Source organism: Pomacea canaliculata, linkage group LG7 (assembly GCF_003073045.1).
Source record: "Pomacea canaliculata isolate SZHN2017 linkage group LG7, ASM307304v1, whole genome shotgun sequence".
NCBI lineage: Eukaryota > Metazoa > Mollusca > Gastropoda > Architaenioglossa > Ampullariidae > Pomacea > Pomacea canaliculata.
Window position 1 is genome coordinate 18,049,496 of NC_037596.1, and position 112,932 is coordinate 18,162,427.

The 112,932-nt window shown below is 37.4% G+C and overlaps 9 protein-coding genes and 1 long non-coding RNA gene across 17 annotated transcripts; 6 read left to right on the top strand and 4 right to left on the bottom strand.

Moving 5' to 3' along the window:
* Positions 1-2,486: 2,486 nt before the first annotated feature.
* On the bottom strand, positions 2,487-6,330 carry LOC112568053. Its single transcript, XM_025245072.1, has 4 exons — positions 5,280-6,330; positions 4,169-4,534; positions 3,383-3,664; positions 2,487-3,210 (listed from the first exon to the last, which is right to left on the bottom strand). The coding sequence occupies exons 1-4, from the start codon at positions 5,362-5,364 to the stop codon at positions 2,885-2,887; spliced, it is 1,059 nt and encodes a 352-aa protein (XP_025100857.1). The 5' UTR covers positions 5,365-6,330; the 3' UTR covers positions 2,487-2,884.
* Positions 6,331-6,494: 164 nt separating this feature from the next.
* Positions 6,495-17,396, top strand: LOC112568059. The gene is made up of 8 exons (XM_025245082.1): positions 6,495-6,798; positions 7,755-7,880; positions 8,491-8,622; positions 9,101-9,280; positions 9,606-9,671; positions 11,632-11,731; positions 12,277-12,392; positions 12,866-17,396. The coding sequence occupies exons 2-7, from the start codon at positions 7,784-7,786 to the stop codon at positions 12,371-12,373; spliced, it is 672 nt and encodes a 223-aa protein (XP_025100867.1). The 5' UTR covers positions 6,495-6,798; positions 7,755-7,783; the 3' UTR covers positions 12,374-12,392; positions 12,866-17,396.
* A 518-nt stretch (positions 17,397-17,914) lies between these two features.
* On the bottom strand, positions 17,915-31,582 carry LOC112568046. 2 transcript variants are annotated; one of them, XM_025245055.1, is made up of 12 exons: positions 31,508-31,582; positions 30,531-30,700; positions 30,108-30,293; positions 29,666-29,728; positions 27,598-27,678; positions 26,183-26,290; positions 24,842-24,869; positions 24,479-24,562; positions 22,811-22,942; positions 21,399-21,893; positions 20,879-21,216; positions 17,915-20,761 (listed from the first exon to the last, which is right to left on the bottom strand). In XM_025245055.1, exons 2-12 carry the CDS (start codon positions 30,643-30,645, stop codon positions 20,424-20,426), a joined length of 1,968 nt encoding a protein of 655 aa, XP_025100840.1. In that variant the 5' UTR covers positions 30,646-30,700; positions 31,508-31,582; the 3' UTR covers positions 17,915-20,423. The 2 variants fall into 2 exon arrangements, with proteins under 2 accessions (XP_025100840.1, XP_025100842.1); XM_025245057.1 differs by lacking the exons at positions 30,531-30,700; positions 31,508-31,582 and having other exon boundaries at positions 29,582-29,728; positions 30,108-30,193.
* A 1,706-nt stretch (positions 31,583-33,288) lies between these two features.
* Positions 33,289-38,848, top strand: LOC112568051. Of its 3 annotated transcripts, none has more exons than XR_003099970.1 (5): positions 33,289-33,863; positions 34,892-35,275; positions 35,940-36,221; positions 36,335-37,403; positions 37,560-38,848. XR_003099970.1 is itself a non-coding variant. In XM_025245069.1 (4 exons), exons 1-4 carry the CDS (start codon positions 33,791-33,793, stop codon positions 36,667-36,669), a joined length of 1,074 nt encoding a protein of 357 aa, XP_025100854.1. In that variant the 5' UTR covers positions 33,289-33,790; the 3' UTR covers positions 36,670-38,848. The 3 variants fall into 3 exon arrangements, 1 of the variants encoding a protein (XP_025100854.1); XR_003099971.1 differs by having other exon boundaries at positions 37,728-38,848; XM_025245069.1 differs by having other exon boundaries at positions 36,335-38,848.
* Positions 38,849-47,709: 8,861 nt separating this feature from the next.
* LOC112567489 lies at positions 47,710-50,698 on the top strand. Its single transcript, XM_025244182.1, has 4 exons — positions 47,710-48,036; positions 48,476-48,844; positions 49,192-49,467; positions 50,379-50,698. Exons 1-4 carry the CDS (start codon positions 47,949-47,951, stop codon positions 50,696-50,698), a joined length of 1,053 nt encoding a protein of 350 aa, XP_025099967.1. The 5' UTR covers positions 47,710-47,948.
* A 4,174-nt stretch (positions 50,699-54,872) lies between these two features.
* On the bottom strand, positions 54,873-67,702 carry LOC112568069. 4 transcript variants are annotated; one of them, XR_003099978.1, is made up of 6 exons: positions 66,403-67,702; positions 65,830-65,989; positions 64,902-65,021; positions 64,576-64,676; positions 63,971-64,194; positions 54,873-56,578 (listed from the first exon to the last, which is right to left on the bottom strand). It is a non-coding gene; the product is annotated as an uncharacterized LOC112568069 (long non-coding RNA). The 4 variants fall into 4 exon arrangements; XR_003099980.1 differs by having other exon boundaries at positions 63,971-64,172; positions 65,823-65,989; XR_003099979.1 differs by having other exon boundaries at positions 65,823-65,985; positions 66,403-67,700.
* A 46-nt stretch (positions 67,703-67,748) lies between these two features.
* LOC112568063 lies at positions 67,749-85,313 on the top strand. The gene is made up of 7 exons (XM_025245088.1): positions 67,749-67,856; positions 75,886-75,966; positions 76,321-76,446; positions 78,980-79,168; positions 79,801-79,857; positions 80,620-80,704; positions 85,272-85,313. Exons 2-6 carry the CDS (start codon positions 75,903-75,905, stop codon positions 80,688-80,690), a joined length of 507 nt encoding a protein of 168 aa, XP_025100873.1. The 5' UTR covers positions 67,749-67,856; positions 75,886-75,902; the 3' UTR covers positions 80,691-80,704; positions 85,272-85,313.
* On the bottom strand, positions 69,087-74,690 carry LOC112568061. 2 transcript variants are annotated; one of them, XR_003099972.1, is made up of 5 exons: positions 74,422-74,688; positions 73,235-73,588; positions 72,422-72,469; positions 70,043-71,683; positions 69,087-69,383 (listed from the first exon to the last, which is right to left on the bottom strand). XR_003099972.1 is itself a non-coding variant. In XM_025245086.1 (5 exons), the coding sequence occupies exons 1-5, from the start codon at positions 74,495-74,497 to the stop codon at positions 69,307-69,309; spliced, it is 612 nt and encodes a 203-aa protein (XP_025100871.1). In that variant the 5' UTR covers positions 74,498-74,690; the 3' UTR covers positions 69,087-69,306. The 2 variants fall into 2 exon arrangements, 1 of the variants encoding a protein (XP_025100871.1); XM_025245086.1 differs by having other exon boundaries at positions 71,627-71,683; positions 74,422-74,690.
* Positions 85,314-85,734: 421 nt separating the features above from the next.
* On the top strand, positions 85,735-89,445 carry LOC112567490 (YLP motif-containing protein 1-like). The gene is made up of 2 exons (XM_025244183.1): positions 85,735-85,838; positions 86,476-89,445. The coding sequence occupies exon 2, from the start codon at positions 87,547-87,549 to the stop codon at positions 89,443-89,445; it is 1,899 nt and encodes a 632-aa protein (XP_025099968.1). The 5' UTR covers positions 85,735-85,838; positions 86,476-87,546.
* A 1,967-nt stretch (positions 89,446-91,412) lies between these two features.
* Positions 91,413-98,775, top strand: LOC112568055. Its single transcript, XM_025245074.1, has 9 exons — positions 91,413-91,626; positions 92,449-92,519; positions 93,021-93,386; positions 93,917-94,012; positions 95,091-95,118; positions 96,651-96,767; positions 97,232-97,345; positions 97,988-98,059; positions 98,404-98,775. Exons 2-8 carry the CDS (start codon positions 92,459-92,461, stop codon positions 98,046-98,048), a joined length of 843 nt encoding a protein of 280 aa, XP_025100859.1. The 5' UTR covers positions 91,413-91,626; positions 92,449-92,458; the 3' UTR covers positions 98,049-98,059; positions 98,404-98,775.
* Positions 98,776-112,932: the final 14,157 nt, after the last annotated feature.

Below are 112,932 nucleotides of genomic sequence, written 5' to 3' on the forward strand. Positions count from 1 at the left end.
CTCTTGATTCATTTAAAACTATTTCTCTCTGCGTCTGTGGTATGTGACGTACTCTTGAGGATTGAGCTCTCTCTTCAGCACCTTGAGTGCTGTGCAGGCTGACAGCTCGCTTATGTTCGTTAACCGCCGTTTCTTTTGACTACCGTTACATCGTCCCCCTTCTACATTTCTTCTGACGACTGTTTTCGGTAAGGTGTCATGTTGACCGCCATGGCCAAACTCAGACAGTTTCCACCGTTTGACTGTTACTAGCAGAAGTTCCTGAGGACCGACCAGGATGACGCCGACTAAAATTGGTCTTTTGTGGCTGATTCCCCCTCTGAGATTTGAACCATAACCTTCCGACTTCATGATGGCAGTGTTGATCTGCTTTTATCGAGGAAGTTTGTTGAATGGTAGTACGAACTCGGTGTTTATTTAGGTCGCGATGGTGTTCCCGTCACAGTTTCTGTCCTTGACACGACGATCTAGTCATAGCTGAGGTGGTCACAGTTTTATATCAGCAGCCATATCTCTGTCCCATAAAAGCCACGTGGCAACTCTCCCGGCAAGGGCAAGGTCACCAACGATTGGTGCGATTCATATTGTTTGTATTAGGTTACGATCTTGCAGAATGCCTTCTCCAGAATATTCTCAACCATAGCAGAAAAAGCTTAAGCTAATGAAAGAAAGCAGTTTCCCTATGCACAAGTTTTATTCGACTAACGTGTCATTAAATTAGGGAGTGTGTATCAATGTGTATAACATCTTGTTGAAGCAGTGAAGGCAGCTTATTGTCAGCCTCACATCATGTTTACTTTTCTCTCCAGACAGGTTCCCCCAAACTTTGTTTACTTCCTAGTCAGAAGAGTATTCGACATGATCACACGTGCAGTACTGCAGCTGTACTACCTACACCAACTTAGCATAAAATTATATGGCAGATAGTAAATTATTTTACCATAAATATTGAGCACAATATTGTTTTCAAAAGTAAAAATTAGGGAAAATGATATCAGTTTAATTACGCAGATTTTTTTTTTATTTTACTTCAAGAACTGACTAAATCATCACTGTTAATGGCAAAGTCATCGCCTGATGAAAAAGGCATTTCAGCATCTCTAAACAGAAATTATATTTTTTGTGGATGTTTTTAAAAAAGCAAACATTTCTTACTATGTCTTTTTTCCCCTATAACTGAATCCTGATTTATTGGGGTAACACAATATAACTACATTTAAAAATGCGTACAGATGAACAGGCATATCATTACACACCTGCAGCAGTCTATATTTGCATCTATTATCGTCTAAGGAATGACACTGCGTGGGTCATTTGTCTTTCAACATGATGCCTCTCATGGCTGTGTAAAACGTAAGCTTGATTGGAGACATTGAACGAGACATGAAATTGAGTTTTGGTTGGTGACTGCCGCGCTGGGACTTGAACCATGAACTAACGACGTAATGGATTGAACGGCGGAGCTAATCAGCTTTTATGGAGGAAGTTTATTTAGGTCTCGACGATCTAGTCATAGCTGAGGTGGTCACAATTTTACTTGAACTATAATATCCGTGTCCTTTCAAAGCCACGAAGCAGCTTTCCCGGCAAGGACAAGGTTATCAACATGTGATTTATGTTGTTTGGCTTAGGTACCGGTCTTGCAGCATATTGTCTCCGACATATTCTCGATTAAAGTTCATAAAAGCCAACAGTTTGAATATTTACATGTTTTACTTGACCAATGCAATAAATAATTGCGGAGTGGGTATCAATGTGTGTATGCTTAATATTGTTCTGATGTTGCCTTTGTGTGCTTATTTTTTTTTTAACTTGTCAGGTGTGCATTGACTATAACGTAATACTTGAAGAAGAAAAGTTGTCCATATCATCATCGTCGTTGCCGTTGTCACTGTTATTGTTAACTCCTGCAATGCATCACATTCGTTACACTTGACACCGACATCAGCCTCGTGATGTCTTTGGACATGAACACAGCAAATGACAAACACCAAACTAATTAATCTCTCACTGATGTTGGCTGGCTCTGATGCCGCAAATGTGTCACCACATTAAAAATAGTATGTACTTATATCGGTCGAATATTCTCGAAGTTTCCTAATGTGACGTAGCTGTTTAGCTGAGAAAGTTCAGCGGGCGAAGGTAAGCCAAAAGTAATATACACTCCACCGAGTGCTAATGGATACACGATAAAAACAGGAAACCTTTTGTTCAAGGTTTTCAAACAGACATGGTAAGAATAGCTGTGTGACCTTGTTTTAGTTTGTCTGTGAATGTTTGGAGTTGGGTGCGCTTGTGTAAATAAAAGATTGAAGGGGTGAGTTATAAACACACACACACTAATGTTCAAAGTATAAAAACGACGGCTTAGATGATAATTAAATGTTACCATAGTAACACTTTGTTGAAACAGTGACAGGCAGCTTAGGGTCAAGCTCACATCACGTTTGCTTTTTCAGGCAGATATCTAAGAGTTAGGTTGTCCCAAAGTTTGGATCAGTGTTGTGTTTATTTCATCGTAAAGAAAATGCAAATCGGGATCGGAAGAAACGGTTGCTGATACCGCGATAGATTCCCGTAGTGTGAACAGGTTCGCGAAACTTCCACACGTTTCCCGTACGGCTTGAGATTTGAACAATAGTTTATGGAGCTCTTATAGATTGTTGCTTCTTGTCACGGAACACTGTACGGAAACATAAATATAAACTCCCGCATCTTTTACTAAAAGTGAGAGGTATCGTAGTTTTATAATAAAAGGTTATTCTGAATGGTCAGATGGAAAAAAATATATTATTAGGTATTGTTCACTTTAACTACTAAAACACTATTTTAAGCATTTAGTTTTCTACTTGTTTTTACCTCTTGATAGCAATGTGCTGCATACTCAGGAGTGTGTCAGATGCGAATCATACTCACCTAAATGTTTATTGAAGACTAATGTTTCTGAAGATCCTTTTTCGTTGCGAACACTTATTGCCCACTGGATTCCTTTTGCACTGTCGTCATTATTAACGAGGACAGTCAAGAGCAGGTGAGGGGGGATACCAGTCAGACTGCAGTTAACATCTATATTCTTATTGCCTCCTAATGACAAGGGCATCACCAGACATTTCTCGATTTCTGTGGTGTGAGCCTTGACTTTCACTGTCCAACGTTCATGTTCAGCACTAGCTGTGACTTGTGGATGTTCTCCCATGAATTGGGGAGGACCTGAAGGTGTTAAAAAAGTTTGGCTATTAGTTAAAAATTGTATTAACGATAGCTTGCAAAAACGGGTGATTCATTCAGACAAACGAAGGGTTACACAGAGATGTCTAATACAAACGCACACTCAAAAGATATACAAACATTTAAGGCTTTGTGTTAAAATAATTTTACTCACAATTGACGAGAAAGGACACTGATATATTCTTTTTCGATGAGTTTCCTTCACATCTGACAGTTGGCCAGTCTTCTTTACATCGAGCTGTAAGTGAAAGAACGAGATGTTGTTCGTCCATAAAAGACTTCAATTCTGCCCCGTGTTCGTCCAGTAGACGAAAGTTGACGGGAGGGTTTCCTTGGTCGAATAAACAGGAAATGTTCACCTCCTGGTACTCGTTAATAAAATGATACCCATTGACGTCTTGTCCATTTACTATTAAGCTTGTGACACTGGATGGGTCTGTGTTGTATAAAAAGAGCAATGCGCATAAGAATTAAAAATTAATGCCATAAGAAAAAATATATAAAAAGGAAGTAATGAAGGAAAAAAAGGAAGTATGAGGTAATCAGCTGAAGAACTAAGAGGAAATGACGAAAAAACTAACGAGAATGAGAGAACAAATAAAATCAACGAACAAGCAAACAAGCAGGCGAAAGAAAACATTTACAAATACTAATTCCGAATAAAACGGAATAAAACTCATTTATGTACCAACAGAATAAAATACCAACATTATTGAACAAATATGTATGCAGTGTTAACATTTTAGAAGCTACACAATAAGGTGTTTAAAAAATGGCACTAAAATCTAATATCTTACGAAGAACTGAAGGAAAACAAAAAATTACGAGGAGTAAGATGAATTGAAGAATCACCACAACTAACAGTCGCATATAATGTAACAATGCTTTAAAATTGTTAGAGAGAGGACATAGTTGTAACATCCAGCACAATACTACGTACACGTGACAATTAGTTGTAACTCCTGTTGCATGGCTGTAAAATTACTAAACCGGATGTCTTTCCACAACCAGTTCCACTCCACCGCTACGTGAGTTCTGTTCACTTTCCTGTACAACTCCGCAGGTCCGGTGGGAGTGATGCAGCGAACCGAAGTGTTTGGTGTGGGAGTGCAGGTGTCTCTCAGGTAGGTTACCGTGCCATCATACTCCAGACTTCCACTTCTTGTTCTTGTGTAAACCTTCACCTTGTAGGGTGTATTAGAATGACTACAGGCTGAAATGTTCATTCCGAATGTCACATTGGCAGAACGGTTTTCCGAGACCGACAAAGCGCTCTCGTTTAAATGGTAGAACTCCAAGACTGCACCTGCAATAAAACGTTCGTATAGAGTATATATACATGTATATAAACAAAAGAGATTACTGCTTGTATATTGTATTTTGAGTTTTTTAAAATACATTTAACAAATCACAACTCAGCAAAACCCTTTCAAAAATTTATTTATGCACCGTAACTCCCTATCCTGAAGCTACACCTTAGAGTTAGGCACATGGATGTGCTTTTTGAAATTTACTGGAAGTTTATTATTACAATGGGTGAAAACATCGTCATGGAACCATTGACTTCGTTGTTTTTAAAGAAATCTTTCTACTGCAAATTTTTTGCATTTTATTCATGTCTCAGTGCTTGTTCACCACCTTAGAATGCAAAGAATGAAGTAAAGGGAGAGACTTTAAGCATCGCAAAGTACGAGAAATCAAGTCTCTCATGTTGCACAGCACAAAAAATATTGATGCTTTGTTAAAATACAAGTTCATCCCTCAGTATTCTTGAACTTTCACATGCATCAAACAGTAATGACATTTTAAAGATTTTAAACGAAAATAAAATCAAAGACTCCTTTAGACCGAATCTTTGTGCTTTGATACTGTCAGTTATTACATTAAAATAATTGTGATTCTTCTTCTCTCTTTGTCTCTTTTTCATCCCTTAATCGGCTTAATGCATTATTAAATACCTTCATTACATTATGAGTTATTAATATACTTTTATACACACATTGAAATGAAATAAAAATATTAAAAAATGATAAGATTAAAAGAACACTTACATTTTTCTTGCTTTGAGTAAATTATCGCTTGACAAACAAGCAATGCGACTGTAAAACAAGGTATAGAGTAGACTTGCTGCAGCATCCTGTTTGGTTCTTTTCATTAAAGAGTTTCTATGCTCTTAAGCGTACAGTTTGCATATCAGTAATAAAGAAAAATATGTTTTCTAGTTTAACACACTGCTTTGAACGCTTTTCCCTTGACTAACCTTCTCCTCATCCAGGACACATTAAATATCAAGTAAGAAGTTTCGGTTTTCTTTCATCAAGCAGTGTAAACACTGACGGGGAAGACTTCGCTTTACAGTGGAAGAATTACTAGGAGACAATTTCCCTTCTGTAGATAGTAGTGTGTCACAGAGTAGACAAAATACGTATGAGTTGTTCGTTTTGACCTAGTAATCTTTGAAGTGTATACGTGTCATTGCAAGAGGGAACGGAAAAGTGTAATGTGAAGCAACCTTTGAGAAATCATCCAGAAGCTGTCTTAATGTTCAGACACTAAAGAGTTGGCAGCAGATTTACACACAAAGATTGAAAATTGTTGCTTAATTGTAACATGTCACGACATTTCACGATTATATGAACATTGATATATTACAATGATGTTACAGAAAATTGGACTGTATATTTTTCAGGCTTATGTGTGTTCAATCTCCTGCTGCTCCTTCTTTACGGAACCTATACCGTGAATTGTCTTTAAAAAAAAAGAAAAAGAAACAAAATATATATATATAAAAGAGAACTTAATGTAGTAAAATTTTAACATTATACATAAGACTATTTTCAATTTACTTTTGATATGGACAGCCTGAATAATAACCCGGTGGCTTATGACTTTCAAAAAATGTTTTGTGCCTGATTCGTAACAAGCTTCATGTTTACTTTTTTATTCCCTTCATGTGCTTACAAACAATATAATCTTCCTAACTTTGGAATCAAAGCAGGTTACCATATACATTGTCTATATCCCGAAATGATAGCTTTCCGCTAATTTTACAAATCCCTCTTTAATTTAAAACGTGCGTTCAATAAATGGTATATAAGCAATATGCTTATTTAGAGTGATTGATTTATTTATTTTTCATCCACACCCTAAGCTCACTGTAACCAAGTCACCTCTTAAAATAGACAGGGCGGAGCTCAGCTTAGCCCCGCCCCTTTTCTAACCGGATAACTGTTTATCTACCTGTACATCTACCTGCACAGAACAGACGAAGCTCGACCGCGGCCGCACGTCTTTCTCTCTTCGGACTAAAATCCCACTTTAAGAGAAGAGCAACCTTTAGTCGAACAGCAGTTGTTGGACGGAAAGAAGAAATTTATTCTTCGGAGTCAAATCCTGTGCAGACTCTTGGACTCCGTCCAACAACACTTTCCTCTTCCTGCGCTTTCTTGGACTTTTTAGCGTTTGTGCTGCAAAAGATTCGGAGCATATCGACTGTGTCTTATAAACTGTTCGACAGCCGCTTGCACATCAAAGCAAGCCAATAAAGTATACGCCACTCCTAAAGTCTTGGTAAGTACTTAGATTTTTTAAATATATATTATTTTTATCACTCACTCTGACAGTCTCTGTTATCTTTATATTTTTATGCATTGCTAAATAAAGCTGATTATTTTTTGTTTCTGTGTTGCTATTTTGTTTTTACTATAACGGAGCACTGGGGAGTAAAGTCAGAATTGTTGACTTCCATATGTTTAAAAATACAAGAGCTAACAGTACTATATATATATATTCCCGTTATTCCCTAACACATCATCTCTTCATCTTGTAACAATAGAAATTACAATAATCTTTAGCTCCTGCTAGTTCTCCGCTTGGACAATGTTCACAATATGATAATATAGCTCATTTACTAATTGCTGCTACTCTCGTCCTTGCATATCGGGTGTGGCGAACCTATAAGAAAAGGGTTTATGGCTGGAACATTCTAGAATGCACATGAGCTGGAACGTTCTAAAATACTCCTGAGCGTGGAAGCCTTCCATTGGGTAGGAAAGTTGCGCGCGCATCCAGTTCAAAAGCGTAAACATCTGTTACACTGGGGTCAAGGCCATATCATTCTTGCGATGTTGCTTTTTATAAATCTAGAAACATACATTATAATTGGTTTAAACCGACAACAGCATGGCGCATCAAAAAAAAAAAAAAACAAATAAAAAAAAAACAATAATTGAATCAATCACCTGATTTCTGTTTAGTTTGTTTTTATTTATAGTAAAAAATGATTAAAGTCTCAATAAAAAGTATAGAAACAAATTGTTTTATTGAACTTTTTCTTAAATTCATTTAACATATTTAAAGGTCTCAAGTTTGTAGAAAGTAATTATATAGACATGATTAAAATTCGAATCTGCAACACTATTTAGTGTCATTTGTATCTGTTAGTGGTTTCTAGTGGCATATATTTTCTGCAAATCCCATGTTTGCAGATAATTAAGGAAGGAAACATTTCTTTTTACTATTTTTAGGGAGTTACAAGTACCACATTGCTTGAGAAATGGCACGTCCAGCAAATCAAGATCAGCTTTTTAGCAAGACACAGATCCTATTCTGTGTGATTTGCATGGTCCTGATGCAGACTGATTTTGTGCAGGGTAACAATAAAATTTCCATGTTTCATAAAACACTACTTGTTAACACTATTGTGTGTTATTTGAGACATTAGCATATCATGGTCTCAATTTCTTTTAATGACAAAGGTTTTTTTTTTAATCAATTAAATGTTGTTTTTATCTAACTTAGTACGCACACCTTACTACGAAAAGTGTCTGTAAAACACAAAAAAAGGCATAAGTGTATGTGACCTAAAGAAAATACAGAAATTCACTCTGTTTTGTTTAGATACTATGTTGTGATCACAAAGGGGTTTAAGTCTTAACCAGAATGGTTTCAAACTATCTGAAACCTTTGAAATTGCTATCAGTATATATTGCATCACTTAAAGCTTACCTGCATGATATGTCAACATCGTTTTGTTATTTGGATTAAAATGAAATATGATCTTTAAACAATATATTGTATTCTATAAGAGATATTTCACAAATGAATACTAAATTTTCTACAATCAGGATAATAATATGCCACTGTAGTGCCATATGCAGCTAGTTTAGATATATACATATCTCAGGAAATTTACATTAATAACAAATACACTTCATGAAAGAAAACCATATGACTAGTGTTATTTGTCTTTTATTTTCTAAGCTCAAGATTACCATTGTGAAGTGGAAATCAGCAGAAAATGCATCAGTAAGGTAACCTGGACCATTCAAGAGAAGTATGCTGAAAAAGGGAAGTCATTCACTATTGCCTACAGAACAACTGAAGGAAAGACTGGTATTTAATAATGCTTTGAAACATATTAACTTCACTTTGTTCGTGACTAAAATATATCTTTTTCTTTACAAATTTTTATTATCTTGATGATTTATCAAGACATTCATCAACTTAACAGCTTAGTTGGTTTTAAAACATTATATCATTATTAATGAACAAAATATATATGAATATACAACTATAAACTATAATTTTTTATAGTTATATGAATTTTAATAATGTACAATTTTATTTTAATCAGTAATAAATAATATAACAATTATTGAAAAGATCAACAACGATTATATGGCGTTATCTCCCTTAGAAAAAAACAAGGGAGAAAAGTCGAGATCAGTAACTTCTACCGCGTAAACAGATAAGTACATCAGAGAGAGAAAGAGCGTGTGTGTGTGTGCAACCTTTGTGTCTTTTACTTTTATTTATATTTACTATAGTTGCTTTGTGATGTGAAATCAGTGTTAAAGACTTCGCGTTGCAGACACCGCAGTCTTGCTGCACTACGTGGGGTATTACCTGTGTGAAGCTGCGGGAGAGCACACCTGTGATGAAGGCAACAACAGCACGTCCCTTAACAGAAACACTACGGCCTGTGTAACTAACAGAACATACACAATTGCCGCTGATGGAGAGGATGATATGCCTTGTACACCTGCACAAAGTAAGATCTGAAGATGTGAGAAGACTTTACAGTGACACAACCAGAGAGTACACATGCCTGTGACATACCTGACAAAAGCATAGAACTTTATGATTATAGTTTGCTGTTCATATCTAGCGATCATAAAATTCATTATTGATAGTAGTATATATAGCATATGCACAAATATGTCAATTGTCAAGAGTTTTGTTTATTATGAGATAAGCACAGTTAAACTTTAAATCATTGGTGAAGTAGTTGCTTTGTGTATACCATTTTTAATGTTTTAGAAGACAAAACATGATAAACTGAAGTTTGCATTCTATTTTTTGCTTCTTGCCAACAGCTCAGACTGAGCCATCTGGATCGAATCCCTGCAAAGACAAACAAAATGCCACTGATTGCTCTACTGGTAAGCCTAAAAAAACATTCTAAGTATTAATTAAATGACATCGAATAGAAAATTATAGGTTCACCATGCTGTACAATAATCATCTTTAACGTTCCAGGAAAGTATATTAAAATTCTACTTGACAATAAGGTTATTTTCTTTAAAAACTGTGTCAGTAGGGGGCTATATTGCATTCAACATTTTTATAATAAATCTGGAGTATTTCTGTCATTGGATGAAATTAATGTCAAGTATCGAGTCATAATAGAGTTACATATACGGGATGTACTAAGATAATTTTAAAAAATATTCAGCCAATAAGCATTTTAATTAGGTACAATGCAGCTTTAGAGATACCCAAATATTTAAACTAATTTTTTCTATAAAGAAAGGTTCTAAATATTATTATGAAATATTGACAGAAAGCCTTGCGTCCAAATGTTGTGATCAGTGTTAGAACAAAATGAATAACCAATTATACTGGAGAAATAATCTTTTCAAACGTTCAAGAAATAAAAGATATGAAATTGAAATGGTTTCAGAGTAGAATCAATCACAGAATTATTGGTACAAACTCCCTGGCAAAATATATGGAGCTAGAAGTCACTAATAAATTCACCTTCTGTGGCACTGAAAGGGAGACAATTGAACACCTGTTTTTGGCACTGCAAGATAAGCTATTCTGGACAAGCCTAGAAAAGGCAATAGTTGAAAAATGCACTTAGAATAATAATTTAATACCAAACCTGTCTCTCATAGTATTTGCATATGAAGTAAATTGTCAGATAGATAATACACTAATTAATATGCTATTAGAAACAAAGTTTTTCATCTATAAATGTAAATTAGAAAAGAAACAGCCAGACTTAAGAGTTTTTATTCTACAGCTAAGCAGAAGATACAAGATTGGGGAACTTAAAGAGCTTATTAACATGAAATCACAAGAATTAATAACAAGCTATGTTGACTATATTAATTTTTTAGTCAGAAATTAAGTGGGTAGCAAAAAACAATTCCGTAATGCCCAATGCATCATACTTTAGTTTGTATATCAGTATTCATATCCATATCTAAGCATAAATTAGTGTTTTCTGTCTTTCCTCAATATAAAATTTTATGATTTGTTCCGGGATAAACAATTTCACATTTTAGAAAACATGTAACCATAGCAGAACAGAATGCTGTGAACATATAGGTCCCACAGAAAGTATATGGGGCATATGTCTTTCCACCAGAAAACCTATTTGGCATTTTGTGCTGCTAGGGAAATGAGAAAGGCATTTTTCCGGGTACTAACTTGTGCTCCTACCTACTATAGTAAACTCTTCCATTGATTTTTAGTCTCTCATTCAAGTTTTTTGGTATATTTTTTCCCACGCAGTACATACCTATATATTGATGCTGGCAGATAAAGCAGAGTACTATATAAAAGTTACATTGAGTAGAAATACAGTGAACGTATGAGTGTCAGTTTCTAATTTTTTATGGAAAGTTTATTTGTTAACTGTTGCTTTTAGCATTTAGTGTCATTTATTAAAAAGAGATTTCATAAGATGGTATAGTTGGATGAATTAGTGCCATCATAGGACGTGAATCTTTCTATCCACCACTGTCCCTTAAAATTGGTATCACTTGCAGAGAGAAAGATTTAGTTAAATTCATTTACCTTTGTCGTCATATTGCTGCAAATACTCTGGGTGGGGAGAAGATGTAAAAATAGAGCCAAAATAATGTAATTTTTCCCCAAATGCATTAATCTAATATGTATTAGTTTTGACTCTACATTATTTTTACTGGACTACAACTTAGCTGAAATGTAACCGAAAAAAAAAATCTTGTTTCAAGAACTGTCAGGTAATAAAACAGACATTTATTTTATTGAACTACTGTACAACTAACTGTGGAATCTATGTTTGTATATAATCTTTCTTGTATTGTTAAATATTATATGCATTTATCAACAAAATGTTTACCCTTTCAGACACACTTGCAGACAATTATGCAATCATTGGCATTTCCTGTACCTGCGCTCTACTCACTTTATTCGCAAGTGTGGTTTTCTTTTGGTGTTGTAGGCGACGGTAAGCTTTTGAACAAATTTTTAAAATTAGGCGTGGGGTGAATATCCTTTTACATTAGTGACAACAAAACAGATTGACTTTATTTGGCACTCTATTGTAAAAAGATAATAATAATAACTATACTATGAAATATTATAGTTATAAATAAAATAAAATAATTCATTAAGAAGTATTATTTTAATCTCTTAAACATACCATGATTTTTTTCCATAATGCTGATCATCTGAATTTGTCATTTATTAAATCGAGCCATAGGCATTGTATTATCAGGTTTCTTATAGCCCAGACAAATAAGTTTTAAAGAAGTCTTTATATAACCTAAAATCATTTACTTGACAGCCTAAGATTTTAAAGTATTAATTTCTAAAATTGACGATAGTAAAAGAAGATATAACACTGGTGTCATTAAGAACATGTATAAGAAAAATATTACTTCTAAATAAATTAATCGGTAGTAGAAATAATGCAGTATCATGTACTATATCACTCTTCGTCTTCCCATACTACATATAATAACTTTTACTATAAAAATTACATTTCATCAGATACAGGAAACACATCAAAAATGACATAGCGCACGCTACTGACCAAGAAGGCAAAGAGGAAACAGAAAAAGAAACTTTTCTGGCTGAGGTGGTGTAGAATTATGCAGGTGCAAAGCGTAAGTATTGCATATTGTTATTATATGTTAGATGTTTATATCGACTGTCATGTCAAATTCTCATTCTTTTCTAGTCACCAAGAGGGGATTGGTGTTTAATGCCGAGCCAGCAACTAAAGCTATATCACGGCAAGGCAGCCAGCCCTGGCCCGGTGGCGTTATAGTCACCAAGAAAGCTTGAAGATTAATTGTTTTATCTACAATTAATGCTATTAATAGTCAACAGAGCTTCAAAATTTATGAAAGTAATTAAGTAATAAACAAACTGTACATTAATAAAGGATGTTATATTTCTTACCTTATCAAGCAAATTAAATTTCTGTCAATTAAATTAAAATACTCTTAAGATGTGCAATAAATTCCAGAAAAAATAAGGAAAGAGTAGAAACTAAAATTACTGTTGTTAAAGTTTATTTCATTTACCTATTAATTAATAAACTTGTCTTAACAAGTAAAGATCTTTTTTATAACAGACCAGACAAGTTAGCACTTACACGACAACTTCACCTGCAACAGCTGAAGAAGCATAGGATCAAGGCTTCATGGCCGATACGATTGAATTTGAAGAGGTGAAGAATGAAGAAAACATGACAAAAAAGTCATAGTACATGAGGTTTCTCAAGTCAGACATGAAGATATTAATGAAAATGCATATCAGCGTCTGAACTAAGATGATTAAAGATGAGACAGTCTGCTGTATCTGTCAGCCTTCAAAACGCGTCTCAGCAAATGCGATCTTACTGGAGACAAAATGTTTCCCAGCGTGCGAGCTGTTCCTTGAAAAAAAGCTACACAACTGAAGTCGAAAAAGGACCAAAGTGAAGTTGATGGTTACACATTGCTAAAGTTGATAACAAACGAAAAAGAAGTTTGTATTGACGCCTTGTTGAAACATGAGATGACAAAATATCAACATGTTGGCACATTGCTAAAGATGTTGAGGACAGAATATGAAGTTTGTATTGATGACCTGTTCACTCTTGTGACGACAAAATTGATCTTGATGACGATACATTACAGAAGATGATGAGGACAAAAGAAGAAGATTGTATTAATGCCTTGTTGAAACTTGCGACGTCAAAACTGAAATTGATGATGACAAAGTAAGAAGTTTGTATTGCTTGTGACGACAAAATTGAAGTTGATGATAAACCATTGCTGAAGTTGATGATGACAAACTAAGAAGTTTGTATTGATGCCCTATTGAAACTTGCGACGACAAAATTAAAGTTGATGATGAACTTTTGCTTAAGTTGATGATGACAGAATAAGAAGTTTGTATTGATGCCCTATTCAAACTTGCGACGACAAAATTGAAGTTGATGATGACACATTGCTGAAGTTGATGATGACACATTGCTGAAGTTGATGACAAACTAAGAAGTTTGTATTGATGCCTTATTGAAACTTGCGACAACAAAATTGAAGTTGATGATGAACCTTTGCTTAAGTTGATGATGACAGAATAAGAAATTTGTATTGAAGCCCTGTTGAAACTTGAAACTTGCGACGAGAAAATTGAAGTTGATGATGAACCATTGCTGAAGTTGATGATGACAAACTAAGACATTTGCATTGATGCACTATTGAAACTTGCGACGACAAAATTGAAGTTGATGATGAACCTTTGCTTAAGTTGATGATGACAGAATAAGAAGTTTGTATTGAAGCCTTGTTGAAACTTGAAACTTGCGACGAGAAAATTGAAGACTTGAAACTTGTGACGAGAAAATTGAAGTTGATGATGAACCATTGCTGAAGTTGATGATGACAAACTAAGAAGTTTGTATTGATGCCCTATTGAAACTTGCGACGACAAAATTGAAGTTGATGATGAACCTTTGCTTAAGTTGATGATGACAGAATAAGAAGTTTGTATTGATGCCCTATTCAAACTTGCGACGACAAAATTGAAGTTGATGATGACACATTGCTGAAGTTGATGATGACACATTGCTGAAGTTGATGACAAACTAAGAAGTTTGTATTGATGCCCTATTGAAACTTGCGACGACAAAATTGAAGTTGATGATGAACTTTTGCTTAAGTTGATGATGACAGAATAAGAAGTTTGTATTGAAGCCTTGTTGAAACTTGAAACTTGCGACGAGAAAATTGAAGTTGATGATGAACCATTGCTGAAGTTGATGATGACAAACTAAGACGTTTGCATTGATGCACTATTGAAACTTGCGACAACAAAATTGAAGTTGATGATGAACCTTTGCTTAAGTTGATGATGACAGAATAAGAAGTTTGTATTGAAGCCTTGTTGAAACTTGAAACTTGCGATGAGAAAATTGAAGACTTGAAACTTGCGACGAGAAAATTGAAGTTGATGATGAACCATTGCTGAAGTTGATGATGACAAACTAAGAAGTTTGTATTGATGCCCTATTGAAACTTGCGACGACAAAATTGAAGTTGATGATGAACCTTTGCTTAAGTTGATGATGACAGAATAAGACATTTGCATTGATGCCCTGTTGAATCTTGCGACGACAAAATTGATGTTGATGATGACACATTGCTGAAGTTGATGATGACACATTGCTGAAGTTGATGACAAACTAAGAAGTTTGTATTGATGCCTTATTGAAACTTTCGAAGACAAAATTGAAGTTGGTGATGATTTATTGCTGAAGTTGATGATAACAGAATAAGAAATTTGTATTGAAGCCCTGTTGAAACTTGAAACTTGCGACGAGAAAATTGAAGTTGATGATGAACCATTGCTGAAGTTGATGATGACAAACTAAGAAGTTTGTATTGATGCCTTATTGAAACTTTCGAAGACAAAATTGAAGTTGATGATGATTTATTGCTGAAGTTGATGATAACAGAATAAGAAATTTGTATCGATGCCCCGTTAAAACTTGTGAAGACAAAGTTGATGATGACGACACATTGTTGAAGATGATGATCACACATTCCTGAAGCCGATGATGAGAAACTAAGAAGTTTGTATTGATGCCTTGTTGAAACTTGTGAAGACAAAATATCAAAATGATGTTGGCAATTTGGTGAGGATGATGAAGACAGAATATGAAGTTTGTATTGATGCCCTGTTGAAATTTGCGACGACAAAAGTTGAAGTTTATGATCACACATTGCTAAAGTTGATGATGACAGAATAAGACGTTCATATTGATGCCTTGTTAAAAGTTGCAACAACAAAATATGAAAAATCAAGGTGGTATATTGCTGAAGATCTGGATGATAATTCTGAACTAGATGTTGGCATTCTGCTATAGTTCATGTTGACAAATATGAAGCTTGTGTTGGAATAAAACTTTGGCTGAGACAAATCTAATGCTTTCAAGCAAAAAGATGACTTGGAGAACAAAGACATAAATATGAACTTGATAAGGACGACCCAAGTAGAGACATAAGAAAGACACTGATGTTAAAGATTATGAGATTTTTCAATTGTAAATGAGGACAAAACATTGATCTTTCTGAAGAAAAGATACAATTGATGGTGCATTGAGAAATTTGATATCGGTGTAATGTGGTACTAAAATTGACTGAAAAGGACAGATTTAAAGCTTTTGCTGCTGCTGCTGATGATGATGATAATGGTGAAGATGGAGATACAAAAGTAAAGGACATTCCTGCAGCAGATTGATATTACTTTTATATTTTTGTATAACTGATTTTTTTTAAGTGAACTTTTAACAGTAAGGTAAGAAGTTTTTGAATAATGTCGTTAAGAATTTAAAGTATTTTAGTGTTCACACATGTGCATTGATATGTATTGTTGATTTATTGTTACATTTGAAAAAGTATTGGAGTCTTGGTAAATCCTATGCTTTTAAATAACATACCCACACCCTATCACACGCACTAACATACACACACACCATAAACACATAACAGACACATCCTAAACACAATATTAATGTAGTTTTGAAGATGTTAAATTTGTGTATTATTTTCATTTATATATATTTTTTGTAGTTTTATGTATTCATAGATTTATCCTTTTTTGTTTTCACACTACTAATTTTTGATGGATTGTTAAAGCTACTTATAGGCTCTAATATTTATATATAGCCTTAATTACTAACTTTAAATCACTGGTAGGGCTTGAAATTTAAAAAAATTATTAATTTGAACCTTTTATTTTACAGAAATAAATCTTTTTTTTTTAAAAGAAAGGAACATTAGGTGCAATTGCCTTTAATAATAAAGATTTTATTTTTACCTTTAGTCCTTTGCTTTTTTTATATAGAGTACTGTGTATAAAACACTAGGATCTTATTTGTCTAGGTAATGATACAAATCAGTGTTCAGTTTGCGTTAAACGCCTCAGAAATTAAGTGCCACACATTGAAGTTTACCAGTGTCATATGTAGGTATCCAGTAAACTATAATAATTTTAATAATATGTTGATTTGTATAATGTTAAATTTGTGTTTTTTGTATTTTTTCGTATATATATTATGTAGATTTATGTTTTTACAGATTTATCCTTGTTTGTTTTTACAGTACTAATTTTTCATGGACTGTTATAGGCTCTAAAATATATACAGGCAGTCCTCGGGTTACGTCAGCCCCGAGTTAGGATGTTTCGTGGTTACAACATATGTCCCATTGGCTGTTTAAAGCCTTATTTCCACTTCAGTGGGTTTGTGTCGTAAACGTCGTCACGCAAACTTCGTGTTTTTTATTACTGTTTATTATTCCTCTTTCATTTCATTATTAAACTTATTTTATATGTGTTTTTTGATAATTACTGTGTTAGGATAGGATTTACGTACAGTATCTACGTTTATTCTGACTTGCGAAAATCAGTTTACGACGCGACGTATGAACGGAACAACGTCGTAAGTCGAGGACCGCCTGTGTATATATATGTAGCCTTAACTTTAAATTGCTGTTAGGGAATAAAATAAAAAAAAATAATTAATTTGAACCTTTTCTTGCACAGAAATAAATTTTATTTTTTAAGAAAATGGAACATTAGTTGCAGTTGCCTTTAATAATAAAGATTTTATTTTACCCTTAGTGTTTTGGTTTTTTGTATAGAGTACTGTGTATAAAGCACTAGGATCTTATTTGTCTAAGTAATGATACAAATCAGTGTTCAGTTTGCTTTTAACGCCTCAGAAATTGAGTGCCTTACATTGAAGTTTACCAGTGTCGTATGTAGGTATGCAGTAAACTATAATAATAATAAAAATAACCATATGTTGATTTAAATAGTGCTTCTCCCCACAATTAAAGGCTTGCTCAAAGCAACAATTCTTTATAAATAATTTGTCTTACATAACTTTTGTCTGTGTCAAACTCGTGTCTTGAATTGAACTTCTTGTCTAAGTATAAAACCTATTGTTTATTTGATTATTCAATAGAAAATCGTGCGCATCTTTTGTCCTATCCCCTCCCCACATCTATTGCTACTGTGCACATGTTCCTGGTTATATCTTCACTTCAAGTTTACCAGTCACTGCATATACCATGTTGTCAACAGTGTTACACGAACAGCAACAATCTCATCAACCATAACAATTCAGAAATTTGTGCTCAGTTCTTTATTTGCTTTGGGAGGTAGCCTAGTACACCCGACATAGATCAAATAAAGGGTTCTCAGTTCAAGGCTTTCTCCGACCAGTGAGTGAACAACTCCTGACACCCACTTAGCAACTGCTTTACACCACCAGGTACCTCCAGGGTTAATAGAAAGCTAAGGACTGACGAAGAAAAGGGTGAAAAGTCTGCTTATGGAACATTTTAACAACGGCTACCACCCCAATCATCCTCACCCTCATCATCAAAAAGGGAATCAGTTAATTCACTTTACAGTAAACACAACAATAAATATTTTTGATATTGTATATATTAATATATAAATAAATGAAAGAAGGTGAACACCATTAGGGGTGCGCACACAACCACAACTCGCAACAATAAGAGTAAGAAAGCAGGTGAAAACAATAATGATGAGAACATTAACAGTCAAACGATTCAAATGATAGCAGTAGTAATTTCTGAAAGAACGTGCGGCTTTTCGTATAAGGACACATTAGAAGTAATTCCAACTTTCGGGACCACAAAAAGCATTTTCATGATTATCAGCTGTAACCTCATAGACACACCTACAACAACCATCTCCAATGCACGCAGAAATATGTCGGGTTAAGGTTTATCTTAGCGACATTAAAAAATTATTATTATCATCGTCATAACAAACCGTTCTTGAGGTCTTCTACAAACAATAATGATGTTACTCTTGCACTGTTTGAAAAGTTAGTTGAACGAGTACTAAAAAAACAGAAAATGCTGGGCTGTCTTGACCTACTTGTTATTAATCTACAGCAGTAATTACAACATGAAAATCATTCTTCTTGTCAATTTAAGCAAAATCTTGCTAAATGCTTCCATCCTGGGCAAACCATTGAAATAAAAATATTTCGAAAAAGTTTTCAACATTTAAGTCCTTAGTACAAAATATTAAAGCATTTTGCATCATGATCATTAACATATTATATTTTTTGTAGCCGGACCGATGGACTTTCTCATTCATTATGTTTTCTTTTTTTTTCTGTCTTTTCTTTTCTTGTTCTTCCCTGTCTTTTTCACCCGTACTTAGCATACCTTGGAATATACAAAAGACCCCGCTTTTTGCCAAAGAAAAATGTGTTTTATACTGCATGTTGATCAACCGGCATCTTTTTCTCTGCTGTGTCACAACTACGGACGACACAAATTTCTTTTGCTCAAATGATACACGTTCACCTCATTCCCACGGCGAGGACACACGTAGCAATCGTTGTGACTAAGACGCTCACACAGGTAAATAATTCAAATACATAGATTAATTACCTTAGTTACACTTGTAAGATTTTTTTTCGAATTGAAAGAAAGGAAACAAATTGTTCCAAACTTTATTATCGACATAAAGTAATCTCTCTTTTTTTGCAATCTACCAAGATAACCTCTGCTGCTTTTAGTTTGATCATTAAAAGAAATGTACACCACTGTGCACAGTCGAATCCATTTATATTTATCTGTATGAAATGATTCCTGTACAAAACAGAATCTTCGCACTCAAAAGTAAGCTTTTGTTCCGAATCAAAGAACACTGAATATTTGTATTAAACGGCAAAATACTTTGCTGTCTTCGTTAGGCGTGTTTTTATATGTTCTGTTTGTCTTCATGAAAAATGAGATTTTGCGTGGTAACCCAGACGCCTGAGTGTATTTCTTGTCACACTATGTTAAAAACTTCAGATCTGTTCTATTATGATTAACGATAGAAACAAGAATAATATATTAGTGCCAATATTAACTTTATTTATAATCACATAATAGTGTATACGTAAATATAACGTGTAAACAATATTTAATGCACCAATATAAAACTATAATTGATTCCACGATAGCAATTCAGTCTGTTGATTTTTTCAAATATATTTCAAAGATATTTCAAATAGTAATTTATTTTTCTGAGTTAACCAATAAAAGGTCATAAACTGTAATAATATTTGTTCACAGAAATAATATATTTGTAATCGAAAATGAGCTAATAACAGCTCTTAAATATTTACAAAAGAAAATGCAGCTATGCCTTTGTTATTTTGAAAATAATATTTCTAAAACTGTACTTTTAATCCAGATAACCTAATGTGAATCTGTCCAGTGAAATGTGTATGATCCTGCAGGCTTGCTGGTTTGCTATTTAGACCCGAAGAGTCATCCATAAATTTTTTCTTGTTAAATAAAATCAGGATAACATCATATCTACTTTCTGGACAGGCAGCGGAAATAATCATCACAGACTGAAAATCTTGGACAAAGTATTTTGTGTTTAAAGTTTTTAAACAATCATTATTGTTTTATTTCATGAGCAATTAACTCCCTTTTATTTTGCTGCTAACCTTTGGACAGCAGAAAAGCAAATGTCCTGAGATAATTGTTATTCATGTAGCACATTGACTGGCCTGACAATATGGTTTACTCTCTGCACATTGTTAGTAGCTGTAGGATCGGAACAAAAGGGTCTTGAACTCTCAAGAAAAGAGTTAGTTAGCTGATAATTGTCACAAGCTGTGACGTGCACCGAGACATGCAGCGAAGCCGGGTATTGTCATTAACACCCAAGCATACGATTACTTGTCTCTCCAGACCCCGAACAAGGTCTCCATTGGCTACCCACACTACATCAGTTTGTGCAGTAGCCACATCATCGATGTCATCATCTGTCATCACGCGCAGTGGAACATGTTCTTTAAGTCCACGTACAATACCATCTTCATCTTCAACTGTGTCTGAATGCAGCACGAGCATCTCTCTCCACTGAGGCCTATTTAGAGTGGTACCGTTGCTGGCAAAAAGGCTGTTCGGTGATGAACACGCAATATCATCTGTCAACATTTTGTAAGGTTTAAATTACTAACGATGTAAACAGACAAAAACACATAGAAATAGACGGTTTGTTGAATGGATTAGAGAGAAAGACAGACCGAATAAAAATAACATACCCGAATCAAAACCATTGAGATCATGTAGGACACTGCCTATCTCTTGACCACATTGAATGCAGTTCTGTATTGTTCTCTCTGAATGGCTTCGGTGATTGATTTCTCTGATTTGTGGGCCGTCTGTTTTGTCGATTCCAAGAGGCTCACTGTAGGGTATGAGAGTTTGAAGAGTCTGCTTCACGACTTCCTTTACAACAACCTGTGGAGAACGTAATGGTGTAGTTAGCCTTGTCTTGTCCCATTTGTTGTGAATGCTTTTGGTAAAGAAGGTTGCCGCCCACAGGTGAAGCCCACCGACTTCTGACAAAAGCTTGTCGCAGAATATCTTGAAGTTTGAGCTGTTACAAACATAAAACACATATGCACACCTTTTATACTGTTGTCTAAAAATACAGTGAGTATATTGTTTGTTCTGACAATATAACCCGCCACCGTCATATTTGTTTTTAGAAATGTCATCTGAGAAGAAAACCTATGTCACAGCGATATTCTTCGTCTCATGACCCGATACACCACTTACCTTTCTGCGGGCCCCACTTCATCAGCTATAATGTACAAGAATCCTTCTTTAGCCTTCTGTGACATGTCGCCCAAGGCCTTCTTTACTTCTTCCTTGTTCTGGAAATCATACTGGTGTGGATAAATTTTATCTGGTTTTATCAATTCCCCCAGCTTCCACTTTGTCATCTGCAGAAGCAAGTGGTAAAGCATGCTGCACGCAGCACGACTCCATCTTCCAGTGCTCACAATGTGGATTTCATGACCGAGTTTCAGCCATTTCAAGCATCTCGAGAGAAGTACCACGCTTTTACCTGTGCCAGGTGGTCCTAGCAGAAAGAGTCTTGGTGCATCTCGTTGAATCAAATTTGACTGCTCCTTGGTCAGTGTCAAAAAAGCAATATAACATGATCCAGTCGATGGCACGGACCAAGCTACTGACTTAAGACAAGGACGTGGAGGAAAAATGCATGCTATACCCTCTGACACATCCATACTTTCGGGGTTAGTTTTCCTCCTGAAAAATAAAATAAGTATCCCTTTAGCAACCTTATACAGTTTAGGTTATAATATCATGTCATAGTCTATGACAGTGGCCTGCGGGCCATATCCATTTTGGACAGCCGTGTCGCGGGCCACTTCACCGCAAAAATACAAAAAGGAAAAAAAATAGAACAGATACAATTTTTTTATTAGAAACAAGTTGTACTTTCCATTAATTATATAGTAATTAGTGGGATATTTAAAGTTGTTTTCCCGAAACCAACTTCTGAATGTCCGGCCTCATCGTAGAGACACCAAATCGGAGCACTGAATCGAAATGTTCGTCCATCGAAAAAAAGATTGAGAGATGCCCCTACGTGGGGATAAATACTTCTTCTTCCTTTTTTACGTTTTTTTAAGGTCTTCTTTTATTACTAACATGCCGATTTCCTGCACTGTGGGCAGAAGTTTCGCGGGCAGGATGGCACCTGGTCTATGATATACAATTTTAATCTTGACTTCTTAATAAACACTTCTAAACTAGGCAATTATGCAATGACTACCTAATGACAAATTAATTTTAGAGACCGTGTTCATTGTTGGAGGTAGTTTAGTGCACGACACATTTTCATTAAAAAATGCAGGTCTCAGAAAACGGTGTAGATAAACATAAATAATAATTGTCATAAACTTAACATGTTTGATACATGTGAAATCGATTATCTTGATGGTGATTATTGCAAATGCAGATCTGTTATGTGTTACTGTATTCAAAGCATTATATTATATTTTAGCAGAGAGGATGACGACGACAACGATGACGACGATGAGGATGATGGAAACATATCGAATCGAATTCACACTCAAATGAATCTCATGAAAGCAAACGCGCTTACGTATCGCACAAAGCTGTCAATACTTTAATATTCGTAGCAACTGTATTAATCCTACTTGGGAACACGGCGATCTATGTTGTCTCTGGGATCCTCATATGACGTGCGTGGCTTGGGCCTTTCATCGAGAGTACGTTGTATGGGATCCAACTCCTGTACTGTTGAAAATTCTGACTCTACCTCTTTGTTACTGCAAGTGATTAAGTAGAGATAGTTTATACGTACAACAGACTTGGAAATAATAATTTTATAGCATCTATTATCACTCACAGATACAAAACACATAAAATACAATGCTTTATAATATAAAACAGGCATATGCACATAAGGTAACAGTCATTAGAGAATACATCCATCTGCGAACAAGCTGACAATGTAAAATCTTACTAATTAAAGTATGTGTTGTTAATACATCTCACACAAATAAAGCACAGACATCATATCAGACGCATTGGATGCCTTGCCCCATAGGCTAACGATACAACAATAATAATGTATATAATATCAAGACATACATAGTTTTAAGTAATCACAAAGTCTTTTGGCATATGTGTATTAGATATCATTTTATCATAGTATAGTCTTTCTATTTCTGTATTGATCGAATTATTCTTACAGCTGTGTTTGTGTTATATATAAAAGAAGATAATTCTGTTATATTTATTCTATTTAAATTTATATGTGCCTTTATGGCCTTTATCCAACCATCAAAAGAGATAAAGTTAATGTTTGATGGTCATGCGGGATGAAGGACGTATGTGTGAATCTACTAAAACAAAATGTGATTTTTAGACCAAAAGTGAATGTTCAGCCTTTCAATGACAGAGGACAATATATTTATGGAGACTTGCTATGCTTCAGACTAGAAATTGTTTTAAAATTTAGGATCAATCCATAATGTGAGTCGAGAGATGTGTGCATAGAGAATTCGAAGTAGTCCAAGCAACGCGTAAGTGTTCAACTGCTGAATTTAAAAATAATAAAATAACTAAAAGTAGAATCGCAAAGAACCTTGAAATATCCTGTTTGAATTTCTATACGTTGTTTACCTGCTCAAAAGGTATTGCGACAACCCAAACTGATCTTCAGAATATATTTAACAGTCAAACACTTCTGAAAGTATCTGCAATTTTACATGAGGACTGGCAAGTCTTGTTGAGAAAGTGTTATCGACTTCCATTGGGCTAATGGGAAAGTGCTCTGGTTTCAAAGTAAAAATTAGAATTAAAACTAAGAATAAAGCTCGTTGAAAGGTGCGGCTTTAAGAGATGTGAACATGAAAAATATTTGCAATGAAAACATAAGACAAGTGACAATTTTATATAATATAAAACAAACAACAACTTGCATCAAGAATAATCATGTGTGCATCTACATCATCACACACACACCACTGACACATCATCTGAGATTGAGCAGCTGGACCGCAGATGGCACAAACGATTTCAGGTGTCTGTTACTTTTACATGTTGGTATAGAATAGCGTTTACATGAGCTTAGTAGTTAAATTGTCTCGTTAGTTCCACTTAAGCTGGAAATCAAAAACTTCATTTCACACACAGTTCTGCTGTCTGCTAAACTGTTCTTCATTTACATTATGATGAAGAAATCATTATTGAGTGATTTGTTGCTTCATCCTTAAAATTACAATAATGGATTATTTTCGTTAAAAATGAAACTGAATTGCAGTAATGAAAAGGCGTCTCACACAAGATGGCTTACTCACCTGGCCTGTGGGTTTGCTGGATCATTATGCAACAAAGGCTGATCTGTGGTCTCGTATTCTTCTGCTTTATAATGAGAATCAACCCTGTAAACATGTCAGTAATTATTATACTAAAGCGCAATACTATTAGCCAATGCTAAAAGCTTATATGCGTGTTCTTGCATTTTTCTAAATTGTTTATTCTCTTGAATTTCTTTAGATCCGGGTAAAGAAATAATAATTAAACTAACAAAACTTCAGGCTGTACTAAAAATTAAATGAGCAACAAACTTTCATACAAACAAGAATATATGAAAAAGATCCCTAACCCAAACATGTCAAGAGCCTCTGTACCGTGAAAAAGAATGTATAAATTCAACTTACAATTCATTTTGTCCTGCAGGTTTAAAACCTGTAACAAAAGGAAGATGTTTCTGTGAAGCTGTTCTGGTTCTGTTATAAACCTACAGCTTTATATGCAGTTTTATTTTAATTTGCTTTTAATTCTGCTTTTTGTGTTTTTTTATTTATTGATTTTCGATATCATGGTTTGTCGTTACTTTGCTTTACTGCAGATCAGCTTTGCGGTGTGCTCTTGTACCTTGGATTTATAATTAATGTTAGTGGGTGGCTTAAACTAGAACTTGAGTTTTGGTTAGAAGCAGATTGACTGAAGGATAAGAGAGTTTGTTCGAATACTTTAAAACTTATTGTTGCAGTATCATGATCACAGTATACCAAATATGTTAGATACAAATTTACGATTGGATTTGGTCTGAAGGTATGTGACTAGACAACATGATTACCTATTATTTTATATTTGAGAGTCTTTTTTTATGAGACAGAAGGCCTTTGACGAAGAATGTTGGGATTTTCTGTACACACTCAGTGTGTTGATATGGTAAGTCACTCACAGCTCATATTTCCTATTATGATGTGTGCTTTGCTGATTCCTGGGTGAACCAGTGGTAAGTCTCACAAATGAGTGACTTTTTGGGAAGAGAATTTTATATTATACGTTTCGTGCAGCAGAATTCAACAATACAATATACATACTTTGAAAAACAATCTGGGGATTTCTATTTTATCAAGTGTGAGGAGTTATGTTAGGTCTTGTTTGTCTGTGAATGGTGTCACGTGCTAGGACTCGAAGCGAATGAGTCGTGTGGGTGCTGTCATTACTATAAAGAGAAAAGAAAATCATGATGCAATAGAAAGGACGTCCATGGGAATTTTCAAGTAAGAATAAATATTTTGTTTTTGTCACTCAGTGAATAGGGTGTGTCTGCTTCGTCTATAAATAGCAGTGTGCACTGTTATCACAAATTAATCGTTAGATATATCTTTCTATTTTGAGAAAACTGCAATGATTGTTTTGAAGTTTCTGTGTTGAGCATATTTAAAAAATAAAAGCACCACTACATTTGTTTACAAAATATCTGCTTCGTGTGCCTTATGGGGCTGTCGACACACACAACTGTTTAAAGATTTTTAGTTTTTAGTTTTTAATTGTTCGAATCATACTTTTGAATCAAACCTCCTTCACAATGCAACACAATAGAACTTTATAAATCCGTTTTTCGTGAGAATTCTTAGTTCTTAGTTAACTTGTGCCGCTAAAACAGGACAGACCTGTAGGAAGCAGTCTTTGGGGAAATGTATTTGTATTATTAAAATTCTTTCTAGCTCATTTACAGTGATCAAGATAAAAACAGCTTGCCTAACCTTTTCTCTTCTTGCTTTTTCTTCTTTTCATTATGAAGACACATACGAAGATAAAAATGCCGATGAAGAACAAAATACATACACAGGCGATGATAATTGCTGCATTATCTGCATAAAATTAAATCATGCATTAGTGTGTTACAAAAACATAAAGCACCCAAACAGCACAGAATATTGGGTCAATGTTGGCTACAGACACCAGTCCCTAAGCTAGTATGTACATGATATACAGGTTCACAGTTCACACACATAACTGACCGATCAAAAAGCAGATGTAGGCTAATGGAATGATTGCCCAGTGAGCAGGGCGAGGAGCAGTCTGTCATGTATACATTAATCAATGTTGGTCAAATTTTTTGTCACACTCTAAACTTTTGGTCATTTGTTTACACTTAGTGTACATAAATAATTAAAAAACATACTTAGGTTCCAACCAAATTCCTAACGTTTAGCAGCCGATACTTTAGCAGAGAGGCTCCGTCCTGCTAGTTCTTAACCTGTGGGGGATTTTATTATAAGCAAAGATATTTTCTAGACCTAACAAGTGCACAGTAGTTACTACACACTGTTTTTATTTAATGTATCATGCCAGAGCAGCAAATAGTATAAATTGGGCAGAATAGTCTCCCTCATTTTCTGTCATAATAAGTTTGTTGCCAAAGTGAGAATAAGTTGAACTTTCCTTGAGAAACTTTCATTAGAATGAATACATTTCACTTTCTGCAGCTGAATACTTCTATCATTTTTTAAGCTCCCACTGTACCAACTGTTTATATAAACTAGCCTACTTCCTGAAAACAAATCATTGTTAGGACTATCGTCCTTTTACAAACTTATTTTAAGATTGCATTAAGAACTTTCTCGAGCACACCTTGGCTGCTGAATGACTGAAAATTCAACAATAAGGTCAATCAACACAAAAATATACTAAGAGAGCTGAAAACACTATGGACAAACAATCTTATATCACTTGTATTTCCTGCACATAAATTCGTGTAACTGATTTGGGAGAGTGTAGGTGCATGCCTACATGTGAAAATGAAAAATGTAGGTAAAATGAAGAAAACAAAATTAATGTATTTTTCTGCCTTGTGTTTGAAAAAAGAATTAAAAGAATGAAAGTGATCCACATTTCCTTTTACTGTGTATGTGTAATTTCTTTTTGAACTTGTGGTCTTATGATGTGTGAATTCACAAAGAATATGGGATAATCCAAAGTTTAAGCAATAGAGTTGGATATAATTGTACAAAGAAGGGAGATTTTCACCACGCCATCATGGATCCAACTACTCGCCAGTATTGGTCCAATATTAACAAGGTTTGCAGTTCCAATATTGGGCTACTATTATTTAGCCAATTCGGCATCAATATGAAAGTTATATATTTGGCTAGCATAAAATTAAAGAAAAGTGTACCTTTATTGTTGTTATCGTTTGAACCTCCTTCAGTCAAAGAGCTATTTCTTGAAAGTTCATTGTCGAGTTCTGAGGAATTTTCTGAAAACATAAAATATTTACATTTTTTTTTCCTTGATTTCTTTTAGGAAAATCATTGAATTTATTAACACACACACTCTCAAAACTCCAATAGTTAAGAATTTACTTTTGTAATTTTAAGGCTTGTTTTTTTATTTATTTAATGATGTTTTCTTTGTTTTAAAGAAATGTATAAGTGATTTGTTTCAGAGTTCGGTTACGAAGTCTTCTCTCAAACTCCAGTGCAGAATGGGTGAAAAAAAGCAAAGTGCATGTGTAATGGTGTAATTTATAAATAAGACAGCGTCGGTGCAAGTAAGAAGAGAAAAAAAAATTTCATTCTGGTCTACTGCTAGCTTTTAAAAAGTTTGCATGCATCAAAACACAACCTTTGAGTCTGTTTGTTCCCTGATTCCTCTTTACCTCTTTTATGTTTGTCACTTACTATTAGTCGTCACGGTATTTTTCTCCCTCCATACCTTGCATGCTATCCATGTCTAGGTCTTGTCTGAAGTGCTCCTTTAAGAGCGTAATTATGCGATGCATAATCCCAAATTTTTAATTACAACTTACTGGTTTTCATATATAGATACCCACTCTCGTACTTGTATAAACAAAATTCTGCATACTTCATACTAGGATGCAGTCTACGATTTTGAGGCACATCTCAGGCTTTGTGCAATTCATTATCCTTATTTGCTCTTTGATAAGCAGAACAACTCCTTAGTACCACAAGAACTGTCCTTCAGCCAGAATGTTGATCTACGCTTACATGAAATCTTTTGAAGTTATAATCAATATTTTCTGCATAAACTCGATTTTTTTAATAGATACTTTTTGTTTTATATATATAGATGATATGATATTCTACCATTACTATTCAGATCAACTCATTAGTGACAAAATTAGTAATAAGTTTCAAAACATAGCAACAAAGAGCGAGCAGCTATGGAAACCAGATTAGTTGCTATGGAAACCAGATTAGAGATCATGGAGTCATTGCACAGAAACACTAAATCAAGTTTTCCACATTGCTGCCTGACAACGTCAGGACCTTAGTACATGTAAATGTAACAAAGACATAGGTGGACCACAAGCGAAAGTGTCAGCGTTTGGTGGAACAAAAAACCACGCCAAATATGCGAATTTGTACAATTGATAAAAAGATGACAGTGATTAGGAAAAAGAAAAAAAGGGAAGATTGGATAAAAAAAGAAAGATAAATAAAACAGAAAGAAGATGGCAATTGACGAAAACGGAATTACAGAAAAGACCGTGGCAGCTGGAGCTGACAGCACAGCTGGGAACACTAGGCACTGTGGTGGGGCAATACATCTGTTACAGCTCCACAATTGTCACCATTTTCAGTGGTTAATTTGTTCTTTACACTTGAACGAGCTTCCATTCCGTCAGCTCTGCAAAACACTCTTTGGCCAACTGAAGGACCCACACTGTAGAAAGGACCAATTGGAAATGTATGGCTAATTGTGCATCATTGCAACTTTCTTCAGAACGATTCTGACTCATTGCCGACGGTGATCCTCTTACATAAATCGACGACAGGAAACTTGACCCAGTCTACCTGAAGAAAATGGTCACAGATATTAGAAGTGGAATTATCAGTGACGATTTACTGCAGGAAGATCCTGGCCGATGTCGATGGCCAAATGACTCACAACTGCTAGCATGATAGGTCGACTGTATGTGGCAACAGTGCAACCAAGTAACCAACTGTATTCCCTGACACACTTCATTGTCTGCTGGTTATTATTTTTGCACGATTTGGAGCAGAAAAAGAAAGTGTCCTGCTCACTGAAAATTTCTTTGCTTCACATTTTCGAACTTTAGAATAACTAGTACAAAACCCGAAATGTGCCTGTTGATAAGTTATAATTCATTGGATGAGCTACACCCTAATACACACGTTCTTTGACAGTGGATGCTGACGCCATTTGTAACGACAGGTGCGTTTGCCTCCATATGAAAATCAGTATTTTCAATCATTTACCGAAAATTTCTGAATTGCCTGGGTTGTTGCTGGACATGGTAGCCTCCATAGGAAATTCCGCTCCTAGTAAAATAAGAAAGCGCGCGCACGCACACACACACACACATGCACGCACACGCAAATACACACACACATGCACACACACGCAAACACACACGCACACACATTTACTTAGAAATAAATGATTGCTGTTATTTATGTCCTGATAATATTTATTTTTCTGGTTTAAATTTAACACTAGTACATGTAATTAACTATATTGTGGAGCTGTCATGGAAAATGTTAGCAAGACCAAAGATAAACCTACTTTCTTAGCTAAATGACAATTTTAATAAAGAAGATTATGTATTGCTTCCTTGCCTAATATTAGTTAGCTCCATTAGCTCTTGTACTGAAGTCGATAAAAATACTTGTGTGCACCTACACAGTTTATTATTCATACCTGGAGGAGGCCACTGACACGGGTGTGCATCTGATTCTACTGACTGTGTTTCGCATGTGAAGTTTCCTGATTTTCCTTGATAACTTGCAGGCAGTGTGATTTCATGATACTTTGAATGAGTGACAAGAAATCCAAGATCTTTGTTGCAGCTCCATTCACCAGTCCGTGTACACACCATTTCCGTCGCTTTCAATAAAATTAAACATTGACAGTAATAATTTATCGGTTAAATGCAACTGCCTCACTTGCTTCTCTACAAACGTTTCAAGCATTTGTTTTTTTATCAATTCTTTGTACTTTGAAGGCAACTGCACCTAAGATTATTTTTGTTATTATAGTTACAAAGTTAGTTTTTAAAAGCATGTATACAGCTCACAGAAATTTAAGACATCAAAGAAAGATCAGACAAATGTTATTAATTACATTCTACTCCCAAATGAGACTTAAAATTGACTCGAAAGAAGTTTAAGTTGTCGGCATCTCTTAGAGGAATGCAACGCAGCTGAGATGTGGCTCCAAGCTTGGTAGTGCAGTTCATTATGACAGTTCCTGCAAACACCAACACTCACACACACTCACACATACATATACACCTGAGCAATTTTACACACAAGCATACACATACAAAGTCACACGCAAACACACACCATTACACATTACACACCCTTATTACTTTGAAAATGTGTAAAATTCTTTTACTACAGATGAACTGTTTAAGAAGCTGATACAAGGATATCATTGAATTGTAATCTTATAATAACAAGTGCATTTTATACAATTGTATTGCAAATCAAAGCAACAATTAAATCTGTTCGAAGGTGTCTAATGCTAAATGATGCTACAAGACAGTTTGATAAATTTAGACAAAGCAGTTAAATATGTACCTTAATTACAGGTAGAATGTTTCTGTACAAAATGGTCTATACAGACAGGTGTCAAAATGTCAAGTTTAATTTTTTTAATTAGTTTAATGTAGACTAGTAGTAATACCAATTTTACTAAGACAATTTTACTCCAAAACATAATTACGAATATTACACATCCAGAAATGGCAAGAAAATTATATTCCTTAAAATAATAAATTAAATAACATTTTTAAAATACAATCGCAGTCTACCAACTTAAAAGTCAATTTAAGTTATTTGTTAAGAGACGGTAGACAAAGTAACAAATATAACTGAACCAACACCTCTACCTCACTAATACGTGAACTTACACACACACACATCTACATAAACACACACATTTACACAAACACACACGCATACACTTTGTTTCTCTTTCTTGCACACATCGGTTACAAAAACCGGAGCACAAACAAACAATCCACAGCCACACACATATGAACTGCATATTTCACCTGTTCTTTGTTTTTAGAAGTAGAAAACAATAAAACTTACCATCCTTATCAAACACAAAAATCGCGGCACATCGAGTAAACGAAAATAAGCTTAAGCCGGATTGGACTATTTATAGAATACCTCTTTTTTTTCGGGAATATCCATTTTAAAAAATAGCCCTTCACCTGCGCTGGATAGAGCATATACAGTCAGGGTTTCTTAGCTGTTGTAAGGAACCCTTGATGAAATATTATAATCATCATCATTAACAACAAAAACAACAACAACAACGTGAAATTTATATACCGCTTAATGATGTATACAAAAATAGGCCTATAAGCCAGATATTTATAGAATCTCTTTATTCGGTAATATCCGTGTAGCCTTTCACTGCGCTGAATAGAGTATATTCAGTCAGGGTGTCTTAGCTAGCTGTTGTAAGCAACCCTTGTTAAAATATTATCATCATCATCAACAGCAACAACAATTTTACATTAACGTGCAATTTATATACCGCGTAATTATGTTAGTGCGTATGTCTGTGCGTTCGCGTTTGTGTCGCGGAAAAAGAAGCACACAGTTGCTCAGTTGAGACTCAGTATTCACTATGGCATCTCAGCCTCCCCACTCCACTGGTTTCAGCCATATCCCTCAGATAGGACTCAGTAAGTTAAAGTGGATAGTTGTGTTTATCCACCACATAAAGCAGCTTACTACGGTACTTCAATCTCACTGTGTATCTTCGGAGAAGAAAAACAGAAACTCATAATTAACGCAATACAGATGCCAGTTTGACAAAAAAATGGACTGTAGCCTGCAAACCTACAGAGCGTCCATCGGATGCTTTGTGGGTACACTGGCGAAAGTTTTGACCAGATATGCATAAATAGCAGCTGTTTGAGTTAGAAGGTACCGTGCGCACGGACTGTCAACAAACGAAGAAAGTGACAACAAAAGGCAAGGATTGTAAACTTTACGACCTGAGTGAGTCAGTCAAACGGTCCATAGAATCAAGAATCTTGCCTTTCGTGAAGACTTATCCCACCCCAAAAGCAGGACAGACTTTATAGAGGAAAATGTGAAGGTGGACAGAAAACAATTAGAGAAACTCGAAAGTGATAATGAGACACTTGGAAACAGACTTCAGGAAATAACTATTAAACTCAAGAAGTCAGAAAGTCACTCAAGTCGACAACAATATCAAATTGTTTGGGGGAAACAAGTGTTCGCAGTGTGTATACACCATCAGCCAGTCCACACGAGGAGCGGAGAAGGGACACTTCCTTACTTAGGGACCACTTGACGGACACAGTGTGGAAACCCTGCAGACCATCAACCTGCCTACAAGAGTCACAGTCGTGAACCCTGACACAAACAAAAGGACAATCTCTTATTTCAGATAGCATGTCTACCACTCAACGAGTGTCAGTCAACACGATCCTCGACAAATAGAGGAAACCCAGTAAATAGGACGTCGACCCCTGTCATCTCACTAAACCGTGACAGAAGCAACACCAACAGCCAGATGAATAACGCAACCTATGACACTATTAGAATTCTCAACTGGATTGTTGGTGGACTTTAGTAAAAACATAGCTGTTCACAAAGTACTATCCCTGAATTACTATTCATAACTCCCTTACAATACTATCGTGCTAACCGTCATGTAAAGTTCCACCTTCCGCTGTTTATAGTATCTACATCCCTGCATACCTTCATCCATTGCTTTACCTTCTACTCTTGTCCCTAATCTTAATGTTGTTCAGTGTGTCTGTACGTACCTCATTGTCTACTGTCTGTTGTCTTTTATGTATCATCATTAGTCTGTGCAGAGAGTGCGATCTATCTTGGTCGTGGTGTTGCGCGTTGTAAGTTTACATTATTATTTTTGTTATTATTATTAAATTTAAATCGCTCATGCTGTGATCTACAATCTACTATTTTTCAGGAATGTATAATTATTTTGTCAAACAGAGCACCGTTAAAAGGTTTGCATTTTGCTGAAGTTCATTTTATTTCTATCCCTGCAAACATACTGCAATACAATGGTTTTGTGAATTTGACCTCAAAGATTCCGGTCCTGTGTCAAGCACCCATTGGTTTGTGTAAATAGCTCCATCTACTCAGGATATTGTACAAACACACTGGGGACATTTGTATTGTCACTTATCTGCTCTGTGTTGTCCTGATCTGTATGCGTTGTTCAGAAAATAACAGAGATGAATAGGACACAACTAGGGTTCCGGAACAAGAAAACGGAAATGTTAGTGGTAAAACTGAGATTTTACTTTATAGAAATTAGAAGTAGACAGCACAGGGGAACGAAGAAGTCAAGTGCCAACGATGAGTGTAATTATGAAACTGTGGTGCTTCTTTTCCTTACTTCTGTCACAGGCTGGAGTACTCGCCATCACTTGTGAGTCCTACTTTAATTGCGTGTGGGAGTTCTGCTGATGAATGTTTTAGATGGATACATGTTTGTGAAAATATCATTTAATACTACATGCGTTGCAGAATGTTATCAAAGAAAATATTTTACTCACATAAATTTTCTTTTTTTCCAAAACTCAACACGTATCCCTCTTTTTTTAAAAAAAAACTTCATCTCCTGGAAGGATTAAGTCGTCGCGATTATTATCGATCAACTTAATCCTTTGTTCGTCTCCCATCGTTATTCTTTCTTCATACATCTACTTCTGCTGCTCAGAGGCAGCGCTAATGGGATGCAGGACTTTGTGTAAATAGAATTATCGGGGCTTTCCAAACCAGTATAACATCGCGCGGTAATAAATGAGATAATGTTATAATAGTGTAGACAGCTTAACAGCTTTCGAATTATACTAAAATTGTTGCTAGCACAGGTCATGTCTTCAAACTTTTATATATTCAAATTTGACAGCTTTCTGGTATGAGAGAAACCTGATGGACAAATAACCGTCTGTAAAGGCAATCCGCGAACTTAATTTACGTTTGAAAGGAAGTTCTTAGAAATTCGAAAATTTAAAAAACTACAAATTATTTCCATCTCCCGAAATGCCATCCCATCAGGGGCTATGCGTGGTCCTCCCCATCCCCCCGTCGTTTCTGCTGCTGCTGTCAGTTCTTACAGGTTGTGCTCCTGTCAGCTTAAAACGAAATCTTAATGATTTCTTCATTTTTGTTCTGATCAGATGCTATGTAATCATTTACAACAGCTTATTTATACACAATGTGTGACTTCAAAAATTCTCTGACAATAAGAATGCACAATTGTTTTACATACCAATCCTTTCATGGATAGATGCAACTAAAAGCAACCGATTTCTGTAACAAATTTAAAGTAAATTTATACTTTAATTATAATATTCTGTTTGTTTAATGTATAAGTGTTGTACATAGATTATTTCCTAGATGTCTCAGTTATCAATCTTACCAATGGTCTCACTAGTATGCGATGTCTTTCAGGTGTCAGTCAGGACCCTAACGAAAGGAGACAAGAAAAAGAAAATAGTCTCACAAACGTCACCTCTTCTTTTACCATTAAGGAAGGATCAGAGTATTCCAGCAGTAAATTTAAAGTATTTTTTGAAGTTTGTGAAGGAAGTAAAAGTAGACCTCACTGTATGTTTGTGTGGGAAAAGGAATTTAGAAACATATCTGTTCTAAACTGGAGTCCAGGAGAAATGACGATGTGTTCCGCAAAGCATCTCATCGTCAGCGCCTCCACGTTCATAGTTGATGTTCAGATTTCTTTGCCAGTCAAACGGTCTTTCAACCTGATGATGTTGTCTGTTGCTGACAACGAGGAAACATTTAAGCCGTTACGCGTCATCGGTCTTGTGGTGACCTGTAAGTACCAATGTTTTACTCAAACTTTTGTGTTACTTTGTCACAGCATGTATAAGTATTCATTATTACCATGATATTTATTTTACAATTATCTAGCTACCTTAATTTATCACATTCAATAAACATAGTAAAACAATTTTTTCTTAATAAAATGGATTCCAAATGCAGCATACAGTTTGTACTTAAGATAAGACCCCGTTACATACATAGCACATGATGAATGTTTATGTTCTTCTCGACCAAGACTTTAATCATTGTTTGATAATGAATAGATATCATATTTCTGCATATATCACTTACCCTGTACTTTGTACAATTTTATTAGCATATCATAACAAGAATTTATCTCACTAAAAGTTTTACCTTGTAGAATATCATTAAAAGGAAATAAAGAATTTTTTTTAGTTCTAATTTTAATAACAGAAAGGACGCAAAAAATTTACTTAAATTTATTCGAATGATAAACATTTATCAAACAGTAATGATATATTCAAGAAGTTTACTAAAGGCTTGCATCGTTTTCCGTACCTTTACTGCTGTGTCTTTACCTATTATGTCCTGTAGATACATAATGGAATGGCTTTTTATAGGGTCAAGTGTAAATATAACATTGTATTTGTTTGTTATATACGCCTGTTTATTTATCCACTTCTCTTTTAACCAGATAAGCCCAAGGTCACAAGTCTCACTGTTGACGGCCATGAAGTTGATGGTGACCATCTCATCAGTGAGGGAAAGAACGTGACCGTTGCCTGTTCTTTTGATAATGGGAACCCTCCAGCTCCCTTTCATCTGCTGGACAAAAGTGGACAGATATTGAGAAACACCAGCAACGAAGGAAATGTCAGCTATTCATTTGCTGTCAGGTGTGAAGATGACTGGCCAATCATTGGGTGTGAAGGAGCAGGGTCGGAATTCAACAGATCCGTATCTTTTCTTGTCAGATGTAAGTTTGTTTGTGTTTGTAAGAAACTACATGAACCGATAACCTTTAAAAAATATTCAGAATAACCAGCAAAAAGGCAACATGGTGGATTTTAATAAGATTCTCTTCGGCAGGTCCTCCTCAGTTTTTAAAGAACTCGACAACCATCACCAACCTTGACCCTTCGGGTTCTCTAACGCTTGTGGTCAAGTCTCACACGGCAGCAGTCAATGGCTGTCTTCTAACACCTCTGTCTTCAGAAGATAAGGCCACAAGGGAAGTGAGCTGCACTCTGCAGGGTACCAAGCCTAATCTCCTATTAAACCTTCACTTTCAAAACGAAAGCATAGCTAACGGAAACTGGATTTTAACTCTTCGCAGTGAAAGTGGTTCTGCGAACACGACACTTCGAATCATTAAAAGGCAAAACGAAACTGGTAAACAACGTTCATATATGTATAACACATGACATAATTACAGTTTTTTCATAAATATATAGATATATATATATATGTTACACACACAACATATGTTATACACGCACAACAAATATATTTATATATATATGAACTCTCTTTTTTAGCATCGCCATTTAAAAAACAAAAATCGGAGTTTGGCTCTAACCAGTATGAAATTGAAAGGAGTTTTCACTTGTAGGATGTTCTAGTTGAAATTTAATAATTTCTCCTTTCTCTGATGTCAACTCCGCTGGAACAATCATGTGTAAAACGGTACAAAACAAAACCGATTTTAGCACCGAGATCGTTGTTTATTTTAAACAAGCAGTTTCCAAGTTTCAACACAGAAGAAAACATGACAACAAACGGTGAGCATATTAAACACAGTTACAAGTAAGATTAACATGTGTTTAATTTAAACATATATGCAAAGAAAGATCTAGTTAACTTTTAAAGAAGCAGGAACATTAACTCGAACAAATTTTACTTAAGGACAATTATTATTTTTCTGTAATCTGAGAATACTAAGCTCGCAATTGTTTTGACATCTAACGACATTTTCCTACCCTTTATTTAATGAAAGAAATAAAGAGACGAAGACAGTATTAACAATGTTTTAATCCTTCTTACCTGTTATACACAGAATAAACAATGGTAACTCTTTAGATGACGACGATGATGATGATTATGGCAACCTACATGCATCTGAACGGGCAAGGGTAGCTGCAGGAAAAGCCGAGAGACAGTGAGTAATCAACATGTACTTTTAAGGTACTCACACATATACACCTCTGCACCATACAGATAAAATGAAACAAAAATAATTGACAGTCATTTTTGATTTAGCACTTGCAGATGTACACACATATGTGGTGTGACCAATGTTCATCTTATTTTTCAGGTTCAGCATTTTCAGCTTTACGAGTTCAGTCTAGGTCTGTTCAGTGTAACACGAGTCTTCAAATATGCAGACCACAAAGGGGTTTCTTCCTTTCCTGCACTCTGCCGTTTTTCAGCTTTTTCTGCTGTTGTTGTTTAGGTCTATCCTGCTTTACTTTGTCTTTTGCAGGTGCATTCTCCTGTGATGGTAGTTCCACGGGTGCCTGAAACGATGGGCTCTGTGTTTCATCAACATCATTCAGTGGTTGCACCTCAACTACTTGCCATACCTCTGGACACTCTGCAAGAAGACAGTCGTTTGGGAAATGTAGTTCTGTAAACTCTAAAAGTGTAACAAAAGACAATGTTCAAGGAAACAAACGATAGCTGTGCAGAAAAGTGCAGCATCTGATTACTTGTATTACAATTAAAATAGGCCTAATACTGTATTAATAGTGATAATGATGAACTTAATGTAACATGTTTTCATTACAAAATAGATTTGTGAAGGAACTTACATATCTTCAGCTAAATGACAGTTAATAAATATTTCTATGCAAACTTTACGAATCTATTTTTGAAAAATTTAAAGTAACTTAGAAAATTAATCACATTTAAAACTTTTACAGTTGGGGTAGATAGTTTAGCAGGTACAACCAGGTCAAGACCATAACTTTTGAATTTACTTTTTCACTAGAAATTTGTTTTAAAGTATTCTTCAATTTTGTTATTCTTTGGCCACATATATATAGGTTCCGATTAATGGAGAGACTGCTGCGTTTCTCAAATATGAAAGTCTGATAAAATTGACAGTAGCTTGACAAATGTGACATAACCAGAACTGAAAAAAGATGCAGCAAGACAGTCGTTTTTGTGCATGTAAACATTTATACTTTGTAGTTGTGCTGTGCTAGGAAGAAAACCACTTAGAAATCACTTAGGATAACTTTAGAAAAAGAACAGTTTCCATTTATCCATTTCATAAATGGCATAAAGTAATAAACAACAATAATTACAAATATTTTGGTGATGAAATCACCTTTTTCACTTTAATCATAAATCCATTCAAGTGTTACAAGCTGAAAAATGTGGTCTTGCTAATGACATAACATGTACACATTTATTGCAGTCCTTGATGAGACCATAATGGAAAATCCAGAAAGCAAGACTGTGACTCTGTTGGACCCTTTTTCAAGTGAGACCAAAGGCATATATACAGTGCAGAACAGTAGAAGTCTGTGGCTATGGGACACGTAAACACTTTTAAAAACCAAAGACTTTTCACAGATGTTATTAACTGGGAAGGCTACCCTATTTCTCAATGTTTATGAGTAGCACGTGCTTACAAATTTGAAATGAAATGTAAATACATCAACAAGAACACTACTTTGGAGCTACAAGAAATAAGTATTAAAGGCATATAAATTCTCGACACCACATCAACATGATCTATGAGCTAGAAATAAATTGGTTTCTAAGTCATATAGAAATATTACATCAGGCAATGAACTTTTTTTGCATTTACAGTAATTTTTCCCCAGTGTAAACAGGTGGTGGACATGATGTATTCACAGGAATACAGACATTTGCATGCAGTGAATTATGAGAGTTTCTTTTATTATTAAAAGAACTTAATTACAGGACTTCGTGCTATCAATATTACTTAAACCTCTTTTGCTGAGCTGTTGCCTTTGTTATTTCATATATGCACCTGTAGAATGATGATGATGATGAATCAAGACTGCATTTACAGTCTGTAATTTTTTGTGACAACTGTACAGCTTGTACAAACTGAGATTAGATGGGGACTATGGGAAAGAGCTCTCTACAAAATTCCTTTTAAGCTTGGGGGAGTTGTTTACAACCTGGTGAAGGGCTATCGGGCCTCGTAACTTTGAAAGTGATCAGGCTTAGGTCAGTAGACTGACATTAAACACTAACATATGCTTTCAACCACCCATTGAGCTATGGCATATTATAGTCTCATTGGCAAAGGTGGCAAGTCATTGATATTGAATATTCATATAAACAGGCAACAAATATAGCCTGGATAACGTCCCCTTAAAAAGCAGTCAAAACCAAAGCCAAAACATTATAAACTTTTTCATAAATGAATTGATAAGACTTATTATAACATAGTTATATAACAAATTAAAAATATCTTTGAATAAAACTTTTAGAAATATGGGGTTCCTTCATTTATTACAACCAGAAGCATAATACAACATATGGTTGGGTAGCTTAATAAAAAAAAAATTTTAAATTCAATCCCTTTTAGAAACTATTCACAAGCTGTAAAGATGGTGGCAAATGTAACAAAAGGCAGATTTGTAAATAACTAAATTATTAAACTACAACAACTGAACTTCCTTTAAATAATGAACAGTAGAAAAGCATAATTTTTATAGTTCCTAAAACGAAATAGAAGTCTAGAATATAAGAATAGGGCAACATGAGAGGTCTGGCAACCAGTGCAGTACACAGCCACTCCGGACGGCAGGTCTCGTGGACACCAACAGTAAATGACAACAACAGAAAAAGGAGCAGAAGCAACAACATCTCCTCCCTTACACCCCGCTTCCTAGAACTCCTTCCATTCCTCTCCCCTTATTCATTAGTCCCCCAGATCCACCAACACAGTGAAGGTTGGCTCCTTTGGGTTCAGTTTTAGTCTTTGGCACGCTGTTCTTTCTTCGGGTGGCATCTGTTTACAGGGCTGTCTGCCTTGCCGCAATTTAGCCAGCTACTGGCTCGGCGTAAAACATCGTCGACGTCGGCTTCACACAATGTTAAAAACTTACTGCTCATCAGGTGATGAAATAGGTGAGTGGGTAAAGAAAAGATGTCGACACCAACCTCACAAAAAAGTTGTAGCTTGTTCCTCTATGGAATCGCACTTTCTGCAACGGCATTAATAGATTTATGTGACTACAAAAAAAAAAAGAAAAAAAAAGAAAAAATACAATTACTACGAAAAGAATAAATCGGCTGTAAGAGGCTGCCAAGTCCCTCTGCCTGGTTCTGGTGATCTTGGAACAAGTATTAACAAGAGAGACAAGACTGTTCCTGTTCCGTAGGGAGAGGCTGTGGAACCAAGAGATAAAAAGAAAAAGTGATGAGACTTTCAATGAAGGACTGACAAAACCGAGTGAGGATGACAACGGTGACAGAAAGATCTGAGTTTCTCTAGGACAGGGGTGGGCAATTAATTTTCCCAAGAGGCCGCATGAGAAATTGGGATGGTTCTAGAGGGCCGGACTAACATAGTTAACTCAGTTTTACCCAATACAGTATATATAGTATATATACTATACCAGCGGGCGGGCCGGTCAGAGACAGGAGGCGTGCCGGATCCGGCCCGCGGGCCGGCCTTTGCCCAGGTCTGCTCTAGGAGGTACAGATGTTGTTGTCTCTTACGGAGGATCACTGATGTCCCGATCGTGTCTATCACCAACATATTCCATGAAAAATGCACGTGAATGAAATTTCTCTTATTTGTATACTGGAAAGAGTCATCGTACAGGCCTTTGTGTTGAAGAATGATAATACTTTGAACTATTATTATTTCTCGTCGACTCTGCAACGACTTAATAACAACAGATTTAACCAATACATCATAGTCGATGATTTAATATTTAATCCTGATACTTTATATTCGTCTTCTTAATTCTACCTTTACGCTCACTTGCAGTAATGAAAGATCTTCGCTTTTGTCTCCGTTGTTTTTCTTCCATTCCTGTTTAAACAAATAAAAATATCGTCTTTCAAGTTGTCAGAACGCACATGTCCATTTCCATTTACAGATTTCATTTTTTTCCCCAAAGTCTTTAAATAATTCAACTTGCCTAAGTCACCGCAAGAAGATATTAAACTTTTTTTTTTACACTGATCATTGTATAAACCAGGGATGCCCAACCTACGGCCCGCGGGCCATATCCGGCCCGCGACGCGGTCCCATCCGGCCCGCGAAACTTCTGCCCACAGTGCAGGAAATCGTCATGCTAGTAATAAAAAAAAAAACAAAAAAAAAACCGAAAAAACGAAAAAAGGGAAGAAGTATTTATCACCACGTAGGGGCGTTTCCCAATCTTTTTTTTTTTCGATGGAAGAACATTTCGATTCAGTTGTCCGACTTGGTGTCTCTACGAAGAGGCCGGACATTCAGAAGTTGGTTTCGGGAAAACAACTTCAAATATCCCACTAATTACTACATAATTAATGGTAAGTGCAACTTGTTTCTAATAAAAAATGGTATCTGCTCTATTTGTTTTTTCTTTTTTGTATTTTTGCTGTTAAAGGCCGAAGTCGAAATGGGCGTGTTTTCAAATGGTTTCGCCCGTGCGAGGGAAGGTAGGAGTACACGGGGTCAGTACCGGCGGTCAGTCTTCCCTAATTGCTACCCTGGCCCCGAGGCAAAGTTGAGATCGCAAGCGATAAACCGTCTTTCTCAGCTGAGTACTTGGTGTTGGCGGTGAGAAAGCTGAAGTGAAACGGGTTGCAACTGAACATACTGTCAGGTTAGGGTTGTCCTACCAGACAAAGTGAGGCGAAACGGCTTCTATCTGAACATACTGTCTTTCCTTACATCTTTCTTTACTCATAAGGGGATAATAATATTAATACTTTCAGTTCATTCCTCCTGATGACTGACCTAAAGTACACCTCGGTTTGAGTGCAATGTTCGAACTTTACAAATGGCCAACAATTCACGACTGCAACATAGTGCCCCCACGATCTTTTCTCTTCTTATCTAACCCGACCATTGTGGAGGTCATCGGTGCTTGCGTCTTCCTGAGTCCACAAAACCGAGAACTGGACTTGGATAAGACTTGTATAAATCAAAATGGTTAGGACCAGTTTAGCACCCCTGGTTTTGTTTGTGTTCTCCCTTGTGAGAGAGAGGACAGGAAAGGAGACAAAGGCAAACAACCCAAATAACACAACAAAAAGGCAATGGAATTTTAAACTTAGTTTTTATTCCTCTCGTTTAGTTTTTTTTTTTTATTCCATTGATGACCGACATACGGCACTCCATCTGGGTTTGGGTACAGTGTTCTAACTTTTTGAACGACGCAAGTGGGCATCACTTCACGCCTGTGGCACAGCATCCATTCACCTTCTGCCAAAGCGGTTTTTCTAACTAGGTATCTCTTGTCCTTCCAGAGTCCAACAAAGTCTAGCATTTTCCAATACCTTGTGTAGATCCTATTCCGAATACCTCGATTTTGAGGACAAGCCGCCTGTCCCTTCCCGATGAACTCTACGTCGCGAGCTCCTGATGTTATGCAAGGTGCTTGGAAGCAGTGTGGACATTCAGCCAGAGAGCTTAGATGTATATCTAAGCTCTCTGATTCAGGTGCCGACCTGGTCCGGGGGCAAAGTTTCTCCACCCTCAATGGCCAGTACATCGCCATCCCGCGTATCCTTATTCACTGGGTATCTTCCTCCTACAGAAAAGTGTACAAATCATGTGTTATAATTGTAAAATCCATGAAATTTCATTTGTGCGCGCACTCACCGCACGCTTTATCTCTCATGCAAAGATGTATATCTGTCCATTATCTATAAAGTAGAATATATATATATATATATAAATACAGTGGAATACAGATTTGGAATGACTCACGTTTTCTCGAAGTTTGGTGTGGGAGTCGTTCAGCATTATAGGACCAGCCATTTCTTTCAAACAGCTGACGAATTGCCCTCTCCTTTTCTTCATCTAAATCCCGCAGTATCACAGAGAAACTCATTGTGAATGAAATGAAAAAGAGTGTACTCAAACTAGCACGACGCAGACAGAATGCGAGCCTGGAAGTCAGATAGTCACGTGGCCGTTCACGTCATGACGGTGACGTAAGGCAGGGTGAGATGTAGCCACGAGGTGTTATCGTCGTAACAGACAAGCCTTAGAGCGAAACTTACGTACTTTGATTACGTAAGAGAAAGGACAATGTTACGCAACGTGAACTAGAAATGAGTAACTAAGACAAGTAGGCAATTGAATTACGAAACACGCAGAGGCTGATGGGACCTACGTCATACACTAACTGTAGTGTGTGATTGGTTGTAATGGTAGGACACGTGGTATGTCTGACCAATCGAATGCATGAATGCCACGTGCCAGATGTTTCGATTTTGAGTTTGAAGGCAACTCGAGGCTTTTTGCGATCAACTCTTGGGGAGGAACATCGAAGTGAATTCGAAGCTCAAAACTTTGCTTCCTCGTGGTCAAAGCCCACTCAGACGAACTTGAGCGTAAAAGAAGACTGACTTCTCCTTGTGAACTACGAACAACTCCTGGCAACTTAGTGGGGAAAAGTTGCTCTGGTCACAAGAGTCGACGCTGATTTCTACGTGAAGAAACTTCCGGCCCACTGGTAAAAATAACTTAGTTCAAAGACTATTTTAACATATTTTACAGAATCTTGGATTACTTTGGATTTACCAAACAGTGTGACCGGTCTACAATGGAGAAAAAACCCAACGCCACTGAAGAAACGTTGCAAGAAAACTTTGACGGACGGCACTGTTAAACCTACGAATATAAATCCATAACAAAAGATATACGCTTGTGTTTCAAAGATGAAGAAGCAAGAAATATATTTAATGATAAGTTTGAACTTGGACGAAAAAATCGGGCAGTAATCCCCGTCTGCTTTTGTGTCTTTTCTACTGGATCATTTCTTGAACGGTGAAAGTCCTCAGTTTCCCTGCAGTCAAGATAGTGGAATCAATAATGTACCCATGCAAGAAAAAACATCTTCAGCAATTCCATGTTTGTTTGTTGGTGAGCACGACAAGGTGAAGGATATTATTGATCAAGTTCATGCACATTGAGTATCGTGCACGTCTTCGCTCGAAGTGAATAATTCAACAATGGATGGGCATGTGCTGACCATCACTTTGGGCTGTGCCAACAGACATACTGTCATCTGGAGCTCGTCGTCCCCACTAGGTGACAGTTATTTTGCTAACGAAAGAATGTACCTTGCGTACATTACGTCGGGGATCATCCCCATTCAATATAAAAAATTTTCTAATTTTGCCAATTTGGGATATGTGAACGATACATTTTTTGAGAAAACGGCTGCCACGGTTTTCTGCAGTCGTTGACTTCTTGAAGCGCCAGTCCGTCGCAGCTGCACTTGCAGCAGAACAGTCTCCTGTGGCCGACGGGATCAGTGTGATGACAGATGCACGGCACGCTTGTCGGAAAAATTCGTATCACACTGATCATGTTACTTTAGGACTGTCGACTCACAAGGTTGTAAACCTCCAGCATATCACCAAAGAGGACGACGTGTGCACCCAGCGGCACGAGGCAGTGGGATGTGAGAGGATGTATGCAAGTATGAATGAGTCAGGTGTTAGAATTCAAGAACACGTTCACGATCGTAACGTGACAATAAATAAGTTAGTAAAAAATAAAGTGTTAGAAACATCAACGAGAGGTGGCACGTCGCTAAGAGTATCAAAGCTGGGATGAAAAAACTGGCGCAAGGTAGTAAAGTCAACATCGGCAAGACGTGGCATCCTCAGCTCAGCGACAAGACAGCAGCGGTCAGAGATCATGTGTATAGATCATTGCGATGGCGACCCTGTGAGACTTAGGCACTTGTTGGATGGATGTATTACACATTTCCAAAACATCCACGACAAGTGTAACCAAGCCTCACCTTGCAGGCAATCGCTCTATATACCATCTCTAATAGTGCTGACTGATCCTGCTGCTGTCAAGCTGCTGAGCGACTTTTTACACGGCCATGTTTTGTATAAACATCCTGAGGACTACGTGATGTCTAGGGACACATTTTATGTTGAAAGTTTTAATAATATATGTCTGATGTATCTGCCTAAGCGTGTTCATATTAAAAGCCCGATGCACTATGACATGCGCATGGGTCGCTGTTTTAGACTGGAATGAACATGTTGATAGAGACTCTACTTCAAATTACAACAAAGCAAGTGTACAGCACAATCGGAGACAGCTTGGACAACGCACTTTAAAAAAGAAAACTTATAATTTAGTAGAGGATATCTGGAGATGTGTCGTTGAACAATACAAATTTGATTCCGAACATGAGGAAATATGTTAATTGAAACAGACAGTAGTTCGGATGAAGATTTGGAAATTAATAATATAATTTAAATAACAAATTTCAACCATCATTCATTAATGAGATAATAATTTACCATCAATGTTTGTATTTTCAAAACTGAATTGTTGTTACCACGGTACAGCTCCACACCGATAAAAGTATTGTCTATATAGACAATATTCATTCCAGTCTAAAACGGCAAGGCCCACTCGCATGTTATAACGGATTTTTATCTTGTTGCACTTTACATGTTTGTTATTCTGTGATATCAATTGTAGAATCTCAGCAGTAGTGTTTAAATTTGGTGTTTCAATTGTTAATCTGGTGATTTTGTTTGTTATGTATCAATCTGTATGACAGTGCCTCGCCACTAATTTTGTTTGCATACCTGTACTTCACCTGCCAATAAGAAATGTTGAATTCCTTGTCATGTTACGTAAATCATGAGATGAAGGGAGGTGTTTGCAACTGTGCAAATTAATTAAATGAATTTCAGTTGCAAACTACATTTTGTTGTTATTGTTGCTCTTTCCCACTCTCTTACTCGTTGGGTTTTCCAAAAGGAAACAAACATGCACACCAGAGCAAACTAACACGGTTGTATACACGTAAGTGCAGAGTGTGGTAAGAAAATGGATGTAGTAGAAAGGAGTGGAACTCATGAGATGGACACGACTGTATTTTCCAGATGGAGAGTGTAAGAAACAATGTGTACATAGCAACCGGAAAAAAATATAATACTACAGTGGGGAACACTAGTGTATATGCACGTCGCACTCAAACTTGGCAAGCCGACTATTGATATCCCCGCCTCTGACAGTAGGGTCAGATAGAAGTCGTTTCGCCTCAGCGCTCAGACCCTACGGCAAGTACAATGGTCGGGTGTTATGGCCAAGCTACTCGGCGGTGCCTGTGATGTCCACCCGCCTTTTGTCCGGGTTGTAATTGAAGACGACTGGCCGCTGGCAGTCCGCACCGCGTGTACTCCTACCTGTACTCCTACCTTCCCTCGCACGGGCGATACCACTCAATTCCTTCAGATAGGAAAACTTCGGCCTTTAAGTGGCCTGCGACATGGCTGTCCGAACTGGATATGGCCCCTCGACACGGCTGTCCCAAATGGATATGGCCCGCAGGCCGAAAAAGGTTGGGCATCACTGGTATAAACAATACTGTATCAAATTCGGCCTTTCTCGAAAGTAAGGAGGCCTTGGGGGAAGTATCAGCTTCTCCATCCCATTTTTAATCCCATCACCATGGCCGAAATATTAATGACAAAGAACGGATGTGTATCTTCCCAAGGTTTTAATGAAGCACGTTCCTTCCTCAACGGAACTAAAATATTCCAAATCTGAAAGTGTTGTGCTTGTGAATTCTTTCTTCTGCATGGATTGTTTGTGCTTGCTTCAACTGTTCAGACTCTAGTGCTTCCACCACTTCCCTTTCTAGTTCCGACTAATTTAATCTCATTTTGTTTTGTGCGGCTCTGGCAGAACATTCCACATTTAATTAGTAATCTACAAAGTTTCGTTGCTCTTGTTTATAGCTGTTTCTTGTTGATTATTTCATTATATTCTTCTTTCCTCCTACCTCTCCTGTTTTTTCTTTCTCTTCACTCTCTGCTATTTTTCTCTTTTTTCGTTTTCTTGTTCCTTGGTCTACTTTACTCTCTTCCTGTTAATCTTTGTGTTCTCGCTCTCCTTCTTTTCCTCTTCGTTATCGTAATATATAATTAGGTGCATGAAAATTATTCGCAGAAGACTACATGGTTCAGGCATCGCAAGTATGTACTAAGGCTACCCCAAAATCACTTTAAAAATTGTCCTCCTCATGTCAAAATTTTCAACGCGTCCCTAGAAAAGGCCTTAGAGTCGAATAAATATTTTCAGTCTCACTTTCTTTATTATATGTAAATATAAAACTCACTACATGCGAGCGCGCGCGCGCACACACACACACACACACACACGCACAATCACTAATAAAAGTATACTCACTAATGCCAATTTAACTGAAAGAAAAAGAACAAACAAACCTTCGTAAGCTTAGTTTTTGTTTATTCAGAATGTTCTCTCGCAGATATTTATGATTTATTATGTAAAAGTGTTTGTGCTATCACGATTCTGTGTGAAGCGTATAGTATGTTGTGATATGTCTTACTAGGATTGACTAGAACAGTTACAAAACATGAAACAGTTACAGACACCTGCAGGTTTTCAAAATATTTCCTTCTTCGGTCCTATTATTAGTTTAAACAAGCTTCCTTGTCACCTTCCCTACATGGCACTCAAAATGGCATTGTCACAAAACCAATGACTCGCAGCATGAACACACATTGTGGAATGAGCTTTATACTTCTATTAGTCGTCCTCTTGAAAAAAGGCGTATTTACGTTCACATGTAAGTATTTTTCTTTGTAACTCTAGGCTTTATTATTGGTCTGCACTGTTTATGGAAGGAAAGTGAAAACGCTAAAATTTACAAAATTTTATGATTTTGTTAAACATGATATATTTAAGAAGCGTGCACACAGACATGTAATATTTTGAACATCGTTAAAAAAACTAGCATAATAGAATTTTAAGAATTTTAACTTCTTACACAAGTAAAATATTCAAAAATAACTCTAAAGGGAAGAACATAATTTTGTAGATTATTATAAACGTTGATCTTTCAGTTTGTACGTTAGCTACAAACATTACTGTATCTTAAATTTCTATCTGAGAAATCTCAATCTCGCAAATTGTTTTTCTTGTGTTCTAATTTTACATTACACCTAATAAAGAGTACAAATAATAGTTTGGTATAGGTTCAAATGAATGAGGATGATTATTTTCAGGTGGCTATGCACACTACAATCAAGATAGGACTGAATATGAAAATGTTTTTACAAAAATCAGTCACGTGATCAATACTTCAAGAGAATCAGACTTCACTATTAACTTTGAGCTGTGTGAAAATAATACTTTGTCAAATGGGTGCAAGTTTGTTTGGAAGAGTGAACTTAGCCAGCAGCACGTCAGAAGCTTGCGAACAAGAAATGAAACCCGTTGTTCTTGGGAGCATCGCATCGTTAGCGAACACGTGCACATGTTTGAGATACAAATTTCTCAACTGGTTAAGCGGGCTTTAAGTCTGATGAAGCTCTCCATAACCAAAAAAGGTTCGAGAGAAGAAATTTTGAAGACAATACATATCAACGTCTTGTGTAAGTGATCTATGTTCACTAATGCCAACCATTATCCTACATATTTCAATAGGATATATCAAACAGAAACATTTAATCATAACTTGAGTCAAACCTTTAGTATGTGTATTAGTTGAGGATGGATTTCTGTTATGACGCAAGATAATTCTTTATTAAACTTCAAAATACTGCTCCTGCTGCTGACGATGACTAAGGTGACGATTGCGATGCACTTTTTATAACACGCTAACAAACATCTGAGATGATTACAATAATTCAATTTACTAGATGTTTTTTATTAAATTGTTTTTAAAAACATTCATCAACAGTTTTTGAGCGGAAGCATATATCTGCTAATATGTTTCCAGACCCGCCGAAAGTCACAAGTTTGTTTGTGGGAGGAGAAGAGGTTTTGAATACCCACCTTATTGAGGAAGGTCTGCAGACTAATATTACTTGCTTATTCGACAAGGGAAACCCTCCTGTTATCTTCCGTTTCCGTGACAGCAATGGGAAGGAATTTGCTAAAAGTGAAGATCATCTCAGCCATACTATTTCAGTAGGATGTCAAGATGACTGGCCCACACTTCACTGTGAAGGAAGTCGCTCAGAGGAGAATAAATCTGTATCTTTTCTTGTCAGGTGTAAGTATCACACTTGGTGCTTGGAAATGTGTGTGCAGCTGCAAGCGTGTGTATGTGTTTCGATGTGATTCCACATATATTTATTCTGATATCTGTAAGTCTGCAATAATGCACATATAAACAAGTGTATCTTTGTGAAAGAGACTGACAGACACGGTGACAGAAATTAGTAAAGAAGAAAGAAGAAAGGGAGTAAATTAATTAAAAGCAGAACTTTGGCAAAACTCTATACTTTCTCATCCACTCCTTCTGTTTAAACGGCAGTAGAAAGAATACCTTGGGGGTAAAATTGGAAGACGAAGACCTCCCCTTGATAACCCCTAGATTTAAAGACAAGCAAGTAAAATATCATGTTTTGGGTAAACCAGTAGCAGTGTAGATAGATGAATGTAAATATTTTAAACGCAGTTTACCTCGATTAGAGGTACAGAAAAAGACACTATATATAAAAATGGAAACTGAAACCTAACCTCTATTAATTTACCAAAACGTCTTAAATTGAGAAATGTGGCCAATAAGAAAACGCAGCTATGTACAATAAAATAAAATAAAAAGATTGAATGTACACACTAGAGAAAATAATGGCTTAACTGTCACTAGAAGCAACTTAGGCGAGGGGTGAAAATCTGAAAACAGAGAGAAGACAAGACAAACTGCAAGAACCGAACCCTTAGTAAAGATCAAGGAGGATTGACAATAATTATGATAACGATAACAACGATGAGATATGTGTGAGTCTCTGAGTGCGTCCTTGAAAGTGTGTGTGTGCGCGCACGCTTTCCCGTCTGTTCAGGAAGTAAGACTTGTTTTCTTGGGACCAAACAGAAGAGTAAATAAAACAATAAAAATAAAGCCTACATGTAAGAGGCAGTGTAAACAATTTACATTTGCTGTTGTTTAAACTACTGCAGGTCCTCCTCGGTTCCTTGATCTCTCAAAGAAAATCATCGACACTGCTCTGCTAGAGGCGACATCACTTCTTGTCCAGGCTTACACGGCAACTCACAGTGGATGTCTCTTAATATCCATGGCTGTAAATAATAACAACTCAATGAAAGTAAACTGTACCCTCAGTGGTAACCCACCTGCTCTTCACTTACAGCTGCACCTTGGCAAGGAAATCAGTGTGAGGCAAGGAGATTGGATGCTGGTTCTTCAAACTGAAGAAGGTTCTGCAAATACAACATTGAGCGTCACTGAATCATCAAGTAGGTATACTTGTCAGATTTAATGCTGTGACATGAAACACAATGTTTTAGGCAGGCTTAAGATCAGAAACACATTTCATGATTCATGTTTGTTCTTTACCATGGATATTGAAGATTTTTGCAGAGCGTAAAAAGCACGATGCAACAAAGGTATTCTTACCTTTTTGAGTGCTAACCTGGAGAATCCTGGAGGATTCAAATGTAGTGACCTGATGCTAAACACTGAACTGCTCCTGTGGAGATCAGGATCTGGCTCCATATTTTTCGAAGCATGTATTTTATTGCTAGTTTTCCATAAATATATATATTTGAGCAGCCTTTTGCCTATCTTGAAATTCATAAAATTCATAGAATTCGTCCATTTATTCTACTCCGATCACCGAGTCACTGACCGCGTTGCTGCTTTGCTTTCCTGGTAAATTCTCGTATACTATTGATGGTTGACATCGATCTGATCTCCCAAGTTGAAGTGCTGACAGAGATATAAATATGATGTCTCGCTGCTTGTTTGAAGACAAGGAGTTTGTGGAAGAGAGAGAAGGTAGTAAGACAGTCAATAAAACAACGTGCACATGTTACTGTTTATAAATGTCCGTTGTCCAGCTTTGACTTTTTGTCTGAAATCCATGTCGCGAAAAACTGACTTGAAAAACGCAGAAGGATTTATTTTGGGACCGGTAAATGTTGAATCCAACATAGCTGGATGAAACGAAGAGCCTAACATGAGCAGGCAAAAGACCCCTGATAGTCGAAACTACAGATGGAAACAGTCGATTGGAAACACAGAAGGTAGAACAATTTTACAGGTGAGGAGAATATGTCAAGAAATTTGCACATTTAAACACGTTCACACGCAAGACATGGGAAAAAGAAAAAAAAATGGGACAGAGTATGGGAAGGATCTCAAAAACATTTTAAAAAATGGAAATGATGATAGAAAGTATAAAGTACAAATGTATTCCTTCTTGTGTGTGTGTCTCTCTCTCTTACACACACACTGGTGTACAAAATACAGATGCTTCTTGTCCTTCGTTTTTTCTTCCTCACTCCAAATAAATTTTTTTCTTTGGATCCTTCCTATTAAAAAGAAATGGCTTTAAAGTTATTCATAATGATCTACTGTATTGCTTTTTACTGCTAGACAGTGTGACTTTATAAGATTTATAACAGTATCATAATGCTGGACTGTCGATATCTCTGATAAATTTTATTTATTTTTGTTGTAGCAGATCAAGTTCTGCGGCTTATTAACGATGGCTGTGTGATAGAAAAACCTTGTCTTCGTAAGCGACAATTAACCCCGTGTAATAACATGCACCTCATGACAAAACAGCAGTATAAGTGCAAGTGATGATTACAAACCCACATCCCTTATGGAAAAAGTTATTTTGCAGACATACGCTTCTAGTTTACTCTAATACTTTTAAGCCTCACAGCCTGTAAGATTAAATTAGGCATTTCTCTTTGATAATGAAGATATTATAGAGTAGCTTCGGTACTGTGAAAAAGGTTTATTTGCTGACTGAGCTTGAGGGATAAGGTGGTGTTCACGTAAGCCCAGTGTCAAAACTACTTTCTCCATTATGATGAAAGACAAGTTGGAAAGAAGGGTGATAATTGTCGTGGACATCAAGCGTGGAATTCCTAAGAAATCGCCTCATGAGGGCATTTTTAAACAAAGATGGGGAAACACCTGATGACAAGCTGACGTTTACAATGTCTGGGATGGCAGGAAATCGAACATCTAATCAAACAAAAATAAGGCTTGTAATCAATGGGGTCTAACTGGCAAGTTTATGTCTTGCCTCTAAGAATGCTCGCCTTTACATTGGCCTCGGATACTGGTGGAAAGAGAGCATCCCGGGAGAACATCACAAGACATGCTGTCAGATGATGACATCGAGTCTAGAGGACGACAGAATGTCTGATATCTTACTAGTGAAAAAAAAAAAACATTAAAAAGGTGTGGCAGCGGTGAAGCAGGGTAGACAGTGGGCAGTGGTTTTGTCGTGATAAATTTAGAGTAGTCATTCAGATTTTTGGAAGAAATGCAGTTAAGACAACAGAAACAAAGGTCGATGCAAGCACTACATTATGTTACAAAGTGACCATGCCGCCTGCCAAAACTATTGGGACTGGTCTCATGGCGACATCAACCAGACTATCGCAACCGCAGATAAAAACACCAACGCCGACCATCGCAATGATGGCCATTCTTGTCTAGCTATGGCCATAACTGCTGGAGAAAAATTATTTTAAGTGACCACACTGACACTGTATGTCAACTATTGATGGTCAGCTCAAAAACTGTCAGAAAGTCATGTAACCACGTGGATAAACGCAACAACGGTCACTATATATCCCTGGCTATCGATCGTAGCACGGTAATCACTTAACCAATAAAAACAAAGGACACAAGTACACTGTTAAAAACAAAGTTTTCACACCAACGAACACTTTGAGTCACATACCTTGGCTCACATTGCACATAATCAGGCAGCACACCCATCAGCTATCTGTAGCCTGTGTTCGTTTCTCACGTCACTCAACCCCCTTTCCCCACCCCAGGGAGTTAGGTGCTAGGTTTTTGGTATATTAGGTGGGTTAGAGTAGATAACGTAGTTATATGTGTAAATTATGTAAATAAATATACATCTTTGAACCTATTTACCTGTTTGAGCTTGTCAGTCCGAACGAATGCTGGCGTGTCGTACGTGTGAAATAGATAAACGTGTACCACTAGAACGAGTGAGATGCGTGTTGTCTGTGTAGTTGTGACACAGCAGCAGTGAGAACACACTTGAAGATCCGTGAAGCTGACGAACAGAAGAAAAATCACTTTTGTTTGGGAAAGAAAAGCAGGGTCTTTTGTGAATTCCAATTAGGTCGGCTGAGTGCGAGTGTGTAGTGGATGAAGAAAAAAAAAAAAAGAACACAACGTGAGGTAGAGATTAGATGACGCACCCGACGAACAAGAGCTAAAATTTTAGCGGATATTTCTCCTTGGGAACTTCCGTTCTCTTTCCTGGAACACCAAAGAGGTCCGGACTGACTTGGTGCTATGGACGCGGTGTAAATCTTAGCGAGGAAACTGGTGAGTTGGTTTTTAAATATTATACCATTATTAATGAACAAAACATCTATGAGTGTACAACTAATGATTTTCATTATTTAGGCACTTAATAGCAGACTAATGTTAACTAATTGGGTCCTTCTCTTGAAATTAAGCAGAAAGGGAAAATAAAATATTTCAAATATAACTTTTTTTTATTTGATCTGTTGTCTGTTATCCTTATCATCAATATCTGATTCAGAATCTGCTTCAAAAATAATTGTGAATATTTATAATTGAAACAATTTTTACAAAGTACACAGATCTGTTTCATAAAAGCCTAATTACACTAATGCCTTATTTTTTTATTTTCACACTAACACCATTTAATTTTCATGGTTACTAAGTAATGATGTACGAGGCACATCACAACTATTCTTATGCTTTTAATTATGGGGTGCCAAGAGGGGAATTTTCTCTCTCTCTCTACACACACATAGATATAAATGTTAAGAGAAAAGCTACGAAAAAATAGAAATTATAATGAGATGATAAACAGTCAAAAAATTTAAGGGATACCAGTTGTGATTTCTGAAAGAGCCTGCAGCTTCTCATATGAAGACACATGAAAAGCAATTCCAAATTTTGGGACCAAAAAAACCAAACAAACAAAAAAACAAAACAAAATGAATATCATAATTATCAGCAGTAACACCACAACTATAACTATATATACCTAACAAAGCCATCACTGGACCTAAATATTTGTCAGGTGAAAAAATTTTCTTAGCGACAGCTTTGAAAACATATCATCATCCTCGTAATAACAGACCGTCCTCGATTCTTTAAGCAATAGTTTGCTGCAAATACTGCACTGTCACATCATTATAAACAACTTTATTTTTTTAAATAAGGTTATGTAATTTATTTAGACCATGTTGGCGAATATTCCATCCTGCATAAATAGGATGCTGTAATTAGAATTGCAATCAATACTGTAACTATTTGCTCCTGTAAGTATTCTTAATTAATAAAGCATATGTATATGATAATTATCACTCAACCAATCAACCAGTCTCCTATCTAACCATTCAATCATGCAACCTAACAACAATTCTTGAAAAAATAAGATAAAAGCTGCAAGATATAGATTTACCTGATTTATGATGATTTGACGGAATGCACAATCAAATAAATGTCATTAAAATATTTGACATTGTTTTTAAATAGTAACTGTAGGTTGGCTGTCGACTGCAAATTAACAGTTCTTGTGCACACCCAGAGTTAGTGTTATTTTTAGATACAACATTTGATTTATCGTTGGATGCTGCCTTAATCTTGAATGACTTTTCTGTTAGTCCATCAATGATCTTCATAATTTTGAAAACTAATCTGGTAAAAGATAATAAATTTTTATAATCATCTTAACAGAAAGAATATTAATCCACTCAGCCATATAATCGTACATAAAATATATATAATTATATACACATTTAAAAGGAAAACATATCATTAAAATATGTCAGTCATTAGAAGGGTACTAAAGAAAGGCACTAACCAAGTAATGGTGCTCCTCTGAGACCTAGAAAATTTTGTAATAAATTTGTGCGGTGTTATGTTTTTGGAAACAATATTTTTAAAATATTATCTTTAATGACCCTATTTTACAAAAGAGCTGTCCGTTTCTTATATATGTTTGTTGAATGAGATTGGAAAGATTGGGTGGATGGGCAAATGTTTTGCATGGGTATGTGAGTGGGCAATAAGAATCGGCACACACACATACACATACATCATAAACACATAAGCTGCAAAACGTGTACAATAATCCTTTCAAAGAATTATCTTATATGTGTGATGACCACACTTAACATCTTAATATTACCAAAGTAGCCAGCTGACCTTGATTCAAACTTGCATATACTGTCAAAATTGCAAAACAGGTGTGAATATCAATTAAATGTTCCAAACAGTATAACCTTATTAGATAGCTATTTGCATAAAGGAATGAATGGATTCATGCCCAGAACATGTGCAGGGAACACAATACCCGAAGATGGACTACACAGCATAAGAAGGCATATGAACAAAATGAATCAACATGTGAAATGCAACAGGCTATTGAATATGAAACTTGGCTGATAAATATCACTGATGATAGTTTACATTTGTGAGCAATAATGAGGTGGTCAATACTGCCATTCTTATGTATTCATAAAAAGGGGTTCGTTTAGACAGATTTCTGACAAAAGAGGCATAGCTCTGGTGTTTGAACAGTTCACATCTTCACTGTATGATGTAAATCATACATGCTATTTTCCATGTAGAAGAAAATATGCAAAAAGGATTCATAAGCAGTTGTTATTGAATTGATACAATTTCTTAAATGAAAATGAGATGTATACAGTTAATTCTCATCAAAATCATCAATATCCAATCGGATTCACAATCACATCTGATGTCTGTCACTTCAGTCATATCAAAGATGTCTTTGGGAAATGGATTATAAAATTTGGATCCTGGCAACAATTTAATTATAGAATAATCAAAAGTGACTTGTTCACGGGGTGCATGACTGACTTATGGACACATTTTGCTCTGTCAACCACTGCTTAAACAAGTTTATATCCTCAAATTATGTGTTCTTCTTCTTCAGCTCAGCAATGTTCGGGTACGCAGTCGGCTGCATGTACTTGATCCTTGTTTAGATGAGGCAGAATATAACCATAGAGTGATGTCTCTGGATCTGCCAGTTGGACACCTTTAGCTTTCAGCTCATCTGAAATAGCCTGTAGCTGCTTGCTGTTTGTTTGTAACTTCTTCATCAGATGAACAGCAATTTTCTGGTCATCTATGCAAAATATAATGTGTGCATGAAATTCAAAAGTGTCTAAATGAGATCAAAACATTCTCAGAATACCAAGAACAACTGATTTAAGCTAGAAAGAAATAAAAAAGAGACCACAAGAAAAAAATAGTGTTCAAACAAAATATGCAGCACATCTCCCGTTTTAAATAACAGTAATATGAAACATCACTCTAGTGAATTTTTTTTACAGCCAAGATAACCATGAGCCTAATCTTATTGTTTCGTAGGTGTTGATTGCTGTTGGCGTTCTGTTGACAGTTTTTAGCCTTTTTCCATTCATGAATTATTGGCTGAAAGCCCTACAACAATGCCAAAAAATGTTGTACTAGTTGACTAACTGCTACATCTTTAACAGACCAAAGGAAAAATAAATGTTAAGGAACTTTATTTTCATACTTTGGCAAAATCATTCGCTAAAATAATCACCTTCTTATCCCTTTAAGGACCATGAGGATTGTATGCAAATAATTTTAGTTATTTTTACATATTTAGGGGTAAAATGACCTGTAGATTCCAAAAATGTTTATTTGAAACTGGCATTCCACATAGTTTTCAAGGTATAGCAAGGGAAAAATATATTCCTATGGAGTATTGTAAATAAGGTGAGGTATGGGCTCTATCAACATTTTTATTATCCAAATTGTGATCAAACATTTTAATTTAATCATGGAACATCAGAAATGATATGACACTGTGATGAGAATAAAGATCCATCCTTTATGCATGTAATGTAACTTACGGATTGTACTTCTCAAAGCAGTTGCGTGATGGTGTGTAGCTCTAGTGAACACAGCATATACATCACACATATTGTCAGTCCTTCTTTTAATTTTGTCTTTTGAACATCAAGCACACCTTTTGTGGGTTTTTTTTTTGACCAACTTATGCTCAGGTTGTAGGATGTAGGATGCTCAATCTTTTTTTTTGCTTTTTGCTGATTCGACAGGTCCTGAGAAAATAACTTCTCTTCCTCTTTGTGTAATTTCCAATATGCACTCTTGCTATCATTTGTCTGTACTCAAGCTGTAATATCTCTTTTTATTCAGGATTGAATTCCTGATTCATCTGTATATAAATACGGTGAGTGTCGCTTACCGCTATAAAAAAATATAAAATATTTGAAACTAGTGCTTCACCTTTGACCTTTGATCAATTTCATCTGTAATCTTTTTCTGATCCATGAGATCGATGCTACACATAAATCTGTTGTAGGCAATGGCAATTTCAGGACAAGGCACAACAGATTTGTTGTCCATCTACACAGGACATCATTTGCTGACAACATAGGGCTTTCTCCATGTTTCTTTCTGGAGATTTTTTTCAGCATATGCTTCCAATCAACACAGAGTTCCTCACAGGTATATTTCCTTTTCTTGTGACTGTATTTGAAATAATGGTGAGCTGATGAAGTTGCTGATATAAATCTCATAATATCAATGCTCAAGTGGTTTAGTCAGCATAGTAACCCCTCCCTCTCCAAGTCCATAGTCAGTATTTTCTCTGTGTACAATTATTTGTTTGTTTCTAATGCCATACCAGCAACTAGGGCTATATCAAGGCAACGAAAAGTAATCTGAACTTTAAAGGTTTAGGGACAAAACCCCTGGAGTGATATAACCATAATATTCTTTAAAGGGCCAACGCAAGAAGTAAACAATATTTAAAGAGTGGGTACAGTGTAAGAAAAAGTGGTGAAGCCCAAAAAGGCCACCAACAAACCAAAAATCAAAAGACAAACAGTTATCAGGACACACAATTTCTTAAATCTGATGGTAAAGTCCTATCCTCCTTAAAAATGTAAAGATTCCTGCCAAGTGGACAGACCTGAACAAAGAAAACAGAATTCACTGTAAAAAACTGCTGGCAGATACTCTGGAGCTCCGGACAAAGGATCATAATATATACCACACTAAAACTTCTTTTACACCATGAACAAACAGGTGGTAGTTCACCTTGTAAGAGGTGTCCTTGCATGGCATAAGTGTGTCCTAACTTTAATCTAGCAGCCTTTGCAGCCTGGTCTGCTCAAACATTGCCTGAGATACCAGCATGGCCAGAAGACCAAATAAAAACAATGTCCTTGGTACAATGAATTAGTGCTGCATAAATTGTATGAAACTGGACCACGAGAGGGTGGTCAAAATCATTGGAAAGAAGAGCTCGGAGGGCAGAAAGAGTCTGAAACAATCAAAAAGTTGTGCTCCGAAGAGCTGTGAACATGCTGCAAGGCTAGCAAGATGGCATGAAGTTCTGCAGGGAAAATTGAACAGCCATCCGCCAGTCGGACTGAAGCAGCCTGCTGCGGTTGGCAGGACGGAGCTGCTGCCACTGGGACAGGTCCATCACTTGGGACTTTGGATCCATCTGTAAAGATAGAACAGAATCCAGGATAGTCAGAAAGGAGTTCCTGAAAGCGTTGGAGAAAAATGAGGTTGCTAGAGTCCCCTTTTTTAAAGGGTATAAGATCAAGACGAATCTCTGTAACAGGAAGGGTCCAAGGAGTAGCTGTAAGTAGAGGTACAGGCTCTACCTGTTGAATATCTACTCTGGCAGCTTGTAGGTGATGTGCAACTCAGAGTTATAATGGCTTTTGCTCCTTGGTATAAATGGCATACAAGGCAGCATGCTGAGGTCCAAAAACAGCACGGTACGCAGTGTTTCCAGGATGAGCTTTTAAATGACAGACAAAGGATAGCATGAGTTTCAGATGATGAAAAGAAAGTGGAGGTTCACCAGCTTCTGCGTACAAACTTTGTACAGGAGTGGTGCGGAAGGCACCCAAACAGATGCGGAGCCCTTGATGGTTAATAGGATCGGGAAATTTGAGATAGGGCTCGCGAGCAGAGCCATAGATGATAGATCCATAGTCTAGCTTGGAGCGGACCAGGGCACGATACAGACTAAGCAGGACTGCGTGGTCCGCCCCCAGCTGACATGGCTAACTACTCCAAGAATGTCCAAGGCTTTCTGACAATGCATAAAGATTTGATATGAGAAAGAAAAGACAGTTTACGGTCAAAGATGACCCCAAGGAATTTTACTTCCTGGACCACTTTGAGTACCTTGCGATTAACAGAAATAGATGGCTTTGGAAACATACTTCTCAGTTTGCAAAAGTGGATGCATACTGACTTTGTAGGAGAAAATTTGAAGCCATTTTCTGACACTCATCTATGTAAAGGATTTATGCATAGTTGAAGCCAAGAGCAAAGTCATCTACATATAACAAGGCCTCCGAACATGGACAGACAGATTTCAAGATTAAATCTCTTTTAATGTTGAAAAGTGTTGGAGAAAAAATGCTGCTCTGAGGGACCCCCATTTCATGTTCCTGAGGATCAGACAGGATAGATTCCACTCGCACTTGAAAGAGTCAATGCAAAAGAAAATTCTTAACGAAGAGTTGCATATGACCCCGGAAGCCAAGGGACTGGAGGTTCAACAGAATACCTTGCTTCCAGTTAGCCTTCTCCAAATCAAAAAACTCCCGTAAAAAAATGTTCTTTGCTGACAAACTCATCCCTGAGGAAAGTTTCAAAATGGACCAAATGGTCCAGGGTGCTGCGGCATTTTCTGAAGCCACACTGCAGGTTGGTGATGAGATCTTGAGACTCAAGATGCCAAGAGAGACGGGCATTCACCATACATTCTTAAGTTTTGCACAGACAACTAGTGAGAGTGATAGGATGGTAAGAGTTGGTATCAGAAGGATCCTTGCCAGGTGTTGGGATGGGCACCATGACTGCCTCTCTCCACGAGGGAGGGAAAGAGCCGAACACCCAAATAAAATTAAAGATGCCTGGAAGGAGAAGGAGAGACCTGTGGAAGATGAGTCAGCAGCTGATAAAAAATGTTATCTGGACCTGGTGCAGTCCTTGCACTTCTGAGGGGCCTGCTGCAGTTCAGAGAGAGAGAGAGAAGGGTAGATTGTACTTTTCTGAGTTATCGGAAGAAAAGTCATAGCTGAAAGATTCCTGAACAGACTTCAGGTGCAGGAAATCTGGAGAGTAGTGAGAAGAGGAGTAGTGAGCAATGGTGGATGCCAAGGAATTAGCAACATCTCGTGCCCCTGTGAGGACAGAGTCTCCAACCCTCAGATGGCCTATCGAACCAGCCTGAAACCTTCCCTTAATCTTCCTTATGGCTGCCCGCAGTGATTGGGAAGTGGTGTGGGAGGACAATGAGGATACAAATCTCTGACATGCAAGTTTCCGTGCCTATTTAAAAAATATAAGAAGCCTGAGTTCTGTTGCGTTTAAAACTTATTACATTTATGGGAGTGGCGTGGTGGAAAGCAAAGCGCTGGGCCTCCCTACTCTGCTCCGTAAACCAGGGGACACGTGGACGGCTATTACTATGCCTTTGTGATGGAATCGTCTCTACAGTGAGTTAATTTAAAATTGAGGTAAACAGCCAAGCATCATGTAATGTAGGATCATTGCCAAGGTCTTTTACCCCAAAATTAAAACTAGCACTTTGGAGGAGGTGGGTGGACCAGAGGGTCTGAAAGGCAAGCTAATCTGCCTTAGTCAGATTCCACCTGCTGTTATAAAAATCATTGTCCTGCTCCTAAGTAGGTAAAAATTGTAAAATTATAGGAAATTGATTGCTACCATACAGGTCGTCAAGTACAGCCCAGTTAAAATAATAACAGTGCTGGGCTGACCACTGACAAATTGACTGCTGACACCATGCTATGGTACGGACGACAAAAGATGTTAGAGCCATAGTTCAAAAGGCAGAGATCACTTTCCATAAAAAGTGATCCCAACAACTCCCCTGGTGTCAGTCAAGGCCCCGCCCAACAAGGGATGCTGAACGTATGTCCCTCAAAAGAAGGATGGGAGCAAGAAATTGGGTGAAAAGTCCCTCAAGGTCCTGTCGGGATACCCAAGCAAAGATAGACACAGCAAATAGTGATAGTCTTGTCCAGGGTAACCCAGTCAGCAACAGCTTGAGGAGGAGTGGAAAATAGTATCTGACTAAACAAAAGGTGGGAGCGAAAGAGAAGAGCAGCCCCACCTGAATGGAAGTTATTCTGAGAATCCTGATGTCAAACTCGAAAGCCTTTGAAGAAAAGAGAGGTAGAAGGTAGGAGAATGAGTCTTCTGTAGTCCTATGATGTCAGGAGAGAAACAAAATGCTAGGCATCGGAATTCTTCAAAGTTGCCTCGGATCCCTTGACAGTTCCATTGAATGATTGTAGACATAGTTTATCTGTGAGGAAAAGACGCAGAGCAGAAGCAGAGGGAGGAGAAGAAAAAGAGGAAGCCAGGGGGTGGCGGGATGTAGAAGGCAACACTAAATGTCGCTCATCCACATTCATCCCCTGCTCACCAAGAGAAGCAAAGCGTTAGAAACAGAGATTGATGGTGCTGCTGTGGTAGTCTCAGATGTTTTCTGCTGAGTAGTGGGTTTTTCTGGTGATTTTGGTTTTGTTTTTGTGTTCTTATCTGTCTGTGGTGTGATATTCTTGTTCCTGGGTGATTTTGTGTTGCATGCTTGCTGGCATGCAGTGTTTCTGACTGGTGAAGGGTGTTTGTGCTGTGTGACTTGAGATGCTTGTGTGGTTTAAGATTTTTGTGATGACTGGGTGCCACCATAGCTTGTAGTAGGAGGATTTGTTGTTGTTTTTGTGTTTAATTCCGTCATTTCTGTGCCAGCAACTAGGGCTATATCACGGCAACATAAGGTAATCTTAACAAGTTTATGAAAAAAAAAAAAAACTCCTGAGGGATATAACCATAACATTCTTTAAAAAGTCAACGCAAGAAATAAACAATGTTTAAAAGAGTAATTCAAGTGTGAAAAGGAGTGGTGAAGCCCAAAAAGGCCACCAATGAACTAAAAATCAAGAGAAAGCAATTACCAGGACATAAAATTTCTTAAATTTGATGGTATAGTCCTATCCTCCTTAAAAATGTAAAGACTGCTGCCAATGGGACGGACCTGAACAAAGAAAACAAAGAATTTTCTAAAAAACTGTCGACGGATAGTCTGGAGTTCAGAACAAACGATCATAATATGTACCATACTAAAAATTCCCTACACCATGGACAAACAGGTGGTAGTTCACCTCATAAGAGGTGTCCTTGCATGGCATAGGTGTGTCCTAACTTTAATCTAGCAAGGGCCACCTCCTCCCGCCTCACAGGATGGCATGAAGGTAGGCAGTCTGAAAGACAAGGAAGGGTGGCATATAATTTATTTTGGTATTAGGAGGATGATGCATAGTCTGACAGACTGGGACAGGGCCATCAGGAGAGACCCATATCAGTTCAGTCTGGATAGATACCAAGGTTGACGGTTGTCTTGCAATAGCTGCCACATAGGAAGTGGAGCTTACAGTAGGAGATGCTCCTAAAGATAAGATAAGAGAATACTTTATTGATCCCTAGAGGGCAATTCAGTTCTGAGGAGCCACTCACTACACGACGGCAAGCGCTGGCATAAGAGACGCCAAATTTCATATGTACGGGCTGAATGGCTGCCTCCTTCCACTTCAGGCAGTCTCTGGAAGAAGCGACATGAGAGTCGTCACAGTTTGCACATTTGGCACTTTGACAACAATCAGCTTCAGCATGGCCTGTACTGCCACAGCAGGCTTGGGACTTGCAAAAGCTAGCCCCATGACCATAATACTGGCAGTGGAAGAAGCGCAATGGTGAAAGTATAAACAGAGATACTTTGATCCCCAAATACCCAACCCTAATAAAGGCAGGTATTTTGGACAAACAGAAAGTTAAGAAATGTGCATTTGTAGATTTCCTGTCCTTCTTTAGGAAGACTCTTTGCACTGCTGTGACCCCCTGGGGTGCCAGTTCTGATTTGATATCCAGTTCTGACATCCTGGCAAGGTCAGGGTAACAAATGACCCCCCCCTTGAAGAGTTGAGGGATTGATAAGAAGTTACCTTTATGGGTCGATCGACAAACTGTTTTCTATCTCATCAGCGCAGGGCCTCAGATGCTTTCTCATTTGCGCACTGGATGAGAAATTGTCCGAAGCGCAGACATCTAACAGTAGAAACATTCGTAGAGATATTTTTAAGCCCTTTGGCTATTGCGAAAAGGGAGAGGGATGAGAGTGGCTGGGCCGACTCTGCGTTTTCTACCACAAGAAAACAGGGCTAGGCCCCCTTAACATTCTTTCTCACGAAGTCTCACACTTCATCTTCACTATCTGAAGATTCTTCTTTTCTGATGCATTTTCCTAGGTTTGTTTTGTTGGTGCCATGATATAAAGGATTCTGTTCGTTCCTCATGCTCCCCACCCAGCAAAGAGTACAACAAGGGTATACGACTGAACAGTACCACTTAGGGCATTTATTTCCAGCAGGGTTGCACCAGGGATGCACAAGGAATATAATCTGACCTGAGTATGAAGACCAGATTGACCCCAGCCGCAGCCTTCTAGCAAAGCTAGGGCAATACATGACCAGTCGGTTGATTGTTGTGGGCACACCAACCTCCTGTCTAAGAGAAGTCCGGGGCAAAGAAGTGTGTTGGTATAATGAGCCACATCCCATCAGGAACCTCAACCTCCAGGATCCCATCATTCACCAACACGGGTCGCCCTGCAAGGCAAACGCAGGGGGCCTAAACGAGACCACAGTGAAAAAAATGACATTATAGAAAGGCATGATGGGAAACAAGAAGACAGGTGAAAGACCAGTGTAGACAGAAGATAGGAATGATGAAACTGTAGTATGACAGGGAGATGTTTGTTTAGAGGAAGAATATAGATGAAAGGGACAGGTAAGTGAGAAAAAGAAAAAGAATAAGATAACGGGGGAGGGACAGCTTAGTCACTCAGCCAGAGAAAGGCTAAGTGTTAATACCCAGCATGAGAAGCCGGGCCCATAGGTAGAAAAAAAATTGCATTATAACACAAATGGTTCAAATGATAAAATTCTTTTAAATTGCAGTATTAACAATATAAATAATAATACATAATAGTAATACCAGAAATTTACTAACCTAATGCATCAAAAACTTATTTTTCGGCAATATTTTGTATCACAGCCATGTCCTTGTGCAGGCAATGCCTCTCGAAAGACTGCCACAAGGAGGGGGACACACTGTAAAAATCACACATAAGCAACTCATAAATTAAGTACAATTTACAAATGCTATACAATACCAATAATAAATATACATTCATCCTTCTGATTGCTTTACCACAGGAACTGATGAAACTAAGATTCAAAACTGTAGTATTATTAGAAACATTCATCTTTTACATCTCAAGGTATGTTAATCATGAAATAAATGTGTACTTACAAAGACACTCATTCTCTACTTACATTTTTCCATGTAAAAGATTAGTGATACTGTATCACATGATGAATATTTTCATTGCCGTTTGCCAGTAGAAACTATTCAGTCCACAATCAGGGGACCAGATAACTTCTTCAACTTCACTACTGCAAAAGAAACATTGAGTTCTTGCAGGACTAAAACTTTTCCTGCCACACTTCAGTTTCACAGATCTTTCTCTATTTGTAGCTACTATCTTCAGTCATATGTGGTGTATCTACTAACACTGCAAAAGAGCAAAGTAAGCAAAGATACTGGTTGAACTGATGACACATGATGGTTACTAACATTGTATAATTAAAACTGCAGTATTGATGAGTTTCTGTAAGATTAAAACAATAGTGCATTTCAGTGAATGATGTTAGTTAATATGGAAAACAACTTTATCAAAAAAATAAAATTATGGAACCACTAATTTCTGATTGTTATATTTCATGCTTGTTATTATGATACATTAACCTATTGAGACTGTCACACTTAAGTGTTCTGCCATGCTGTTGGTTAGTTTTATGCCAAATTTTTTATCATTTAGTTCAAGAACTATGTACTTCTTGAATGCTACCAGAATCATTAGTTTTGCTTAGATTCATTCTCATTACGTTTAGCATGTGCTGCATTAAGTATCTGAAAAGTATCTGTATCTGGTTGACCTTCCTTAATCAAAGTAGCTCTATAGACAGTAATGTCAAGCCTGTTGGGGAAATAAATCTCAATGGACGTGTGGAGCAAAATTCAATCAAACGATGTTTCTGAACAACTGCAACTACTGCAAAGTTCTGTTATGTACAAGGGATTTTTTTAAAATACATTGCAGCAAACAGTGTACGACAGAGGTTTTCAAAGTTTTCCAAACGAGCACCACTTTCGAAAATTGGAATTGACTGAGTACTACGTACTCCCAACCCTACCCCTTACAACAGTGGTTCTCAAAGTGTGGTCGGCGCTGAAAGTTGTTCCATGTAAACAAGCTTGGTACAGCATCTGGCTTTAGTCTCCTTTGCTTTCCTTTTAAGGGTAAAGGGCGAAAATCTTCTGGCACAAAGTGCCTGCTACAAACTTTTGTCCACCTTCCTATCTGAGAAAAAAAATTAATGAATTGTTATTTTCATAAACATTTACCAAAACACATGTAAGTGCATTGCACTTATGATTTTGCCCTTCTTATAGCGATATGCACAAGTTTACTTTAACTTACTACAAAATAATATTGGTAATATATGTCCACCTTTCTCAGCATTTCAATATAACAGTACTTTAATAATATCTACTCCCTCAGAAAATGTATGTTGGTATGCGCGATAACGTTTTTGGCAATACAAAATAGCTATGCCCATATGCAGTAAGTTAAGATTACGAAAACAGCAATTATTCTAAAATCAGAACTTTAAATCTTTAGATTGGCTAATGATGGTTAAAATGGAATGAAGAAAAAGTGATGTAGCGAGTGAAGAAAACGATTAATAGTGATTAGAATTCGATCAAGCTTACCCGAAAGAGGGGTCCTTCGATCGTCTCTTCGAATTCTTACAAGCCAAAGCTTCTTCATTTGCTCATCCTTTGGAATTTCATGGAAGGACAATGTTGAACATTTATAGGCCTTAACTGTACATTGAGGTACACAGCAAATTCGATTATCATTTTTATTTGTAAGAGCCCTCATGCTTGAAGAATGCTACGAGTATAAACAGTAAACAGCAAAACCGGAAGTGGGCCAGAGTGCTTGCTGGGTAAAGGTTGTACTTGTTGGACGAAGGTCATATGCATAATTCTCCGAGACGGCGGTATACACAACCAGTGGACCAAGTGTTAGAAAAAAGGAGTTCGTGCCTTCGGTAAACCCCTTTCTGCAGAAAGATATTCACCGACAGAGAAGAAACGTTTGTGCTGTAGGTAAGTCATTCATCTAGATCAGTGGTTCTCAAAGTGTGGTCCGCGGACCACTAGTGGTCCGCGAGCATAATTCAGGTGGTCCGCGGCTGCAGTCGTCATATGTCAGCAAAGTGATGTTTAAAGTGATGTATTCCTCGCATTAACATTTTAATTACAAAGAACGAAGTATACGTAGTTCTATGTCAACGTATTACTATATTACTTTTACAAAAGGACATTTAGTTTTGAATTAAAATGAAACAAATGCGGCAATTTAAATTTGAAATTCATAGTACAGACTGATTTTTATGCCTTGGTGGTCCACTGGTCCGCCATATTTTTTACTTAGGCCTTGGTGGTCCGCCATAGCTTTTACTTAAAGTGGTCCGCGGTCCGAAAAACTTTGAGAACCACTGATCTAGATCGCAAATGAGCGATTCCTGAGAGGTAGACTGCAGCTGACAGACTTGACAGGCTCCGTATGAATGTAGACCGGAGAAGGGGTTTAAACGGGGGGAATAGCAGCGAAAAGTGTGTAGGCATGGGAGCCCGGAGAGGCTCTCCGACCTGGCGATCGGTGCTCTCGATACTCTCGCTACTCTCATCTTTGCTTTCTGTTTCTGTGGATTTCACTGTAACGGTTACGCTCTCCGCCATTACCTTAGATCAGATTCCTCCTGCTCGTACTGTTGTCATTTTTTGCTAAAACTTGGTCTCACTTTAAATTCTCACATGGCGGACCTCCGCTATGTTGTATAGCCGTGAGTACCTTCTCGCACTCTCTCTTACTTCGGCGACACCTCATTATGATACTTCCACCTTTCCAACTAATATCCTACCTCAAGACTCGACCGTACATCAAAAAAAAAAAAAGCGAAAGAAAGGTCAGAGAGGAGGAGTTCAGTGCCGGTGTAACAGGTGTAACGGGATGAAACTTCCCGAGACGTTTAGTCCTGCTGGAAGTTTCATCCCGTTACACCGGATGAGGAAATACGGTCTAAACGACAAATGTAAATCTCAACCATTATTACACCTACGCACCAAACGAGGTACAAATGGTGGGAAAAAGAAAGGTAACCTAAATTTTAATGTGAATTTTCCTTTGTGAAAGAGCGGGCGACTTTCAATAGAAACGAAAAACGTGACAAGTATATGTGTTGGTCACTTAAATGTCAGTCTGCAACAAGGCTGTTGACATTCATGATTTAGTGTTGGATAATGACTTTGATGTATTTTTTGTTGTCAGAGACATGGTTAAAAGAGATAGGTGATGAATCAGTAATCAAAGATCTTACGCCACAGGGTTATACATTTGCACATAATCCTAGTAGTGGTAGGAGTGGAGTTTGAGTTTTATTTAAAGTACATTTGAAATTTACAGTGCTGAAGAGACAAACACAGTACAGGTCCTTTGAATACATAACGGCAAGACTGACATTAGCCAAGCAGACATTAGAGATCATTTGTTTGTATAGACCTCCTCCCTCTAAAAAGAATCAGCTTTCCGATTCTCTGTTTCATGAGGAATTTACTATGCTGCTGGACAGTTTACTCACAAAGGAGAAGATTCTTATTTTGGGGGATGTAAATTTTCACTTTGATAGACCTCAAGATAATGATGTGAAGTGGTTGATTGAGGCTTTAGATAGCCGTGGTCTTTGTCAGTTGATTGATAAACCAACTCATAGACTTGGACACATTCTTGACTGGGTTATCACTCATGCGCCATCAGAGTCACTGGTCAAGTCAGCTGTTGTGGAGGATTTTTTTTTATTTCAGACCATTTTGTGCAGTCCTTGATGACTGATCTTTCTCGACCAAGGCGCAGAAAGACATCTGTTATGTGTAGAAATTTGAAGAAGGTTGACCTGAACGCTTTCAGAGAAGACCTGCTTCAGTCAAAGTTGTTATTAGATCCTCCCACAGATGTTGATGAGTTAGCAGAGTTATATAATCAGACTTTACTAGAGCTGCTTGATAAGCATGCGCCTGCAGTCAGCAAAATTGTTGTAGATGACTAGATTGTGCGTGGTTTTGTGAGGGGTGAGTGAAGCCAAGAAACAGAGACGGCTGGCAGAGAAAAAGTGGAGGAAGACTAAACTTGAGATTGACAGACAGCTGTGGAATGCTCTGCCATCATCACTCTCCACCATCACCTCACCAACCACGTTCCGCAAAAAAACTGAAAACCCATCTGTTTCCTTTCCAACCAGTCTTAAACTACCAAGAAACACTTCTGTCTATATTTTTTACTTTTCCTGGTGTTTTATATATTTGTTCACTTTATTTTTTTCTTCTTTTGTTCTTTTTTTTTCTGCGCAATGAGCATTCTTCGGAATGGATACCTGCGCATTACAAATCGACATCATCATCATCATAGTGTGTATTCCCCATACCAAATAAACAACAACAAAAACAAGTCGACCACTTATAAAACCTTCAGCACTTAATTTAGATTTTTGGTCATCAAAGTGAGGCTTAAATCTTTACTTTCCTTGTTTTCAGCTGTGTTTTTCCAGTCTTCTAGCGAAGGTTCCAAGCATTGAAGTGATGCTCAATGAAGGTCTTCCCAACCAATGTTTCTTGCGCCACTGTTAATCCTAAATAAGATTTAATCCATTTTAGTTATGAGAAAATTATTTCTTTGCTGACCAATAGAGCCAGTAATATTGCGAGTGGTGTATGGCAGGGTCTTCAATGGGTAGGCAGGGCTTCTGCTAAGGCTAAATTCTTTGGGGTCCCAGGGACCCCTTCTTCAGGTTTTTAAGGGGTCCCTGTTCTTTGCCCAAATTTGAAGGGGACCCCATTGGCGAAAATTGAAGGGGTCCTCCGAACTTTTAATGCGTACTGTACGCAATTTTTTGCGTAATCAGAAGCCCTGGGTAGGAACCAGGGGGACAAGGTTGGTGGTGGTGGAGGGGGGGAGCCTCCCCTAAAAAAAATAAAATATAGAGTAGGCAAGGAGTTAGTACCCTCTACCTCGCCCAAAGCTGAGCATCTTCCTTTTCTACTAATCTTATATATAGGTTTTACCTCTCATCCAAAGGCACCTTCTTGGGCATTTACAAATACTTAATTAAAATTTCTGTTATCACATATTTTGTGCATTAATGTAATAATATTATTTCTATATTAATATTACAATTTAATAGTTGTTTGTCAGCACAAACACACCTGCATGCACTCATGCATACACAAACACTTGCACACCTACCAAATCTGATCTAGACTTGTAAATAAAGGAATTCCAAATGCTCACCTTCAGAGTTGGAAAAGAATAGTAGAGAGTGAAGCAAAGGATGTTGGAACTATGTAGGCCCATCTCCTTGAGGAGTAACAAGGACTAAATTAACGCTCTCCTGAATGGTTTTGGACAAGAAACCCGCAGAACTTTTCTCTGAACTGTATTTTCTCTTCTGTCTAAAAGTTGATCAAGAGATTCTTAACTCAAAAAAAGGCTCATAATGTCAGGATAAATGTTTCTTGGATTAATTTAGTACTGCCACAATCGTCAGATTGCTTAAAATTTACTTTAATCACGTGTAGATGATCTGCCATGCTTACACAATGAAACAAAACAAAAATGTGTGTGCTTTTAGGTATGTACGTAGTTATCAAACATGGGAATGTGCTACTTCTGAAGAGCATGAGGCCTACGTGTATACATGTACATACCTTCAGTTTATTCGCCATTGTGAAGCAATATGAAATCAGTTGTTCAAACACTGTCAGATGAGTGAAAAGTTAGGAGACAAATACAGTGAGGTAAAGATCGTCCCCACCTTTTCTAAGGTCATTTGGTGCCTTTTCCTGGGGCCAGTTTTTTGAGAGGGCAGTATCTATCCTTTGTCCCTCTTGCTGCTTTATCTTCCTTAACACTAAAGTCAGGTTTCCATTTCTGACAACCGAGTTGACTGTGAGAAGTTCACTGAGGCACACAAGAATTGAACTGGTGTGCCTCTGGGTTAGGACATGTATGTTCTAACCACTCGGCTATCTGATTTCCAAAATTTGTAGTGGATCATGTAACACCCAACGTTTGGTCAATAATGACCAAGACTGGGCTAACATAATATTTGTCAACACCATAGCTTTTGAGCAAAGCACCCAACAGACATTATTCAAACAAATTGTTGGAAATATATAAACATCATTTGCAGCTTTTTATAACTTCGTAAAATCTGCAGTTCTAAAAGTACGCTCATTGTTTCATAAATAACACAAAATTAATATTTCTACATGTAGACATAGAATAGTAAATCAAAACAAATGAAAAAATAGTAGAGGCACTCGCAAGAATAAAAAAGAAATGAAGTCTTTTTTAAAAACTGTGTATAAGATAATTACTATCTTCTAGCTTGATTATCCAGGTTATGGCTTTATGAGACTACCTTGATCACGGTATTTATTTTTGGAGTTCCCGATTTGCCTTCAGTTTACGTTTCCTACGCGGAAATGAATCTACTGTGTTGTTAGATTTTGTTCTATGTTTTCACAAATTTTCCAAAAAAAAGTTACCAAGCTGGAAACATGCTGCCATTGATGGAATTTACCATTTAAGTCTGACAAGCCTTGACAAGCCAGTAACAGATCACCTTTTTATCAAGGGAAAGTAGAGCAGTTACTCAAAGGCTTCTAAATGTAAAAATGCATGGATGGTTGGTTAATAAAGTCTTTCTCTAGAGAGTTCCTACAGTCTTTAAGCTATAAAATATGATCTATTTTTGTGATTTTTTTTTCAGTTTTGCATGTAGAGTGCAAATTTGTCACATTCATGGTTTATTTTTTTTTTTCCTTAGTAGGTTCATAATTAAGTACACAGATGTACTTGGAGAGTACGCACCCTTTTCTTTAGTATGATGATCTTGATTTGGAGGCATGCCAGGAAACGAAGCAGAACCTGTATTTTTGTAAAAGGAAATAGTGCAACATTAAGGAAGTTCAGCATACACAATTATTACTGTTAATATATGATTATGGGAAACAGCTCAAGTCTATTGGATTTAGATGCATTTCCTTTGCAATAGTTTCTTGGAGAAATAATAATAAGCACAAGATTTGTATAGCACATACACTCCTAAAGAAAGGAGCGGGGGGAGGGGGTGTGTGAAAAAGGACTGGCATTGTGTGGACCATTGTTATGAGAAATTCTTGAGGAAGAGGTATGTTTTCAGTGCATGTTTAAAGGAATTCAGTTGTGGATAGATGGTGGATATGGAAAGTGAGAGAGTTCCATTATTTTGCTGCATAGTAACTAAAATTCATGTTATCATATGCTTTTATTCTTGTGACAGGGGATTTCTAGTGAAATCTCATGAGCACAGATCAACTATAAGTAAATCAGGAAGTTATCGTTGAGGGTTCAGTTTCTGTTTTTATATCTAGCACACTAATGAAGTGGCCAGTTGCCTTTATCAATTGAGCAGCTAACTATCACTTTCTTCGCCTTTTTTCAGATTGTTTCACCACCAGCCAATTAGATCTCTTGGATTTGTACACTTTGGTCTCATTGTGGTAACTTTGCAAAAGCTTGAGCATTGCTCATCTAACTTCTTGTTACAGTTATGTGTTAGGATTTCATTTGTTCATCCATCCATATGTATCCATCCATCATGACTTTTGTAAACATGGTGCTTACCATTAATTTCACGTCTCTTCAAAGTCAGGTTTTTGATGTGAGATGGGTCTGCAAACATGAAAGAGAGAAACGTGCACAAACACACAGCATACAGACACAATCACACCACCCACCCATACATACCACATTTATATAGACTTCACTGAAAGTGTTTTTATACATAAAATATAATTTGCATGCATTTCATTTGTCAGAAGGAGTCTGTAAACAATGTGAATTAAAGAGAAGAATTGTGAAGAGTTAAGTCTTCTATGAAAACAACTGTCATCTGACAAAGATTTTTTAAAAATATGACCAGTCTGTGACCTACCCAACAACCCAGAAACACACCAAACTGAATTTATGTTATGACACAATCCCTGCATCATACAAAGCCAAGCCTCTACCATCTTTGGGGGCTTCTTACCACCACAGCATGTTTCTGGCCCCCTTGTACAGGCTTGTGTGTGAACGCATGAAGCCTGTTGTTAAGTCAGTGAAGTGTTGGACAGATGAAAGTGTTGAATGTTTGCTAGACTGTTTTGATTGTACAGTGTGGGGTGTTTTCTACAACTCATGTGATTGCCTTGATGAACTGACAGATGTTGTTTCCTCTTACAGTTCTTTCTGTAATACCTAGTAAAACCCTTGTCATATTTCCAAACAGCAAACCGTTGGAAACTTTTGTAACTAGAGCATCTTCCCATGTTCAAATTGCCCACTGGGACAAATAAAGTTGGTCATTGTCAAAACAAAAGTACACAAATGTAAACATTTCCTATCCAAAAAGAGTATAAGAAAATAACTGTAGCTAAAAAAAGAGAACTAACATACCAAACATGCTTAGGTTTATGGTTCTCAAACTGCCAGAATCTACATCTTTCCAGGAAACTGTCCATTCGATTTCAACGTGTGTTTGATTGAGTTTTCTGTACATTTCTGCAGGACCATTCTTACTGAGACAGCGAACTGACTTCTCATATGTGACAATACATGTGTTGTTCCACTGGATGACCCGTCCGTCATATTCATAAGTGCCATCCTTCGTTTTGGTCTGTACCTCCAGTCTGTAGATCGCTTGGGACTGTTTACAGGCCGAAGTGTCCAGCCAGAAAATATAGCTCACATAGTTGTTTTCAGGAATTGAGACAGTGTCTCCCTTTAAAGAATGAATGTTCAACTCTTCGCCTGTTGGGATCAGAAAAAATTACTATTGTATTTCATCAGGTAATACATGACACATATGACAGAAAGAAATATTTAATAACTTATGTGCAATAAGGAATGCTTTGTGCTGTGTACAAGTTTCACTGCTGTTAGTGTTTAGAATCATACTTGAAATTAAAATTATAAACAATTGTGTAGCACAAAAGTTTGCCTGTCATCAAACTCCATTTCAGCTTTAATATTCAATTTAACGATAAAAAGTGATCTCTAATGTACATGCGAGCACACGTACACATGCATGCACACACACTACAAGAAAGCGAACAGTGATATAGCCTTAGATTTGTGAAACCTTATGAGATTGAAAGAGGGATATGACAACTGGAAATTGCTAGTCTTGACAAACTTATATTGGCGAAAAGATTCCCAGATTAGGGCATGACACATGTTACACAAGTTTTAAATAGGGTAAACTGATCTGCTGACAATGAGGAAGTTTCCAAGAAACAAAATGAAAACAATATATTTATGACAACCCTTCTACTCTGTCTAAAGAAGATCAGAAACTCAAAACTGCTTAAATCTTTGCTGAGGAAACAGTAAAACAGTAACAGACAAAATTTCAGTATTGACAGGGAGATACTTTACGTTTCTCACCAAATTTGATTTTGACAGGAAGAAAAATGTTGAAGCTTCTGGTTACAAACTTTAACTCATCTGTGATGGAAAAAGCTATATGTTACCCAGTAAAGGAGTGACTGGTGCCGTCCGATAATCACATTTCTCTCCATTCCAGAAGTAAAACTATATTTACTATGAATAAGCCATAATTAATAAACAGTAAAATAACTTACATTTTTCTTCTTGTACACATCTTATCCTTCGTAACAGGAAAAATACAAATGTAATTGTCAAATGTATTTTTGTCATGTTGATGTTACTGTCTTTGGCCAGCACCTCTTACTCTAGAGGAAAATCAAATCTTTTGGGGCATAAGTAGATAAAACATTCAAAAATAATCGCACTTTGACACCAACAGGAAGATTTCGTCTTCCTTGTGTTACAATGTTCCGCGTTTTCTCCAACTGCGTGGCTTTTCGCTTTGGGGAACTAAGCATGTGGGTGGAGTGCTATATGGTAAGCCCGGCCCTCTTCCCCGCTCTAATCGCGGTCCAGTGGCACTACGGTTAGGGCTGGGTTCAGCTCTTGTCTCCAGCACGTTCTTTCTCTGCCTGTGGCATTTGTTTACAGAGCTGGCTGCTTTGTCATTATATAACCTTATTTGCTGGCTCCCCACACACCATTCTAAAAGACTTAAATGACCTGCACATGGTATCAAAATTGTGTTTATGAAAGTACACTCAAAATGTTTATACATTAAAAGATAAGGCTTCCCTGAGGGTGTACTATTACTATTTGTTCTTCAATATATTCAACACTTCTACTATCTATAGTGAAATCAGTCATTACCTCTCTCACGCATAAACGAATGAGCGCACACACAACTTTGGGGTGCGTTACTGCCACATTTGTGCTGCAAAGCCATTCCTAGTTCCCAATCTCTTTCATGACATGGGTCCTAAGCTTGCTGACATTGTGCTGACATGCCTCCTTGCTCAGAAACACAAAAACAGTTTTTAGATAGCATCTTCAAACCAGTGAACTCTCCACTAATGATACGATGATCCATATGTGGCCTCCACCACGCTCAATCCCAGCTTCCATGTCAGGAAGTAAAAAATACTCCCTGGCAACAGGGATAAGCGAGTGTCATTTCAGTCCAGGGATGTTACTAGGTTCCTTTTTTCTGCTCACAGCTTGACTGAACTGATGCTGCATTGATCAGTAGTAAACAAAGATAAACAGAAAATAAAAACAAAGCCACTTGCAGTCACCAGACAATTGGAGTTAGGATTAATTGGAGTGTAACCAGGTATTTTTTTTCTTTTAAGAAAGAACAACTTCTACAGCCAGCTTTGTGGTCGAAATACTTTTCCCACCAACTGGTCATTGGTATTTTTGAGATGACAAATTGCTTTGGGAAGTGTAGGTTTGAAGATCCATGAGCCACCAACATTTGTGTTTGGGCTTTATGCATCGCATCATTTTCCTTAATATCCTCAAAATGTAATTTGTTTTGCTCCAAGAGTAAAGAGAACTCTTAAATCATTATTTAAATAAGCACATCAAGTGTGTGTGTGTGTGTGTGAGAGAGAGAAAAAGAATTCATGCTGTTTAAAAATCATAAAATCTTATTTTCATGTTGCATTTTTCAGTCAATTTTTTTATGTTTATGTTTATATGGGTTTTTTGTTCAGGTGCTGTATTTTTGTGAATGGAAATGAAAAATTTATGGAAGTGGTTAATTAAACTATCCAGCATCGCCTTGACCATTGAAGGTATGTTTATATAAGTAAACCATTCTGTTTTAACATTTCACTTAGAAATTAAACTGCCAGGTGTGATTACAGTTATTATGGTTGAAATTACAGTCGATTCTGGTTAAATGGACCGCATCAGGACATGATCATTTTGGTCCTGATATCTGGGTGGTCCAATTACACATTTCCTATGTTACAAACCAGGACTCGCTATTTGTAACATAAATATTATTGTGATTTTTATTCTGCACAAAGTTGCAGGCACATTGATAATGCCATGCATATAAGTTAATGAAACAATAAACCATTGAAAGCTGACTTACTTCCATATTTTCAAATGTGTTCATATATTTTTATTCCATTATTCCAAAGGTGGCGATTTGGGTACCTGTAAATTGGAGAAGGATGGTAGCTTCAGATACAAGCTTTCACTCATAACAAATAAATGGAAGCATGTTTCTTTCAAAGTTTCTTCTGTACGTTTTGATGGAGGAAAAGGTAAAACAAATGCATCTGCTTAAATTAAATATAAATAAAGTGGAATGTGGCAATGTATAGATGTCTCTCTGTGTTTCTCACCATGATTAACTGTAATACCCCTTTCATATTGTTGGCTGTTATTGTATGCTGCTCTGTAGTTTGTTTCTAATGTTAATTTTCTTAGCTCTAAGGTGTTAGAGATAGTTCCAGATGAAGAAAGTTTATTATAAGGAGCAAATTGCATTGTATCTTTGCTATGCAGAACAAACATGGACACTGTATTTTGAGAAGGTATTGTGTAAAAGACAAAGGTATAGGAAAGGTGAGAGAAGGGGGTGAATAAGTCAGTCAAATGGTGGCTGGCACTTCCGTGATTTATAATTTCCCCATCCTTTAATTTGCCCTGCATGAAAACGTTCTGAACCGACATTATGCCAGGAGATGGGACATTGACCATTCATCGCCATATACATACGCTAGTTGTGCAGTAAAATTACTTATACTATGAAATTCTTGGGTAAAACTGCTGTGTCATTTTATCTTTATGTCATAATGAACACGCTTGTTTAGGGATTCATTGGTGTGCTCACTTTTGGTGTAAATCTCACTTTTGGTGTAAATAATAATAAATATAAAATTTGTAAAGTGCATACTCACACTCCTCAGGAGCATGCTTTGAGCGCCTAAGAACAAGAGCGAAACACGAACAGCATACGGCAACAGGAAAGCAAATAACTTACAAGCTATAAAATAAACAGCAGTACTACTGAAGAATAAAATCAAATAAATAAAACGCAAAGAGGAACCAAATAACAAAAACTGAGAGTAACATGTTCTTGCAAAAGGAAGATGAGCAGTGTAGGGTGTGTAAAAGGACTAGCTTTGTGGGAAGTGGTGTTCAAAGCAATGCTCCGCACACATTTAAAGGATTCATTAGTGGGTAGGTGGCGAATACGGAAAGGGAGAGAGTTCCATTGTTTCACTGCACGATAACTAAAAATCCTGTGTCCATATGTTGTTGTTCTGGTGACAGGAAGAGTAAGGAGACGATCAAATGAGGAGCAGAGTTGTGTAGCTGGGACATTAGGGAAGAGCAGTTCAGAGAAATAATCAGGGTAGGTGCCAGTAAAGAAATTAAAACATCACAGACAATTTGTACTGGATGTGAGAAAGGATGAGTAGCCAGCGCAGAAAAAGGAGTGACATGGTCCCATTTCCTGGCTCTAAGCACCAGACATGCAGTTGAGTTCTGTATTTTCTGGAGTTTGTAAAAGGGCAGCCAGCAAGCAAGGAATTGCAGTAATCAAGTCTGGATAAATCAAACACACAGACAAGAGTGTGGGTAGCTAGCGTAGACAGAATGTGATAGATGGCGCTGATCTTGTGTAGCTCATAATAGACAGACTGACAGACAGCTCTAACTTGTCTATCACAGCAGACTGACAGACAGCTGTAACTTGCTGCATTATGTTTCTTTCTGGATGGTGAGTCCACTTTTCCGCCAAACACGTTCACCTTGCCGGCAAGTACGCCTCAGATCACGGAGCTCAGCAGGGATCTGCAAATACCCAGGTGCATATTTGGACTAGCACATCAGACCTTGAGACACTGGGGCATGGTCATCAATAACTTTATGCAAAACACAACAGAGGGTAGCTGGAGTAGCGCCATTTGCAGTTGTGCTTTGAAGGCAACTACATCAACGCGGCGTAATGAGCAAGTCTGAAAACTGCCACCGATGATGGGCATCTGCAATCAAGTTCAATCAATACACAATAATGATCAGATGTGAGATCTTGAGAAACATCAACTCCAGTCCAAGATGTGATCTCTTTTATGAGTGGGCTGCAAAACAGGCGAATGGATGAGACAAAAAGTGTGCAACAGTTCTGATATTTTTACTGTGTCAGGATTAGTCTTGCTGTCACAATTTCACATTAACATCTCCAAGGAGCACTGCAGGTCCATTAAGGGCATTACTATAATCCAATGAAATTCTGATAAAAAGGTAGAGGTTGTGAGTTTGTTCTTGGCACTCGGAGGGGGTGTCATGCCCGTCCGTGCATGTGGCTGGACAATTTCTTGTGCGCACTCTCAGGTCTTGGTACCTTGCCAGAAAATGTACATAAAGGTGGATGGAAAAGACTAGATTCGGTCTTCCACATGCAGCTTAAAGACATGATGGGCAACTTGCATTTTAGGATACATGGCCACACTTGGTTACTTAAGTAAAAAGCCAGTTCAACTACAATTATATTACAGGGGCATACACCGATAGAATGTTACAAGCAAGATTTAAACTGTGTAACTTTAATAGGAATATCGCTGCTAGTTAAGAGCAAGTGTATTTTGTTAAGCAAAAAAAAAAAAATTATGTGTAATGTAAGAGAATGATTATTAAATATTGATTAATCTGTATATTCATGGTTTTTGCACGTGTTTTTCTTTATCTGAGAATAGGAGAACATATAAAAACATGGTTTAGACAACTTTCCATGTGTAAAAATAGAATTATACCTCATTTGTAGCAATACCATTAAATTTGTTGCAGATTATATCCTCAACTGTGACTGGATATACCAAAATTTAAGCTGTGATGTTCAGCCTGGATCCAGTTATGATGAACTTGACGACACGCATTTCGTTGTTCATATAAATTCTAGTCCTTTTCAGGAAGATGGTGGGAAATACATCGTTTCTTTTGCCGGCGAAGGTCCTGTCAATTGTGAGCCCGCACAAGGTAAATGATCATGGCCTGCTAATTTTTTTTTTTTTTAAAGTTTTCCAGATGAAATGTGAGACTCCTTGACAACTCTTATTTACAATTATAATTGTATCCTAATAGTACTCAAAGCTCGCATGCATGCTGATGTGCAGACTACAGTGTCAGTCTTCATGCATAACCCCAGTCTCAAACTTCAATGATTTATTTGCACCTTTAATGTGCAAAACATTAAGTGGTTTAGCATTGATCTACAAAACAATCTTATGAGCATTATACATAATGGCTTCAAGAGAAATTCAGCTGCAGGAATAATCATCTTTCTGGTACTAATCAGTTCCTTCTCTTCATTGTCTTCACAAGAGCCAAATTATCAAACTACACTGAAGTTGATAAAAAAAAACCCAAAAACACAAGTGGATGGCATTATTTTTTTTAAAACTGACATTGTGTATTGCATTCTGGAAAATTGTTTTTTGATGCGAAAACAATAAAAAGAAAATAATAGGCTACATTGAATATGAAATATAGGATTCCCCCCACCCTAAGAATAGTAGCTAAACTGTGGGGGAAAAAAACGTATTCCTCTGAATCCAAATGACCTTAAGTGTGACATACACTCTAAATTTGTTGTTTGTTGTTGTTGACAGATATAATAAGATTATTCAGCAACAAGACAAGACCAGAACCCAGGACATGCGAAGATAGTAAGTTCCTTGATGACATAACTAATTTCTTACTATAGATTTATTTAAAATTAGTCTGTTAAATTTGTTAGCTTTGTATAGAAAATGAATCCAAGCAACCACAACAACCAAATCCTGAAGTAACTGGTTATATTGTCAAACTTTTGATGAGCTACACATTAAATTCGCAGAAATGATTTCAGTCAATGATTTCAGCTGTGGCAGATTCCTTTAAACACAAAAGTAGGAAATTGGGAGATACAATGGGAAACTAATTGTTTAATGAACAGTATAAAATTAAGTGTTACAGACGAATATTACAGATGGAAATACAGCATATCTCCCCCCTAAGTGAACAGAGTGCATTTCGGCATCTTGTTGGTGATGTTCCCCAGATTTTTAAAACACATACAGGTTTAAACAAAACAACACTTTCTATACTGGCTCAATACAGACAAATAAAAAGAAGGGCATGTTTTACAGAGAAAATGATTCATAAAATTGCAAGCTCAGCATACTTGAGATCTTCTACATGGATATGAACATTTACTTTATGTAAACAGGGTAGCTTTAGAATAACAATGTGTTCATGAAAGTATTTAGATCAAGACTGAATAGGCAATCAACAAAGTTGATAATAATTTCCCATTCCATAGGGCTTCAGAATAAGCCTTTCAGTTCTCACATAATTACAATAAGAAGCATATAACTATAAAAAAGGAGCCCTAAGGAAATATAGCCCTGGCAGTCAGTTACTTAGGAACTTGATTTGCTTCTGTGCAGCCATCTTCTCCTGGCCTTTACTTCTTTTTATGTCTACTGGCCCATTGCACATTAAGTGTCTTCTGCGATGATTCAAAAGAAAGGGGTTTGCAACATTTTATGTATTGACTGGTGTTCTCTGTAGTTGTATTGCATGGTTTGTGCCTTCACTGTAATTTGTGGATCAGATGAAAAAATCTTCAATCTGCTTGCTCACTGATTTTTTTTTTGTTTTTTGTAACATACACAGCAGCATGTCACATGAAAATATAAAACCATAAAAAGCTTAAAAATGTAGTTTTCTACTTATTAGTTTAAGGATTTTTATTATTAGAGCACCTCTTTATATTTAAATGGCAAGGACATCTATATAACACAGCAAACCTAAAATCTATTTGAAAATATTTTTTTTAATGGACACATTTTATCAGTTTGGTTATAATGAGAAATAACAAAGATGATTTTTTTGGCCTTGTTGCTGACTTTAAGGCCCAAATGATGTTATACACTTTTTTTTAATTTCTTTCATATCAGTCATGGCTGTCCAAGGCTCAGTCACATGGCAATGCATCTGAAGCAAACAACTTATAAGTGATTGACTAGATCAGTGGTTCTCAAAGTGTGGTCCGTGGACCACTAGTGGTCCGCGGGCATAGGTCAGGTGGTCCGCGGCTGACAGTTGTCATATCTCAGCAAAGTGATGTTTAAAGTGATGCATTCCTAGCATTAACATTTTAATTACAAATAATGAGGTAGTTTTGTGTCAACTTATTACTATACTACTGTCACAAAAGGACATTTAGTTTTGAATTGTAATGAAACAAATGCGGCAATTTAAATTTGAAATTCATAGTACAGAGTGATTTGTAGGCCTTGGTGGTCTGCCATATTTTTGACTTAAGTAAAGTGGTCCGCGGTCTGAAATACTTTGAGAACCACTGGACTAGACATATTCAATCTAACCTTACCAGTGATATAAAAAAAAAATTAGAGAAAATTGGATAACGCGAAGTAGTTATAAAAAATATGTTCATGTGTACTCAGTGTTTCTCTAGATTAGTAAAGATGGTGTACAAGTTTTGTTCTCTCCCATATAGCTTCTATATCCAACTAGGCCTTGTGTCCTCCCCACTTTTGTAACCTTTTGCATTATTCTTAGGAATAGGTTTGTGGGCTGAGGATTGCTCAGATAAAAAATGTCCTCAGCCTATCTACACCCTGGTGTCTCAGATGTTCAACGTGCTTTTTTTTTGTTTATCTTGTGAGGTTTTCTTTAGGAGAACAAATGGAAGTCTTACAGGATTTTTGAATTAATTATGTGTGTTGGGCACTGTTGTTGTGGAGACGTTGACAGAGTCAAAAATAGGTTGATATGGTTAATGGGATTTCGAGTGGAATGGGAGGTCCTGTTCTCTGTCTTGGTCTTTGGGTTAAATTCTTGCTTTGAAAGGAGTGTGTTGGACATACTTTCTTCTTGTTGTTTCTTCAGGGCTTTTAGTGCAGTGTTTCTCTTGCATCAATGAGATGAGAGGCTGACAGAAAAGTGTGCGCACACTGTGTTGGATGGTTTGTTTTGCTCATGATGACTGAGCCGCCTTATGTGTATGCGGTGTTTTTTCCCGTATTGCTAAATATTGTGTGTATTTGCTTGTTTTATGTGTATTTGAGCATTATGGAATGAAACGAATAAAAAAAAAAGGGATATGGGCAACACCTACAAGATGTATATATAATCGTGTATAAATATATATTTTCTGATTGTTCCTTGATAGCCATCCAGGCACACCCGACCCTGGGACACATCAGCTTATTTTGTCAGCACAATTTATAGAAAGAAAGCTAAAACAGATATTCCACTTGCTCCATCTCAAGTCATGATGATATTACGAGTGTCTCAATGGTGGGATCTTTATTTCTAATTTTACTGGCCATGCTTCCAATCATTAAAATTTTGTTTTTATTGTTTTTTTGATAGATTTGTTTAAATGAGTTGGTATGTTGTCGCATATCGCAGCCATGGTCAGTCTAGTAGATGGAAAGACAACAAAACCCCCCAAAATTTAGCTGATAGTTTGAAGATAATGGCATGGAAGAAAAGGAATGAAATTTAATGTTTGATGGTACAGTGCCATGCATTGGGCAGAGTTTTCGTTCTTTGAATGAATGGCACAAAGCAATATATTTTTCAGTGCAAGTTATATTATAGCCTAAATATAATCATTATAGTAAAGGTGTTTCTATTCTTTAATTCCTCAAGTGTTATTTTAAAAATCCTACTACTTATCAGCTCAAGATGTATTTTAAAATTAACAACTATTATTGCCTTATTCCATCCACTCTTTGATTTGTCTTGCAAAAAGCATTTTCACTGAATGCAACTAGGAGGGGTAGGATAGATTTTCTTTTTTGTTTCACTGGCTCAGGCAGACAGCTAATTGCAGATCACAAATTCATACCAAGATATATTAAATATCTCAACAGGTGTTTATGTCAGTATGTGATAGCAAAATGTAAGCTCTATATAGTCAGTTGTACCTTGATCTTCTTTCTAGAATGTATTTGTCTTTTTATTATATCGTAAAGGGTTATATGAATAATTCTAAAATTTACACATCAAAATTTCTCTTTACATAAAAAGTTATTTTCACTGTCTCTTTCATTGGGATAGTTTAGTCCTTGTTGCTCCCTTGAGGAGCATAGGGCCACAACAACACCTTGGCAGTGAACCCGGTTTTGGGCAGCCCTCTTCAGTTGGGCCCATGTAGTTGCCTTACTTTCTACTGTTTTTTTTCCAAGTCTGCTTTGGTCTCCCAACCCTCCTCTTCCCCTGAGGATTCCAGTCAAGTTCCTGCTTGCAATGGTGTCAGCTGGTTTGCACAGGGTGTGTCCTACCCAGCCCCATTTGCGCTTTGTGATGCGTTGGCAAGTGGCATTCTGGTTGGTTCTTTTCCACAGGCTGCTGTTGGAGATCTTTTCAGACCATCTTATTCCCAGAACATGGCGTAGGCATCGGTTGGTGAAGGTCTGGAGCTTGTTGTTGATGGTGTTTGTCACTCTCCAGGTTTCAGAATCATACAGTAGGACTGCCTTCACTTTGGTGAAGATGCGGGTCCTGCTGTGTAAGGATAGTGCTCGGGAGTTCCACATGGGATGTAGGTTGTTGAAAGCATGCCTGGCCTTGTTGATGTGACCTTTGATGTCATCATCTGCTCCACCGTCCTTGTTGACAATACTCCCCAGATACATGAAACGGTCTGTTTCCAGGATGTTCTCTCCTTGAAGTTGGATTTGGATTTCCTGCTTGTTATTGATTCTCATCACTTTGGTCTTCTAGCTTTCTGTTGGCCTTTAAGCCAGTCTTCTCTGCTTCCTCTGTAGCGGCTCGGTGGCGCAACGGTTAGCGCCTGTCACCAATACAGTGAAGGTTGGCTGCCCAGAGTTCATTTCTCGTCTCGGGCATGCTGTTCTTTCTCTGCATGTGTGCATGGGACATCTGTTTACAGGGCTGGCTGCCTTGCCGTAATATAGCCTCAGTTGCTGACATGGTGTAAAAACACCAATTTCCTCCCCCCCCCCCCACTTCCTTTGCTAGCTAACTTAGTTTGGTTTGTGAATGTTGTTGCCGAGGAGATAGGAGAATGATGTCATCTGCAGTCCAGATCCTCTAGCTGTTTGGTGAAGGTCCACTGGGTACCAGTGTTGTTGTCTTGGTTTGTCTTGCGCATAATGCAGTTTATGGCTATCAAGAAGATTGTTGGTGATAATATGCAACCCTGTCTTATGCCAGTCTTCATTACAAAAAGCTTAGTGTAAAAGATTTTGTAGTTTTATGTGTTAAATATAGTAATTATCTGCATCTGTAATAGGAGTCTGCATGTGTTTTATTTTGTCCGTTCACAAACCGTCTTTTCTTGGCTAAACACCATTCCTTCAAGTAGCAATCAGAAGAATAGGATCGCATGAAGTTTGTATCTGTTGAACAAAAGCCACTAACCTTACAGAAAAAATCTTATTCTTCTTTGTGCATGCCCTGTAAAAAATATTGATATTGCATACCTCTCCCATTTTGTACTTTTCTGTCCCTTTGTTCGCTGTCTTTAGTAATGTCTTGGGTAAAGTTTGAGTTCAAGTTGGGTAATGTCATGAAATAGTCATTACTAATTACAATTACTAATTTTTTTGTTTCGCTGTATTCTAACAATTGCAATGAACTTGTCACACACAGAGGAAAGGCAGGAAAGAGTAGAATATGAGTGAAAATGAGACACCCATACAAATCATAAGATAAGCTTTAACTTAAATGCAAATCTGTATTATTCATTTCTACAGTCGTATCGATAATACTTGTATAAATCTACTTATTTAGTTTCAATACCTTGTTTTCTTTTGCTGCTTTAAGTTACTCGTCACAAGCTTACCAAGTGATAATGTCAGCTACTTTGACATAAGCTGCTCAGCCTGTCTGTTGATTGTGTGAAACTATTTACGTGATGTTACATCAGTCTAAAATGTGTTTGTTCAGTGAAATCTAATATAACATCACATTGACTAATATTGTGAATTAAGTTTATTATTGCAATTGTCTTGTTTCAAAAAGATTTTTAGTATCAATCGGAAAATATGACTATTAAGTACTGAAGCAGCTAGCTAACAAGAAGTCTTTTCTGTGGCAGATTTTACCTTACCTAATGGAAATATAAGCTTGGATTGTCCCCCAAAGACATTGACAAATGGCAAGTCTATTTCTGTTTGTTTTTTTTTTTGTAACAGTTTTGTATGACTTTTATAATAACAAATCGTGTACAGACACATATACACACACGTCATGAATAAAAAGATTAAAGAAAGGGTGGAAGAAAAGTAAAAAGACAATAAAACATGAATGCATAAAAAAAGAAGAGATAAGGTGTTGTTAAACTTTGTCAAGAAACGTAATATCAAAAACAAAAGAAACTAGGAAAATGTCAAGAAAGAAAATGCGATACCAACATGTTCTTTTCTCGTAGATCTTATTTGGAGAACATGATGCTCCTCAGTAGCTTGAGCAAACGACATTCTTTAGAATGATACATATACAACCTTTTTAGTTTCACAAAATTGAAGTTATTGACTTTTATCTGTCTTTCATAACTTTTAGGTTTGGAAAACATCACATTCAAAAGTATCACCATTGTAGTCATTGTAATAGTCATGGTGATTGTGGTAGCAGGGGTAGTCACCGTGGCGGTGATTAAAAAATGGTAAGTTTAATTTGCATTTTTTTGGCACAAGAAACTAAAAAAGCTATATTATCGACCATAAATCAGTTATGTTTCAGTTTCTATTACTTTCATTGAGTCATCCTGCCATTCATCAGACACTTCCAGAGGGCAAGATAACTAAACTGGATTAATAGATGGATGTATCAAAAATGTAAAGAAAACATCATAAAGCAAAAGATATCTCATACTCCTATTTAAAGAAGATAGGCAAATTGTGATGAACATGCAGTAGCAGAAAATAAAACATGATCACCAAAGTCAAGATGTGAAAATTTTGGGCTTTACATCTAAACTATACATCTGCTATATGTTTGTAGTCGTATATCTTAAGTGACAGCAACATTTATCAAAGTTTGAGAAACCGTATCTTGTGCTTATCTGAGACATCTGAATTTGAGCAAGTTAAGTATTGATCTTTGAGTGTAGACAAAAGCAGTCTTAAAATAATTATAATACAATGATAATAGCTTGTCAGGATCGCTTAGCTAACAACAGCACAAGAAGGAACTAACCTATTACATTCTGTTTTATACAAACCACACTAACCTATTTTATGTGCTGATCTGCTGTACCATTTTATGTTCTTATCGCTGCTAAAAAGAATGTCTGTATAAAGCAGGTGTGACCAGAACCAAAGGTCCTCTAGGCCTGAAGACCCACAACAGCACAGTTTATTTCCTCCAGAAAGAAGTGTCTGAAAATGCTAAGATGCAAGGGCTTCGCGAGCTTCCTCTAAACTAAAAGAGACCATCTCAAAGGGGCACGTGTTGGTCCAAGAGACCCCAGTGTGAAAAACCACCACCACCTCATTTCAGCAGCTATCAAAACCGTTGAACAGTGCCTTTTGAATCTACGGCCAGTTTGACTAAGTGGTAAAGTGCTGGATATTCCTCTGTAGGGAACTGTGGAGTTGTGTGGAACACTGACTATAACTCTGGATACACCTGCTACAATGACTGCGTGTTCACAGGAATGATTTTCCAAAAACATCAGGGTAGTGTTGCCCAGTATTATAGGGTCCAGGGTGCACATCGCTGTGAGAAATTGTTCTTCCAAACAACCTTGGACGCTATCCATTTGAGAGATGCTAGCTGAATTATGACTGTCCGGGTCATACCAAACCAATATCGAGGCGTTGGTAGATTGATGATGTGATATCAAGCTGTTTGATAGTGGTTCACTGGTGTTTAGTGTGTTGAAGTCTCTTTTTCTACAGACATATGCGCCATCGACAGATGGAAATCTTAATTCTACCCTGCAATGTAACAATAACAACAATAACAATAACAACAGACTTTATTAATCCCAACGGGCAATTTAAACATGGGAGCTGTGTCCAAAATATATTTATATGGGAAAAAAAACAAAAACAAAAAAACACACACACACATGCACACCTACCCATCGGCATTGTAACCAGGTGGCGCTTGAAACATCCGCTTCGTTCGGATAATGTGTTACAACTAAAGAGTGTACTACAACAGCTTTGACAAGAGCAGACAACTTTGTTTTATCTGGTCTACCCACTTCCCCCAAAAAGGAGAAGTAATAAAACCACCATTAGCCAGGGTTTCCTATGCTGAAAACAAGAAAAGAATGCTTACCATTTGTAAGACTTGGTAAATGGTAAACTATACATATTTTATAGACAAGTTTCTTTGACTGTTTATGAGAAGTGACCTGCACCATGTTTAACAACTGGCATGGTTTGGGGGCATTCCCCGCAGTTGCAGCTGCAGCACAGGCTCAAGCTCAAACTGTTTATGGACAAGTTCAAGGACTGGCAGCTACAGGGCAGCCTATGATTGGGATGGGCTTGGATGCCCTGGGAAATCCACAACAACAGCAGCAAATGTATAACTGGTATTACAGCCATTGGCCACAAAACATGATGGCACCTCAACAGGCATTCCCTGGAATAATGCAACAGCAGTATCCTCCTTTGCCAGAAGGAGGTCAGAATGCTCCCCCTGCTCCTCCTCCTGCAGAACCACCTGCAGATGTCAGACCACCACTTCCACCAGAGCCTCCTCCGGATGAGAAGAGTGGAAACAGTCAAGCAAGGATGGCACCAAGACTACCTGGAGGACCTCAAGCTCAAGTACATGTAGGGAAGGAACCCACTTGGCAGCAGCAGAAGATGCCTGCATTACAACAACAATGGCAGCCTCCTCCCCCACCTGCAGAAGATCCACCTCAGCCACCTTCATCCACCCAATCAGGAAAAGGAGATAAAAAGCCAGTTGATCCTGCACTAAGCTTAGCATTTGACAATGTGATCAAAGAACAGCAAGAATTTATTACACAGTATGAGCAGTGGAAACACCAATATACTAATTGGCAAGAGCAGAATAAAAACCATCCAAACAAGGAACAGTTTGACCAGTACTTATCACAGTGGAAACATTATGAACAGCAGATGGAGGATCGAAGACGAGACATAATGAGACGGAAACAGGAAATTAAGGAGAAAATGAACGTTTCAGCGACACCTGCAGTAGCATTGTCTCTTGGAGATACCCAGAAAATGGGATTGGGACCACATCAAAGTGCTCCGGGTGTACGAGGTCCTCAAGATTCCAGTGCAAAGTTTGGAGGTTCAACCACACCAGGTGTGTCTGCACCTATAGACCAGAGTAAGGACTCAAGGTTGTTTGGGAGAGGTGTTCCCAGCATTAACAAGAGACCTAGGATACATACTTCTCAAGAGCATGGTGACAATAAACGGGAGCCTTCATATGGGAACCCTGACAGGCTGCACAATCCACATGATGCTAACTCAAAACCAAGTCTTTTGGGAGAAAAACCTCCTGGCCTGCTGGGAGATAAACCTCCTGGACTTTTGGGGGATAAACCACCTAGTCTTTTGGGGGATAAACCACCTAGTCTTTTGGGGGATAAACCTCCTAGTCTTCTGGGAGATAAACCTCCAAATCTTTTAGGAGATAAACCTCCAAGTCTTCTGGGAGATAAACCTCAAAGTCTTCTGAGAGATAAACCATTAACTGTTGCAGGCACTAGCATGGGTTCAAATTACAGTGATGGAGGTCAGGGAGGATTTGGGCCAAGAGGTGCTGGGGGTATGCAGAGACATGACCAGGGTCATTTCCAAGGTCCTGGCCAGACAGGATTGCTGGGTGATGCTCCACCACAGTTCCAAGGTCAACCAAACATGGACATGTCAGTCCAGGCTGGGCAAGGCAACGGCAAGTCATACCCTGGCCCTGGCATTGGAGGAAACCAAGTTGGGGGTGGAGAAGATGACATGGATCTTGAAGAGAGCCAGGATCAAGAGGATTTTCGACAAAGTTTTCAGAACCGTTCATCCCATCATTTCCATGGAGGGCCAGGCCCACAAAGGTTCCCAGGACCTCAGTCACAGAGATTTCAAGGACCACCTCACCAACAAGGTCCCAGTATGCCTGGACCTCAGAATTTTAGAGGTCAGGGGTCACAAGATTTCAGTGGACAAAGGGGACGAGTCATACCCTCTGTGGGGCCTCATAGTATGCAGGGTCCTGGTCAAAGGGTTTCCAGGTCCAGTGCAAAGATTCCAAAGACCTGCCCATGGTGTGGGAGGACATGAAGACCAAATAGGTTTTGAAGAACAAGAGAGTGACAACACATTATTCCAGGACTTCAATTCCAGTGATGCTCACTGGGGAAGTGGAAGAGGGAGAGGTGGTCTTGCAAACTTTGGCCACAGAGGAAGAGGTTTTGGTCAAGGGAATGCTAACACTTTCCAAGGTCGTGGTGCAGGTCAGCTTCCTGGCAGTCGCAACAGCTTTAATGAGCAGAGAGGCGTTGGAATGGACTTTAGAGATAATAATCTGTTTGGAGAGGAAATTGTAAACTACACATGTAAGAACCTAGAGTGTAGAGTAACCATTAGAGTTGTCCTTTACTTAAAAACAAGGTTTGTAAAGGAGATCTGCATGACCATGAGCATTACATGAGGATGAATGTCAGAATCTTGTCTGAATCTTGTCTGATTGTTATTATTATCTGATGTTGATGTGGGCCAGATGGCCTCCTAAAAACTGAAAGAATAAATAAAAAAAAAACACCTACCCATCACACACACACACCGCTGATTGTTCATCTGTGTTTGAGTAGCTGGACTGCAGATGGCACAAAAGATTTCAGATGCCAATTGCTTTTGCATACTGGCATGGCATAGCGTTTACCGAATCTTAATAAAACAAATTCTCCTACATTTATAAGACTCTTAATAATTTCTTGACTGGGCTGTGCGTGCATGCATGTGTGTTCACGTGCGAGAGAGAGTCTAAGGTGATTGTGGGGTTGGCTGGGCATACATTTCTTTTGTTGGACTGGAGGCAGAAAAGCGCCTTGTTGATGTGTGGGTAGCAGTATTTTGAGAAATACCTTCCGTGATCCAATTTTTTTGTGTTTAAGTGCACACCTTAGTAGTGATCTGAAGTCTTTGTTTATTTGTCTTTGTTTTCTCGTGCTGCTTTTCTTTTCACTTTTGCACTTACGGTTTGTGATGGTGCCTGAGTAACAGACGTAAGAATTAGGAAGTACCTGGTATGAACAAAAATATATGTATATGTCTCTATTATTTATTAAAAATGAGAAATGTGTATGCTTGTCTTTGTCTGTAACAAATGTAAATCATAATCTTATATTAAATAATATGGTGGCAATGTATGTGTGTGGTGGGAGAGAAATTTGAATGCATATGCAGGCTATTTGATATTTATACAAATCCACACATTTTGTCTTGCTCAAACAAAACTGGGTTGAAAGACTATCAGACAGACAGACATTACCAAACAAAGGCAGTACCCATCCTAATCATAAAATGCAGGAGAGTAATATATTTTACTATATTTTACTCTTTATGCAGGTAAAGAGGCCTTTTCACCACAAAGGGGTAAACTCTAAATAAGAATAATTGCTGGATCTTGCACATTAGGCTGCTTAGTCGTCCCTCTAACTCACTAAAATGCAATATTTAATCATTTCCTGCTAAGTTAGGACACAAATGGTTGAAACCGTAACGCAAAGCGAGAGAATAATAATGCACCTAGAAAGGAGAGGCACCATGATAAAAAAAAAAAACCCTAAAGACTTTAAATAAAAATAAGTACTTTTTTTGTAAACACACTTATTTGAAATACACTAAAAATGGCAAAGCACAGCTCCCTTAGGTCTACAGATTTTCTTTAGAACAAATATAACTTATATAAAAAAAGTGTGAGGGATGCTATTGAAAATTTGATCATCAGAGCCCCTTTAAGCATTCGGTAATTACAATATTATATATCCTCTTCGTACAATTCAGAAAACCACTTTTATCTATCATCAAACATCTCGCGATATATGCAAACCATTTTGGGGATTTCTTTTTTATTTTGTCCTGTTGGTCCCAAACCTATATACCATTAAGGTCCGTGGTAAATTCGGAAATACCCGATGGTTGGCTTTGTTGGTTTATTTCGCAGGAAAAAGGTCATTTCGCAATAGGTCGTGAGGTGGAGGGGTGGGGGGAGGAATCCGGAGAAAACTTCCGATGCCCAGTCCTGCGGACATGTGTCACAGTGTCCCAAGACGAGATCTGAACCCCGAGTTTTTTCCCTCCAGTGGTGATGACCGATGTTACTCATTTGCAAATTTATAGAACGGGCTTAGGCTCTTTATCATAGACTTTGTCTCAAAGTTTGCGTTGATATTACATTACTTTCAAAATGTCAAATTAAGAATTTATGTACGAAGAGGAGCGTGTTACGATTCAGAGAAGGTATGTTTATGTCCTTATATAGTCTGTACTTGGCTCACAGAGATTTTTACAGACACATATTTCTATCACGGGATCACATCATGAAAGACTAAAGTCGTCTCAGTTCATTGATCTCAACACAGGTTTGATGCCCAAATCAAGCAATATTGGTCAAAGGGCTAAGTTCTGAGTGCTGACATTAGCATAACTGAAAAAGTACATTTGTTGGCAATGAAAAAATTCCTCAATGTTTTAAGTAGATCTCCCAATGCTTTGCTTTATAGTGAATGTGGGTGTTAACCGATATAGAGTAAATCCTATTTTTAACAATTTCTTCGGTATAATGTTCGTTTTCGGCGGTCCCGGCGAAAGCCCCATATACCCAATGCTTTTCGATCTTCGATTTAACGATTTTCTTGGTTGTTCCAATTGGATTTCCAATGCAAGTCACATGTAATCGGACTCCAATTTAACGTTTTCACTAACGTTTTCTTATGATTAAGCTTCCAGCTTTTCTGTTCCTTCATATACTACACACACATCTAGCTTTTGTGTCAAGCGTGTAATACTACATGAGTGTGATTATACTCTGTATAAATAGCACATCGCACTGTTTGTGTAGCAGCGTTCCACATGTACTCTCCCCGCTTAATTCTCACGAAAGCTGTTTTTATGTAAAACCCATTGATTTATTTATTCATTCTTTCTTTATGCCTTAACATTTTTTCTTACTTTTCTGCGTTAAAAGTAGCAAAGATAAGCTTCACAGATATTGAACATTTTGCATTTGTAAAATGATGATGATGTTGTTGTTGTTGTTGATTAGCGTTATTATTTCTGCAGACGATGAGGAATGGGAACAATAAAAAGGGTTATATTTACTACATATATATTTCAAGCAATTTATTGCCAAGGTAACTATCTGCAAGGTTATATTTTATATACAGATTCATTCTTTTTGTTCTTCTTTCGATCTCTCTCTCTCTCTCATGGTTATTACTATTTTTAAGTTTTCTGTCTATTGTTTATGTTAAAATTTTCGACTTACAGTTCAAAGCAATAAAAGCATCATAAAAACAAAGTTAACATAGGACTTGCTCCTATTGCCTCAAAAAGTGAAAAAAAAGTAAATGTTAAATATATTCTAAAACGAACATTATTTGATTGCGAGAAGGAATTTGTTACGACCTATCCAACTATTAAATTCATTGTGTAATAAAATAATAGATTTTGCAGTGATAAAAATAGTCTTTTTACGAAAAAAAATGAGAACAAAAATCATCTGGTTTTCACGACCTGGGTGTGAACATATGATTTTTGTACTATTGTACGTAATATAAGTATGAGATATATATATATAGAATGCTCTTATTTCTTCTCTTTTTTACATACTAGCAATATTTAAATATGTACAGGTCCATTGCTGGTGCTTTTCTCGTTTGAAGGCGATACGCTTATTACTTCCGAAAATGGAGATCTCAGCTTTACTTTCTGGCCGAACATTGCAGCAAATAATCAGTTCCAAGGGATTTATAGAATGGAGGTACAAACCAGAACAAGCGATAACAATTATGAATATGACGGACGAGTTGTTCGGTGGAACAACACATGCATCGTCACGTATGAGAATTCAGTTCGCTGTCTCAGTGATAACGGTCCTGCAAAACTCTCTAGAAGAGTGAACCGATCGCATCTGGAAATAGTATGGACCTGCTCGTGGAAAGACTCAGATTCTCAAAGTCTAAGAAACATAGAAAGGAGATTTAATCTTAAGATGTCTCGTGAGTATATCAAGGATTCCTCTTTGTCTTCCTCTCTCCCTCTCATATCATTACGTAGCGCGTGTATGAAGATGTGTATATTTGTGTTTAGCCAAACTAAGGGTAAATTCTGGCAGTACAGGAGGACCTAAAATGTCTTAGCACACACGAAAGTTATAGCTATATGTACTGTTACTTTTAACTTAAGCTATCCTTTCTAATAAACGAATTATGTGACTTTGCAATAAAAAGTGGCTTCAATTTGGATTGAAATACAGCATGTGCACAAAGATACACACACTTGACTGGTATGTGGGCAAGCTTAATCAAACGGGTAACGATAAATGTCTCTATATGGATGTACAATGTTATTAGATACACAGAATCAAGTTACAGACTAACTAAACTATAATTAGTCATAATAATAGACTTTTCATGTCCATTAACTCTTTATTGCGCATATTATTTTCTGTACATTCTTTCGATTTTAGTAACTCGCAGCTAAATACTTAGCTATTATACTAAATGAATGCTCACTTTTGACGTTGCAGATGGCTGTGTTTCTCTTTTCTCAACTCCAGTAATGGCTGGATTTCTCATTGTGCTGCTTGCTTTTGCATTTATCTGCCTGCTAATCATTGCAAACAGTAAGAACATTTTCTTGATGACTATATGAATACAGTGGAACCTCGGTTAGCGAACGCCTCGGTTAGCGAATATTTCGGTTAACGAACAAAAATTTCGTTAAAAGTTTGTCTCGGATAGCGAACAAAATTTCGGATAACGAACAGCCACGTGGACTACACGTGACCGACCAGCATGTCATCATTCGCGCTCGAGACACAGATACGATCAGTCGTTCCTTACCTGTGCGCATCCTTCTTATTTAGTGATTTTTGTGCTTTATTTTAATAACATAATCCTCAATAATGGCTCCAAAGAAGATTAAGAGCAATTAATAGTAGTGAGGTAATGACAAGGAAGCGGCCAACAAATGAATTTAAAAAGGAAATGATTTCAAAGTATGAAGGTGGCATTTGTCTGTCGTAATTGTGATGTCTTATTACCGAAAAGTTTTACAAAAAGGCAGAAGGAACAGACACTGGACAAGTGTTTTCCTTTAACCTCAAAGCTACAGAAAAGGGAAGTCGCCCCGATTTTATAATGTCACGTGTGCTCATGGAGGGGGATCAAAGCAGTAATTCCACCCCTTCCTCCCCTCACCTGCTTCCACCCACGCCGTCAAAACGGCAAGTTTTCTGTTTAAATGCTTTCGTTAATATTTTTATGTTTATTTAACTCCATTTATATTGCATTATAACTGTTGTCATTAAAACAAATACCTATATAGCCTGTAACTTTCAAATATTAGCGAGTCAACAGGGGCTGGGAACCAATTAAATCTATTTCCTTTATTTCTTATGGAAAAAATTGTTTCGGATAACGAACATTTCGGATAACGAACAGCTTTCCAGAACGGATTAAGTTCGTTAACCGAGGTTCCACTGTAGTTTAAAAATCCGTTAATCGCACACACAAATATACTTGCATACAATAATGATCTAAAGGTAGATAAAATGAGGTGTAAATGTTTCTGCAGGTAAAAATTTCTAAGAAGATATTTGTCGAGAGATATTTTGTTATATTTCCACTACTTAGAAAAGATAAGATGCTTAGGTGTATTTCTAATACATGTTACAACATTTTCCTTTTTTTCTATTTCAGGGATTAGAAGCACAAAGATGCGGACCTTGTAAATAACACATCATTATTCTAGCGTTTCTGTTAACAATTTTGATATGAGCTGTGATTAAACACATTCCGATACTTTTTATAGCTTATTCCAAAGATTTTAATTGTTTCGTCTTGTAATGGCTTGTTCAAAAGCCAGAGAAAAACAGTGAAGAAACAGTAACGGGTATCCTTTCGTGCTAACGTTTATCTAAAGAAGAAACTTGAATATGTGACTATTTTGCCTCCTACGGTGAAAAAGAGTTTTAGAGGGATGAAGATTGAGATCCATATGAGAACTATTTTTTAATGTGTTATGGGCATCCTTATCTTTTACAAAAGACACAATATTTATGTCTCGATCTGTGACAAGAACAGACTCAGATGTTTTGGTGGGAAAGTAACAATAACATTAAAAATAAGGAAATGATGCATCAGAAACCTATAACATTGTTCGATGAGAGGGCATCTCTAAGGGCAGTTAAGCTATGGATATGTAAAGAGGAGGCAGTACTCAATACTTCAGATCAAAATAACATGCCTTACTGATTGACCAAATTTTGAAGAAAGGGTTGGGGTCAAATGAACATAATGAGAGAGTTGAGGGAAAAGTTAAGACAAAAGATTGAAATTCAAATACATGTATTCTAATCTGATATACTGTTCACATAGTGTCTCCTCCATTATATAAACCAGTTCATAAATTTGAGTTAGCTATAATAGATACATTTAAAGCATACATATTCTTCTTCTCTTTCATCTTCACAACTAAAAATTGTCACCTATAAATCTTGAGTTTTTTTAACTGACTAGTGTTCCTGGGTGCACGCTTTAAAGTATCTACAAGTCTTGGAGTTTCAGAAGGGTTAGAAGCTAGCTTAGTACCAATGAAAATTTCCATTTGCAAAACACAACAAAGAAAATAATAAAAATAACAACTAAGTGAAAGTTCTGAAAGACCAAATATGTCCCGGAATAAGGAAAGCGATAATAGGGGTTTCTCTGGAGTAACATATATAATTAATTTTGCCTAAATATGAAACGTTTATCATTTACGTTGTGTACACACGTATCTAAACTGAAACTGATTCATTATACATTATTGAAATATATCACTCAAGTAATTCATCTAAGCAGCTGTAAAAGTAGTACTGACAGGCTTAAATAGCTTATACCTATGTCCCGACATTGTTGTCAACAATAAACATGTTATCAGATTGTATGAAAAAATTTCATTCCAGTAAATATTATTAAAATGTTTTCAAAGTGTTGAAATACCCTGCCGAGAACTATGAGCTGAACAAATTTGTTTTCTTATTTGTACACATATTTCTCCACTAAATCAAACACGGCAAGCGCACTCACGGTGGAAATTTGGTTAGTGATGGGATTAAATTTTACACATGGCGTAAATAGTGTGTCCCAGTCGACAGTAGAGTGAACAGGCCAATAGGCACAACATTTTACTCAGCAATTACTATGTAAAGAAATCTATGTGAAGTAGATGTGAAATTATTATTATTACTATATTACGTACTTTTATTTACACCCTAGAAACACCAACTCATACATCAGTATGAAGACCATTGGAAATTTCAGCTCAAAGTTAAAGAGGAAAAAAGTTTCCAATGCTTGTACCTTTGAGGTACAAACATCATTTGAAAAGAAGAGGTAAATATTTATGTACTGGTTTAAGATGCGTGTTTCTGAATTTGTTTTAAATAAAAAGTAAGTGTAGCAAAGTATTCAGTAGAGTATATGGGTTAAAAAGAAAGGAAACTAGTGAATAGAAACTTTATTTTAATTTGGGATTTTGTTGTTTTATTGTTGATTTAAATATGTTAAATTTACCTTGCAAATTATAACCTGTTAATTACATATAATTATAAAAATATAATATAAAATTATATATTTGAATTTGTGAAGGAGGAGGGTACGAATCGGGTTGTTTCTTTCTTCTTCTGAACTGCTTTTGTAGCCCTGTGTAAGCTCTCTATGTTCCTTAATTTTTTACACCTTGAGTGTGAATATACCTTTTGGTTTAGGTAGTATAGATTAAGATACAAGATCTATGCATGTATCAGAATCATATAAAAATTTATTTCTATAGACAGATTATTTTCTTTCTTTTCCAGCGACGAGGCAAAGGACCAGAGCAAAGAAGACAATGCAAGTGATGAAGACTATAACTTAAACTCTCAAAGTACATGGGATAATGTCAAACTCCGCCTACAAAATCCAGTAATTGGGTGAGTTTGTACAAGAAGTAGATAATAAACGCAATAGTAACTTCAGCCTATGGAATAAACATCCATAATATATGCATACAATAACATTTATGAAATCATTGGCAAAGTATCACCGTCAATAATAACAAATTTATTATTCAACGAAAAATGACCTGGACAATCTCTGTGTAATATGGAATGTTTTGATAGGGTTTGGTCTTGTTTGGTTATCAACAAGCACCTACATGATTGTTATTAACAAGAATGACAATCTGGTAATAAATATGTTCAAATAACTTCTATAGAACTTTAGTCAGTTATCTTACATTTATATAGTCTAGTAGTTTATCATGTTAGAAATGCAATTACTAGATCACTATACTTGTCGATGATAAAAAACAGAAATAAAGATGGAAAGAAAGATATAGACAAAAATAGTTGATTAAGTGGAGAGCAGAAGTAGGAGTTTTGGGTTACATTTATGCTGTAATCCCTTAATCTGAGGACAGTAAATATGGTACAAGTATAAAACTTTCAGCTGGATACTTTTTGCACATTAATACAAGGAAATAAATGAGAGTTTGAATGTAGCAGCCTATTTCTTTTAAGTGTATGTGCATGTGCAAACTAAATCAGTTTTTATTTTATTGCTTTATGTTTCAGAGAAAAAACACTAGCAGAAGTCTTTCCTGTCGATGCCGATAGTGATATTGACATACGATAAAGAGTAGAAAGGTAAATTATGTTTTATGGGCATGCATATAAATCTTAGCGCTAAATATCGACTTCTGAGCAGCCAGAAACAAAGATGCAGTCATAAATATGGAGTTTACGCATAACTATAATTATATATACATTTTTTTCTCTCTCATTTTCTCTCACATTCGCAAGTACACACATAATATAGCACTCCATCGTTTCCGATTGAAAAACGCACACACATCTCTAAAACCGTTTCATTTTAAGACTGCTTCCTCTTATATAGCAAACAAAATTTAATTTTAATCCATATCTTTCACTGAAATGAGTTATTTTAAAAATATATTTCTGTCGAATAATGATTCACAATTTTCTTTCAGTGTTTGCTTCCCCGCCCTGGCTACTGAAGTCCAATATGAGTGAATCTATAGTTAGGTTAGAGTCGCTCTATGCACACCTCACTGGAATCATTTAAGGCAGCAGGTAGAGTCAGATGTACATAATAAATGTAGTTAAACAAACATAACTGAGATGTTATGACTAAACAGTTTGTCAACAAGTGTTCATTATTGTCACGATTAATGAATATGAGAATTTAAACATTGTAATTATTTTGAAGGCATTAAAATACGAACTAATTCTGTGTGACTGAGACAATGATATCTTGTGTGCTTATTAAGAGCAAAAAAAAAAAGAAAAGAAAATAGTTGGTGACTAATTTTAAATAAACTGTATTATTCTCAGTCGTTTAACCATTTGTAATTCTTTTATTGTTTGGAGTACCGGGGAAACTTTTCTAACTATAGGTATTCTTATGGCATGTTGTATTCGTATCTTAACTCCGTAATCGTGTAGGACGGTCCGGTGGCGTAACGGTTACTGCCTGTCACCAATACGGTAAAGGTTTGCTGTCCTGGGTTCAGCTCTCGTCTCGGGCACACTGTTCTTTCTCTGCATGTGGCATCTGTTCACAGGGCTAGCTGCCTTGCCGTGATATTGTCATAATTGCTGGCTCGGGGTAAAACATCAACTCCCCCGCCCCCCCCTTCCCCACACACACACATCACGTAACCTTGTAGTTTAAAAATGAGATGCACAGTTTAGACGATACGATAATGTAAGATGTACTGCATATAAGCGTGTTTTCCGTAAAGGTTATAGTGCTACTGCATCATTTGTCTTCAATGGCCACCATAAAAACACGTGACTAACCAACGCAGATCTTTTAAAACTCCTTTTCATAGATTTTTGAAAAAGCATTTGACACCTCCCTTCATCCTGATATAAAAGGATGTGGGCTATGCGTACTTAAATTTTTTCTGGAAAGCCATTAAAAGCCTTAGCAGAAATCTGGCAGGTGTAGTTTAGATTTAACAACCTTCCAAAAGACATTGTGTTTAAAATATGAGAAAATAAATTCTGTTCATCTGTTCATCTCTCTGGGTCAGAAATGTGTGGTTGAAAACAGTAGGAGGATATAAAGTGCACATTAAGCTTTGCATGTTAGTTCTAAATATAAGAAGGGACGTTAAAATGACGCTGCCTTAGATGAATGTAGCGGATTACCTCTTGTAATTTTTGAGGTAAATTATAAAAATACTGTTGCAGATTAACAAAAATAAAAAAGTTCTTTGGGAGTAACAACTACTCAGTAAGGAGTATGTACCCTAAACACCATGGTCTTCAGTATATCGAATCTCATTTAATCTAAGCAAGCAGTGTAAAAGAAAGAAAAAAAAACCAACAGACAAGCAATCAAAGTATCAAGATACTAAAGAGCACAATGCCGACCGACATTCATAATAAATATGTGCTGTAGGTAACTTAACAAACAAATATAACAAGGCAAAAAAAAAATCCCAGCATATAATAATAAATGCAGAATTTGTAAAGCACATACACTCCTAAGGAGCGCGTAACAAAAGAACGAAGCATGGACAGTTCCAAGGGACAAGAAAAGAACACAAATAACATATGAGCTATAAAAGTCATATGATAATTCTAAAAAGAGCACGTCGCAGCAGCAACAAAATACACACAAACTACTTCCCCCCTCACAACTTTATACCACCCAACCAATTTCACTAACCAAACGCCCAGAAACATACCTCATAATAACACACACACCATGACACAATTGTCAGATACACTTCCTCTTACTCTCTTACACACACACATTCAGACTAGGTACATTTGGGAGATCTGTTTAAGAGTGCTATTGCGGTCAGTAAAAATGACTTGGCAAAGGCACTCATCTTGGCCACCACTTGCTTCCATCTACAGCCGGAGGGTAGAAGTTGAAAATGGATTTTTAAGATTTAAAGTATATAGGTTACATAGTAAGGGATGTGTGATGTGTATATGTTGACATTGCCTCAGGAATTAAAACTCAATCTCCATAATTCCTATCGGGTGATCAAAATACTGTAATCTTTTTGACATATATGGGGCCCATCATTAATTGTGGTAATGGCTGAATTAACCAAATGCTCTCTCTATCCCATGGATACTTTTTTTTTTAGGCGAGTGACTTTATTTTTTGAAGCTGCAAATAAACAGAACCTATTTGTATCTATTTCATGTTGAGCCAAAAAGATGTGAAGATGTATGCTGTACTTTGTAAATATAATCGTGACATATCTCACTTACATGCCTAGCTTAAAGGGATTCTAAAGGCAAAATAAAACAACTTAGAATCGTGTAAAGAGTAGGATCCACTTGAATCTCGTCTATGTTCGTGTCTGTTAATATGGGAAAAGTTGAAGGTTTTGTAGCATATTGTGTTTAAGAAGAGAAATGACATAGGACTCTTTCGTTTACTTCGACGAAGTCTCGTTCTCCGTCACGTGACTTTATGACATATGACGAAGACTGCTTACCAAGTGAGACAGACTGTTTTCTATGATTTTTAACACTGTGCTTTGAAAAGTTCACTTTAAAACCTGAATAAACTCACGTGACACCACCGATCACGACGCCAAATCTTCGCAAAGACCTCAGACACTTCCTGTACGTCACTGGCTGACGTCACAACCATCTCGCGAAGCTATAGCAGTTACACGGCGGAAGGACACAATGGTCGATTTCACTGGATTTTTTCAATGTTTATAAACATCGGCAACCGACATAGTGCTAATAAGTGGCAATTAAGTGAGAAACGAATCCTTTATTTCTCCTGTATCGCTCTCGTGCTCTGTAATTGTAACTAAATATAGTCTTGAAACGTTTGACCGTCGCCAAAGCCTTATTACAAGCCTTTAAAAGGATTCGTTTCTCACTTATCTACCGATTTCTGAAGAAAACGCAAACCATTCGCGTTGGTCTTTAAAGGCCGATTACTGATAGTACACAAATCCACACTTCTCTCCCTTACTCTGCTCATCTCCTCTTTCTTCTTTTGTTTATGTTATTTTCTTTCACCAGGCTATCACAATACTGATAATGTTTAATATAAGTTAAAGAATCATACCACACGTGTCGCACAAATTGTTCGTGTGTAGCTGTACAGATTATGTGGCTGCTATGTAAACGATGTACACCAGCAACAAAAGGGGACTTAACTCGTAGCATGCTAAATAGCAAGAACGACATTCCGTGAAGTACAAAACTTTGAGGCATTTCGTTTTTTCTTTGTTGTAAATTTCAATACTTATGTTGTATTTCGTGCATCCTTTTAGTGTAGATGTACCCAGCTACAATAAGTTTCATCTCCGATTTGTGAGTGTGGGGAGGATGAGGTGTGAATCAAGTGGAGTACGTGTGTGACAAGTCATTGGTAATTATGTTTTCGAGTACTTTCAGAGGAATTGTACTTTCCGGGTGATTAACAAGCTGCTGTTTATGATACTTCCCGCTGGACTTTAAAATTTTCCTGCTTTAATAGGAGAATCAAGTGGGTTTACACTTAGATTATTAAGTGCACATGAATTAAGGAAATAGATGGACGGTAGGGGGGCAAAAAGAGGCGTATACACACACGTACGTACTATATAATTTCATAAGCATACACTTGTGGCTGTGACGTTTCTTCCGATAACTCCGAAAAGTACTATCCCTCTCTCTCTCTTAAGTTCAGCAGGCCCTTCATAAGTGCAAGAACTCTGCACCAGATCCAGACAACATTTAATATCAGCTGCTAACCCATCTTCTACAGGTCTCTCTCCTTCGCCTTCGAGACATCTTTAACTTTATTTGAGTATCGAGCTGTTTCCCTCCCTAGTGGAGAGAGGCAGTCGTGGTGCCCATCTCAAAACCTGGCAAGGATCCCTCTGATTCCAGCTCTTACAATCCTATCGCTCTCACTAGATCAGTGGTTCTCAAAGTGTGGTCCGCGGACCACTAGTGATCCGCGGGCATAAGTCAGGTGGTCCGCGGCTTCAGTCGTCATATGTTAACAAAGTGATGTTTAAAGTGATGCATTCCTCGCATTAACATTTTAATTACAAACAACGAGGTATACGCAGCTTTATGTCAACTTATTACTATACTACTGTCACAGAAGTACATTTAGTTTTGAATTGTAATGAAACAAATTCGGCAATTTAAATTTGAAATTCATAGTACAGACTGATTTTTAGGCCTTGGTGGTCCGCCATATTTTTTACTTAAGTAAAGTGGTCCGCGGTCCGAAATACTTTGAGAACCACTGCACTAGATGTCTGTTCAAAACTCGAGAACGTATGGTGATTGCTCGGCTCACCTGGCATCTGCAGTCTAAAGGTCTCCTCTCCAACCTGCAGTGTGGCTTCAGAAAATGCCGCAGCACCCTGGACCATTTGGTACGGTTTAAAACTTTTTGTCATGGCTGCGTTTGTCAGCAAAGAACATGTTTTAAGGGAGTTTTTCGATTTAGAGAAGGCGCACGACACTACCTGGAAGCAAGGTATTCTGTTGGACCCTCACGCCCTTGACTTCCGGGGTCGTATGCCACTCTTCATCAAGAATTTTCAAGTACGAGTGGGTCTATCCTGTCTTATCTTCGGAAACAGGAAATGGGCGTCCCTCAGGGCAGCTTCCTTCTCCAACTCTTTTCAAAATAAAAATAGACTCAATCTTGAAATCTGTTCAGGTTTGGAGCCCTCGTTATATGTAGATGGCGTTATATGTAGATGATGTAATCTGTAAATGACGTTGCTCTCTGTATTCGAGGTCGACCCCTGCCATGCCTCAACGCCGGTTCCAACTGTGCATAAACCCTGTACATAGGTGGGTGACAGAAAATGGTTTCAAATTTTCTCATACGAAGTCAGTATGCATTCATTTTTGCAAACTGAGAGGTATGTTTCCAAAGCCATCTATTTCTGTTACTGGCAAGGTACTCAAAGTGGTCCAGGAAGTAAAATTCCTTGGGGTCATCTTTGACCGTAAACTGTCCTTTCTATCTCATATCAAATCTCTTTTCTTTCTTGTCAGAAAGCCTTGGATATCCTCAGAGTAGTTGGCCATGTCAGCTGGGGGGCGGACCGCACGGTCCTGCTGCGTCTGTATCGTGCCCTGGTCCGCTCCAAGCTAGACTATGGACTCATCATCTATGGCTCTGCTCGAAAGTCCTACCTAAAAATTCTTTATCCTATTCACCACCAAGGGCTCCACATCTGTTTGGGTGCCTTCCGCACCACTCCTGTACAAAGTTTGTACGCAGAAGCTGGGGAGCCTCCGTGGAAACCCTGCGTACCGTTTTCAGACCTCAGAGAACTGCCCTGTATGCCATTCGTACCAAGGAACAAAAGCCATTATCACTCCGTGTAGAACCTCACCTGCAAGCTGCCGGAGTAGATATTCAACAGGTAGAGCCTCTACCTCTACTGTCAGCTCTTCCTTGATCTTACAGCTTTTAAAAAATTCACATCTCTTTGGAGCACAACTTTTTGATTATTTGTGACTCCCTTTCTGCCTTCCAAACTCTTCTTTCCAATGATTTTGACCACCCTCTCGTGGTCTTGTTTATTGCAATGCATGCAGCACTCATTCATCGTAACAAGGACATTTTTTACGTGGGCTCCTGGCCATACGATAATATAGGCAAACTTCGAGCAGACCAGGCTGTCAAAGTTGTGCGTCAGTCCCCTGGCAAATTTCATTCGCCGGTATCATCAGAATGTAAACTTTTCCTCTCGGCCTTCGTTCAATCCATATGACAAACGCCACTTGGACACTCTGGACCAAAACATACACTGCTTTGATGGACTGGTGCAATCAACACTATTTTACTCCTCACTTTTACTCCTAACTGTGTGTTAAATGTCTGTATGGGTATGTGAGCAAAGACAAATTTCTGCCCTGGGTCTCCTGGGCAGACAATAAAGTCTGTTTTGATTTTGATTTTGATTTTGAAAAAATAAATTACATGCCACTCTTCCCTGTTTTTCCGACCGCCTACCTTCGTGCCATCCTGTGAGGCGGGAGGAGGTGGTCCTTGCTAGATTAAAGTTAGGACACGCCTATGTTATGCAAGGACACCTCTTTCGAGGTGAGCTACCATCAGTTCGCTCATGGCTTAAAGGAAGTTGTAGTGTGGTGCATGTTATGATTGTTTGTCCTGAGCTCCACAGTATACGCCCTCAGATTTTTACAACAAATTCTTTGTTTTCTTTGTTTAGGTTCGTGCATTGGCAGCAGTCTTTGGATAGGACATTACCATCAGATTTAAAAAAAATTATGTCCTGATAGTTGTTTGTCTTTTAGTTGTTTTTTTTTTTGTTGTTGTTGGTGGTGGTGGTGGTGGTGGTGGTGGTGGTGGCCATTTTTGGGCTTAGATTATATCACTCCGGGGTACCTTTTGTTGTCGTGATATAGCCTTAGTTGCTGGCACGGCGTTAAAAACAAACAAACACACTTGTGTTAGTAATATACTGCAACCTTCCTGCGTTTTAGTCAAAACGTGGATACTGGCCCCGGGGAGCCGAACATGACGTGGACTCACTACCCACGTCAACATAAGCTGCAGGGGGACCATGCGTACAATATAGGTAGTCCTCGACTTACGACGTTGATCCGTTCTTACGCGGCGTCGTAAACCGAATTTCGACATAAGACGGATCCTACTTTCATACAGTACTGTACCATAATAACAGTACAGTACTGCAAACACTTAGCCTATCCAAACACCTATCCTAACACAGCAACCTACATAATTATCAATAAACATAAGTACAGTAAAATATTGTACAGTACACTACGCTTTGTTATCACTGTCGCTTCATAGGAGCAGATCCTTTCACACGTTTAAGGATGCGATCTTTATCCTTGATAATCGTAGCGACAGTCGAACGACTAAGTCCTAAAGACCTGCCAGTTTCTGTTGCTGTTTCCCCTTCTCAGATTGCCTTATGACTTCCGCCGCACGTGGGATGAGGATCGCGAACAGTCCGACTTACGACGCTAAACCTCGTAAGTCGGAATGAGCGTCGTAACCACGAAACGACGTAACTCGAGACCGTCGTAACCCGAGGACTACCTGTACTCACCATCGATCATCCACTTCCCACGCGGCTGCTCCAAGAACACAAGACGCGATGCATGATGTAACGTATAGAAATAACAAATTTATTGAACATTCAAATACACACAACACACAACCAACATACAACATAACAGAATGCACACGCACGTACGTACGTGTATAACTTCATTCGCACACACTTATAAACATCTAAAGAAAGTTATAAAGCTAAACTAAACTATTTCACTTAGTATTGTCTTTTGAAGAACTTTGGTCATGTGTTCTTCTGTTACTTATTTTTCCTTTTAGCCCTTCCTCGCTTTCATTCTATTTCTTCTTTTTGATGGATGCATAGATTACAATGGGGCCTCTTATCTGTAAGAACAAAATTTCAAAAAAAAAATCGGTTATTTGGAGATGAATATAAACTACCACTACATAACTCACCTGGCTGGCATACACTTATCATAAAAATTAAAGACCATTTCAGACAAAATAACATACAAAGAAGCAGCAACATAGACTACAATCAAGACAAAACTAAACAGAAACAAACACAAACACACTAATGCAAGTAAAAAAGAAGAGACAAAGAAGCATTAAAGTAAACAAAAAAAGCACAACAGACAATTTTTTATATCAGAGATGGCAAGGTAACATTTTTCCATGAGCAGTGATCCGGCGATCCAGTACTGTTGGTGGAAACTAAAGAAGAGGTGTGTGCGGGTTTGGGTAGGCATGAATTCTCCAAACAAATACCAGCTTCATGCCCGCACCAAACACAAAGCACTCATATTATCAGTTAAAATTATCAATAAAAAAGAACCAATGTAACCAAAAGCTGTTTAACATCGTATTATGAGATATGCGTTCACATCAATTAGAGGTCACATGAAACTATATTTACACAATCCTACTTTTCACTCTTTAAAAAAAAGCTTAAAATCCATAAAAAACAACTTTCAAGCCTTTTGCAAGACACATAAAAAGCAAACATATACTGAGCAGATAACCTACAGGCTCACACACTAAAGTCGCAGGAAACTCTCCCAAGTAAGCAGGTTCCAATGGTGTCAGATATATGTGTGTGTAGAGAGAAGAGAGATTAGAGTACAAGTTAAGAAACACATGAATGCAATAAACGCCAAAGTTTTCCAAACAAATGTAGAAGTCGGGCTCAGCAGTACTAAACCCAGCAATTGGATAATTCTTTAGCCGTTAACGATGCAGAGAATTCGAAGCTGTCAGGATTTCCTAAAATAAATTGCAATTACGAAAGTGTAGGTCATTGTGTGAACTTGATCGTTCGAAAGCAACAGAATTTGGACAGTTCCTTCTGTTCACTGGTTAACAGGCCAGGTTTCTTATAGGCAGCATAATGATGTTCTTCTCTTATTTATTGCTATTTTTTGTTTTGTCTTGCAAGTCCTGGGCTGTGTGTGAGCTATGCTGATTAGACTCACGACTTGTTCAAACACCAAACTTTCCACTGCAGCAGGTAATTAAAAATATATGAAAAGGTGCAGCATAAGTATTCTGTTCCCAGCAGTGAACAAAAAAAAAAACAAACAAACAAACTAATAGAGGTGGCCCATTGATAGCTGATTGTGACTGGCAGTATCAATTATCTCTACTAATCGTACTTAAAAAATAAATATTACATTTGTGACTGACAAAGGTAAACAATAACAATAATTAAATAAAATCCAGTTTAATTGTTTTGCGATGTTATGTGTTTTCTTTGTAAATGTCCTCTATTCTTTTTTGGCTATTTGAACTTTACTTTTTTAACATTATCTTTATCTTCAGCTTTATCCCTCCCATTCTATTCAAATATATATATATATACAAACAAAAAAAATTAACAAACAAATGTTATGATATATATATATATAGATAATGTGTTATATTGTCTATTGCCTAAAATATACGACATAGCATGCATTAACAGATTTCTTTACCAACTGGCCTCCCTTTGAGTGTGCAGCTGTCCTTATCCATCTCGCGCCCAAGTCACTCACGAATGAAAAAATAGTGAAAAGAGAGATATTCAACTATTTGCGAGAAAATGTTAAAAAAGGAATTAAACATCTCTGATCAACACTATGCAAATGCATCTATTTGCAGCTTTCATGGATTAAAGCACGTGATGAAGCCTCATCTTAAAAATCACGCACACACACACCCACACACACATCAGACACACACATTCACAATGCACACACACATTCTCCATCAGTAGTAGGTGCAGGTACACTGGCATTTACAATGGATGTGCTGTAAACGTGGTCATTTTATTTGACCAACGAAAAACATGGAAGATGAAGGGACATGTGCCCCACTAAATGTGTTCAGCTAAGTTTTTCCTTTTTGTGATGGTGGAGGAAAGGAGGAGGAGCGCCTCAGTGCCCAGATGGTGGTTTGCTGGGTGGACTGTTTTGTGGGATCTTTAATTGTTCTGTTTGATGTCGCGTCGCCTGTCTGTCCTCGGAGAAGGGTGGAACAGCTGGTGGAAGATTTATAGGCTAGCAGGGTGGCCAGTGAGGTCAAATGGCAGTAACTAGAATGTTGTAGACAGTTTTTCGAGAACGTTCTGACGGAAAGTGAATAAATAGGGGGGAGTTTGAACTGTAGTGGTAGGGGCGCCCGGTAGTCTAGTCGTTAAAACACACTTTTCTTCACACTGCAGTGAGCTGCTTAGGGTTCAGATCTCGTCTCGTGACACTGTATGTGACATCTGTTCGCAGGGCTGGGTGTCGGGGGTTTTCTCCGGGTACTCCGGTTTTCTCCCTCTCCCTCTCCCCCAATAGTGCGCAATCGCCGCAAGGTGGAAGCACTTTTCTACCAAACAAACAACAATGTGCATTGGGAGACTCCGGGATGAAGAGAGAGAGGGAGACAAGAGGTGAAAGGTGTCAGCAGTGTGTAACGGATAAGTACTTAGTAGAGGGGGTTAGGAGGGAAGATCGACAACCGTGGTTGATCTGATTTAGCGTAGTGGGCTGGAAGTTGTTTGCCCTTGAGCAAATGACGCAAACTGGGACGTCAAAATAAGGTGACGTAAAATATAGAGGAAAATAACGTTAGAGAAAAAACGGAAAGCAGAGAGCAGACGGCGGAACAAAAGTGAGAGCTGGTGGATTTTTCTCGGGACTTTCTCGCAACTGCTGCGACAGCGGAAAAAGTATTACGGAAAGTAATACCGTGGTTAAACTACAGGTGGATGTACTTCACAGGTCGTGAGTCACTGTAGTCCGTGTTCGCACCGTGGGGGAGCTCTGTGGCTTGGGCATCCCGCAGAACAGTTTCTTGGCGGGGTCAAGAAACCAAACACTGGTATCAGCGAGAAAAGAACAGAAAAACTTGGTGCAAGACTGGGGCACCGACCTCTCTCTCTGTCGCCTGGAAGGGACAGTTCTTAACAGCCTGAGAGTAAGCGCCGGTGGAGGAAAGGTTTCCTCCCGGCCTTCAGCTGATCTAACATCATCCGGCCAAACATCTAGGAGGCGGCCGCATGCGCAAGACCGAGACGTCTGCTCGTAAACTGTGGTACCGTAAAAACTATTTATTTTCAATAATAAATAGACTTCGTGGAAAGAAGATCAGTGGGACTGATTAGAATACAGGACTTGGGAGGGTCTCAGAGACTTTAATATAAAAGGTTAATGTTTCATCAAGAACGAACATTTTGTTTTATTCTTCATCAGTGACAATATTTTATGAGAGTCGATTTCATTGTTAACTTTAATAGTACGGTGGATGAATGATAATATATTGGTAATATATCTTGTGTGGCGAATGAAGGAGTGAATCTATCAGTGTGGATACTTTGCCTTTGTTTCATTTGACATTGTATTTGAATTGAATAATTATTTGTGCCTCTAAGAAGGTACGCCCACCCTCAAGCGATCAGGATATTTTGGTTTGTGGAAAGAATGCGCGTGTCCGCGGACGGTCCGTGACACAGTGACCCGTGGCGCTTTGTGTAGAATACGTGTATGTGTACTAATACTTTTTTGGTTTATTTTATCTTACCTTTTTTAAAAATTATTTCATTTGCTTGACAAATGTATTGGTGTCTTAGACAGTCTAACGGCAATTGTGTTGTGTAGAAAGAATGCGCGAGTATCTCTTTGGGTGGTGTGTAACACTACCGTGGAGTTTCTGACATCAATAGAAGTATCGGTTTATCTCTGTAAGATGACTTTTCAAAGTGACTCTATGAAAGCTACTGTGATTCTCTAGGTTCTGTAAGGCACAACTTTGTGGAACTTTAAATCTTTTTCTTCATGTGATTGGTGTGCGTCTATGTTTTCTTTTCTGTTATAAGAAGTAAACAATGTTATTTCCTTTCGGCCCCGCACATCCACACACATTCAAAGATATCCCACATAAATACTAGTTTGAATGGGTGGAAGACACACCTCACCATTTCTTGCGGTTAATTACTCAGTGTTCTTTGTCAGGGCGAGGATGGGTGACGTGTCTGTATGGATATTGCAGACTCAGTTATTTAATAATGTATAGACAATTAAACCAAACAAACAAGTAAAAAATATTGCACGCACCTTGTTGTTTCGTAGTTTGACGAAAACTTGAAATCAACGACAAGAAAACGACTTCTTTATAACCTCTGAGTATACTGTAGTCTCTGAATTCAATCCGGGTATGCACAAGTCACGCTGTAAGAAAAAAGTTACTAACTTTCCCACTCACACTCTCTCTGTCAATCAAGCTATACATATTCACCGTTTATCGTCATAAACGGTCATAGCAACGTAGTCCTTCATACAGGTCACAAATTGTTTAACACAAGTAACACATATATTCCTTTGTCAGAATATGAAAGTCCTCCGTCACTGAAGGTTCTCAGATAGTCATGTGATCCAACTGGTGGTGATTCTCGCTGTGTCGCAAGAATATCAGTCGAGTGTCGGCTTGAATGGTGTTCGTGAGTCGAGGAAATACAAACTGTTCGTTACCCTTCCATTTATAAATTTTAGTCCATGTATCCTCTCTCTCTCTCAGCATGGAAGCGCACGTGGGGATTTCGAACGCTGTTGCTTTGGAGGATCACACGAATGAAGAAATCTTGTTCCGAAAATAAAACCGCTCCCGAGTAACATAAAACCTGTAACTCCAATTTACAATAATAAACTTTCTATACTTATTGGAGCCCTATGCTCCTGGAGGAGTAACAAGGACTAAATTAAAACTAAACTAACTTCTATACTTATACAATCCCATCTAGGTGAGATGTGCTCTGCTCCACTCAGGCGTGTCTTTCCTGTTCTACGTTGAAGGCTTGAGTGAGATTTTTTTCTCTCTCTCTTTCCCGCCAATTTTCAGGATTAGCTATGTTTTACCTATTTTTGTCGTATTCTTGAACCCTTTTCTCTTGTACATTCTCACATTCATTTGTCCCATTCTTTCAGCTCTTGTGTAGAAGAGGTCCTAACATTTCCGAAAAAAAAAAACTGTCACAGGCTGGTCAATGACACCTACAAATAGTTTAGTTTTCTTGATTGCACTCTAATGATCTAGTAATTAAAGTATTTATTTCCTGCTCATCAAATTTAAATTTGCATCTACTACTGAACATGAGATTTTTCGTCTTGAATCACTTACTCAGAACCTCAAGAAGAATGATTCGCTGAGTCTCTGCTGTCACTCCATTCAGTGTGTAGTTCTCTATGGACACCTTCACCAGACTCACTGACTGACTCACCATCTGAGACATATCCATCCTCCAAGTGGTTGTAGACCTGCTGAGATCAAGACGGCTGTAAGAACAAAAGGTGATTGTCCCCAAAGGATATTTCTTGACAGTCATTTCGTTACTTTGCTTTTTCCATGTGAATTGGCATTGAGTCAGTAGTGTGTTGTTTTGGCATACTTCAAAAACTGTAGCAATCTTGTCTGAAAACTCTGGGCTCCCGCTAACATTCAGACGATGCGTAATATTTGTAAAACTGTTTGGTGTTCCGATCAAACTGCTGGTGAAGTTTGCAATGCCACCTATAAGATGAAAACAATAATTTCACTTTTGTTCTTCACAAAATTTTAAATAATATAATTTTACGTTGTATTATACAGTTCCGTTGTTAAACACACACTGTATATGTTAGCACGAGAATTTGACTTAAAATATTGTTAAAAGGTGAAACCTTCCTCACAAATGTATTGTGCCTATCTCTATGAATCCACCTCCATAAGCTAGTCCATCTTAGCTGTCAAACTGCAAATAGCAAATTCATTCAACTCCAAGTCGTTGTTTTTATTATAACAAATTTGACTGACGCTCCTTTTGAGGTTCAACTGGTCAGAGCTCTTCTCGCTTTACTTTGAAATCTTTCCAAGGCGTGATATTTAGCCTACAGGACCAGTCTGGTACACGGACTTTTCGACGCCGGACGTTTCGGAGTCGGACGTTTAGCCAACGTATGTTTCGTCGACGGAGGTTTCGGCGCGGGGCCCTCAGCCGACGGACGTTTTGTCGACGAACATTTTGGGCATTTCACGCGGGACCTTTAGCCGAAGTCAAGTGTGTGACGCCCCTTAGCTCACACATTTCTCTCGCCATTGTATCAATGTATCAGTGAACTCTCTCACTATCCCTCCTCATGTGAACCGTTAGCTCACACATTTCTCTCGCCATTGTATCAATGTTTTTTCTCAAAGCTGTTGCGCATAATCTGTGACAATCAAAGTGAACTGTCTGTGAAGTCTGTGTGTAAAATTTGTTTGAAATAAAGAATTATTGTGTAATCTAGTAGTTACTTTCATTCTTTGAGAAGTAAGTAAGCTCTCTCTCTCTCTCTGACATAATGCGGCGAAAAGTCTGTTGGCTAAACGTCCGGCGGCGAAACGTCCGCACACGACCAGTCTGATGTTACATCAGTCTCTTCTGTGAGGTGTAACCGACTTCTTAAACATTAAAATCCTGAGTTTTACTCAAACCTTTGTATTCCTACAACCTGCAAAATATTTCTTTGTCACGCTCCGATGCAATAAACCGATCACGTGTCTCAAATAGGGACAGTCAGGTAATAAAACTTTTGCAACACACGAAATATGCATTCCCATCAGTGAATAAATAAAAACAGCTGATATCGTCTGAATCTATAAACAGAGATGTTTTCTACACCAGTGTTGTCGACAGTAAACCATTTCCGTTGCCTTTTACCGTGTTGCTGTCTGAATGGATGATCCTAAGAGTTTTTATTATAGTTCACAACTTGTTTTCTTCTTCGTGAAGGCGTTAACTAGTGCTACAATGAAATCTTTAAAGATCAACAGGCGTATGCATTTACTTTGGTCTTTAATGACAAAATGATGACTAGAAGAAGCTAGTTCTTAGTAACGCTTGTCAGAGAAATGACTATAAAATAAATAAAAAAAGTTAGAAATTCATCACAAAACATAGTTACAATACTCACACGTATAGGCTAAGGTAGGCTTTTTCAGC

What these genes read in the sequence shown, in the direction of transcription:
- LOC112568053 (XM_025245072.1), bottom strand. Translation starts at nt 5,364, where the DNA reads ATGCTGCAGCAAGTCTACTCTATACCTTGTTTTACAGTCGCATTGCTT. An exon ending in TTACTCAAAGCAAGAAAAAT is followed by an intron (nt 4,535 to 5,279) that starts GTAAGTGTTCTT and finishes GTTTTATTGCAG; the next exon opens with GTGCAGTCTTGGAGTTCTAC. An exon ending in AGTGTCCTTTCTCGTCAATT is followed by an intron (nt 3,211 to 3,382) that starts GTGAGTAAAATT and finishes TAACACCTTCAG; the next exon opens with GTCCTCCCCAATTCATGGGA.
- LOC112568059 (XM_025245082.1), top strand. Translation starts at nt 7,784, where the DNA reads ATGGCACGTCCAGCAAATCAAGATCAGCTTTTTAGCAAGACACAGATC. An exon ending in GCAGACTGATTTTGTGCAGG is followed by an intron (nt 7,881 to 8,490) that starts GTAACAATAAAA and finishes TTATTTTCTAAG; the next exon opens with CTCAAGATTACCATTGTGAA. An exon ending in AACAACTGAAGGAAAGACTG is followed by an intron (nt 8,623 to 9,100) that starts GTATTTAATAAT and finishes TTCGCGTTGCAG; the next exon opens with ACACCGCAGTCTTGCTGCAC.
- LOC112568046 (XM_025245055.1), bottom strand. Translation starts at nt 30,645, where the DNA reads ATGAACTGCACTACCAAGCTTGGAGCCACATCTCAGCTGCGTTGCATT. An exon ending in AGGCAATTCAGAAATTTTCG is followed by an intron (nt 27,679 to 29,665) that starts GTAAATGATTGA and finishes TTATGTTTTCAG; the next exon opens with AAAATTCCTCAGAACTCGAC. An exon ending in AAACGATAACAACAATAAAG is followed by an intron (nt 26,291 to 27,597) that starts GTACACTTTTCT and finishes AATTTTATGCAG; the next exon opens with ATAATGCAGCAATTATCATC.
- LOC112568051 (XM_025245069.1), top strand. Translation starts at nt 33,791, where the DNA reads ATGAGTGTAATTATGAAACTGTGGTGCTTCTTTTCCTTACTTCTGTCA. An exon ending in CATCGGTCTTGTGGTGACCT is followed by an intron (nt 35,276 to 35,939) that starts GTAAGTACCAAT and finishes TCTTTTAACCAG; the next exon opens with ATAAGCCCAAGGTCACAAGT. An exon ending in CGTATCTTTTCTTGTCAGAT is followed by an intron (nt 36,222 to 36,334) that starts GTAAGTTTGTTT and finishes TCTCTTCGGCAG; the next exon opens with GTCCTCCTCAGTTTTTAAAG.
- LOC112567489 (XM_025244182.1), top strand. Translation starts at nt 47,949, where the DNA reads ATGACTCGCAGCATGAACACACATTGTGGAATGAGCTTTATACTTCTA. An exon ending in AATACATATCAACGTCTTGT is followed by an intron (nt 48,845 to 49,191) that starts GTAAGTGATCTA and finishes ATATGTTTCCAG; the next exon opens with ACCCGCCGAAAGTCACAAGT. An exon ending in TGTATCTTTTCTTGTCAGGT is followed by an intron (nt 49,468 to 50,378) that starts GTAAGTATCACA and finishes AAACTACTGCAG; the next exon opens with GTCCTCCTCGGTTCCTTGAT.
- LOC112568061 (XM_025245086.1), bottom strand. Translation starts at nt 74,497, where the DNA reads ATGACAAAAATACATTTGACAATTACATTTGTATTTTTCCTGTTACGA. An exon ending in GAAGAGACGTGAAATTAATG is followed by an intron (nt 71,684 to 72,421) that starts GTAAGCACCATG and finishes ACAAAAATACAG; the next exon opens with GTTCTGCTTCGTTTCCTGGC. An exon ending in TCATCATACTAAAGAAAAGG is followed by an intron (nt 69,384 to 71,626) that starts GTGCGTACTCTC and finishes AATCTTATTTAG; the next exon opens with GATTAACAGTGGCGCAAGAA.
- LOC112568063 (XM_025245088.1), top strand. Translation starts at nt 75,903, where the DNA reads ATGGAAATGAAAAATTTATGGAAGTGGTTAATTAAACTATCCAGCATC. An exon ending in CATCGCCTTGACCATTGAAG is followed by an intron (nt 75,967 to 76,320) that starts GTATGTTTATAT and finishes ATTATTCCAAAG; the next exon opens with GTGGCGATTTGGGTACCTGT. An exon ending in CAATTGTGAGCCCGCACAAG is followed by an intron (nt 79,169 to 79,800) that starts GTAAATGATCAT and finishes TGTTGTTGACAG; the next exon opens with ATATAATAAGATTATTCAGC.
- LOC112567490 (XM_025244183.1), top strand. Translation starts at nt 87,547, where the DNA reads ATGTTTAACAACTGGCATGGTTTGGGGGCATTCCCCGCAGTTGCAGCT.
- LOC112568055 (XM_025245074.1), top strand. Translation starts at nt 92,459, where the DNA reads ATGGGAACAATAAAAAGGGTTATATTTACTACATATATATTTCAAGCA. An exon ending in ATTTAATCTTAAGATGTCTC is followed by an intron (nt 93,387 to 93,916) that starts GTGAGTATATCA and finishes TTGACGTTGCAG; the next exon opens with ATGGCTGTGTTTCTCTTTTC. An exon ending in CCTGCTAATCATTGCAAACA is followed by an intron (nt 94,013 to 95,090) that starts GTAAGAACATTT and finishes TTTCTATTTCAG; the next exon opens with GGATTAGAAGCACAAAGATG.